Source organism: Oncorhynchus mykiss, chromosome 12 (assembly GCF_057628025.1).
Source record: "Oncorhynchus mykiss isolate SJ-2025 chromosome 12, ASM5762802v1, whole genome shotgun sequence".
Lineage (NCBI taxonomy): Eukaryota > Metazoa > Chordata > Actinopteri > Salmoniformes > Salmonidae > Oncorhynchus > Oncorhynchus mykiss.
In genome coordinates this window covers 3855535-3999713 of record NC_143033.1, presented here as the reverse complement: position 1 = coordinate 3999713, position 144179 = coordinate 3855535, and the positions used below count along the sequence as shown (strand labels likewise).

Here is a 144179-nt window from a genome sequence, read left to right as displayed (position 1 = left end):
TTCCCCCATCAATCTACACATAATACCCAATAATGACAAAGCAAAAACAGGGTTTTAGACATGTTTGCTCATTTTTTTTTTTTTTAATTAACTGAAATATGACATTTGCATAAGTATTCAGACCCTTTACGCAGTACTTTGTTGAAGCACCTTTGGCAGCGATTACAGCCTCAAGTCTTCTTGGGTATGAAGCTACAAGCTTGGCACATCTGTATTTGGGGAGTTTCTCCCATTCTTCTCTGCAGATCCTCTCAAACTCTGTCAGGTTGTATGGGGAGATATTTTCAGGTCTCTCCAGAGATGTTCGATCTGGTTCAAGTCCGGGCACTGGCTAGGCCACTCAAGGACATTCAGAAACTTGTCCCGAAGCCACTTCTGCGTTGTCCTGTTGGAAGGTAAACCTTCGCCCCAGTCTGAGGTCCTAAGCACTCTGGAGCAGGTTTTCATCAAGGATCTCTCTGTACTTTGCTCCGTTCATCTCTTCCTCAATTCTGACTAGTCTCCCAGTCCCTGCCACTGAAAAACATCCCCACAGCATGATGCTGCCACCACCATGCCTCACCGTAGGGATGGTGTCAGGTTTCCTCCAGACGTGACGCTTGACATTCAGGCCAAAGAGTTCAATCTTGGTTTCATCAGACCAGAGAATCTTGTTTCTCATGGTCTGAGAGTCTTTAGGTGCCTTTTGGCTAACACCAAGTGGGCTGTCATGAGCCTTTTACTGAGGAGTGGCTTCCTTCTGGCCACTCTACCATCTACCATAAAGGCCTAATTTGTGGAGTGCTGCAGAGATGGTTATCTTTCTTGAAGGTTCTCCCATCTTCACAGTGGAACTCTGGAGCTCTATCAGAGTGACCATCGGGTTCTTTGTCACTGACTCCCTGACCAAGGCCCTTCTCCCCCGATTGCTCAGTTTGGCCTGGTGGCCAGCTCTACGAAGTCTTGGTGGTTCCAACTTCTTGCATTTAAGAATGATGGAGGCCACTTTGTTCTTGGGGACCTTCAATGCTGCAGAAATGTTTTGGTAAAAATGTCTAAAAACCTGTTTTCCCTTTGTCATTATGAGAATATTGTGTGTAGATTGCTCATTTTTAAAATGTATTTGACACATTTTAGAATAAGGCTAACGTAACAAAATGTTGAAAAAGTCAAGGGATCTGAGTATTTTCCGAAGGCACTTGTAGGTGTTAGGGTTGGTTGTTGGTGCAATTATTAGAATTTCTCTCTTTTTATTTTTGTATCACAAATGTACCGTGATTGAACATACACTATCGCACAGTAGGTGGCGGCATGCACAAACACAATGGGCGAACGCCAAGATACCAAAGAAGAAGAACATCTCTAACTGGGGTAAAGGCCACTTCGGCTGCTTTCATCCGTTGGTCACATTGTTTCCGGATCGTTTTTTATTTTTATAGCAAAGTTGGAAACTGGACTTGCTTCTGAACTGACTTGAATCGTCCGTTCACATTCTCTGCGTTTAAAAACATATCTGTAAGAGAAATCAGACGTTTCAGAATGTTGCAAAACACAGGGTAAGTAACGTCAGCTAGCTTGCTAACGTTAGCCTCTTGGCTACATAACATACTATATAGTTGTCTACTTTTCTCCTTCAAGCTTTTCGTAAGTGGTTGATTACTTGCATCTAACCAATTAGCTAAGCTGTAAGAGAAACATTTTTCGACGAGCATTGCGAAATACATTTTGTCCAGAAATTGTAACATAAACTGTGTTGAAATGTTAGCTAGCCAGGGTTAGCTTGTAAACAGTTGTAAATGAGAACTTGTTCTCAACTCGACTATCTGGTTAAATAAAGGTGAAATAAAAATAAATAAATAAATACAAATAAAAAAATCAAGTCATCTGGCTACGATAAAGAAAGTGAGTGAGTTGTCAGTGAACTTTGCTGTTTGTCTTTCACACACATCTGTACATATCACCGTTACAATGTGTACCTACTAGTTATGTAACTATATATTTCAAACAGCTAGACTTAGATTTGTTAGTCTTTTGACTGGTTGTAAACTTAGCAGGCATTGTGTCATGTAGGTGAATGCCTAGGTAAATAAAATAAGAATGTCACAAAGACCTGATGGGGGAATGGAGATTCAGGCTAAAGGTCACCGGAGTGTAACAGCCAACCAATGAGTGACCTCTATCTCACACCACGGTCACAACATCGCGAGACTTCCAGGTACGACTGGTCAGGGATTTGAGAAGTCGGTGAAATAATTGAAAAATTCATCCTTAGTCGTTCATTTTCTCTCAATCTAAAGGCACAACCTAGATTCGTGGCAATGTCTTAAGTAGTTGAACATGTTATTACCCCCCAAACTCGTGAAAGTGACCAACTGACATTTTTAATATGTAAAAAAAAAAAAAAAAAAACGTTATTTATCGAATGAGTGTCTTTTGATTTTTGACGGCCAGCCGTTCTGTTGCGAGACGGACCTTTTAGGTGTTTCTACGCCTGAGTTCAGCGAGCCAAAAGTCGCCATGACACCGCCTACAACTGTGATCAGAGGATTTCTATTGGAGAAGCAGTTTTAGCCTGTCTTTGATAACACCAACTCATACTTTAATGAATGGCCTCTTGTCATATTATGCCAAAGTGATCCTGTCCTTGAGTATTAGCCAATCTCTTTGTGTTGTCGTGCCAACTCCTTTTCTGTCATTGTCAAGACCCTTTTTAATTTATATATATATTTATGTGTATATATAATTTTTCTTCATGTTTGGCAAACAGACGGGCACTCAGCCAACTTGAATCAAATGAATTAATTGTGTTAAATTCAGGTAAATGGAACTGAACCCAACCCTGGTAGACTCTTGATAGTTCCACATATTGCTTTTGTAACAGTAAAACTTCAGTCCGTCCCCTCGCCCGTCGGTTACACTTTCACTAATTGAGGAGACAAAGATGGAATTATCTCTTGATTGGATGATGCCACCTCCCTGAAGGTGTTCTGTATGGATTTTTTGCTCTATCTTATAATTTCTTACATCCTGACCTAATGCACAATGTAGTGGCAGCAGCAGTCCTCCTGAACCTAGCCCATCCTGCCGAACAACCTATTCCTTTGTCGTGTGTGAATTACAGAAAGCTAGCGGGGAAAACCCTGTTCATTACAGGGGCAAGTCGTGGTATTGGGAAAGCCATCGCACTCAAAGCTGCTAAGGACGGTGCCAATGTTGTCATAGCTGCTAAAACAGCACAAGCCCACCCCAAACTACCCGGAACCATCTACACCGCTGCAGAAGAAAGTGAGTACAGTTCGACTTTACCTTTTTTTCTGGCTTAAACCACATGTAACTTTCTGTCTTTTCACCATTTAGTCCCTCCCAGTTTACCAGGAATTCTTGAGCTTCTTGACTTCTGAATGATGTGATAATAAGTACATTGGTACGTGCTGCTTATCCCTGTGCGTGTTGCTAGTCGAGGCATTGGGAGGCAGAGCGTTGCCTTGTATCGTAGACGTCAGAGATGAGAAGCAGATTGGCGAGGCAGTGGAACAGGCCGTGCAGAAGTTTGGAGGTGAGCAGCAATGAGACTTTACACCCCAAATGAAGGGAAAAAGCACAGAATAACCAAGCGCATTAGTAAATTAGACCGTGTTTAATATTGGTTAACGCACAACTAAAGTATTGCTCTCGAGTAGCGCGGAAGGCACTGCATCACAGTGCTAGAAGCGTCACTACAGAGCCTGGTTCGATCCTGGGCTGTATCACAACCGGCCGTGATCGGGAGTCCCAGAGGTCGGTGCACAATTGGCCCAGCGTCGTCCGGGTTACGGTTTGGCCGGTGTAGGCCTGTCATTGTAAATAATAATTTTTTTCTTATCTGGCTTAACTAGTTAAATAAAAGGTTAAATAAATAAAATATTGCATAATTGGTGGGCTGCTCCATTAAGTTCTGTGTCCATTTGGGTTAGAAGGGAAACCAGGAGAACCAGAACCACTAGAACCAGGAGCTCCACCTTCTCTCTTTGCAAATTACGGGCCAAATGCCCCCCCCCCCCTTCCAAAATTCAAAAGATACTAACACCTGCGAATAAAACATCTAAAAAAACTCAAATTCCGGAACTACTGCTGCTTGTTAGCTAACACATTCTGTTCTTTCCTGACAGATTCTACTGTATCAGTTATGTTTACGTTGATCTGTCCACGAGATTAAACTGTGCTTATCTCTTCCATTTTTTTTCCATTTTTTTTTTTTTATGTGGATTTAGGCGTATAGCTGGATCTACACAAACAATGTCATTGAACGTCATTTCGTCTTGAAATTAGTCTACTTTTGAGATCTGAAAACATCTGACAAGACTTTTTAATTTATAAGTGAAGTGTCCCTTTTTTAACATATGTCTGTATCCAGGTATTGATATCCTGGTGAACAATGCCAGTGCCATTAATTTGACGGGAACCCTGGAGACACCCATGAAGAAAGTGGACCTCATGTTGGGCGTCAACCTCAGAGGGACCTATCTGACGTGAGTGAATGAATACATACTAACAAACAGGATGGTCAACTAGGCCGTCATCTATGCCACAGTTTGATTGTGTGCTATATTGCATTCTTGATTTATTCTAGAAAACTCTCTAAGCATTGGTATTGGTCGCCTAGCAGTTAGGAGCGAGCCAGCAACCCGTTGCCAGTTTGGTCGTCTAGCAGTTAGGAGCGAGCCAGCAACCCGTTGCCAGTTTGGTCGCCTAGCAGTTAGGAGCGAGCCAGCAACCCGTTGCCAGTTTGGTCGTCTAGCAGTTAGGAGCGAGCCAGCAACCCGTTGCCAGTTTGGTCGTCTAGCAGTTAGGAGCGAGCCAGCAACCCGTTGCCAGTTTGGTCGTCTAGCAGTTAGGAGCGAGCCAGCAACCCGTTGCCAGTTTGGTCGTCTAGCAGTTAGGAGCGAGCCAGCAACCCGTTGCCAGTTTGAATCCCGGGTCTGATGGGGAAGATCTGGTGGGAAATGAGCTGGCAACTGGAGGGTTACTGGTATCAAATCCTAGATGTCGCCCCCCCCCCCCACACACGCACAACAACTGTTCCATGGGAGCAGAAATGTGGGTTGGGACCTTGAAGAATACGGTGATCTAAACGTTAAGAAGTCATTGTTTATTCATCACTATTTCATGCCAGCAGGTGGCAGTATAAACTTAGCTGCAATGTGCTGACTACCTTCTGTAATACAGGGCCGTCAGCTGACTACCTTCTGTAATACAGGGCCGTCAGCTGACTACCTTCTGTAATACAGGGCCGCCAGCTGACTACCTTCTGTAATACAGGGCCGCCAGCTGACTACCTTCTGTAATACAGGGCCGTCAGCTGACTACCTTCTGTAATACAGGGCCGTCAGCTGACTACCTTCTGTAATACAGGGCCGTCAGCTGACTACCTTCTGTAATACAGGGCCGTCAGCTGACTACCTTCTGTAATACAGGGCCGCCAGCTGACTACCTTCTGTAATACAGGGCCGCCAGCTGACTACCTTCTGTAATACAGGGCCGCCAGCTGACTACCTTCTGTAATACAGGGCCGCCAGCTGACTACCTTCTGTAATACAGGGCCGTCAGCTGACAACCTTCTGTAATACAGGGCCGCCAGCTGACTACCTTCTGTAATACAGGGCCGCCAGCTGACTACCTTCTGTAATACAGGGCCGCCAGCTGACTACCTTCTGTAATACAGGGCCTTCAGCTGACTACCTTCTGTAATACAGGGCCGTCAGCTGACTACCTTCTGTAATACAGGGCCGTCAGCTGACTACCTTCTGTAATACAGGGCCGTCAGCTGACTACCTTCTGTAATACAGGGCCGTCAGCTGACTACCTTCTGTAATACAGGGCCGCCAGCTGACTACCTTCTGTAATACAGGGCCGTCAGCTGACTACCTTCTGTAATACAGGGCTGTCAGCTGACTCGCTTTTGTAGGAGTCAGAAAGGAAAATAATCTTTCCATAAACCCTTCAAATAATAATAACTTCAAAACGACTGTTTATGCATTGGTTGTATTACCAACATAAATGATAATGCACAATAACATCACAATCTCAAAATAATATCTTACATTCACTTGTAAATGTCCCGTACCTCGGGCATAAAAAATATTGTCCCGCCCGGTAAATGACTGAGTGAAACCAACTGACCTCAGTCACGCAATAAATACATGTGTAAAACTGGTCTCATTCATACAATCAGATTGTTATAAACATTATCAGTAATGTCAGTAAATCTTCACCTGCAACTAAACACTATAAACCAACATGGTGTAAATCACAATAAAACAAATGAAATACCGTCTGGAGGGGGAAAAAAGGTTGTGGGGACAGTCAGTCCATCCCATCTACCAACAGATCTTCAGAGGAGTGGAGGGGGACAAAGGTTGTGGGGACAGTCAGTCCATCCCATCTACCAACAGATCTTCAGAGGAGAGGAGGGGGAAAAAGGTTGTGGGGACAGTCAGTCCATCCCATCTACCAACAGATCTTCAGAGGAGAGGAGGGGGAAAAAAGGTTGTGGGGACAGTCAGTCCATCCCATCTACCAACAGATCTTCAGAGGAGAGGAGGGGGGAAAAAAGGTTGTGGGGACAGTCAGTCCATCCCATCTACCAACAGATCTTCAGAGGAGAGGAGGGGGGAAAAAAGGTTGTGGGGACAGTCAGTCCATCCCATCTACCAACAGATCTTCAGAGGAGAGGAGAGGAGGGGGGAAAAGGTTGTGGGGACAGTCAGTCCATCCCATCTACCAACAGATCTTCAGAGGAGAGGAGGGGGGAAAAGGTTGTGGGGACAGTCAGTCCATCCCATCTACCAACAGATCTTCAGAGGAGAGGAGGGGGGAAAAAAGGTTGTGGGGACAGTCAGTCCATCCCATCTACCAACAGATCTTCAGAGGAGAGGAGGGGGGAAAAAAGGTTGTGGGGACAGTCAGTCCATCCCATCTACCAACAGATCTTCAGAGGAGAGGAGGGGGGAAAAAAGGTTGTGGGGACAGTCAGTCCATCCCATCTACCAACAGATCTTCAGAGGAGAGGAGGGGGGAAAAAAGGTTGTGGGGACAGTCAGTCCATCCCATCTACCAACAGATCTTCAGAGGAGAGGAGGGGGGAAAAGGTTGTGGGGACAGTCAGTCCATCCCATCTACCAACAGATCTTCAGAGGAGAGGAGGGGGGAAAAAAGGTTGTGGGGACAGTCAGTCCATCCCATCTACCAACAGATCTTCAGAGGAGAGGAGGGGGAAAAAGGTTGTGGGGAAAGTCAGTCCATCCCATCTACCAACAGATCTTGAGAGGAGGGGGGAAAAAGGTTGTAGTCAGTGGGGACAGTCAGTCCATCCCATCTACCAACAGATCTTCAGAGGAGAGGAGGGGGAAAAAGGTTGTGGGGACAGTCAGTCCATCCCATCTACCAACAGCTCTTCAGAGGAGAGAGGCCACAGCGGAGACCAACGGAGATAAGTAGTCCAACAGTAGAAATGAGTAGATCCTTTTAACTCTTGCAACACAACTATATAACCTTTTTTAAATACAAAACAACAGAGTAAAGGAGCTTTGGAACTGAGGGTTGAGACTTCCTCATTCGCACCACTGTCACCCCAAACTTTTGCTCATCTGATGCTGGCTTTTTAATAGGGAATTGAAGGGAAAGCACCCCATCGGGAGGAGAAGCACTGAGACGGTTTAGACAAATTCAGGGCCGTCACACACACACACCACTTCCCTTGGAAAAAGCCAACCAATGCCACGGAAGGTACATATTGGTCTGGGAAACTGAGAAAAGTCTCCTCACTTTTACTCCTCTATGATATTCATGACTTTGCTGTGTTCACTCTCATCAGCTGAGGGGTAACGGACCTTAACGTGTGAGATGTCGTCTGGGAATCCGAGAAACACATCCATCACTTTCTTCTTCAAATATATTCAGGACCTTGCGCCGTTCAATCTCCTCCAATTCCTCGGCTAAGGGGTAACAAGCCTTAAGGTAAACTGTAGAGTACGCTATTTCCCAAGAGTTTATCTATTTTTTCGTTGCTGTCTATTTACCATCACAAACCGATGCAGGCATGAAGACCGCACTCAACAAGCTGTATAAGGCCATAAACAAACGAGAATGCTCACCGAGAAGCGACGCTCCTAGTGACTTGAATGTAGAGGGACTTAAATCCGTTTGACATCATTTCTACCAGCATGTCACGTGCAACCAGAATAAAAATAAATACATCTCTGGACCGCCTTTACTCCACACACAGAGACGCATACAAAGCTCTCCCTCGCCCTCCATTTGGCAAATCTGACCATAATTCTGCCCTCCTAATTCCTGCTAACAAGTAAAAACTCAAGCAGGAAGCACCAGCTCAATACAGAAGTTGTCCGATGACCAGATGCTAAACTACAGGACTGTTTTGCTAGCACAGACTGGAATATGTTCCAGGATTCTTCCGATGGCATTGAGGAGTACACCACATCAGTCATCGGCTTCATCAGTAAGTGCATCGATGACGTCGTCCCCACAGTGACCGTACGTACATACGGCGCACAATTGGTCCCATCGTCGTCCGGGTTTGGCCGGTATAGGCCTTCATTGTAAATAATAATTTGTTCTTATTAACTGACTTGTCTAGTTAAAGGTGACATATATGTTCATTTAAAAAATGTACTATAGCATGCAGAGTCTGGAGTAACCTGCTATAGCAACATGTCCAAGGGTCCTCTGAGGGGACGACGCCGGTTCAGCTCTGCAGATCTTTCACCTCCTTCCACAGCTTCTCATTGTGCAGCGTGTAGGATGACCTGTTGTCCAGGATGGTTCTTCCTGTCCACGGGCCTATGGACAGGGGTAACACCAGCTTGTGCGGTATTGGCTGAAAGGTTTTGCGTATTCAGGGACTCTTGGGGTTTCAGCTCTGGTCAGAGGAGGATGATCGTTCTTGTGATGGGAGTTAGGTGTGTTGACTTGTTGCACGGTTTGTGGTTTCTGGAGGGGTTTACCGTACTCGATGCTGATTTGGACCTGTAGCCGGAGAATGTTCCTCTTTGCTACAGGTCCAACAGAACGGTGGAGGGGTCTTGGCTGGAGACTCTCTGGCCGTGGTTCATGGTCTAGCATGGGTGTCTGTTTCTTTCTCTGTTCATATTGCTGTTGACATCCTCTACCCTTCTCAAACTGCTGTCCCAGTCTAACCAGTCTGACTCTTTCTCTGAGTTGACTGGCCGGTAGTGGAATGATGTTCTTCAAGATCAATTTAATGACCTCTTCCTCCTCAGTGCCAGGTTACCACCGTCGGCACAGGGAGTGGTAACTGTATGCAAAGTCACCAATACTCCCTCTCTCTCGCTCTCTCTCTGTCCTTGCACTTAATTCCTTGACTTTTTCCACATTTTGTTACGTTACAGCCTTATTCTAAAAATAATATTTTAAAAATCCCCCTCATTAATCTACACACAATACCCCATAATGACAAAGCATAAACAGGTTTTCAGACATGTTGATTTTAGTGTGTATATAATAAAAATGACATTTGCATAAGTATTCAGACCTTTACTCAGTACTTCGAGAGGGTTTCATTCGACGAAGAAGCCTTTCTGAAAAATGTATTTTTGACTTGTTGTTTTGCCAGGTCTCTAAGCTGTTGTTTTGCCAGGTCTCTAAGCTGTTGTTTTGCCAGGTCTCTAAGCGGTTGTTTTTACCAGGTCTCTAAGCTGTTGTTTTGCCAGGTGTCTAAGCTGTTGTTTTGCCAGGTCTCTAAGCTGTTGTTTTGCCAGGTCTCTAAGCTGTTGTTTTGCCAGGTCTCTAAGGTGTTGTTTTGCCAGGTCTCTAAGCTGTTGTTTTGCCAGGTCTCTAAGCTGTTGTTTTGCCAGGTCTCTAAGCTGTTGTTTTGCCAGGTCTCTAAAGCTGTTGTTTTGCCAGGTCTCTAAAGCTGTTGTTTTGCCAGGTCTCTAAGCTGTTGTTTTGCCAGGTCTCTAAGCTGTTGTTTTGCCAGGTCTCTAAGCTGTTGTTTTGCCAGGTCTCTAAGCTGTTGTTTTGCCAGGTCTCTAAGCTGTTGTTTTGCCAGGTCTCTAAGCTGTTGTTTTGCCAGGTCTCTAAGCTGTTGTTTTGCCAGGTCTCTAAGCTGTTGTTTTGCCAGGTCTCTAAGCTGTTGTTTTGCCAGGTCTCTAAGCTGTTGTTTTGCCAGGTCTCTAAGCTGTTGTTTTGCCAGGTCTCTAAAGCTGTTGTTTTGCCAGGTCTCTAAAGCTGTTGTTTTGCCAGGTCTCTAAGCTGTTGTTTTGCCAGGTCTCTAAAGCTGTTGTTTTGCCAGGTCTCTAAAGCTGTTGTTTTGCCAGGTCTCTAAAGCTGTTGTTTTGCCAGGTCTCTAAAGCTGTTGTTTTGCCAGGTCTCTAAAGCTGTTGTTTTGCCAGGTCTCTAAAGCTGTTGTTTTGCCAGGTCTCTAAAGCTGTTGTTTTGCCAGGTCTCTAAAGCTGTTGTTTTGCCAGGTCTCTAAAGCTGTTGTTTTGCCAGGTCTCTAAAGCTGTTGTTTTGCCAGGTCTCTAAAGCTGTTGTTTTGCCAGGTCTCTAAAGCTGTTGTTTTGCCAGGTCTCTAAAGCTGTTGTTTTGCCAGGTCTCTAAAGCTGTTGTTTTGCCAGGTCTCTAAAGCTGTTGTTTTGCCAGGTCTCTAAAGCTGTTGTTTTGCCAGGTCTCTAAAGCTGTTGTTTTGCCAGGTCTCTAAAGCTGTTGTTTTGCCAGGTCTCTAAGCTGTGTTTTCCCAGGTCTCTAAGCTGTTTTTTCCCCAGGTCTAAGCTGTGCATCCCACATCTGTTGAAGAGTAAGAACCCTCACATCCTGAACCTCAGCCCCCCGCTTAACCTGAACCCCATCTGGTTCAAAAACCACACAGGTAAGGAAGGCTTCACCCGCTGTTTGTCTTAAGCATCAGTCCTTTTTACCCAAAGTGTGCACTTCCCTTCACTGATTTTAAAAAGAAAATGGCTTCTATAAGAAATATGATGGAAACTCCCTCTAGCACCTGCCTCCACCAATCCAATGCTTTTTTGATTTTTGTGGATAGTAGTGAACAAGTTGAGGAGAAAGGAGAGATTGTTGGGACCGTACCCTCTCTGTTTGCTATGCACCGAGAAAGATTTTGTTTTCAAATCACTGACTTGTGTTTTTAACCTGTTCTTTGTTGTTGTTGTTGTTCTTGTTGATGGTTTCCCTTTTAGCGTACACAATGGCCAAGTATGGCATGTCCATGTGTGTTCTGGGCATGGCCGAAGAGTTCAGAGGGTCCATCGCTGTCAATGCCTTGTGGCCTAAGACGGGTATGTGTTGAAAGATACCATACACACGGTATAACCCGTTTTAATGACCCACAGTAGACATGAGAAGACTAGTTTGTCTCTTTGTTGTCATCTGGAATCCCATCAGTTCTTTCTAAATAACTTCCCATGTGCCAATAACGTATTTTGAAGTGAAAAATAAAAATAAAATAAAACTGGTTTAATTGAAAGGAAGATGTATTTATTTTCTTAATGAATGTTGCGCCGTGTCCTCCAGCCATCCAGACTGCTGCTATGGAAATGCTAGGTGGTGCGGAGGTGGGTAAGCAGTGTCGCAACGTCGACATCATGTCAGACGCAGCCTACGCCATCCTCGGGAAGCCACGCAGCTACACCGGAAACTTCGTCATCGACGAGGAGATTCTGAAGACCGAGGGAATTAAAGACTTTGACATTTACGCCGTCGCTCCAGGTACGTGCATGGCGACGTCAGGTTTAATTAACACAGGTATAAAACAGCCTGATACAGTAATCCTTCCACTTGGATCTCTAGTGTCAATTTTAATACCCCCCCCCTAGAGTCTCTTGATGCGCTGGTGGGTCAATGTAAGTTACATAATACAGAAATCACCGTCTAAATCAGTCAGTTTTAAGATAAGAGATGTTTATTTCATTGGATGGATCTGCGGTGGAAGTTGGCCGAGCTACAGCGGTATTTGTCAGAACATCGGACATTCTGAAAATCGGCCTGGCCTATAAACTAATATGTCCTCCTCTACGACCCCCACACGTGCCACAGCCCTCGTCTGAAGGTAACCGGGTACCAGTTTTAAAGAAAATTAATGGAAGTAATGATGTAGTTTTGTGCCCCCCCCCCCAAAAAAAAGGTGTGAAATATGTGTAAAAACAATGAAACACAGTTTGTTTCCTGAGCTTTCTTATATCTCCTAGATTTCGGACTTCCAAACCTTCTTCCTTATCTATGTTTTGACTTGTCTGTCTTTGTTGCTATTTATGAATGTCCTTTCAATGTGTTTCTATGGGATTTGGTACTAAAGGCCATTCAATATTATCAAATATGTATTTTTATATATATATTTATATATTTTTAATACCTAAAGGGGTTCCTATAATTCTAAATCAAATGGCTAAATGATCAATAGTATGACCGTCTTAAAATAATTATATATGTCAGCTTATAACCTCTTCCCCTCCACCCCAACATCTTCGACTCTAGATAATGTTTTAAGGTGGTGTGGTTATGTTGTCCACAGAGGTGTGGTTATGTTGTCCACAGAGGTGTGGTTATGTTGTCCACAGAGGTGCGGTTATGTTGTCCACAGAGGTGCGGTTATGTTGTCCACAGAGGTGCGGTTATGTTGTCCACAGAGGTGCGGTTATGTTGTCCACAGAGGTGCGGTTATGTTGTCCACAGAGGTGCGGTTATGTTGCCCACAGAGGTGCGGTTATGTTGCCCACAGAGGTGCGGTTATGTTGCCCACAGAGCTGTGGTCATTAATCAAGCAGAATCATTTTTATAAAGCCGTTTTTAAACTTTTTTTTTACATCAGCAGTTGTCACATTTACCCAGACTAAAACCCCAAGAGGCAATGATGCAGACGCACGTTGACTAAGAAACGGAAAGGAGGAAACCTAAAGAGGAACCAGGCTCCGAGGGGTGGCCAGTCGTCTTCTGGCCGTACCGGGTGGTTATGCTAATAGTGTGTCTCTCCACAGGTAATGCACTGCTCCCAGACTTCTTCCTGGATGAGGCTGAGGCTCTGGTGCAGAACATGGGGGATCAGGTTGTCATCCCAGTGGTTAAGGGTGACTCACGCAACGCTGCTACCAGTGGGCCCATAGCGGAAACATTCAATATCATCAAGGGAGTCCTCAACCCTGACATTGTCAAATCCACTGGAGGAGTCTACAAATTCGACCTGTCTGGTAAGAAACTTGTTTTCAGCATTGTATGAATGTTTGTAATAGTGATTATATTCACCGTTGTTCACCTGCCAATTTATTAGGTACACAACTAGTACCGAGCCAAAGCCCTCTTTGCATCCAGAACAGCCCGAATTCTCCGGGGGAATGGATTCTACAAGGTGTCGGGGAAAAGTTCCACAGGGATGTTGGTCCATTGGACGACAGTACAATCATGCTGCCAGCAGCCCGTTCCATCTCATCCCCAAGATGCTATTGGGTTGAGGTCTGGTGACTGATCAGGCCACCAAAGTAAACTGAACTCCAGGCTCCAGGCAATGCGTTTCCACTCCTCATCGGTCCAGTGTTGGTGATCACGTGCCCACTGGAGTGAAACACGGTGTGGTCGTCTCCTGCAATAGAATGTGGTCGTCTCCTGTAATAGAATGTGGTCGTCTCCTGTAATAGAATGTGGTCGTCTCCTGTAATAGAATGTGGTCGTCTCCTGTAATAGAATGTGGTCGTCTCCTGTAATAGAATGTGGTCGTCTCCTGTAATAGAATGTGGTCGTCTCCTGTAATAGAATGTGGTCGTCTCCTGTAATAGAATGTGGTCGTCTCCTGTAATAGAATGTGGTCGTCTCCTGCAATAGAATGTGGTCGTCTCCTGCAATAGAATGTGGTCGTCTCCTGCAATAGAATGTGGTCGTCTCCTGCAATAGAATGTGGTCGTCTCCTGTAATAGAATGTGGTCGTCTCCTGCAATAGAATGTGGTCGTCTCCTGTAATAGAATGTGGTCGTCTCCTGCAATAGAATGTGGTCGTCTCCTGCAATAGAATGTGGTCGTCTCCTGCAATAGAATGTGGTCGTCTCCTGCAATAGAATGTGGTCGTCTCCTGCAATAGAATGTGGTCGTCTCCTGCAATAGAATGTGGTCGTCTCCTGCAATAGAATGTGGTCGTCTCCTGCAATAGAATGTGGTCGTCTCCTGCAATAGAATGTGGTCGTCTCCTGCAATAGAATGTGGTCGTCTCCTGCAATAGAATGTGGTCGTCTCCTGCAATAGAATGTGGTCGTCTCCTGTAATAGAATGTGGTCGTCTCCTGTAATAGAATGTGGTCGTCTCCTGCAATAGAATGTGGTCGTCTCCTGTAATAGAATGTGGTCGTCTCCTGTAATAGAATGTGGTCGTCTCCTGTAATAGAATGTGGTCGTCTCCTGCAATAGAATGTGGTCGTCTCCTGCAATAGAATGTGGTCGTCTCCTGCAATAGAATGTGGTCGTCTCCTGCAATAGAATGTGGTCGTCTCCTGCAATAGAATGTGGTCGTCTCCTGCAATAGAATGTGGTCGTCTCCTGCAATAGAATGTGGTCGTCTCCTGCAATAGAATGTGGTCGTCTCCTGCAATAGAATGTGGTCGTCTCCTGCAATAGAATGTGGTCGTCTCCTGCAATAGAATGTGGTCGTCTCCTGCAATAGAATGTGGTCGTCTCCTGCAATAGAATGTGGTCGTCTCCTGCAATAGAATGTGGTCGTCTCCTGCAATAGAATGTGGTCGTCTCCTGCAATAGAATGTGGTCGTCTCCTGCAATAGAATGTGGTCGTCTCCTGCAATAGAATGTGGTCGTCTCCTGCAATAGAATGTGGTCGTCTCCTGTAATAGAATGTGGTCGTCTCCTGTAATAGAATGTGGTCGTCTCCTGCAATAGAATGTGGTCGTCTCCTGCAATAGAATGTGGTCGTCTCCTGCAATAGAATGTGGTCGTCTCCTGCAATAGAATGTGGTCGTCTCCTGCAATAGAATGTGGTCGTCTCCTGCAATAGAATGTGGTCGTCTCCTGCAATAGAATGTGGTCGTCTCCTGCAATAGAATGTGGTCGTCTCCTGTAATAGAATGTGGTCGTCTCCTGTAATAGAATGTGGTCGTCTCCTGTAATAGAATGTGGTCGTCTCCTGTAATAGAATGTGGTCGTCTCCTGTAATAGAATGTGGTCGTCTCCTGTAATCTCCAGGCTTTTGTTCTTACCAACCAGGAAACAACTGATTTCAACTAATCCTAGACTTCAAAACATTAGTAGTTGAATCAGGTGTGTTTTTGCTTGATCCTCTGTGGATAAGAAGTCATGCAACACAACCCTGTACCCACACTGGTCCTCTGTGGATAAGAAGTCATGCAACACAACCCTGTACCCACAGGGGTCCTCTGTGGATAAGAAGCCATTCATCACTTCCCCTACTCCCCTGTTTCATCACTTCCCCTACTCCCCTGTTTCATCACTTCCCCTACTCCCCTGTTTCATCACTTCCCCTACTCCCCTGTTTCATCACTTCCTCTACTCCCCTGTTTCATCACTTCCCCTACTCCCCTGTTTCATCACTTCCCCTACTCCGCTGTTTCATCACTTCCCCTACTCCCCTGTTTCATCACTTCCTCTACTCCCCTGTCATCACTTCCTCTACTCCCCTGTTTCATCACTTCCCCTACTCCCCTGTTTCATCACTTCCCCACTCCCTTGTTTCATCACTTCCCCTACTCCCCTGTTTCATCACTTCCCTTGTTTCATTACACTCGGTGGACAACGCAGGCAACTCCGAAAGTCATTATTTTTGTGATGTTTGACTGCCCATTAGGCTCCCTCTTTAGTTGTTGTGAAGGGGAGGCTATAGTAGTGTGTCTGTGTTCCAGGTGAGCATGCAGGAGTGTGGTTCATAGACATGAAGAACGGTGGGGGCAGTGCGGGTAGTGGAGAACCCCCAGTCAAAGCTGACGTGGTCATGACCATGGACAGCGCCGACTTCACCAAGATGTTCGCAGGTCAGTGTGACTGACTGGATAGCTGGGTCGTGTTCATTGGGCACGAAACGGAGGAAAACAGACCTGAAACAGGAAGGGGAATACCTGCCACTACCTGGGTCCTATTCACCGCAGCAAACCATTTTTGCAACATTTGTTTCCTATTGAATATGACTCTAGACTGGTCCAATGAGAAACGTTTCTGTTTGCCTGATGAACACGGCCGCCGTTGCTTTTTTTTCATTAGTTATTTCTGATGTCTTTGCCACTATAGTTCTCTCTTTAGTGATACACATTGTGCCACTTTCTTCATGTTGTGGTTCTCTCTCTCGTAACATGTTGTGGTTCTCTCTCTGTCTCTCTGTCTCTCTCTCTCTCTCTCCAGGCAAACTAAAACCCACCATGGCCTTTATGTCAGGGAAGCTGATGATTAAAGGAGACATGAGCCTGGCTATCAAGATGGAGAAGATGATGTCCATGATGAAGTCTAAACTCTAAATTATAACAACGAGGAGATGCCTATTCACTACATCTGGTGCCTTCAAGACAACTGGGAACTTTGTAATATAATAAAAATTATAGTCTGACTGTTAAAAATGGTGATGGAGTGTTTCCTCCGGCGCATTGGTGCGGCTGGCTTCCGGGTTGGATGCGCGCTGTGTTAAGAAGCAGTGCGGCTTGGTTGGGTTATGTATCGGAGGACGCATGACTTTCGACCTTCGTCTCTCCCGAGCCCGTACGGGAGTTGTAGCGATGAGACAAGATAGTAGCTACTAAACCATTGGACACCACGAAATTGGGGAGAAAAAGGGGAGACAAATTCAACAACTAAAAATTGTGATGATGAGAGGTCGGAGAACTCCACGACGATGCCTGAATTTCTGAATTCAGACGTTATAGATTTACAAGTTCCGTGTTGTCTAAAATGGTACCCTGTAATAGAGGGAACCCGGGTGTCAATTTGGGAAATACCCAGAATGTCTAACGAAATGTGCCGTTTTCCATCTCTCTGAATGTGTCATAATGAACTGTCCCTCCTCCCTCTTCTTCTCCAACCATGCAGTTTTCTAATAAACCAGTTGCTCTAATTGTACTGCTGTTTCTGTTTGTCGTCGTGGCTCACATTGTTCAGTAAATCCCCGGGACACTCGGGTGCGTCTCTCTGGATAACCGCGTCAGCTGAATATCTGAAATGTAGAGTTTACAAACTAGAAGATACAGTAGAAATTAATGTTATGTCAAGTATGATTGTTACAAATATAATATGAACAGTGTCTTGGTTTGAGCAGATGAATCAATAGTATATAAAATAAAGGTTTGATTTCAATTAAATAATTAAATTAAATAATTCAATAGAACAGCAGCGGTGTGTGTGTGTGTGTGTGTGTGTGTGTGCATGCGCGTGTGTGTGTGTGCGTGTGTGTGCTTAAGGGGTGGATGTGTGGAGAGTTCCAATTTTGCTTCCACTGGGGGCCCTTAAGGTCAACGGCATCAAAAACCTGGTTGCCTCTGTTCAGGAGGCTGAAACTTGTCCCCAAGTGGATCTTCCAGCAAGACAAAAACACCAAGCATATGTAAAAATGAACAAAGAAATGTTGAATTGACCACAAAATGACCCAAAATATTTTTCAGAAATAAATATATTACTTATTAAACAAAATATTTTTCTCGGATCAATTTAAATTAGTAAAATTGTTCCTTTTTTTTAGCGTACAGCATAGCTCAGTGTTGGTATTATTTGTATTTTTTTGCACATCCACATCAGGTCCAATCATCTTGGACCTGAATGTACAGTATGTCTGTCTCCTTTTCAGAATCGGTGTCTGGTAGTGTCTACTGTAGGTCCCCCTATAGTCTCTGCAGCTGGTGTCTACTGTAGGTCCCTCTATAGTCTCTGCAGCTGGTGTCTACTGTAGGTCCCCCCATCGTCTCTGCAGCTGGTGTCTACTGTAGATCCCCCTATCGTCTCTGCAGCTGGTGTCTACTGTAGGTCCCCCTATAGTCTCTGCAGCTGGTGTCTACTGTAGGTCCCCCCATCGTCTCTGCAGCTGGTGTCTACTGTAGATCCCCCTATCGTCTCTGCAGCTGGTGTCTACTGTAGGTCCCCTTATAGTCTCTGCAGCTGGTGTCTACTGTAGGTCCCTCTATAGTCTCTGCAGCTGGTGTCTACTGTAGGTCCCCCTATCGTCTCTGGAGCTGGTGTCTACTGTAGGTCCCCCTATAGTCTCTGCAGCTGGTGTCTACTGTAGGTCCCCCCATCGTCTCTGCAGCTGGTGTCTACTGTAGATCCCCCTATCGTCTCTGCAGCTGGTGTCTACTGTAGGTCCCCCTATCGTCTCTGCAGCTGGTGTCTACTGTAGGTCCCCCTATAGTCTCTGCAGCTGGTGTCTACTGTAGGTCCCCCTATAGTCTCTGCAGCTGGTGTCTACTGTAGGTCCCACTATAGTCTCTGCAGCTGGTGTCTACTGTAGGTCCCCCTATCGTCTCTGCAGCTGGTGTCTACTGTAGGTCCCCCTATCGTTTCTGCAGCTGGTGTCTACTGTAGGTCCCCCTATCGTCTCTGCAGCTGGTGTCTACTGTAGGTCCCCCTATAGTCTCTGCAGCTGGTGTCTACTGTATGTCCCCCTATCGTCTCTGCAGCTGGTGTCTACTGTAGGTCCCCCTATAGTCTCTGCAGCTGGTGTCTACTGTAGGTCCCCCTATAGTCTCTGCAGCTGGTGTCTACTGTAGGTCCCACTATAGTCTCTGCAGCTGGTGTCTACTGTAGGTCCCCCTATCGTCTCTGCAGCTGGTGTCTACTGTAGGTCCCCCTATCGTCTCTGCAGCTGGTGTCTACTGTAGGTCCCCCTATAGTCTCTGCAGCTGGTGTCTACTGTAGGTCCCACTATAGTCTCTGCAGCTGGTGTCTACTGTAGGTCCCCCTATAGTCTCTGCAGCTGGTGTCTACTGTAGGTCCCCTTATCGTCTCTGCAGCTGGTGTCTACTGTAGGTCCCCCTATCGTCTCTGCAGCTGGTGTCTACTGTAGGTCCCCCTATAGTCTCTGCAGCTGGTGTCTACTGTAGGTCCCCCTATAGCCTCTGCAGCTGGTGTCTACTGTAGGTCCCCCTATAGTCTCTGCAACTGGAGTCTACTGTAGGTCCCCCTATAGTCTCTGCAGCTGGTGTCTACTGTAGGTCCCCCTATCGTCTCTGCAGCTGGTGTCTACTGTAGGTCCCCCTATCGTCTCTGCAGCTGGTGTCTACTGTAGGTCCCCCTATCTTCTCTGCAGCTGGTGTCTACTGTAGGTCCCCCTATAGTCTCTGCAGCTGGTGTCTACTGTAGGTCCCCCTATAGTCTCTGCAGCTGGTGTCTACTGTAGGTCCCCCTATAGTCTCTGCAGCTGGTGTCTACTGTAGGTCCCCCTATAGTCTCTGCAGCTGGTGTTTACTGTAGGTCCCCCTATAGTCTCTGCAGCTGGTGTCTACTGTAGGTCCCCCTATAGTCTCTGCAGCTGGTGTCTACTGTAGGTCCCCCTATAGTCTCTGCAGCTGGTGTCTACTGTAGGTCCCCCTATATTCTCTGCAGCTGGTGTCTACTGTAGGTCCCCCTATAGTCTCTGCAGCTGGTGTCTACTGTAGGGTTAGGGTTAGTCTCTTCATCCGTCCACTGTAGGTCCCCCTATCGTCTCTGCAGCTGGTGTCTACTGTAGGTCCCCCTATAGTCTCTGCAGCTGGTGTCTACTGTAGGTCCCCCTATCGCCTCTGCAGCTGGTGTCTACTGTAGGTCCCCCTATAGTCTCTGCAGCTGGTGTCTACTGTAGTTCCCCCTATCGTCTCTGGAGCTGGTGTCTACTGTAGGTCCCCCTATCGTCTCTGCAGCTGGTGTCTACTGTAGGTCCCCCTATCGTTTCTGCAGCTGGTGTCTACTGTAGGTCCCCCTATCGTCTCTGCAGCTGGTGTCTACTGTAGGTCCCCCTATAGTCTCTGCAGCTGGTGTCTACTGTATGTCCCCCTATCGTCTCTGCAGCTGGTGTCTACTGTAGGTCCCCCTATAGTCTCTGCAGCTGGTGTCTACTGTAGGTCCCCCTATCGTCTCTGCAGCTGGTGTCTACTGTAGGTCCCCCTCTTCCCCCTATAGTCTCTGCATCTCTTGGTTCGTCCACTGCAGCTGGTATCTACTGTAGGTCCCCCTCTCCCCCCTATAGTCTCTGCATCTCTTGGTTCGTCCACTGCAGCTGGTTATCTACTGTAGGTCCCCCTATCGTCTCTGCATCTCTTGGTTCTTCCACTGCAGCTGGTGTCTACTGTAGGTCCCCCTATCGTCTATGCATCTCTTGGTTCGTCCACTGCAGCTGGTGTCTACTGTAGGTCCCCCTCTTCCCCCTATAGTCTCTGCATCTCTTGGTTCGTCCACTGCAGCTGGTGTCTACTGTAGGTCCCCCTATCGTCTCTGCATCTCTTGGTTCTTCCACTGCAGCTGGTGTCTACTGTAGGTCCCCCTATCGTCTATGCATCTCTTGGTTCGTCCACTGCAGCTGGTGTCTACTGTAGGTCCCCCTCTTCCCCCTATAGTCTCTGCATCTCTTGGTTCTTCCACTGCAGCTGGTGTCTACTGTAGGTCCCCCTATCGTCTCTGCATCTCTTGGTTCGTCCACTGCAGCTGGTGTCTACTGTAGGTCCCCCTCTTCCCCCTATAGTCTCTGCATCTCTTGGTTCGTCCACTGCAGCTGGTGTCTACTGTAGGTCCCCCTATCGTCTCTGCATCTCTTGGTTCGTCCACTGCAGCTGGTATCTACTGTAGGTCCCCCTATCGTCTCTGCATCTCTTGGTTCGTCCACTGCAGCTGGTGTCTACTGTTGGTCCCCCTATCGTCTCTGCATCTCTTGGTTCTTCCACTGCAGCTGGTGCCTACTGTAGGTCCCCCTATCGTCTCTGCATCTCTTGGTTCGTCCACTGCAGCTGGTGTCTACTGTAGGTCCCCCTATCGTCTCTGCATCTCTTGGTTCGTCCACTGCAGCTGGTGTCTACTGTAGGTCCCCCTATCGTCTCTGCATCTCTTGGTTCGTCCACTGCAGCTGGTGTCTACTGTAGGTCCCCCTCTTCCCCCTATAGTCTCTGCATCTCTTGGTTCGTCCACTGCAGCTGGTGTCTACTGTAGGTCCCCCTATCGTCTCTGCATCTCTTGGTTCTTCCACTGCAGCTGGTGTCTACTGTAGGTCCCCCTATCGTCTATGCATCTCTTGGTTCGTCCACTGCAGCTGGTGTCTACTGTAGGTCCCCCTCTTCCCCCTATAGTCTCTGCATCTCTTGGTTCGTCCACTGCAGCTGGTGTCTACTGTAGGTCCTCCTATCGTCTCTGCATCTCTTGGTTCGTCCACTGCAGCTGGTGTCTACTGTAGGTCCCCCTCTTCCCCCTATAGTCTCTGCATCTCTTGGTTCGTCCACTGCAGCTGGTGTCTACTGTAGGTCCCCCTATCGTCTCTGCATCTCTTGGTTCGTCCACTGCAGCTGGTATCTACTGTAGGTCCCCCTATCGTCTCTGCATCTCTTGGTTCGTCCACTGCAGCTGGTGTCTACTGTTGGTCCCCCTATCGTCTCTGCATCTCTTGGTTCTTCCACTGCAGCTGGTGCCTACTGTAGGTCCCCCTATCGTCTCTGCATCTCTTGGTTCGTCCACTGCAGCTGGTGTCTACTGTAGGTCCCCCTATCGTCTCTGCATCTCTTGGTTCGTCCACTGCAGCTGGTGTCTACTGTAGGTCCCCCTATCGTCTCTGCATCTCTTGGTTCGTCCACTGCAGCTGGTGTCTACTGTAGGTCCCCCTATCATCTCTGCATCTCTTGGTTCGTCCACTGCAGCTGGAGTCTACTGTAGGTCCCCCTATCATCTCTGCATCTCTTGGTTCGTCCACTGCAGCTGGTGTCTACTGTAGGTCCCCCTATCGTCTCTGCATCTCTTGGTTCGTCCACTGCAGCTGGAGTCTACTGTAGGTCCCCCTCTTCCCCCTATAGTCTCTGCATCTCTTGGTTCGTCCACTGCAGCTGGTGTCTACTGTAGGTCCCCCTATCATCTCTGCATCTCTTGGTTCTTCCACTGCAGCTGGTGCCTACTGTAGGTCCCCTTATCGTCTCTGCATCTCTTGGTTCGTCCACTGCAGCTGGAGTCTACTGTAGGTCCCCCTATCGTCTCTGCATCTCTTGGTTCTTCCACTGCAGCTGGAGTCTACTGTAGGTCCCCCTATCATCTCTGCATCTCTTGGTTCGTCCACTGCAGCTGGTGTCTACTGTAGGTCCCCCTATCATCTCTGCATCTCTTGGTTCTTCCACTGCAGCTGGTGCCTACTGTAGGTCCCCTTATCGTCTCTGCATCTCTTGGTTCGTCCACTGCAGCTGGAGTCTACTGTAGGTCCCCCTATCGTCTCTGCATCTCTTGGTTCTTCCACTGCAGCTGGAGTCTACTGTAGGTCCCCCTATCGTCTCTGCATCTCTTGGTTCTTCCACTGCAGCTGGAGTCTACTGTAGGTCCCCCTATCGTCTCTGCATCTCTTGGTTCTTCCACTGCAGCTGGTGTCTACTGTAGGTCCCCCTATCGTCTCTGCATCTCTTGGTTCTTCCACTGCAGCTGGAGTCTACTGTAGGTCCCCCTATCGTCTATGCATCTCTTGGTTCTTCCACTGCAGCTGGTGTCTACTGTAGGTCCCCCTATCGTCTCTGCATCTCTTGGTTCTTCCACTGCAGCTGGAGTCTACTGTAGGTCCCCCTATCGTCTCTGCATCTCTTGGTTCTTCCACTGCAGCTGGAGTCTACTGCTCTATGTTGTTCAGCGGAGAGATGTCGTGGCCTACGGCTTGGTGGAGGAGTTTGTCACCACTGTGTTGGACCTAGTTTCTAATCTGATGCGTTACAGAGAGAAAGTCCAACTCGTCATGGATCTGAGAGCACAGGTGAGAGAGGGGGCTGATGGGTAATGGAAAGGTGAGACTCAGGAGAACGTCTTGTTTCAACACCGGGTGGTAAGGTCACTTCATTAGATGCATGTAGTTTGATTATAATCTGAGTAGTTCTATATGGCATAATTAGCCTGTCAACTAGGCTATACTGTTTATTATTATTTGACCTTTATTTAACTAGACAAGTGAGTTAAGAACAAATTCTAAACGCATTCCATTGGGCCAAACGCATTCCATTATGCTAAACGCATTCCATTGGCTCCTGCATTCCATTGGGCTAAACGCATATCATTGGCTACAGCATTCCATTGAGCTCCTGCATTCCATTGGGCTAAACGCATTCCATTGGGCTAAACGCATATCATTGGCTACAGCATTCCATTGAGCTCCTGCATTCCATTGGGCTAAACGCATTCCATTGGGCTAAACGCATATCATTGGCTACAGCATTCCATTGAGCTCCTGCATTCCATTGGGCTAAACGCATTCCATTGGGCTAAACGCATATCATTGGCTACAGCATTCCATTGAGCTCCTGCATTCCATTGGGCTAAACGCATTCCATTGGGCTAAACGCATATCATTGGCTACAGCATTCCATTGAGCTCCTGCATTCCATTGGGCTAAACGCATTCCATTGGGCTAAACGCATATCATTGGCTACAGCATTCCATTGAGCTCCTGCATTCCATTGGGCTAAACGCATTCCATTGGGCTAAACGCATATCATTGGCTACAGCATTCCATTGAGCTCCTGCATTCCATTGGGCTAAACGCATTCCATTGGGCTAAACGCATATCATTGGCTACAGCATTCCATTGAGCTCCTGCATTCCATTGGGCTAAACGCATTCCATTGGCTACAGCATATCATTATACGAATATATTCCATTATGCTAAACGCATTCCATTGGCTAATGCATTCCACTGGGCTAAACGCATTCCTTTGGCTAACACATTCCATTGGACTAAACGCATTCCATGATGCTAATACATTCCATTATGCTAATACATTCCATTATGCTAAACGCATTCCATTGGACTACACGCATTCCATTGGCTAATGCATTCCATTGGACTACACGCATTCCATTATGCTAATACATTCCATTGGCCCGTCAAAAGGTTCCATTCCATTGGCCCGCTGCTGGTTAATACCAAAACAGAGAGAGAGAATTAGGATTGATCTGGGTCATTATGCAGGTTGACATTTATTGTGATGAGTCTTGTCCTGGAGGCAGAAATGAGTGATTTTCCACTTAGATAGGCCAGCTACAAAGTCAGAATTTAAAACAAAAATGTGTTTTAATGACTTTGTGCCTGGTCCTGCTATTGACCACTCTACAGAGCTGCCCTGGTCCTGCTATTGACCACTCTACAGAGCTGCCCTGGTCCTGCTATTGACCACTCTACAGAGCTGCCCTGGTCCTGCTATTGACCACTCTACAGAGCTGCCCTGGTCTAGCTATTAACCACTCTACAGAGCTGCCCTGGTCCTGCTATTGACCACTCTACAGAGCTGCCCTGGTCCTGCTATTGACCATCCTACAGAGCTGCCCTGGTTCTGCTATTGACCACTCTACAGAGCTGCCCTGGTCCTGCTATTGACCACCCTACAGAGCTGCCCTGGTCCTGCTATTGAACACCCTACAGAGCTGCCCTGGTCTAGCTATTGACCACCCTACAGAGCTGCCCTGGTCCTGCTATTGACCACTCTACAGAGCTGCCCTGGTCTAGCTATTGACCACTCTACAGAGCTGCCCTGGTCCTGCTATTGATCACCCTACAGAGCTGCCCTGGTCCTGCTATTGACCACTCTGCAGAGCTGCCCTGGTCTAGCTATTGACCACTCTACAGAGCTTTCCTGGTTCTGCTATTGACCATCCTACAGAGCTGCCCTGGTTCTGCTATTGACCACTCTACAGAGCTACCCTGGTTCTGCTATTGACCACTCTACAGAGCTACCCTGGTTCTGCTATTGACCACTCTACAGAGCTGCCCTGGTTCTGCTATTGACCATCCTACAGAGCTGCCCTGGTCCTGCTATTGACCACCCTACAGAGCTGCCCTGGTCTAGCTATTGACCACCCTACAGAGCTGCCCTGGTCCTGCTATTGACCAATCTACAGAGCTGCCCTGGTCCTGCTATTGACCACCCTACAGAGCTGCCCTGGTCCTGCTATTGACCACCCTACAGAGCTGCCCTGGTCCTGCTATTGAACACCCTACAGAGCTGCCCTGGTCTAGCTATTGACCAATCTACAGAGCTGCCCTGGTCCTGCTATTGACCACCCTACAGAGCTGCCCTGGTCCTGCTATTGACCACCCTACAGAGCTGCCCTGGTCTAGCTATTGACCACTCTACAGAGCTGCCCTGGTCTAGCTATTGACCACCCTACAGAGCTGCCCTGGTCTAGCTATTGACTACCCTACAGAGCTGCCCTGGTCTAGCTATTGACCACCCTACAGAGCTGCCCTGGTCTAGCTATTGACCATCCTATAGAGCTGCCCTGGTTCTGCTACTGACCATCCTACAGAGATGCCCTGGTTCTGCTATTGACCACCCTACAGAGATGCCCTGGTCCTGCTATTGACCATCCTACAGAGCTGCCCTGGTTCTGCTACTGACCATCCTACAGAGCTGCCCTGGTTCTGCTATTGACCACTCTACAGAGCTGCCCTGGTCTAGCTATTGACCACCCTACCGAGCTGCCCTGGTCTAGCTATTGACCACCCTACAGAGCTGCCCTGGTCTAGCTATTGACCACCCTACCGAGCTGCCCTGGTCTAGCTATTGACCACTCTACCGAGCTGCCGTGGTCTAGCTATTGACCATCCTACAGAGCTGCCCTGATTCTGCTACTGACCATCCTACAGAGCTGCCCTGGTTCTGCTACTGACCACTCTACAGAGCTGCCCTGGTTCTGCTATTGACCACCCTACAGAGCTGCCCTGGTTCTGCTATTGACCACTCTACAGAGCTGCCCTGGTTCTGCTATTGACCACTCTACAGTGTTGTCTCTCAAATACATCTTTAATTGTTGGTTATCTAGCTAGAGATATTTTGTTGTTGTTGCCATATTAGCGTTGACATGAAATCAGTCAAAACACCTCAAAACAAGACATGGTTTTAAGAACGAGATGAAACGAGACACTTCACGTTAAGATTCCCCACATTGCGGTTAATTGTAATTTTTGCTATCAATCTGTCCGTCTAGAATCGCAGCTTTGCTGACTTCTGCCCCATGGAAGCGCTCACATTGTTTTCGTAACTTTGTCAACTAACCCAGGTTATCGACACGTCTACTATTATGTGGGGGACTCTTTATTTAGAAGAATTCTGAATTTCCGTGACCCGGAAATAATTTTTGTATGTAGGTCGATTTTTGTCAACAAAACATTTAATTGCTAAATCACTAGCTACGTAAATTACGGAATGGTTAGGTTGTTACGAATGCACTGATGTAAGTGGATGCACGTAGCATTTTGGCAACTTTGGAGAAAGAAAAAAAAATCATCATACTTCGGAATTGTGCATGTTATTCTCATGCATATCTGTACTCTCATTGGCTAGAACGGTTCCACCTGATCTCGCCTCCTCCCGACTGAAAAGGGCATGACAATGCCTCTTCCCCCTCAAGAGGCTGAAAAGATTTGGCACGGGGCCCTCAGATCCTCAAAAAGTTCTACAGCTGTACCATTGAGAGCATCTTGACTGGCTGCATCCCCGCCTGGTATGACAACTGCTTGGCATCCGACCACAAGGCGTCTGACTGCAAGGCGCTACAGAGGGTAGTGCAGATGGCCCAGTACAACACTTATGTCCGAATTTTATATATTTTTAATACATTAAAAAAAGCTTGTGGCTGGGGGAAACCTTTAAGCAAGGTGCATGAAATTCAGGCACCACTGACTGTGCAATATCTACTGTGTACATTCAGTCTTAAGACAAAGGTTCAATACATAGCAATCAACACCAGCAACATGAAAATAAATACAATAAGAAAAGGTAAAAGGATTGTTGTTGGGACAAAGCTGTTAAAAGGGGGAGACACTCTAGACCCAAACTGTTATAGACCCATATAGACCCATATCCATCCTGCCCTGCCTCTAGACCCAAACTGTTATAGACCTATATAGACCCATGTCCATCCTGCCCTTCCTCTAGACCCAAACTGTTATAGACCTATATAGACCCATATCCATCCTGCCCTGCCTCTAGACCCAAACTGTTATAGACCTATATAGACCCATATCCATCCTGCCCTGCCTTTAGACCCAAACTGTTATAGACCTATATCCATCCTGCCCTGCCCTGCCTTTAGACCCAAACTGTTATAGACCTATATAGACCCATATCCATCCTGCCCTGCCTTTAGACCCAAACTGTTATAGACCTATATCCATCCTGCCCTGCCCTGCCTCTAGACCCAAACTGTTATAGACCCATGTCCATCCTGCCCTGCCCTGCCTTTAGACCCAAACTGTTATAGACCTATATAGACCCATATCCATCCTGCCCTGCCTTTAGACCCAAACTGTTATAGACCTATATCCATCCTGCCCTGCCTTTAGACCCAAACTGTTATAGACCTATATAGACCCATATCCATCCTGCCCTGCCTTTCGACCCAAACTGTTATAGACCTATATCCATCCTGCCCTGCCTCTAGACCCAAACTGTTATAGACCTATATCCATCCTGCCCTGCCTCTAGACCCAAACTGTTATAGACCTATATCCATCGTGCCCTGCCTTTAGACCCAAACTGTTATAGACCTATATAGACCTATATCCATCCTGCCCTGCCTTTAGACCCAAACTGTTACAGACCCATATCCATCCTGCCCTGCCTCTAGACCCAAACTGTTACAGACCTATATCCATCCTGCCCTGCCTTTAGACCCAAACTGTTACAGACCTATATCCATCCTGCCCTGCCTCTAGACCCAAACTGTTACAGACCTATATCCATCCTGCCCTGCCTCTAGACCCAAACTGTTACAGACCTATATCCATCCTGCCCTGCCCTGCCTCTAGACCCAAACTGTTACAGACCTATATCCATCCTGCCCTGCCTCTAGACCCAAACTGTTACAGACCTATATCTATCCTGCCCTGCCTCTAGACCCAAACTGTTAGAGACCTATATCCATCCTACCCTGCCTTTATAAAGTCTTCGAAAGCCAAGTTAATAAACAGATCACTGATCTTTTCGAATCCCACGTACCTTCTCCGCTGTGCTATCTGGTTTCCGAGCTGGTCATGGGTGCACCTCAGCCACGCTCAAGGTACTAAACAATATCGTAACCGCCATCGATAAAAGACAGTACTGTGCAGCCATATTCATCGACCTGGCCAAGGATTTCGACTCTGTCAATCACCACATTCTTATCGGCAGACTCAACAGCCTTGGTTTCTCAAATGATTGCCTAGTCTGGTTCACCAACTACTTCTCAGACGGAGTTCAGTGTGTCAAATCGGAAGGCCTGTTGTCCGGACCTCTGGCAGTCTCTATGGGGGTACCACAGGGTTCAATTCTCGGGCCGACTCATTTCTCTGTATACATCAACGATGTCGCTCTTGCTGCTGGTGATTCTCTGATCCACCTCTACGCAGACGACACCATTCTGTATACTTCTGGCCCTTCTTTGGACACTGTGTTAACTAACCTCCAAATTGTGTATTTTTATTTTTTAATTTTTAATTGAGCTTCAATGCCATACAACACTCCTTTCCTAGCCTCCAACTGCTCTTGAACGCTAGTAAAACCAAATGCATGCTTTTCAACCGTTCGCTGCCAGCACCCACCCGCCTAACTAGCATCAATGTCAATGAATAACATTCACACATAGGTGTTGATTTTGTCCAGGTGGGAAAGAGCAGTGTGGAGTGCAATAGAGATTGCGTCATCTGTGGATCTGTTGGGGCGGCATGCAAATTGGAGTGGGTCTAGGGTTTCTGGGATGATGGTGTTGATGTGAGCCCTGACCAGCCTTTCAAAGCACTTCATGGCTGCAGACGTGAGTGCCACTGGTCGGTAGTCGTTTAGGCAGGTTACCTTAGTGTTCTTGGGCACAGACACTATGGTGGTCTGCTTAAAACATGTTGGTATTACAGACTCGGACAAGGAGAGTTTGAAAATGTCAGTGAAGACACTTGCTAGTGGGTCAGCGCATGCTCACAGTACACGTCCTGGTAATCTGTGTTTCGGCTGTGTTTCCTTTGTAGTCTGTAATGGTTTGCAAGCCCTGCCACATCCGACGAGCGTCAGAGCCGGTGTAGTACGACTCGATCTTAGTCCTGTATTGACGCTTTGCCTGTTTGTTGGTGCGTCGGAGGGCATCGCGGGATTTCTTATAAGCTTCCGGGTTAGAGTCCCGCTCCTTGAAAGTGGCAGCTCTAGCTTTTAGCTCAGTGCGGGTGTTGCCTGTAATCCATGGCTTCTGGTTGGGGTATGTGCGTACGGTCACTGTGGGGACGACGTCATCGATGCAGTTATTGATGAAGCCAGTGACTGATGTGGTGTACTCCTCAATGCCATCGGAAGAATCACGGAACATGTTCCAGTCTGTGATAGCAGAACAGTCCTGTAGCTTAGCATCTACTTCATCTGACCATTTTCACTGGTGCTTCCTGCTTTAATTTTAGCTTGTAAGCAGGAATGAGGAGGGAATAATTATGGAGGGCAAGGGAGAGCTTTGTATGCATCTCTGTGTGTGGAGTATAGGTTGTCCATAGTTATTTTCCCCTCTGGTTGCACATTTAACATGTTGATAGAAATGAGGTAAAGCTGATTTAAGTTTCCCTGCATTATTAAAGTCCCCGGCTACTAGGAGCGTCGCCTCCGGGCATTTTCTTGTTTGCTTATGAGTACAGCTCATTCAATGATGGACTGGCTGTTAACGACCCACAGAACACTGGGAGTGGGCCCTGGTCTATAGCAGAACCCTAATGGTGATGCATCTTTACACATTTAAGTCAAAATGCCTCAAGTCAATCGCTTGGTCTGACATGTAATACATATAAATACAGTAAAGTACACATACTAAAAGATAAAGTAGTGTTTTTTTTTTACAGAACTGCAAACTTCAAGAAGTAGGCCAGGGCATTCAAGTAGTTGGTTTTGACGTGCCTGCTGATGTAATAGTCGTAATGTGGCTCATTTTACACGGGTTTTTAAGAGTCCCACAATAAGAGCTTACACAATCGTAATTGTGTAAATTCTACGTCGTTCTGTTGGTGCCACTGAGTAGGTAGGCTGATACCCCATTTCATGGGATGTACAATCTCTAGTTTAATCTGTAAAATGCATATTAGCCCCCAATGCAATGCTAAAGTCTAATACCTACAATACACAGTGTGATTTCACCAGTGTTTGATGTTTATTGACAATAATTTATTTAATTTAATTTATATAATGTAACAACATTACAATTTTTTTTTTTTTTTTTTTTTTTAGCCTTATCTAGTTCAAATGTGACTTGATTCAACCATTTGTGTCATTTCCAATGGTGGGGGGACTTTTATTTTGAAGGCCGAAATTCAAATGCCATTATTATGGCTATTTTCACACAGGTCCAGTTCGTGTGTGTGTGTGTGTGTGGGGTGGGGTGGGGTGGGGTGGGGTGGGGGGTTGTCTCGCCAGACGCAATCTAGCCAGAGTTGTGTAGTAATATTCTCCAAAACATTGATTCCCTTTATGTTAGAGGACATAGGAAGTGTGTTTGCTGTAAAGGTAAGTGTTTCTGATAACACACAGATGTCACCAGCTACACCAAGCGACCGCTAACCTCAGTTAGCAGGCTGATTACTATACCTAACTAGTTGAACATTTTTTTTTAGACAACATTCAGGTATTATAGTAGCGAAGTACTGATTTGAAAACAAACAAACGCTTACTAGTCTAGAAAAGTAAACAACCAATGGACCAGTCGTTTACAATAGAATCAAAGCATTTCATTTCCTAATCGTAATCAACTAGTGAGACCGTTGTAAAAGATCAGGCCATTCTCAGCCTGCTGTGTTGGTGGTTTTGTCTTGACACCATGGAGCCACTTAACTGGTTTTATAATTCACCTCTACACACATACTTCCAATCACCAGGAAATTGTGTTTTTTGGGGGTTTTGAAATAGCTTTACTGTTTGAAAGATTGTGTTGGAGCCTCGTTTTTAACGTATAGACTGCTCTACGTGGATGTAGACTATACCCACGCAAATGTGACTGTTTACTCAGAGTGCTACCCAACGTAGCTTCCATGCAATAATATAGTTTTTACATTGGGACTCTTTTGGTTGCAAAAAATGGAGACAGAAAATTACCATATTACAATTTATCCGGTTTCATTAAAAAATGTGTTTTCTGTCTACAAAGGCAAATCTATATTGAACAAAAAACAGAAACGCAACAACTTTAAAAGAGTTGAGTCAATTTAAATGAATTTATTAGGCCCTACTCTATGGATTTCACATGACTGGGCAGGGGCACAGCCATGGGTGGACCTGGTAGGGCATAGGCCCACCGACTGGGGAGTCAGGCCCAGCCAACCAGAATGAGTTTTTCCTCAAAGGGCTTGCTTTATTACAGACCACAATACTCCTCAGTTTCATCAGCTGTCAGTTTTAAAGTTAACAAAACTTCTCCATTTGTCATTTCCTGGAAGGTCTGGTGGTGAGTGTGAGAGAAAGAGAGACCAGTTCTTCCGGAAGGGAAGAGACAGAGCAGTTCATGTTCTGAAACGCAGCGGGTGGCCTACAATTTCATATCACCTCTGACCAGAATATCGACAGCCAATTTCAGGTAATTTCCGGACGATTCTACATGTCGATTCGACAACACCAAACAGCTGATCTGTAACACACCATGGTCAACTGCTACTTCTAGCCGTCGGTCTTTCTGCCATGTTTTCTTAAAGGTTCTGTAGTTCTGCTGCTGGAGGTGGGTCTGGTTGTGGCAGCACGGGGAGGATCAGGTTCCCGAAGGACGAGTCTTGAGTGATGAAGAAACCAGAAGAGTGTGTATGGGCATGCTGTAACAACAACAACAACAACAACAACAACACAAGGAAGATGAGTTACACAATAATGTACGAGAACAATAACCGCGGCAACCAGGGAGCCTTAGTCGGACAGTACAGCAACAAACTTCACTTCCTGTGTATACAGAGAGCAGTGTGGCTCTGGAGCCACCTATAAGCTACCCAAGGGCCCTGTTAAAAATCCCAGATCTGAAGTGGTTGGATTGGTCTAAGTTACAGTGTGGTCACCTCGCTTACATCCGTCCAATCACTTATAGATCTATGCCTACTTAAAACGGAAACAAGGAAGGAAGGAAGGATGCATTTCTGAAGTTCTACAACGAGGTCAAGACCTTACCTGCAGAGCTGCTTCCTGCTGGGCAGCGATGTGCTGCTGCTCAGTGTGGTCTCTGAAGGCTTTATTCAGGACAGGTCTGGAGAGAGGGATGGGGGGGTAGAGGTCAGGGGTCACACGCGTCACTGAATCAAGGTATGCATCCCAAATAGCACCATATTCCCTATATAGTACATGTACTACTTTTGAGTTTTGACCAGAGGCTTATGGGCCCTGGTCTATAGTAGAACACTGGGAGTGGGCCCTGATCTATAGTAGAACACTGGTTAGTGGGCCCTGGTCAATAGTAGAACACTGTTTAGTGGGCCCTGATCTATAGTAGAACACTGGTTAGTGGGCCCTGGTCAATAGCAGAACACTGGGAGTGGGCCCTGGTCTATAGCAGAACACTGGCAGTGGGCCCTGGTCTATAGTAGAACACTGGGATCGGGACCTGGTCTATAGCAGAACACTGGGAGTGGGCTCTGGTCTATAGTAGAACATTGGGAGTGGGCCCTGGTCTATAGCAGAACATTGGGAGTGGGCCCTGGTCTATAGCAGAACACTGGCAGTGGGCCCTGGTCTATAGTAGAACACTGGGATCGGGACCTGGTCTATAGCAGAACACTGGGAGTGGGCTCTGGTCTATAGTAGAACACTGGGAGTGGGCCCTGGTCTATAGTAGAACACTGGCAGTGGGCCCTGGTCTATAGCAGAACACTGGGAGTGGGCCCTGGTCAGTAGCAGAACACTGGGAGTGGGCCCTGGTCAGTAGCAGAACACTGGGAGTGGGCCCTGGTCAGTAGCAGAACACTGGGAGTGGGCCCTGGTCAGTAGCAGAACACTGGGAGTGGGCCCTGGTCAGTAGCAGAACACTGGGAAGTGGGCCCTGGTCTATAGTAGAACACTGGGAGGTGGGCCCTGGTCTATAGTAGAACACTGGGAGGTGGGCTCTGGTCTATAGTAGAACACTGGGAGGTGGGCCCTGGTCTATAGCAGAACACTGGGAGTGGGCCCTGGTCTATAGCAGAACACTGGGAGTGGGCCCTGGTCTATTGTAGAACACTGGGAGTGGGCCCTGGTCTATAGCAGAACACTGGGAGTGGGCCCTGGTCTATAGTAGAACACTGGGAGTGGGCCCTGGTCTATAGTAGAACACTGGGAGTGGGCCCTGGTCTATAGTAGAACACTGGGAGTGGGCCCTGGTCTATAGTAGAACACTGGGAGTGGGCCCTGGTCTATAGTAGAACACTGGGAGTGGGCCCTGGTCTATAGTAGAACACTGGCAGTGGGCCCTGGTCTATAGCAGAACACTGGGAGTGGGCCTGGTCTATAGCAAAACACTGGGAGTGGGCCCTGGTCTAAAGCAAAACACTGGGAGTGGGCCCTGGTCTATAGTAGAACACTGGGAGTGGGCCCTGGTCTATAGCAGAACACTGGGAGTGGGCCCTGGTCTATAGCAGAACACTGGCAGTGGGCCCTGGACAATAGCAGAACATTGGGAGTGGGCCCTGGTCTATAGCAGAACACTGGGAGTGGGCCCTGGTCTATAGCAGAACACTGGGAGTGGGCCCTGGTCTATAGTAGAACACTGGGAGTGGGCCCTGGTCTATAGCAGAACACTGGAAGTGGGCCCTGGTCTATAGCAGAACACTGGGAGTGGGCCCTGGTCTAAAGCAAAACACTAGGAGGTGGGCCCTGGTCTAAAGCAAAACACTGGGAGTGGGCCCTGGTCTATAGTAGAACACTGGGAGTAGGCCCTGGTCTATAGTAGAACACTGGGAGTGGGCCCTGGTCTATAGTAGAACACTGGCAGTGGGCCCTGGTCTATAGCAGAACACTGGGAGTGGGCCCTGGTCTATAGCAAAACACTGGGAGTGGGCCCTGGTCTAAAGCAAAACACTGGGAGTGGGCCCTGGTCTATAGTAGAACACTGGGAGTGGGCCCTGGTCTATAGCAGAACACTGGGAGTGGGCCCTGGTCTATAGCAGAACACTGGCAGTGGGCCCTGGACAATAGCAGAACATTGGGAGTGGGCCCTGGTCTATAGCAGAACACTGGGAGTGGGCCCTGGTCTATAGTAGAACATTGGGAGTGGGCCCTGGTCTATAGCAGAACACTGGGAGTGGGCCCTGGTCTATAGCAGAACACTGGCAGTGGGCCCTGGTCAATAGCAGAACACTGGGAGTGGGCCCTGGTCTATAGTAGATTACTGGGAAGTGGGCCCTGGTCTATAGTAGAACACTGGCAGTGGGCCCTGGTCTATAGCAGAACACTGGGAGTGGGCCCTGGTCTATAGTAGAACATTGGGAGTGGGCCCTGGTCTATAGTAGAACACTGGGAGTGGGCCCTGGTCTATAGTAGATTACTGGGAAGTGGGCCCTGGTCTATAGTAGAACACTGGCAGTGGGCCCTGGTCTATAGCAGAACATTGGGAGTGGGCCCTGGTCTATAGCAGAACACTGGGAGTGGGCCCTGGTCTATAGCAGAACATTGGGAGTGGGCCCTGGTCTATAGCAAAACACTGGGAGGTGGGCCCTGGTCTAAAGCAAAACACTGGGAGTGGGCCCTGGTCTATAGTAGAACACTGGCAGTGGGCCCTGGTCAATAGCAGAAGAGTGGGAGTGGGCCCTGGTCTATAGCAGAACAGTGGGAGTGGGCCCTGGTCTATAGCAGAACACTGGGAGTGGGCCCTGGTCTATAGCAGAACACTGGCAGTGGGCCCTGGTCTATAGCAGAACACTGGCAGTGGGCCCTGGTCTATAGCAGAACACTGGGAGTGGGCTCTGGTCTATAGCAGAACACTGGGAGTGGGCCCTGGTCCATAGCAAAACACTGGGAGGTGGGCCCTGGTCTATAGCAAAACACTGGGAGTGGACCCTGGTCTATAGCAGAACACTGGGAGTGGGCCCTGGTTTATAGTAGAACCCTGGGAGTGGGCCCTGGTCTATAGCAGAACACGGAGTGGGCCCTGGTCTACAGTAGAACACTGGGAGTGGGCCCTGGTCTATAGCAGAACAGTGGGAGTGGGCCCTGGTCAATAGCAGAACAGTGGGAGTGGGCCCTGGTCTATAGTAGAACAGTGGGAGTGGGCCCTGGTCTATAGCAGAACACGGAGTGGGCCCTGGTCTATAGCAGAACACTGGGAGGTGGGCCCTGGTCTATAGCAGAACACTGGCAGTGGGCCCTAGTCTATAGCAAAACACTGGGAGGTGGGCCCTGGTCTAAAGCAAAACACTGGGAGTAGACCCTGGTCTATAGCAGAACACTGGGAGTGGGCCCTGGTCTATAGCAGAACACTGGGAGTGGGACCTGGTCTATAGCAGAACACTGGGAGTGGGCCCTGGTCTATAGCAGAACACGGAGTGGGCCCTGGTCTATAGCAGAACAATGGGAGCGGGCCCTGGTCTATAGCAGAACACTGGGAGTGGGCTTTGGTCTGTAGTAGAACACTGGCAGTGGGCCCTGGTCAATAGCAGAACACTGGGAGTGGGCCCTGGTCTATAGTAGAACACTTGGAGGTGGGCCCTGGTCTATAGCAGAACACTGGGAGTGGACCCTGGTCTATAGCAGAACACGGAGTGGGCCCTGGTCTATAGCAGAACACTGGGAGTGGGCCCTGGTCTATAGCAGAACAATGGGAGTGGGCCCTGGTCAATAGCAGAAGAGTGGGAGTGGGCCCTGGTCTATAGCAGAACAGTGGGAGTGGGCCATGGTCTATAGCAGAACACTGGGAGTGGGCCCTGGTCTATAGCAGAACACTGGCAGTGGGCCCTGGTCTATAGCAGAACACTGGCAGTGGGCCCTGGTCTATAGCAGAACACTGGGAGTGGGCTCTGGTCTATAGCAGAACACTGGGAGTGGGCCCTGGTCCATAGCAAAACACTGGGAGGTGGGCCCTGGTCTATAGCAAAACACTGGGAGTGGACCCTGGTCTATAGCAGAACACTGGGAGTGGGCCCTGGTTTATAGTAGAACCCTGGGAGTGGGCCCTGGTCTATAGCAGAACACGGAGTGGGCCCTGGTCTACAGTAGAACACTGGGAGTGGGCCCTGGTCTATAGCAGAACAGTGGGAGTGGGCCCTGGTCAATAGCAGAACAGTGGGAGTGGGCCCTGGTCTATAGTAGAACAGTGGGAGTGGGCCCTGGTCTATAGCAGAACACGGAGTGGGCCCTGGTCTATAGCAGAACACTGGGAGGTGGGCCCTGGTCTATAGCAGAACACTGGCAGTGGGCCCTAGTCTATAGCAAAACACTGGGAGGTGGGCCCTGGTCTAAAGCAAAACACTGGGAGTAGACCCTGGTCTATAGCAGAACACTGGGAGTGGGCCCTGGTCTATAGCAGAACACTGGGAGTGGGACCTGGTCTATAGCAGAACACTGGGAGTGGGCCCTGGTCTATAGCAGAACACGGAGTGGGCCCTGGTCTATAGCAGAACAATGGGAGCGGGCCCTGGTCTATAGCAGAACACTGGGAGTGGGCTTTGGTCTGTAGTAGAACACTGGCAGTGGGCCCTGGTCAATAGCAGAACACTGGGAGTGGGCCCTGGTCTATAGTAGAACACTTGGAGGTGGGCCCTGGTCTATAGCAGAACACTGGGAGTGGACCCTGGTCTATAGCAGAACACGGAGTGGGCCCTGGTCTATAGCAGAACACTGGGAGTGGGCCCTGGTCTATAGCAGAACAATGGGAGTGGGCCCTGGTCTATAGCAGAACAATGGGAGTGGGCCCTGGTCTATAGCAGAACACTGGGAGTGGGCCCTGGTCTATAGCAGAACACACGGAGTGGGACCTGGTCTATAGCAAAACACTGGGAGTGGGCCCTGGTCTATAGCAGAACACTGGGAGTGGGCCCTGGTCTATAGCAGAACACTGGGAGTGGGCCCTGGTCTATTGCAGAACACTGGCAGTGGGCCCTGGTCTATAGTAGAACACTGGCAGTGGGCCCTGGTCTATAGCAGAACACTGGGAGTGGGCCCTGGTCTATAGTAGAACACTGGGAGTGGGCCCTGGTCAGTAGCAGAACACTGGGGGTGGGCCCTGGTCAATAGCAGACCACTGGGGGTGGGCCCTGGTCAATAGCAGAACACTGGGGGTGGGCCCTGGTCTATAGTAGAACACTGGCAGTGGGCACTGGTCTATAGTAGAACACTGGGAGTGGGCCCTGGTCTATAGCAGAACACTGGGAGTGGGCCCTGGTCTATAGCAGAACACTGGGAGTGGGCCCTGGTCAAAAGTAGAACACTGGCAGTGGGCCCTGGTCTATAGCAGAACACTGGCAGTGGGCCCTGGTCTATAGCAGAACACTGGCAGTGGGCCCTGGTCTATAGCAAAACACTGGGAGGTGGGCCCTGGTCTAAAGCAAAACACTGGGAGTAGACCCTGGTCTATAGCAGAACACTGGGAGTGGGCCCTGGTCTATAGCAGAACACTGGGAGTGGGACCTGGTCTATAGCAGAACACTGGGAGTGGGACCTGGTCTATAGCAGAACACTGGGAGTGGGACCTGGTCTATAGCAGAACTCTGGGAGTGGGACCTGGCCTATAGCAGAACACTGGGAGTGGGCCCTGGTCTGAAGCAGAACACTGGGAGGTGGGCCCTGGTCAATAGCAGAACAGTGGGACTGGGCCCTGGTCTATAGCAGAACAGTGGGAGCGGGCCCTGGTCTATAGCAGAACAATGGGAGTGGGCCCTGGTCTATAGCAGAACACTGGGAGTGGGCCCTGGTCTATAGCAGAACACTGGGAGTGGGCCCTGGTCTATAGTAAAACACTGGGAGGTGGGCCCTAGTCTATAGCAAAACTGGGAGTGGACCCTGGTCTATAGCAGAACACTGGCAGTGGGCCCTGGTCAATAGCAGAAGAGTGGGAGTGGGCCCTGGTCTATAGCAGAACAGTGGGAGTGGGCCCTGGTCTATAGCAGAACACTGGGAGTGGGCCCTGGTCTATAGCAGAACACTGGCAGTGGGCCCTGGTCTATAGCAGAACACTGGCAGTGGGCCCTGGTCTATAGCAGAACACTGGGAGTGGGCTCTGGTCTATAGCAGAACACTGGGAGTGGGCCCTGGTCCATAGCAAAACACTGGGAGGTGGGCCCTGGTCTATAGCAAAACACTGGGAGTGGACCCTGGTCTATAGCAGAACACTGGGAGTGGGCCCTGGTTTATAGTAGAACCCTGGGAGTGGGCCCTGGTCTATAGCAGAACACGGAGTGGGCCCTGGTCTACAGTAGAACACTGGGAGTGGGCCCTGGTCTATAGCAGAACAGTGGGAGTGGGCCCTGGTCAATAGCAGAACAGTGGGAGTGGGCCCTGGTCTATAGTAGAACAGTGGGAGTGGGCCCTGGTCTATAGCAGAACACGGAGTGGGCCCTGGTCTATAGCAGAACACTGGGAGGTGGGCCCTGGTCTATAGCAGAACACTGGCAGTGGGCCCTAGTCTATAGCAAAACACTGGGAGGTGGGCCCTGGTCTAAAGCAAAACACTGGGAGTAGACCCTGGTCTATAGCAGAACACTGGGAGTGGGCCCTGGTCTATAGCAGAACACTGGGAGTGGGACCTGGTCTATAGCAGAACACTGGGAGTGGGCCCTGGTCTATAGCAGAACACGGAGTGGGCCCTGGTCTATAGCAGAACAATGGGAGCGGGCCCTGGTCTATAGCAGAACACTGGGAGTGGGCTTTGGTCTGTAGTAGAACACTGGCAGTGGGCCCTGGTCAATAGCAGAACACTGGGAGTGGGCCCTGGTCTATAGTAGAACACTTGGAGGTGGGCCCTGGTCTATAGCAGAACACTGGGAGTGGACCCTGGTCTATAGCAGAACACGGAGTGGGCCCTGGTCTATAGCAGAACACTGGGAGTGGGCCCTGGTCTATAGCAGAACAATGGGAGTGGGCCCTGGTCTATAGCAGAACAATGGGAGTGGGCCCTGGTCTATAGCAGAACACTGGGAGTGGGCCCTGGTCTATAGCAGAACACACGGAGTGGGACCTGGTCTATAGCAAAACACTGGGAGTGGGCCCTGGTCTATAGCAGAACACTGGGAGTGGGCCCTGGTCTATAGCAGAACACTGGGAGTGGGCCCTGGTCTATTGCAGAACACTGGCAGTGGGCCCTGGTCTATAGTAGAACACTGGCAGTGGGCCCTGGTCTATAGCAGAACACTGGGAGTGGGCCCTGGTCTATAGTAGAACACTGGGAGTGGGCCCTGGTCAGTAGCAGAACACTGGGGGTGGGCCCTGGTCAATAGCAGACCACTGGGGGTGGGCCCTGGTCAATAGCAGAACACTGGGGGTGGGCCCTGGTCTATAGTAGAACACTGGCAGTGGGCACTGGTCTATAGTAGAACACTGGGAGTGGGCCCTGGTCTATAGCAGAACACTGGGAGTGGGCCCTGGTCTATAGCAGAACACTGGGAGTGGGCCCTGGTCAAAAGTAGAACACTGGCAGTGGGCCCTGGTCTATAGCAGAACACTGGCAGTGGGCCCTGGTCTATAGCAGAACACTGGCAGTGGGCCCTGGTCTATAGCAAAACACTGGGAGGTGGGCCCTGGTCTAAAGCAAAACACTGGGAGTAGACCCTGGTCTATAGCAGAACACTGGGAGTGGGCCCTGGTCTATAGCAGAACACTGGGAGTGGGACCTGGTCTATAGCAGAACACTGGGAGTGGGACCTGGTCTATAGCAGAACACTGGGAGTGGGACCTGGTCTATAGCAGAACTCTGGGAGTGGGACCTGGCCTATAGCAGAACACTGGGAGTGGGCCCTGGTCTGAAGCAGAACACTGGGAGGTGGGCCCTGGTCAATAGCAGAACAGTGGGACTGGGCCCTGGTCTATAGCAGAACAGTGGGAGCGGGCCCTGGTCTATAGCAGAACAATGGGAGTGGGCCCTGGTCTATAGCAGAACACTGGGAGTGGGCCCTGGTCTATAGCAGAACACTGGGAGTGGGCCCTGGTCTATAGTAAAACACTGGGAGGTGGGCCCTAGTCTATAGCAAAACTGGGAGTGGACCCTGGTCTATAGCAGAACACTGGCAGTGGGCCCTGGTCAATAGCAGAAGAGTGGGAGTGGGCCCTGGTCTATAGCAGAACAGTGGGAGTGGGCCCTGGTCTATAGCAGAACACTGGGAGTGGGCCCTGGTCTATAGCAGAACACTGGCAGTGGGCCCTGGTCTATAGCAGAACACTGGCAGTGGGCCCTGGTCTATAGCAGAACACTGGGAGTGGGCTCTGGTCTATAGCAGAACACTGGGAGTGGGCCCTGGTCCATAGCAAAACACTGGGAGGTGGGCCCTGGTCTATAGCAAAACACTGGGAGTGGACCCTGGTCTATAGCAGAACACTGGGAGTGGGCCCTGGTTTATAGTAGAACCCTGGGAGTGGGCCCTGGTCTATAGCAGAACACGGAGTGGGCCCTGGTCTACAGTAGAACACTGGGAGTGGGCCCTGGTCTATAGCAGAACAGTGGGAGTGGGCCCTGGTCAATAGCAGAACAGTGGGAGTGGGCCCTGGTCTATAGTAGAACAGTGGGAGTGGGCCCTGGTCTATAGCAGAACACGGAGTGGGCCCTGGTCTATAGCAGAACACTGGGAGGTGGGCCCTGGTCTATAGCAGAACACTGGCAGTGGGCCCTAGTCTATAGCAAAACACTGGGAGGTGGGCCCTGGTCTAAAGCAAAACACTGGGAGTGGGCCCTGGTCTATAGCAGAACACGGAGTGGGCCCTGGTCTATAGCAGAACAATGGGAGCGGGCCCTGGTCTATAGCAGAACACTGGGAGTGGGCTTTGGTCTGTAGTAGAACACTGGCAGTGGGCCCTGGTCAATAGCAGAACACTGGGAGTGGGCCCTGGTCTATAGTAGAACACTTGGAGGTGGGCCCTGGTCTATAGCAGAACACTGGCAGTGGGCCCTGGTCTATAGCAAAACACTAGGAGGTGGGCCCTGGTCTAAAGCAAAACACTGGGAGTGGACCCTGGTCTATAGCAGAACACTGGGAGTGGGACCTGGTCTATAGCAGAACACTGGGAGTGGGACCTGGTGTATAGCAGAACACTGGGAGTGGGACCTGGTCTATAGCAGAACACTGGGAGTGGTCTATAGCCTGGCAGAACACTGGGAGTGGGACCTGGTCTATAGCAGAACACTGGGAGAGGGCCCTGGTCTATAGCAGAACACTGGGAGGTGGGCCCTGGTCAATAGCAGAACAGTGGGAGTGGGCCCTGGTCTATAGCAGAACAGTGGGAGTGGGCCCTGGTCTATAGTAGAACACTGGCAGTGGGCCCTGGTCTATAGTAGAACACTGGCAGTGGGCCCTGGTCTATAGCAGAACACGGAGTGGGCCCTGGTCTATAGCAGAACAGTGGGAGCGGGCCCTGGTCTATAGCAGAACACTGGGAGTGGGCTCTGGTCTGTAGTAGAACACTGGCAGTGGGCCCTAGTCTATAGCAAAACACTGGGAGGTGGGCCCTGGTCTAAAGCAAAACACTGGGAGTAGACCCTGGTCTATAGCAGAACACTGGGAGTGGGCCCTGGTCTATAGCAGAACACTGGGAGTGGGACCTGGTCTATAGCAGAACACTGGGAGTGGGCCCTGGTCTATAGCAGAACACGGAGTGGGCCCTGGTCTATAGCAGAACAATGGGAGCGGGCCCTGGTCTATAGCAGAACACTGGGAGTGGGCTTTGGTCTGTAGTAGAACACTGGCAGTGGGCCCTGGTCAATAGCAGAACACTGGGAGTGGGCCCTGGTCTATAGTAGAACACTTGGAGGTGGGCCCTGGTCTATAGCAGAACACTGGGAGTGGACCCTGGTCTATAGCAGAACACGGAGTGGGCCCTGGTCTATAGCAGAACACTGGGAGTGGGCCCTGGTCTATAGCAGAACAATGGGAGTGGGCCCTGGTCAATAGCAGAAGAGTGGGAGTGGGCCCTGGTCTATAGCAGAACAGTGGGAGTGGGCCATGGTCTATAGCAGAACACTGGGAGTGGGCCCTGGTCTATAGCAGAACACTGGCAGTGGGCCCTGGTCTATAGCAGAACACTGGCAGTGGGCCCTGGTCTATAGCAGAACACTGGGAGTGGGCTCTGGTCTATAGCAGAACACTGGGAGTGGGCCCTGGTCCATAGCAAAACACTGGGAGGTGGGCCCTGGTCTATAGCAAAACACTGGGAGTGGACCCTGGTCTATAGCAGAACACTGGGAGTGGGCCCTGGTTTATAGTAGAACCCTGGGAGTGGGCCCTGGTCTATAGCAGAACACGGAGTGGGCCCTGGTCTACAGTAGAACACTGGGAGTGGGCCCTGGTCTATAGCAGAACAGTGGGAGTGGGCCCTGGTCAATAGCAGAACAGTGGGAGTGGGCCCTGGTCTATAGTAGAACAGTGGGAGTGGGCCCTGGTCTATAGCAGAACACGGAGTGGGCCCTGGTCTATAGCAGAACACTGGGAGGTGGGCCCTGGTCTATAGCAGAACACTGGCAGTGGGCCCTAGTCTATAGCAAAACACTGGGAGGTGGGCCCTGGTCTAAAGCAAAACACTGGGAGTAGACCCTGGTCTATAGCAGAACACTGGGAGTGGGCCCTGGTCTATAGCAGAACACTGGGAGTGGGACCTGGTCTATAGCAGAACACTGGGAGTGGGCCCTGGTCTATAGCAGAACACGGAGTGGGCCCTGGTCTATAGCAGAACAATGGGAGCGGGCCCTGGTCTATAGCAGAACACTGGGAGTGGGCTTTGGTCTGTAGTAGAACACTGGCAGTGGGCCCTGGTCAATAGCAGAACACTGGGAGTGGGCCCTGGTCTATAGTAGAACACTTGGAGGTGGGCCCTGGTCTATAGCAGAACACTGGGAGTGGACCCTGGTCTATAGCAGAACACGGAGTGGGCCCTGGTCTATAGCAGAACACTGGGAGTGGGCCCTGGTCTATAGCAGAACAATGGGAGTGGGCCCTGGTCTATAGCAGAACAATGGGAGTGGGCCCTGGTCTATAGCAGAACACTGGGAGTGGGCCCTGGTCTATAGCAGAACACACGGAGTGGGACCTGGTCTATAGCAAAACACTGGGAGTGGGCCCTGGTCTATAGCAGAACACTGGGAGTGGGCCCTGGTCTATAGCAGAACACTGGGAGTGGGCCCTGGTCTATTGCAGAACACTGGCAGTGGGCCCTGGTCTATAGTAGAACACTGGCAGTGGGCCCTGGTCTATAGCAGAACACTGGGAGTGGGCCCTGGTCTATAGTAGAACACTGGGAGTGGGCCCTGGTCAGTAGCAGAACACTGGGGGTGGGCCCTGGTCAATAGCAGACCACTGGGGGTGGGCCCTGGTCAATAGCAGAACACTGGGGGTGGGCCCTGGTCTATAGTAGAACACTGGCAGTGGGCACTGGTCTATAGTAGAACACTGGGAGTGGGCCCTGGTCTATAGCAGAACACTGGGAGTGGGCCCTGGTCTATAGCAGAACACTGGGAGTGGGCCCTGGTCAAAAGTAGAACACTGGCAGTGGGCCCTGGTCTATAGCAGAACACTGGCAGTGGGCCCTGGTCTATAGCAGAACACTGGCAGTGGGCCCTGGTCTATAGCAAAACACTGGGAGGTGGGCCCTGGTCTAAAGCAAAACACTGGGAGTAGACCCTGGTCTATAGCAGAACACTGGGAGTGGGCCCTGGTCTATAGCAGAACACTGGGAGTGGGACCTGGTCTATAGCAGAACACTGGGAGTGGGACCTGGTCTATAGCAGAACACTGGGAGTGGGACCTGGTCTATAGCAGAACTCTGGGAGTGGGACCTGGCCTATAGCAGAACACTGGGAGTGGGCCCTGGTCTGAAGCAGAACACTGGGAGGTGGGCCCTGGTCAATAGCAGAACAGTGGGACTGGGCCCTGGTCTATAGCAGAACAGTGGGAGCGGGCCCTGGTCTATAGCAGAACAATGGGAGTGGGCCCTGGTCTATAGCAGAACACTGGGAGTGGGCCCTGGTCTATAGCAGAACACTGGGAGTGGGCCCTGGTCTATAGTAAAACACTGGGAGGTGGGCCCTAGTCTATAGCAAAACTGGGAGTGGACCCTGGTCTATAGCAGAACACTGGCAGTGGGCCCTGGTCAATAGCAGAAGAGTGGGAGTGGGCCCTGGTCTATAGCAGAACAGTGGGAGTGGGCCCTGGTCTATAGCAGAACACTGGGAGTGGGCCCTGGTCTATAGCAGAACACTGGCAGTGGGCCCTGGTCTATAGCAGAACACTGGCAGTGGGCCCTGGTCTATAGCAGAACACTGGGAGTGGGCTCTGGTCTATAGCAGAACACTGGGAGTGGGCCCTGGTCCATAGCAAAACACTGGGAGGTGGGCCCTGGTCTATAGCAAAACACTGGGAGTGGACCCTGGTCTATAGCAGAACACTGGGAGTGGGCCCTGGTTTATAGTAGAACCCTGGGAGTGGGCCCTGGTCTATAGCAGAACACGGAGTGGGCCCTGGTCTACAGTAGAACACTGGGAGTGGGCCCTGGTCTATAGCAGAACAGTGGGAGTGGGCCCTGGTCAATAGCAGAACAGTGGGAGTGGGCCCTGGTCTATAGTAGAACAGTGGGAGTGGGCCCTGGTCTATAGCAGAACACGGAGTGGGCCCTGGTCTATAGCAGAACACTGGGAGGTGGGCCCTGGTCTATAGCAGAACACTGGCAGTGGGCCCTAGTCTATAGCAAAACACTGGGAGGTGGGCCCTGGTCTAAAGCAAAACACTGGGAGTAGACCCTGGTCTATAGCAGAACACTGGGAGTGGGCCCTGGTCTATAGCAGAACACTGGGAGTGGGACCTGGTCTATAGCAGAACACTGGGAGTGGGCCCTGGTCTATAGCAGAACACGGAGTGGGCCCTGGTCTATAGCAGAACAATGGGAGCGGGCCCTGGTCTATAGCAGAACACTGGGAGTGGGCTTTGGTCTGTAGTAGAACACTGGCAGTGGGCCCTGGTCAATAGCAGAACACTGGGAGTGGGCCCTGGTCTATAGTAGAACACTTGGAGGTGGGCCCTGGTCTATAGCAGAACACTGGGAGTGGACCCTGGTCTATAGCAGAACACGGAGTGGGCCCTGGTCTATAGCAGAACACTGGGAGTGGGCCCTGGTCTATAGCAGAACAATGGGAGTGGGCCCTGGTCTATAGCAGAACAATGGGAGTGGGCCCTGGTCTATAGCAGAACACTGGGAGTGGGCCCTGGTCTATAGCAGAACACACGGAGTGGGACCTGGTCTATAGCAAAACACTGGGAGTGGGCCCTGGTCTATAGCAGAACACTGGGAGTGGGCCCTGGTCTATAGCAGAACACTGGGAGTGGGCCCTGGTCTATTGCAGAACACTGGCAGTGGGCCCTGGTCTATAGTAGAACACTGGCAGTGGGCCCTGGTCTATAGCAGAACACTGGGAGTGGGCCCTGGTCTATAGTAGAACACTGGGAGTGGGCCCTGGTCAGTAGCAGAACACTGGGGGTGGGCCCTGGTCAATAGCAGACCACTGGGGGTGGGCCCTGGTCAATAGCAGAACACTGGGGGTGGGCCCTGGTCTATAGTAGAACACTGGCAGTGGGCACTGGTCTATAGTAGAACACTGGGAGTGGGCCCTGGTCTATAGCAGAACACTGGGAGTGGGCCCTGGTCTATAGCAGAACACTGGGAGTGGGCCCTGGTCAAAAGTAGAACACTGGCAGTGGGCCCTGGTCTATAGCAGAACACTGGCAGTGGGCCCTGGTCTATAGCAGAACACTGGCAGTGGGCCCTGGTCTATAGCAAAACACTGGGAGGTGGGCCCTGGTCTAAAGCAAAACACTGGGAGTAGACCCTGGTCTATAGCAGAACACTGGGAGTGGGCCCTGGTCTATAGCAGAACACTGGGAGTGGGACCTGGTCTATAGCAGAACACTGGGAGTGGGACCTGGTCTATAGCAGAACACTGGGAGTGGGACCTGGTCTATAGCAGAACTCTGGGAGTGGGACCTGGCCTATAGCAGAACACTGGGAGTGGGCCCTGGTCTGAAGCAGAACACTGGGAGGTGGGCCCTGGTCAATAGCAGAACAGTGGGACTGGGCCCTGGTCTATAGCAGAACAGTGGGAGCGGGCCCTGGTCTATAGCAGAACAATGGGAGTGGGCCCTGGTCTATAGCAGAACACTGGGAGTGGGCCCTGGTCTATAGCAGAACACTGGGAGTGGGCCCTGGTCTATAGTAAAACACTGGGAGGTGGGCCCTAGTCTATAGCAAAACTGGGAGTGGACCCTGGTCTATAGCAGAACACTGGCAGTGGGCCCTGGTCAATAGCAGAAGAGTGGGAGTGGGCCCTGGTCTATAGCAGAACAGTGGGAGTGGGCCCTGGTCTATAGCAGAACACTGGGAGTGGGCCCTGGTCTATAGCAGAACACTGGCAGTGGGCCCTGGTCTATAGCAGAACACTGGCAGTGGGCCCTGGTCTATAGCAGAACACTGGGAGTGGGCTCTGGTCTATAGCAGAACACTGGGAGTGGGCCCTGGTCCATAGCAAAACACTGGGAGGTGGGCCCTGGTCTATAGCAAAACACTGGGAGTGGACCCTGGTCTATAGCAGAACACTGGGAGTGGGCCCTGGTTTATAGTAGAACCCTGGGAGTGGGCCCTGGTCTATAGCAGAACACGGAGTGGGCCCTGGTCTACAGTAGAACACTGGGAGTGGGCCCTGGTCTATAGCAGAACAGTGGGAGTGGGCCCTGGTCAATAGCAGAACAGTGGGAGTGGGCCCTGGTCTATAGTAGAACAGTGGGAGTGGGCCCTGGTCTATAGCAGAACACGGAGTGGGCCCTGGTCTATAGCAGAACACTGGGAGGTGGGCCCTGGTCTATAGCAGAACACTGGCAGTGGGCCCTAGTCTATAGCAAAACACTGGGAGGTGGGCCCTGGTCTAAAGCAAAACACTGGGAGTGGGCCCTGGTCTATAGCAGAACACGGAGTGGGCCCTGGTCTATAGCAGAACAATGGGAGCGGGCCCTGGTCTATAGCAGAACACTGGGAGTGGGCTTTGGTCTGTAGTAGAACACTGGCAGTGGGCCCTGGTCAATAGCAGAACACTGGGAGTGGGCCCTGGTCTATAGTAGAACACTTGGAGGTGGGCCCTGGTCTATAGCAGAACACTGGCAGTGGGCCCTGGTCTATAGCAAAACACTAGGAGGTGGGCCCTGGTCTAAAGCAAAACACTGGGAGTGGACCCTGGTCTATAGCAGAACACTGGGAGTGGGACCTGGTCTATAGCAGAACACTGGGAGTGGGACCTGGTGTATAGCAGAACACTGGGAGTGGGACCTGGTCTATAGCAGAACACTGGGAGTGGTCTATAGCCTGGCAGAACACTGGGAGTGGGACCTGGTCTATAGCAGAACACTGGGAGAGGGCCCTGGTCTATAGCAGAACACTGGGAGGTGGGCCCTGGTCAATAGCAGAACAGTGGGAGTGGGCCCTGGTCTATAGCAGAACAGTGGGAGTGGGCCCTGGTCTATAGTAGAACACTGGCAGTGGGCCCTGGTCTATAGTAGAACACTGGCAGTGGGCCCTGGTCTATAGCAGAACACGGAGTGGGCCCTGGTCTATAGCAGAACAGTGGGAGCGGGCCCTGGTCTATAGCAGAACACTGGGAGTGGGCTCTGGTCTGTAGTAGAACACTGGCAGTGGGCCCTGGTCAATAGCAGAACACTGGGAGTGGGCCCTGGTCTATAGTAGAACACTTGGAGATGGGCCCTTGTCTATTGTAGAACACTGGGAGTGGGCCCTGGTCTATAGCAGAACACTGGGAGGTGGGCCCTGGTCTATAGCAGAACACTGTCAGTGGGCCCTGGTCTATAGCAAAACACTAGGAGGTGGGCCCTGGTCTATAGTAAAACACTGGGAGGTGGGCCCTAGTCTATAGCAAAACTGGGAGTGGACCCTGGTCTATAGCAGAACACTGGCAGTGGGCCCTGGTCAATAGCAGAAGAGTGGGAGTGGGCCCTGGTCTATAGCAGAACAGTGGGAGTGGGCCCTGGTCTATAGCAGAACACTGGGAGTGGGCCCTGGTCTATAGCAGAACACTGGCAGTGGGCCCTGGTCTATAGCAGAACACTGGCAGTGGGCCCTGGTCTATAGCAGAACACTGGGAGTGGGCTCTGGTCTATAGCAGACCACTGGGAGTGGGCCCTGGTCTATAGCAAAACACTGGGAGGTGGGCCCTGGTCTATAGCAAAACACTGGGAGTGGACCCTGGTCTATAGCAGAACACTGGGAGTGGGCCCTGGTTTATAGTAGAACACTGGGAGTGGGCCCTGGTCTATAGCAGAACACGGAGTGGGCCCTGGTCTATAGCAGAACACGGAGTGGGCCCTGGTCTACAGTAGAACACTGGGAGTGGGCCCTGGTCTATAGCAGAACACGGAGTGGGCCCTGGTCTATAGCAGAACACTGGCAGTGGGCCCTGGTCTATAGCAGAACAGTGGGAGCGGGCCCTGGTCTATAGCAGAACACGGAGCGGGCCCTGGTCTATAGCAGAACACGGAGTGGGCCCTGGTCTATAGCAGAACAATGTGAGTGGGCCCTGGTCTATAGCAGAACAATGTGAGTGGGCCCTGGTCTATAGCAGAACAATGGGAGTGGGCCCTGGTCTATAGCAGAACACTGGGAGTGGGCCCTGGTCTATAGCAGAACACTGGGAGTGGGCCCTGGTCTATAGTAGAACACTGGGAGTGGGCCCTGGTCTATAGCAGAACACTGGGAGTGGGACCTGGTCTATAGCAGAACACTGGGAGTGGGACCTGGTCTATAGCAAAACACACGGAGTGGGACCTGGTCTATAGCAGAACACGGAGTGGGCCCTGGTCTATAGCAGAACACTGGCAGTGGGCCCTGGACTATAGCAGAACAGTGGGAGCGGGCCCTGGTCTATAGCAGAACACGGAGTGGGCCCTGGTCTATAGCAGAACACTGGGAGTGGGCCCTGGTCTATAGCAGAACAATGGGAGTGGGCCCTGGTCTATAGCAGAACAATGGGAGTGGGCCCTGGTCTATAGCAGAACACTGGGAGTGGGCCCTGGTCTATAGCAGAACACTGGGAGTGGGCCCTGGTCTATAGTAGAACACTGGGAGTGGGCCCTGGTCTATAGCAGAACACTGGGAGTGGGACCTGGTCTATAGCAGAACACTGGGAGTGGGACCTGGTCTATAGCAGAACACTGGGAGTGGGACCTGGTCTATAGCAGAACACTGGGAGTGGGCCCTGGTCTATAGCAAAACACTGGGAGGTGGGCCCTGGTCTATAGCAAAACACTGGGAGTGGACCCTGGTCTATAGCAGAACACTGGGAGTGGGCCCTGGTCTATAGCAGAACAGTGGGAGTGGACCCTGGTCTATAGCAGAACACTGGGAGTGGACCCTGGTCTATAGCAGAACACGGAGTGGGCCCTGGTCTATAGCAGAACACTGGGAGTGGGCCCTGGTCTATAGCAGAACAATGGGAGTGGGCCCTGGTCTATAGCAGAACAATGGGAGTGGGCCCTGGTCTATAGCAGAACACTGGGAGTGGGCCCTGGTCTATAGCAGAACACACGGAGTGGGACCTGGTCTATAGCAAAACACTGGGAGTGGGCCCTGGTCTATAGCAGAACACTGGGAGTGGGCCCTGGTCTATAGCAGAACACTGGGAGTGGGCCCTGGTCTATTGCAGAACACTGGCAGTGGGCCCTGGTCTATAGTAGAACACTGGGAGTGGGCCCTGGTCAGTAGCAGAACACTGGGAGTGGACCCTGGTCTATAGCAGAACACTGGGAGTGGACCCTGGTCTATAGCAGAACACGGAGTGGGCCCTGGTCTATAGCAGAACACGGAGTGGGCCCTGGTCTATAGCAGAACACTGGGAGTGGGCCCTGGTCTATAGCAGAACAATGGGAGTGGGCCCTGGTCTATAGCAGAACAATGGGAGTGGGCCCTGGTCTATAGCAGAACACTGGGAGTGGGCCCTGGTCTATAGCAGAACACACGGAGTGGGACCAGGTCTATAGCAAAACACTGGGAGTGGGCCCTGGTCTATAGCAGAACACTGGGAGTGGGCCCTGGTCTATAGCAGAACACTGGGAGTGGGCCCTGGTCTATTGCAGAACACTGGCAGTGGGCCCTGGTCTATAGTAGAACACTGGGAGTGGGCCCTGGTCAGTAGCAGAACACTGGGAGTGGACCCTGGTCTATAGCAGAACACTGGGAGTGGACCCTGGTCTATAGCAGAACACGGAGTGGGCCCTGGTCTATAGCAGAACACTGGGAGTGGGCCCTGGTCTATAGCAGAACAATGGGAGTGGGCCCTGGTCTATAGCAGAACAATGGGAGTGGGCCCTGGTCTATAGCAGAACACTGGGAGTGGGCCCTGGTCTATAGCAGAACACACGGAGTGGGACCTGGTCTATAGCAAAACACTGGGAGTGGGCCCTGGTCTATAGCAGAACACTGGGAGTGGGCCCTGGTCTATAGCAGAACAGTGGGAGCGGGCCCTGGTCTATAGCAGAACACGGAGTGGGCCCTGGTCTATAGCAGAACACGGAGTGGGCCCTGGTCTATAGCAGAACAATGGGAGTGGGCCCTGGTCTATAGCAAAACAATGGGAGTGGGCCCTGGTCTATAGCAGAACACTGGGAGTGGGCCCTGGTCTATAGCAGAACACTGGGAGTGGACCCTGGTCTATAGCAGAACACTGGGAGTGGACCCTGGTCTATAGCAGAACACGGAGTGGGCCCTGGTCTATAGCAGAACACTGGGAGTGGGCCCTGGTCTATAGCAGAACAATGGGAGTGGGCCCTGGTCTATAGCAGAACAATGGGAGTGGGCCCTGGTCTATAGCAGAACACTGGGAGTGGGCCCTGGTCTATAGCAGAACACACGGAGTGGGACCTGGTCTATAGCAAAACACTGGGAGTGGGCCCTGGTCTATAGCAGAACACTGGGAGTGGGCCCTGGTCTATAGCAGAACACTGGGAGTGGGCCCTGGTCTATTGCAGAACACTGGCAGTGGGCCCTGGTCTATAGTAGAACACTGGCAGTGGGCCCTGGTCTATAGCAGAACACTGGGAGTGGGCCCTGGTCTATAGTAGAACACTGGGAGTGGGCCCTGGTCAGTAGCAGAACACTGGGGGTGGGCCCTGGTCAATAGCAGACCACTGGGGGTGGGACCTGGTCAATAGCAGAACACTGGGGGTGGGCCCTGGTCTATAGTAGAACACTGGCAGTGGGCACTGGTCTATAGTAGAACACTGGGAGTGGGCCCTGGTCTATAGCAGAACACTGGGAGTGGGCCCTGGTCTATAGCAGAACACTGGGAGTGGGCCCTGGTCAAAAGTAGAACACTGGCAGTGGGCCCTGGTCTATAGCAGAACACTGGTAGTGGGCCCTGGTCTATAGCAGAACACTGGCAGTGGGCCCTGGTCTATAGCAAAACACTGGGAGGTGGGCCCTGGTCTAAAGCAAAACACTGGGAGTAGACCCTGGTCTATAGCAGAACACTGGGAGTGGGCCCTGGTCTATAGCAGAACACTGGGAGTGGGACCTGGTCTATAGCAGAACACTGGGAGTGGGACCTGGTCTATAGCAGAACACTGGGAGTGGGACCTGGTCTATAGCAGAACTCTGGGAGTGGGACCTGGCCTATAGCAGAACACTGGGAGTGGGCCCTGGTCTGAAGCAGAACACTGGGAGTGGGACCTGGTCTATAGCAGAACACTGGGAGTGGGCCCTGGTCTATAGCAGAACACTGGGAGTGGGCCCTGGTCTATAGTAAAACACTGGGAGGTGGGCCCTAGTCTATAGCAAAACTGGGAGTGGACCCTGGTCTATAGCAGAACACTGGCAGTGGGCCCTGGTCAATAGCAGAAGAGTGGGAGTGGGCCCTGGTCTATAGCAGAACAGTGGGAGTGGGCCCTGGTCTATAGCAGAACACTGGGAGTGGGCCCTGGTCTATAGCAGAACACTGGCAGTGGGCCCTGGTCTATAGCAGAACACTGGCAGTGGGCCCTGGTCTATAGCAGAACACTGGGAGTGGGCTCTGGTCTATAGCAGAACACTGGGAGTGGGCCCTGGTCCATAGCAAAACACTGGGAGGTGGGCCCTGGTCTATAGCAAAACACTGGGAGTGGACCCTGGTCTATAGCAGAACACTGGGAGTGGGCCCTGGTTTATAGTAGAACCCTGGGAGTGGGCCCTGGTAAATAGCAGAACACGGAGTGGGCCCTGGTCTACAGTAGAACACTGGGAGTGGGCCCTGGTCTATAGCAGAACACGGAGTGGGCCCTGGTCTATAGCAGAACACTGGCAGTGGGCCCTGGTCTATAGCAGAACAGTGGGAGCGGGCCCTGGTCTATAGCAGAACACGGAGTGGGCCCTGGTCTATAGCAGAACAATGGGAGTGGACCCTGGTCTATAGCAGAACAATGGGAGTGGGCCCTGGTCTATAGCAGAACACTGGGAGTGGGCCCTGGTCTATAGCAGAACACTGGGAGTGGGCCCTGGTCTATAGTAGAACACTGGGAGTGGGCCCTGGTCTATAGCAGAACACTGGGAGTGGGACCTGGTCTATAGCAGAACACTGGGAGTGGGACCTGGTCTATAGCAAAGCACACGGAGTGGGACCTGGTCTATAGCAGAACACGGAGTGGGCCCTGGTCTATAGCAGAACACTGGGAGTGGGCCCTGGACTATAGCAGAACACTGGGAGTGGGACCTGGTCTATAGCAAAACACACGGAGTGGGACCTGGTCTATAGCAGAACACGGAGTGGGCCCTGGTCTATAGCAGAACACTGGCAGTGGGCCCTGGACTACAGCAGAACAGTGGGAGCGGGCCCTGGTCTATAGCAGAACACGGAGTGGGCCCTGGTCTATAGCAGAACACTGGGAGTGGGCCCTGGTTTATAGTAGAACACTGGGAGTGGGCCCTGGTCTATAGCAGAACACGGAGTGGGCCCTGGTCTATAGCAGAACACGGAGTGGGCCCTGGTCTACAGTAGAACACTGGGAGTGGGCCCTGGTCTATAGCAGAACACGGAGTGGGCCCTGGTCTATAGCAGAACACTGGCAGTGGGCCCTGGTCTATAGCAGAACAGTGGGAGCGGGCCCTGGTCTATAGCAGAACACGGAGTGGGCCCTGGTCTATAGCAGAACAATGGGAGTGGGCCCTGGTCTATAGCAGAACAATGGGAGTGGGCCCTGGTCTATAGCAGAACACTGGGAGTGGGCCCTGGTCTATAGCAGAACACTGGGAGTGGGCCCTGGTCTATAGTAGAACACTGGGAGTGGGCCCTGGTCTATAGCAGAACACTGGGAGTGGGACCTGGTCTATAGCAGAACACTGGGAGTGGGACCTGGTCTATAGCAAAACACACGGAGTGGGACCTGGTCTATAGCAGAACACGGAGTGGGCCCTGGTCTATAGCAGAACACTGGCAGTGGGCCCTGGACTATAGCAGAACAGTGGGAGCGGGCCCTGGTCTATAGCAGAACACGGAGTGGGCCCTGGTCTATAGCAGAACACTGGGAGTGGGCCCTGGTCTATAGCAGAACAATGGGAGTGGGCCCTGGTCTATAGCAGAACAATGGGAGTGGGCCCTGGTCTATAGCAGAACACTGGGAGTGGGCCCTGGTCTATAGCAGAACACTGGGAGTGGGCCCTGGTCTATAGTAGAACACTGGGAGTGGGCCCTGGTCTATAGCAGAACACTGGGAGTGGGACCTGGTCTATAGCAGAACACTGGGAGTGGGACCTGGTCTATAGCAGAACACTGGGAGTGGGACCTGGTCTATAGCAGAACACTGGGAGTGGGCCCTGGTCTATAGCAAAACACTGGGAGGTGGGCCCTGGTCTATAGCAAAACACTGGGAGTGGACCCTGGTCTATAGCAGAACACTGGGAGTGGGCCCTGGTCTATAGCAGAACAGTGGGAGTGGACCCTGGTCTATAGCAGAACACTGGGAGTGGACCCTGGTCTATAGCAGAACACGGAGTGGGCCCTGGTCTATAGCAGAACACTGGGAGTGGGCCCTGGTCTATAGCAGAACAATGGGAGTGGGCCCTGGTCTATAGCAGAACAATGGGAGTGGGCCCTGGTCTATAGCAGAACACTGGGAGTGGGCCCTGGTCTATAGCAGAACACACGGAGTGGGACCTGGTCTATAGCAAAACACTGGGAGTGGGCCCTGGTCTATAGCAGAACACTGGGAGTGGGCCCTGGTCTATAGCAGAACACTGGGAGTGGGCCCTGGTCTATTGCAGAACACTGGCAGTGGGCCCTGGTCTATAGTAGAACACTGGGAGTGGGCCCTGGTCAGTAGCAGAACACTGGGAGTGGACCCTGGTCTATAGCAGAACACTGGGAGTGGACCCTGGTCTATAGCAGAACACGGAGTGGGCCCTGGTCTATAGCAGAACACGGAGTGGGCCCTGGTCTATAGCAGAACACTGGGAGTGGGCCCTGGTCTATAGCAGAACAATGGGAGTGGGCCCTGGTCTATAGCAGAACAATGGGAGTGGGCCCTGGTCTATAGCAGAACACTGGGAGTGGACCCTGGTCTATAGCAGAACACTGGGAGTGGACCCTGGTCTATAGCAGAACACAGAGTGGGCCCTGGTCTATAGCAGAACACTGGGAGTGGGCCCTGGTCTATAGCAGAACAATGGGAGTGGGCCCTGGTCTATAGCAGAACAATGGGAGTGGGCCCTGGTCTATAGCAGAACACTGGGAGTGGGCCCTGGTCTATAGCAGAACACACGGAGTGGGACCTGGTCTATAGCAAAACACTGGGAGTGGGCCCTGGTCTATAGCAGAACACTGGGAGTGGGCCCTGGTCTATAGCAGAACACTGGGAGTGGGCCCTGGTCTATTGCAGAACACTGGCAGTGGGCCCTGGTCTATAGTAGAACACTGGGAGTGGGCCCTGGTCAGTAGCAGAACACTGGGAGTGGGCCCTGGTCTATAGCAGAACACTGGCAGTGGGCCATGGTCTATAGCAGAACACTGGCAGTGGGCCCTGGTCTATAGCAGAACACTGGCAGTGGGCCCTGGTCTATAGCAGAACACTGGGAGTGGGCCCTGGTCTATAGTAGAACACTGGGAGTGGGCCCTGGTCAGTAGCAGAACACTGGGGGTGGGCCCTGGTCAATAGCAGACCACTGGGGGTGGGCCCTGGTCAATAGCAGAACACTGGGGGTGGGCCCTGGTCTATAGTAGAACACTGGCAGTGGGCACTGGTCTATAGTAGAACACTGGGAGTGGGCCCTGGTCTATAGCAGAACACTGGGAGTGGGCCCTGGTCTATAGCAGAACACTGGGAGTGGGCCCTGGTCAAAAGTAGAACACTGGCAGTGGGCCCTGGTCTATAGCAGAACACTGGCAGTGGGCCCTGGTCTATAGCAGAACACTGGCAGTGGGCCCTGGTCTATAGCAAAACACTGGGAGGTGGGCCCTGGTCTAAAGCAAAACACTGGGAGTAGACCCTGGTCTATAGCAGAACACTGGGAGTGGGCCCTGGTCTATAGCAGAACACTGGGAGTGGGACCTGGTCTATAGCAGAACACTGGGAGTGGGACCTGGTCTATAGCAGAACACTGGGAGTGGGACCTGGTCTATAGCAGAACTCTGGGAGTGGGACCTGGCCTATAGCAGAACACTGGGAGTGGGCCCTGGTCTGAAGCAGAACACTGGGAGGTGGGCCCTGGTCAATAGCAGAACAGTGGGACTGGGCCCTGGTCTATAGCAGAACAGTGGGAGCGGGCCCTGGTCTATAGCAGAACAATGGGAGTGGGCCCTGGTCTATAGCAGAACACTGGGAGTGGGCCCTGGTCTATAGCAGAACACTGGGAGTGGGCCCTGGTCTATAGTAAAACACTGGGAGGTGGGCCCTAGTCTATAGCAAAACTGGGAGTGGACCCTGGTCTATAGCAGAACACTGGCAGTGGGCCCTGGTCAATAGCAGAAGAGTGGGAGTGGGCCCTGGTCTATAGCAGAACAGTGGGACTGGGCCCTGGTCTATAGCAGAACACTGGGAGTGGGCCCTGGTCTATAGCAGAACACTGGCAGTGGGCCCTGGTCTATAGCAGAACACTGGCAGTGGGCCCTGGTCTATAGCAGAACACTGGGAGTGGGCTCTGGTCTATAGCAGAACACTGGGAGTGGGCCCTGGTCCATAGCAAAACACTGGGAGGTGGGTCCTGGTCTATAGCAAAACACTGGGAGTGGACCCTGGTCTATAGCAGAACACTGGGAGTGGGCCCTGGTTTATAGTAGAACCCTGGGAGTGGGCCCTGGTCTATAGCAGAACACGGAGTGGGCCCTGGTCTACAGTAGAACACTGGGAGTGGGCCCTGGTCTATAGCAGAACACGGAGTGGGCCCTGGTCTATAGCAGAACACTGGCAGTGGGCCCTGGTCTATAGCAGAACAGTGGGAGCGGGCCCTGGTCTATAGCAGAACACGGAGTGGGCCCTGGTCTATAGCAGAACAATGGGAGTGGGCCCTGGTCTATAGCAGAACAATGGGAGTGGGCCCTGGTCTATAGCAGAACACTGGGAGTGGGCCCTGGTCTATAGCAGAACACTGGGAGTGGGCCCTGGTCTATAGTAGAACACTGGGAGTGGGCCCTGGTCTATAGCAGAACACTGGGAGTGGGACCTGGTCTATAGCAGAACACTGGGAGTGGGACCTGGTCTATAGCAAAGCACACGGAGTGGGACCTGGTCTATAGCAGAACACGGAGTGGGCCCTGGTCTATAGCAGAACACTGGGAGTGGGCCCTGGACTATAGCAGAACACTGGGAGTGGGACCTGGTCTATAGCAAAACACACGGAGTGGGACCTGGTCTATAGCAGAACACGGAGTGGGCCCTGGTCTATAGCAGAACACTGGCAGTGGGCCCTGGACTACAGCAGAACAGTGGGAGCGGGCCCTGGTCTATAGCAGAACACGGAGTGGGCCCTGGTCTATAGCAGAACACTGGGAGTGGGCCCTGGTCTATAGCAGAACAATGGGAGTGGGCCATGGTCTATAGCAGAACAATGGGAGTGGGCCCTGGTCTATAGCAGAACACTGGGAGTGGGCCCTGGTCTATAGCAGAACACTGGGAGTGGGCCCTGGTCTATAGTAGAACACTGGGAGTGGGCCCTGGTCTATAGCAGAACACTGGGAGTGGGACCTGGTCTATAGCAGAACACTGGGAGTGGGACCTGGTCTATAGCAGAACACTGGGAGTGGGACCTGGTCTATAGCAGAACACTGGGAGTGGGCCCTGGTCTATAGCAAAACACTGGGAGGTGGGCCCTGGTCTATAGCAAAACACTGGGAGTGGACCCTGGTCTATAGCAGAACACTGGGAGTGGGCCCTGGTCTATAGTAGAACACTGGGAGTGGGCCCTGGTCTATAGCAGAACACGGAGTGGGCCCTGGTCTACAGTAGAACACTGGGAGTGGGCCCTGGTCTATAGCAGAACACGGAGTGGGCCCTGGTCTAGAGCAGAACACTGGCAGTGGGCCCTGGTCTATAGCAGAACAGTGGGAGCGGGCCCTGGTCTAAGCAGAACACGGAGTGGGCCCTGGTCTATAGCAGAACACTGGGAGTGGGCCCTGGTCTATAGCAGAACAATGGGAGTGGGCCCTGGTCTATAGCAAAACAATGGGAGTGGGCCCTGGTCTATAGCAGAACACTGGGAGTGGGCCCTGGTCTATAGCAGAACACTGGGAGTGGACCCTGGTCTATAGCAGAACACTGGGAGTGGGCCCTGGTCTATAGTAGAACACTGGGAGTGGGCCCTGGTCTATAGCAGAACACTGGGAGTGGGACCTGGTCTATAGCAGAACACTGGGAGTGGGACCTGGTCTATAGCAGAACACTGGGAGTGGGACCTGGTCTATAGCAGAACACTGGGAGTGGGCCCTGGTCTATAGCAAAACACTGGGAGGTGGGCCCTGGTCTATAGCAAAACACTGGGAGTGGACCCTGGTCTATAGCAGAACACTGGGAGTGGGCCCTGGTCTATAGTAGAACACTGGGAGTGGGCCCTGGTCTATAGCAGAACACGGAGTGGGCCCTGGTCTACAGTAGAACACTGGGAGTGGGCCCTGGTCTATAGCAGAACACGGAGTGGGCCCTGGTCTAGAGCAGAACACTGGCAGTGGGCCCTGGTCTATAGCAGAACAGTGGGAGCGGGCCCTGGTCTAAGCAGAACACGGAGTGGGCCCTGGTCTATAGCAGAACACTGGGAGTGGGCCCTGGTCTATAGCAGAACAATGGGAGTGGGCCCTGGTCTATAGCAAAACAATGGGAGTGGGCCCTGGTCTATAGCAGAACACTGGGAGTGGGCCCTGGTCTATAGCAGAACACTGGGAGTGGACCCTGGTCTATAGCAGAACACTGGGAGTGGACCCTGGTCTATAGCAGAACACTGGCAGTGGGCCCTGGTCTATAGCACAACACTGGCAGTGGGCCCTGGTCTATAGCAGAACACTATATGAGACACAACCAAGATGTATTTCACTGACACCACCCACTATTGACAGATAGATAGATACATGTTCATTCCTAATACCTGGCTGCAGGGTTATTCATGGATGAATTATGTATCAAGCGTCTCTTCTCCTTGTCCAGGTCAGCCAAAATGGCCACACGGTTCTTGTTCTGGACTCCTGATGGCAGAAAAAACAGAAGATCATGAAAATAATCAGCACAAATAGCTAGCTAGCTCTTATCCAGGGCTCTATTCTAGCTAGCTCTTATCCAGGGCTCTATTCTAGCTAGCTCTTATCCAGGGTTCTATTCTAGCTAGCTCTTATCCAGGACTCTATTCTAGCTAGCTCTTATCCAGGGCTCTATTCTAGCTAGCTCTTATCCAGGGCTCTATTTTAGCTAGCTCTTATCCAGGGCTCTATTCTAGCTAGCTCTTATCCAGGGCTCTATTCTAGCTAGCTCTTATCCAGGGTTCTATTCTAGCTAGCTCTTATCCAGGGTTCTATTCTAGCTAGCTCTTATCCAGGGTTCTATTCTAGCTAGCTCTTATCCAGGGCTCTATTCTAGCTAGCTCTTATCCAGGGCTCTATTCTAGCTAGCTCTTATCCAGGGCTCTATTCTAGCTAGCTCTTATCCAGGGTTCTATTCTAGCTAGCTCTTATCCAGGGTTCTATTCTAGCTAGCTCTTATCCAGGGTTCTATTCTAGCTAGCTCTTATCCAGGGCTCTATTCTAGCTAGCTCTTATCCAGGGCTCTATTCTAGCTAGCTCTTATCCAGGGCTCTATTCTAGCTAGCTCTTATCCAGAGCTCTATTCTAGCTAGCTCTTATCCAGGGCTCTATTCTAGCTAGCTCTTATCCAGGGTTCTATTCTAGCTAGCTCTTATCCAGGGGTCTATTCTAGCTAGCTCTTATCCAGGGCTCTATTCTAGCTAGCTCTTATCCAGGGCTCTATTCTAGCTAGCTCTTATCCAGGGCTCTATTCTAGCTAGCTCTTATCCAGGGCTCTATTCTAGCTAGCTCTTATCCATGGTTATATTCTAGCTAGCTCTTATCCAGGGGTCTATTCTAGCTAGCTCTTATCCAGGGCTCTATTCTAGCTAGCTCTTATCCAGGGCTCTATTCTAGCTAGCTCTTATCCAGGGTTATATTCTAGCTAGCTCTTATCCAGGGGTCTATTCTAGCTAGCTCTTATCCAGGGCTCTATTCTAGCTAGCTCTTATCCAGGGCTCTATTCTAGCTAGCTCTTATCCAGGGCTCTATTCTAGCTAGTTCTTATCCAGGGCTCTATTCTAACTAGCTCTTATCCAGGGCTCTATTCTAGCTAGCTCTTATCCAGGGTTCTATTCTAGCTAGTTCTTATCCAGGGCTCTATTCTAACTAGCTCTTATCCAGGGCTGTTGACGAAGATTCAGGGCTCTATTCAAACAGATATTCTTTAGCCCACATCTGCATAGCGGTTGTTTTGGCGGTGTCAGAGGGGAAACTGCGTTAGAGCTGTCAAATCCACAAGCGGCTCCATGCATTATATCTAAAGCAGACAATGTGACTCTGTGCAACCAATGGCAATAAGAGAAATCCCATGCAGCCTTGTTCGCAAATTGAAACACTGGAATGTGAGATGTAATCTACACTTCGATTAGGATGATAGAAATCTTCATTATTTCGTGGAAATGTAACAAGCACACTAAATCGTTTGATAAACTGATTATGGCAGTAGGCCAGTAGTCATATAAAAACTTTACTCTGATTATCATAAATCGGTGTGAGGTCCAAATGTAAGTCTGCGTATTAAAACACCTGGTTCTTTTGAATTAAAAGGGCATGTACACAGGTTAATTGGAGTTCCCGGCGGTGTATTTCATATGCCAGCATCAGTAGCCCAATCCTCCTCCCCTTTTCACCAAATAGATCTATCTTAGTCGTGCAATTTGACATCTAACTAAGATGTTTGGTGCAATATTTCTCAAGTGGATTTTTGTTGTTGTTGTAAAATGTATCGTTGCACAGCAGCTAGTTAGCGACACAAGGAGAAAACACTGAGCTGGGAGAAACTGTACTGATGAACTTGTTTCGCCCCTGCTGTGTACCGGAGTCCTCCTTAGGAAGAGCTGGCTAAACTAGCACAGTGTCCTTCGCTCCAGCCTTCCAAACTCCTGCCCTCGCTGTCGTTATACAGAACTGCTGGAAAACAGTGCCCGGCATGCAGGGTCGAAGGACGGTGTCTACCGGTGTACAGCTACCTAACTAGCTACGGTTGTCTCCACCGCTCCTTCTGTGCGGTTTATCGGTAGCTGGCATCCAACGTTATTGTGCATTAACGCCACCTACTGTAGTGGTGGGTCGTTCCCGAACGAACGGATCTTTTTGGTGAACGTCGGGAACCGAATCGCATCGGTGAAAGAGCCGTTCATTTGGCTCCCTGATTGGCTTACTGTTAATACGTCTTTCTGATCTCAAAACAATGTTTTTTCTGCAGATAAGTTACATTAGGCCGAAAGTCTCGGAATGCCCATCACTACTGGAGTATAAAGAGGGGCTCCTGCAGACACAGGAACGCCCCAAATTGCAGACTGCAGTTCCACCCTTCCCCCAAAAACCCTTCCCTTGCTCAGACCAAAACATCATCCTAATAATACATACAGGAACTGTTCTGAACTGTTTCGGATGGCAAGCATGTGGATGACTTTATGCGTGAGTGAAGTGAATGTGGAAAAACAAAGTATTCATCTTAGAAATATAGTTTTCACACAAACTTTATATCTCCGAACTCAAAATCAAATAGGATTCGCAAAAATAACATGGTCACTGCGGTAGAACGTCTACTTTGATTGGCCACTGTGGTAGAACGTCTTTTGATTCGCCACTGTGGAAGAACGTCTACTTTGATTGGCCACTGTGGTAGAACGTCTATTTTGATTGGTCACTGTGGTATTGGTCGATTTTCTGCATTTATTTAAGTCCCATCATCAGGTATTGGACTAACCTGGTCACTGGGAAGATGCTCTCAAAATGTCGGTGCCCGTAGAGGTGAGCAGTACAATTATGGGATGGAGTGCCGTCATAATGCCACCAGGCCACAAGCGAAGTCGGGGGAAGAGGAATATTGGGACACAGAAAGGTGGATTTCTGAGGAGGAATGGAGAGGGGAAATGAGGAAGAGGAGGTTGAAAAGAATGAGGAAAGCAGAGGTTGGTTTTGAATCTGAGGAAGAGGGTGATAAAAATGGAGATGGCGTGTCGAAGAAGATTGGTGTCAAGTGCAAACTGAGTGAGCCGTGCACCAGACCGAATTATGGAAGTGAATGAGTTAAGTGAGGAGGAAGGTGTGGTGAAGAGCTCAGAACCCGAGCCTGGCATCAATGGACTGGATAAAGAAGAACCTGGTCCAGTAGGAGTGACATTTTGTTGAGAAGGTGGATCCTTGCCTTTTGGCTGATTCAGTTGTGGTTTCAGGGTGGGGGGGAAGCTGGCTGCAGTTGAATCAGTGAAGGTAACCTAGGTAACTTGTGATATTTGTTTGTGTTTTTTCCGTGTCACGCAACTTGGGTCAAGATCTGTTTCAGGCTTTGGTTTTAGAAACAGGGCACCTTTGAAAGGAGTGATTTCTAGGGTAACGTTAGGCGTGGAGGTGGAGCTATTGAAGTTGAAGATTCTTGGTGTTTGTGGTGTGACACCGATCTGGTGGTGAAACAGTCACTGTCAGTCCTTTTGAGTCAGTCTTTACAGAACGAGGTCAAGTTCAGTTATTCTCAGTCCGTCCCCTCGCCGGGCTCGAACCAGGGACCCTCTGCACACAGACAACAGTCACCCTCGAAGCATCGTAACCCATCGCTCCACAAAAGCGCGGCCCTTGCAGAGCAAGGGGAACAACTACTTCAAGGTCTCAAAGCGAGTGACGTCACCGATTAGCGCGCACCACCACTAACTAGCTAGCCGTTTCACATCGGTTACATCACTCTTTACCCAACAAGGTCATGTTAAGATATCAGTTATCCAGTGTGGCGAATCCACTGTACTGTTTCAGGTGCCACGTTTATGGTCATGTCGCAGCCGTGTGCAGGAGGGGGATCCCAAGATGTGGGAAGTGTGCAGGAGGGCACGGGACAGAGGATTGTGTCATTTCGGTGGATAAAGTTGTGTGTCAACTGTAGGGGTGCTCATGTTGCTGGGGATCGGAAGTGTCCGGAGGGAAGGTGGCAGGTTGATATGGCCAGAGTCAGAGTAGTATTGGGGGCGGTAAAGCAACATAGACGGCAACCGCCATTAAACCTCACAGGAAGGAAGTTTAATCATTAGGTAGACATTTCAGATGTGTCCATATAAAAACAGGACTATTGGGGAAATCGTTCTTCTTGCAAAGCATGTAAACGTTTTAAAAACGAACTATTACATGAATCTGACTATCCACAATAACCGTATTGTTGTGTGTCCGTATCCCCGATTTGACAGCTCCAACGCGGTTACACCACTTGAGGTAGAAAGACCTGAATTTCCGCGAAGCGGATTGAATTGAGCCCCAGGACTCTGCATCAACAAGCCGCACAAAACGCCCTGGATATTCGACCCTGCCTTTTCTACTTGACTTACCCGGTGCAGGCGACGCCATGTCAGAAAGACTGGTTGCAACCTAAACAATATAAAACATGAAATAGAGCCAGCTATCACAGTGTTAGTTAACATCTACACTGGGGACAGACGAATCGACCACGGATAGCAGATGTTTCAGATTTTACCCATCGTTCAAATAGCTACACAACTATCACATATAATAATAGTATGTTTAACTCCAACTAAACTACTTCGCTAGATACAGAAACAAACACCGCTAAATTACTTTTTTTTTGTACTCTGTCAGCATGTCAACAAAAGTCACGTGATTGCTGGAAGCGTCATTACTTCCGGTTACTGTTATTCTACTTCCGAGACTGCGCAGTGCCAGTCAGCTGGAAGCTTTTGGTTGCAACTAGAGTGTCCAGCGTTTGATACACGGGATTCATGGGAAATAATCACACACACACACACACAAAAACTCGCATTCCAGGCCAAAAAAACGAAGATATTTCCCGGTAAATCCGTTCTCGGATTCCCATCGCTTGCACAATGAGTGCTAGCACCCCAAAATCGCTGGCATCTTCGGGGCAAAAGCCCATTCAGGAGATCTGTCATCCGCTTGGAGCCGAGGATACAGCGTCGGTCCTCACACCCAGTCCAGATGTCGGAAACACCATTACCAGCATCGGAGGGAAGGTACAAAAAAATATATAGATATAGATTGCTAGAAAAGCTAAATAAATAGATAGTATTCTGTACTTTCATGTGCTGATGTAGTTGTAGGATGATAGATTGTCTAGCCTAGGGCATTTCCATCTAAAAAGGACACATGAGCACCAACGAAGTTCGTAGGAGCATATCAAATGAAATCTAATTCTCTATATTTTTTTAATCAATTAAGGCATATATAAATTTTTTACCTATTTTCCATCCTAAAAAATTAAGAATAAGCAAAGGCTTTGGTCTCTTGTCAAACAGATGGAAAAGAGATCTTAGACAACATCTACCTGAAAAAGTCTTAAAAGAGACTCAATAATGTTGACCTAAAGCCCCCTGCCAACTAATATCAACACATATCGAGTTTTGGAGAAAATATTTGCCTTCTGTAAGTTTATGAAACATTGACTTGTGCCTTGTAATTTTGTTACCAAAAACCCACATATGTTTAAGATATTTTCAGCTCATAGTGTCTCCTGTTACTGTCCTCCCTTCCACTGACTGTTATGTTCAGCTCATAGTGTCTCCTGCTACTGTCCTCTCTTCCACTGACTGTTATGTTTAGCTCATAATGTCTCCTGTTACTGTCCTCCCTTCTACTGACTGTTATGTTCAGCTCATAGTGTCTCCTGTTACTGTCCTCCCTTCTACTGACTGTTATGTTCAGCTCATAGTGTCTCCTGTTACTGTCCTCCCTTCCACTGACTGTTATGTTCAGCTCATAGTGTCTCCTGTTACTGTCCTCTCTTCCACTGACTGTTATGTTCAGCTCATAGTGTCTCCTGTTACTGTCCTCCCTTCCACTGACTGTTATGTTCAGCTCATAGTGTCTCCTGTTATGTTCAGCTCATAGTGTCTCCTGTTATGTTCAGCTCATAGTGTCTCCTGTTACTGCCCTCTCTTCCACTGACTGTTATGTTCAGCTCATAGTGTCTCCTGTTACTGTCCTCCCTTCCACTGACTGTTATGTTCAGCTCATAGTGTCTCCTGTTACTGTCCTCTCTTCCACTGACATACTGTTATGTTCATCTCATAGTGTCTCCTGTTACTGTCCTCTCTTCCACTGACTGTTATGTTCAGCTCATAGTGTCTCCTGTTATGTTCAGCTCATAGTGTCTCCTGTTATGTTCATCTCATAGTGTCTCCTGTTACTGCCCTCTCTTCCACTGACTGTTATGTTCAGCTCATAGTGTCTCCTGTTACTGTCCTCCCTTCCACTGACTGTTATGTTCAGCTCATAGTGTCTCCTGCTACTGTCCTCTCTTCCACTGACTGTTATGTTCAGCTCATAGTGTCTCCTGTTACTGTCCTCTCTTCCACTGACTGTTATGTTCAGCTCATAGTGTCTCCTGTTATGTTCAGCTCATAGTGTCTCCTGTTACTGTCCTCTCTCCCAATGATTGTTATGTTCAGCTCATAGTGTCTCCTGTTACTGTCCTCTCTTCCACTGACTGTTATGTTCAGCTCATAGTGTCTCCTGTTACTGTCCTCTCTTCCACTGATTGTTATGTTCAGCTCATAGTGTCTCCTGTTATGTTCAGCTCATAGTGTCTCCTGTTATGTTCAGCTCATAGTGTCTCCTGTTATGTTCAGCTCATAGTGTCTCCTGTTACTGTCCTCTCTCCCAATGATTGTTATGTTCAGCTCATAGTGTCTCCTGTTATGTTCAGCTTATATCTGTTTTCTTTCTGTTGTCTGGTGGTCAAAGCAAGACTGAAAACCCTCACTTTGCCGCTCTCTCTCAATTCAGTTCAGTTTCAATTTAAGAGCTTTATTGGCATGAGAAACATATGTACATTGCCGAAGCAAGTGAAATAGATAATAAACAAAAGTAAAATATACAATCGAAATGAACTGTAAACATCACTCCCAAAACGTTTCAGAGGAATAGACATTTTAAATGTCATATGGCTATGTACAGTGTTGTAACGATGTGCAAATAGTTAAAGTACAAAAGGGAAAATAAATAAACATAAATATGGGTTGTATTTACAATGGTGTTTGTTCTTCACTGGTTGACCCTTTCTTGTGGCAACAGGTCACACATCTTGCTGCTGTGATGTCACACTGGTATTTCACCCAGTAGATATGGGAGTTTATCAAAATTGGATTTGTTTTCGAATTCTTTGTGGATCTGTGTAATCTGAGGGAAATGTGTCTCTCTAATATGGTCATACATTTGGCAGGAGGTTATGAAGTGCAGCTCAGTTTCCACCTCATTTTGTGGGCAGTGAGCACATAGCCTGTCTTCTCTTGAGAGTCAGGTCTGCCTACGGTGGCCTCTCAATAGCAAGGCTATGCTCACTGAGTCTGTACATAGTCAAAGCTTTCCTTAAGTTTGGGTCAGTCACAGTGGTCAGGTATTCTGCCACTGTGTACTTGCTGTTTAAGGCCAAATAGCATTCTAGTTTGCTCTGTTTTTTTGTTAATTACTTGACACATTGGAAATAATTATCTTTTTGTTTTCTCATGATTTGATTGGGTCTAATTGTGTTGCTGTCCTGGGGCTCTGTGAGGTCTCTTTGTGTTTCTGAACAGAGCCCCAGGACCAGCTTGCTTAGGGGACTCTTCTCCAGGTTCATCTCTCTGTAGGTGATGGCTTTGTTATGGAAGGTTTTGGGATTCGCTTCCTTTTAGGTGGTTGTCGAATTTCAAGGCTCTTTTCTGGACATGGTTAATTAGCTGTTATCGGCCTAACTCTGCTCTGCATGCATTATTTGGTGTTTTATGTTGTACATTTTTATTTTTATTAAACCTTTATTTAACTAGTCAAATCAGTTAAGAACAAATTCTTATTTACAATGACGGCCTACCAAAAGGCCTTCTGTGGGGACGGGGGCTGAATTACATTATTATTATGATTTTTTAAATTAAATATATAAATGTATATACAGTGGGGCAGAAAAGTATTTAGTCAGCCACCAATTGTGCAAGTTCTCCCACTTAAAAAGATGAGAGAGGCCTGTAATTTTCATCATAGGTACACTTCAACTATGACAGACAAAATTAGAAAAAAAATCCAGAAAATCACATTGTAGTATTTTTTTATGAATTTATTTGCAAATTATGGTGGAAAATAAGTATTTGGTCAATAACAAAAGTTTATCTCAATACTTTGTTATATACCCTTTGTTGGCAATGACACTGGTCAAACGTCTTCACAAGTTTTTCACATACTGTTGCTGGTATTCTCTTAATGAAGGTCTGTGAGAGCCAGAAATCTTGCTTGTTTGTAGGTGACCAAATACTTATTTTCCACCATAATTTGCAAATAAATTCATTAAAAATCCTACAATGTGATTTTCTGGATTTTTTTTTCTCATTTTATCTGTCATAGTTGAAGTGTACCTATGATGAAAATTACAGGCCTCTCTCATTTTTTTAAGTGGGAGAACTTGCACAATTGGTGGCTGACTAAATACTTTTTTGCCCCACTGTATACAGTACTGTGCAAAAGTTTTAGGCAGGTGTGGAAAAAATGCTGTAAAGTAAGAATGCTTTCAGAAAATAGACATGTTAATAGTTTATAAATTAACTAAATGCAATGTGAGTGATATTTTTTAAATATTTAATTTAACTAGACAAGTCAGTTAAGTACAAATTCTTATTTTCAATGACGGTATTCAATGGGTTAACTGCCTGTTCAGGGGCAGAACGACAGATTTGTACCTTGTCAGCTCGGGGATTTGAACTTGCAACCTTCCTGTCCAACGCTCTAACCACTAGGCTACCCTGCCGCCCCAACTGAGCAGAAGAAAAATCTAAATCAAATCCATATTTGGTGAGACCACCCTTTGCCTTCAAAACAGCATCTATTCTCGTAGGTACACTTGCTTAAAGTCAGGGATTTTGTAGGCATGTAGTCAGGTGTATGATTAACCAATTATACCAAACGGGTGCAAAAGATCATAAATTCATTATGTACAGTTGAACCACAATCATTAACTTAAACAGAAACAGCTGTGTAGCAGGAATAAAACTGGGTTTTTTAATTGATCAGGGACAGTACAAAGTATAAAGTTTGGACACACATACTTGTTCAAGGGTTTTTCTTAATTTTGTACTATTTTCTACACTGTAGAATAATATTGAAGACGTCAAAACTATGACATAACACATTTGGAATAAGTTAGTAACCAAATAAGTGTTAAACAAATCAAAATAGATTTTAGATTCTTCAAAGTAGCCACCCTTTGCCTTGATGACAGCTTTGCCCACTCTTGGCATTCTCTCAACCAGCTTCACCTGGAATGCTTTTCCAACAGTCTTGAAGGAGTTCCCACGTATGCTGAGCACTTGTTGGCTGCTTTTCCTTCACTCTGCAGTCCAACTCAGCCCAAACCATCTCAATTGGTTTGAGGTCGGGTGATTGTGGAGGCCAGGTCATCTGATGCAGCACTCCATCACTCTCCTTCTTACTCAAATAGCCCTTACACAGCCTGGAGATGTGTTGGGTCATTGTCCTGTTGAAAAACAAATGATAGTCCCACTAAGGACAAACCAGATGGGATGGTGTATCGCTGCAGAATGCTGTGGTGGCCATGCTGGTTAATCACAGACAGTGTCACCAGCAAAGCACCACTACACCATCACACCTCCTCCTCCATGCTTCACAGTGGGAACCACACATGCACACATCCGTTCACCTACTCTGCATCTCACAAAGACACAGTGATTGGAACCAAAACTCTCAAATTTGGACTCATCAGACCAATGGACAGATTTCCACCGGTCTAATGTCCATTGCTCATGTTTCTTGGCCCAAGCAAGTCTCTTCTTCTTATTGGTGTCCTTTAGTAGTGGTTTCTTCGCAGCAATTTGACCACGAAGGCCTGATTCACGTAGTTTCCTCTGAACAGTTGATGTTGAGATGTGTCTGTACTTGAACTCTGAAGCATTTATTTAGGCTACAATCTGAGGTGCAGTTAACTCTAATAAATGTACCCTCTGCAGCAGAGGTAACTCTGGGTCTTCCTTTCCTGTGGCGGTCCTCATGAGAGACAGTTTCATCGTAGCGCTTGATGGATTATGCGACTGCACCTAAAGAAAATTCTGACCTTCATGTCTTAAAGTAATGATGGACTATTGTTTATCTTTGCTTATTTGATCTGTTCTTGCCCTAATATGGACTTGGTATTTTACCAAATAGGGCTATCTTCGGTTTACCACCCCTACATTGTCACAACGCAACTGATTGGCTCAAACACATTCAGGAATGAAATTCCACAACTTAACAAGCCACACCTGTTAATTGAAATGCATTCCAGGTGACTACCTCATGAAGCCGGTTGAGAGAATGCCAAGAATGTGCAAAGCTGCCATCAAGTCACAAGTGTAGCTACTTTGATGAATCTCAAATATATCTCAAATATATTTTGATTTGATTAACATTAATTTGGTTACTACATGATTCCATATGTGTTATTTCATAGTTTTGATGTCTTCATTATTATTCTACTATGTAGAAAATAGTACAAATAAAGAAGTAACAGCCTTGAATGAGGCGGTTTGTCCAAACTTTTGTGTGACTGACACCTTTAATGAGAGGTCTAATAATATTTAATAATGTCTGCCCTCCAAATTCATATTCATTATATAAATAGGCCCTTTTAATTTGGTCTGGCTTGCCATTCCAAATTAAATAGATTTTTTTGGGGGGGGCTCATTAATTTTTTATACATTTTGTTCCCCCCCCCCCAGCCTTATTCTAAAATGGATTCAATATTTTTCTCACCTCATCAATCTACAGACAATACCCTGTAATGACATCACAATACCCTGTAATGACATCACAATACCCTGTAATGACATCACAACACCCCGTAATGACATCACAATACTCTGTAATGACAGCTTGAGATGTTTTATTTTTTTTGCAAATGTAAAAAAAACTGATATCACGTTTACATAAGTATTCAGACCCTTTACTCAGTACTTTGTTGAAGCACCTTTTGGCAGTGATTACAGCCTCCGATTGTCTTCTTGGGTTTGACGCTACAATCTTGACACACCTGTATTTGGGGAGTTTCTCACATTCTTCTCTGTTTTGGTACAGCTACTGAAGAGCTCTCCTTTGTCTCCACCCATTCAGCATGGTTCACACCCTCTTAAGCCTTAGACCACACCCATTCAGCATGGTTCACACCCTCTTAAGCCTTAGACCACACCCATCTCTTTAAGGATTCACATGTGAGGCCATGTGCTAAACAGAGTGAGTATGGTAGTGTACTATATAAAGGGTTAAGGCTGGTTTGTACTTTGTCTATCTTTGTCTGTGTAACTGTCTGTAGCTATACAGTTGTCACTGCGACATCATGAACAGTCTATTGTCATAATAAACACACAAAAAAGGACAGGCTGCATGACATCAGCAGCCTGGTGGTCAGCAGTAATGTTGTGTTATAACTTCAATAAACCCATCCGTTTAAAAGTTAATTTAGTAAATGTTAATTTAGAAAACCAGGCAACTAAAAGCAACTTTCTAAACAATGTTTTGGTTCGTTTCTAACTCGTTAGCTAGTTAGCTAGCGTTAAGGTAACTGGCTAGCCAGTTCAAATAATGGCCACATCATAACTGACAACGGCAGCTTGTTAGTTAGCTAGCTAGCGTTAAGGTAACTGGCTAGCCAGTTCAAATAATGGCCACATCATAACTGACAACGTCAGCTTGTTAGTTAGCGAGCTAGCGTTAAGGTAACTGGCTAGCCAGTTCAAATAATGGCCACATCATAACTGACAACGTCAGCTTGTTAGTTAGCTAGCTAGCGTTAAGTTAGCTGGCTAGCCAGTTCAAATAATGGCCACATCATAACTGACAACGGCAGCTTGTTAGTTAGCTAGCTAGCTTTAAGTTATCTGGCTAGCGAGCTAGCGTTAAGTTAGCTGGCTAGCCAGTTCAAATAATGGCCATATCATAACTGACAACGTCTTTTAACCTAAGCTCATTTTAATTCATTATTACAGGAAAATAAACTCACAATAAGATCATTATTTACAAGTTAACGGCGAGCTAATTACAGAAAATGGTTTTACGGTTGTGAGTGTGATGAAATAAAAGCAGGGCATTCTATCGGAGAATTTCAGAACTTGGACACTGTCTAGTTGGCCTAACGTTATATCCTAGTATGACTTTGGTGCAGGTCATGTTGTTCTTCACATTACCGTCTCAGTAAACACACACTATATCAGATACAATCTAAGGTTATTTATCACATGCACAGGATATAGAAGGTGTAAACAGTACAGTGAAATGGTTACCTATGTAGTGGATTGTTTTGTTTTGATATGTAACATTATATATATATATATATATTCTCCCCCATGTAAAAATAGCCTTTAAATGACAAACATATCAATCATAATATTTTAAACTATTAAAATGCTCAGAATTGAGGAAATTGTACCTTTTTCTCTCGTCTATGTAATAATCAGGAAGCCTGAGAGAACAATCCGAGTTGATGGGGAGTTTATATTCACGAGCTCACCTTGACCTACAGCTGCCTTGTGGTGGTTGCCAGGTAACAAGGTAAACAAAGGGCCACATGTCATTGATGACCAGGTAAACATAGGTCATTCCCAGTCTACTGTTGAATATCAGACAAACTGCAGCAATTAATTACAGAATAAAGTTCACTGATACACTTCCTCAGCAGAATGAGTAAAGCCTGAGACACCCTTTAGAAGCTTAGACATACGAGAATGTACATGGAAAACAGCATACAATAAGTGTACTGGACAATTTATTGGTGCCTATGCATGAGCATTAGAAATGACAATATGACAACATGTTCAGAATTTTATTTATTTATTTTTTATTTAACCTTTATTTAACTAGGCAAGTCAGTTAAGAACAAATTCTTATTTACAATGACGGCCAAACCCGGATGACGCTGGGCCAATTGTGAGCCGCCCTCTGGGACTCCCAATCACAGCCAGATGTGATGCAGCCTGGATTCGAACCAGGGACTGCAGTGACATAGCACCGAGATGCAGTGCTTTAGACCGCTGCTCCCACTCGGGGAGCCCTGTACTGTATGTATTGATCAGACATTTATTTGATCATTTACAATCGGCCAAAATATTGATCAACGTGAACACATGAGAAATAATGGTGAGACATCATTTGACAGAAAACTGATTAGAGCCATAAGCCATAATATAGGCACCCTGCCGCCCTGCAGGACCCCATTGATTCATACAGTTTGAACCACTCATCTCCCGTCCGAATGCTAGACGAAAAATAATACTAAGTAACAAAAATCTGATATCATTTCACGTAAAAGTGAATTACTTAGGCTTTAGGAAATGTAACCAACTAAGAGATTGATGGGAGACGAGCTTCAGTCACCCAGGCTTTAAAAATGTAACCTAAGAGATTGATGGGAGACGAGCTTCAGTCACCCAGGCTTTAAAAATGTAAACTAAGAGATTGATGGGAGACGAGCTTCAGTCACCCACTAGTGAATTACTTCGTCTCAATTTGAAATATGCAATATTTTGGTCTTGCAAATTTGTTTTCTTTTTCTTCTTCAATTAAACTTTTTAAATGTTAATTATTTTGGAAATGTTTGTGTGCCTTAAATGCTCAATTGATGCAGATTTTAAATGAATGACTCTGACTTACACAGTATCCTCCGGTCCGTCTCCACAAGCTTCACAGCACTTCCCTCGTTCTTTGCCTTGGGAAAGCAGTTTTTTTTTTGTATCGCACCACTCCTGCTGCGGGGGGTTTGGCTGGGAAGCTGTGGCGACAGAGTTCTAAAACGTCTGTCATTATGGCTTGATGAAAGTGAAGAGACAAAATTAGACGGTAATAACCTCCACCCTACTTCATTTTGGAACGGCAAAATATGATTTCCAGGGGTAAATTACAAGTACTGTACACATCACAACTCCTTTTTTTTTTGTGGACAACATTCCTTCAAGCCGGCGGTGTGCGCTGGCAGTTCTCAGGCTCAATGTAAGGGGGGCGTAGGGATGGAAGAACAGCAGCCATAAATGTGACTAACAGGAAAATTCGTACTATTATAGGAAATATACCGTTCACAAGTCAAAGCAGACACGGTTGCATTATCTAAAGTTAGCCCCCCCCCCTCTTTCCCTCCAAAAATGTTGGCTACCGTGTCAGACTCATCGAACTATGATAACATTACTTATATTATATTCTGCGTTTGCAAGAGCCACTGTCAATGAAAGTACAGCATCCGTCTTCAGGATTAGCTTCCCTAGCAAGACCCATCCACATTTTCTCCCCAAATTGATAGATCAACTTCCCTCCAAAAACGCGTGACCTGATCCTAATTTTCAGCCTGTTTCCACCTGAAAATGAAAAGCAGCCACTGCTGTCGGATGTCTTCATTGTTCAGAAGACAGTGTAGAGTTAAGTCTACGCTGTGACGTCCAGTCACCACGCCAACAGTGCATGCTGGGAAGTAGCTACAGCACCTTCAGAAAGACCTTTTCTACATTTTGTTATGTTGTTACAGCTTTATTATAAAATTAATACAAATAAATATTCAATTTACACACAGTACATAATGAGTAAACAGGCTGTTTTTTTGACATTTTTGCAAAATCTATAAAAACATTTTTTTTTTTTTAAACAAATACATTATTTTGCTATGAGACTCAGAATTGAGCTTCCTGTTTCCATTCATCATAACTTGACCTGTGGAAAATTCAATTGATTGTACATGATTTGGAAAGGCACACGTCTGTCTATATAAGTGTCTCACAGTTGACAGAGCAAAAAGACATGACATTGAAGGAATTGTCCGTAGACAGGATTGTGTCGAGATCTGGGGAAGGGTATCAAAAAATGTCTGCAGCATTGAAGGTCCCCAAGAACACAGTGGCCTCCATCATTCTTAAATGGAAGAAGTTTGGAACCACCAAGACTCTTCCTAGAGCTGGCCTAGAGAAGGGCCATGGAGGTGACCAAAAACCAAATGGTCACTCTGACAGAGCTCTCCCGTTCCTCTGTGGAGATGGGAGAACCTTCCAGAAGGACAACCATCTCTGCAGCACTCCACCAATCAGGGTTGTATGGTAGAGTGGCCAGACTGAAGCCACTCCTCAAAGGCACATGACAGCCCACTTGGAGTTTGCCAAAAGGCACCTAAAGACTCTCAGACCATGAGAAACAAGATTCTCTAGTCTGATGAAACCAAGATTGAACTCTTTGGCCTGGAAGTGTCACTTCTGGAGGAAACCTGGTACCATCCCTACTATGAAGTATGGTGTTGGCAGCATCATGCTGTGGGTATGTTTTTCAGCGGCAGGGACAGGGAGACTAGTCAGGATCGAGGGAAAGATGAACGGAGCAAAGTACAGAGAGATGCTTGATGAAAACCTGCTCCAGAGTGCTCAGGACCTCAGACTGGGGTGAAGGTTCACCTTCCAACAGGACAACAACCCTAAGCACACAGCCAAGACAACGCAGGAGTGGCTTCGGGACAAGTCTCTGAATGTCCTTGACTGGCCCAGCCAGAGCCCGGACTTGAACCTGGTCGAACATCTCTGGAGAGACCTGAAATGAGCTGTGCAGCAACACTCCCCATCCAACCTGACAGAGCTTGAGAGGATCTGCAGAGAAGAATGGGAGAAACTCCCCAAATACAGGTGTGGCAAGCTTGTAGCGTCATACCGAAGAATACTAGATGCTGTAATCGCTGCCAAAGGTGCTTCAGTGCTGAGTAAAGGGTCTGAATACTTATGCAAATGTGATTTTTTTTTTCTCCGTTTTTTTATTTGCAAACATTTTTGCTTTGTCATTATGGGGTACTGTGATGTCTTTATGGGCTATTGTGATGTCATTATAGGGTATTGTGATGTCATTATGAGTTATTGTGATGTCATTATGGGCTATTGTGATGTCATTATGGTTTATTGTGTGTAGATTGATTAGGGGATTTTTTTGGATGGGGGGTCAGGGACCAGTAACTTTATGATCAAACTTTATCAATGTAGAAGCAACAGTAATTTTTCATAATCATACTTTGAAATGGTTGATGGAAAAACTTGATTTTAACTTTTCTGAATCCTTTTTTTAAGCTTTTAAATCAATGGGTTTTTGTTGGACATAAAGTTACATTTTTAAAGTGGGAATCTGAGTCAAAGCGTCAATCCGTTAGCTTTGATTTGCCTCCTATAAAACCTACACATCAGATGTTTTCTAAATGCTCACCTGCTTTGCCACACCACACATCTCTTTTACATTGTAGCTGAGTCTACATCAATAGACTTCATCAATGAAGTCTGGAAGTTGACAACTTGGAATACATCTGGTGTGGCAGAGATGTCGGGACAGTGATTTCGTCTTGATAACCTGTCTTGTAGCTACAGAGATTTCATTGACACCACATGACACTAGAGATGCTTTACTACCAGCTTGTAAAGAGCAAACTGTATCCTGTCTAATAGGCCCGAAGAACACAGATGAGATGGTGCAGAGCTCTCATTTAAAGCCATGAAATGGCCTCCTTTAATAGTGTTATTTCAAAATGGCCTCTTTAATAGTATTATTTCAAAATGGCCTCTTTAATAGTATTATTTCAAAATGGCCTCTTTAATAGTATTATTTCAAAATGGCCTCCTTTAATAGTATTATTTCAAAATGGCCTCCTTTAATAGTATTATTTCAAAATGGCCTCTTTAATAGTATTATTTCAAAATGGCCTCTTTAATAGTATTATTTCAAAATGGCCTCCTTTAATAGTATTATTTCAAAATTAATGAAACACAAATAAAAACAAACACCAATTTGGCTTCTTTTGTTTTTTTGTAGGTTACTGCAGGTTACTGTTTCAGTGTGGGATGTTGGTGGCAGTCATGTGGCCTTCAGCCCTCAGCCCTACCTGTTCTGTGTTGTCACCTGGGACATCTGGTCATTCTCTACCTGTTCTGTGTTGTCACCTGGGACATCTGGTCATTCTCTACCTGTTCTGTGTTGTCACCTGGGACGTCTGGTCATTCTCTACCTGTTCTGTGTTGTCACCTGGGACGTCTTGTCATTCTCTACCTGTTCTGTGTTGTCACCTGGGACGTCTGGTCATTCTCTACCTGTTCTGTGTTGTCACCTGGGACGTCTGGTCATTCTCTACCTGTTCTGTGTTGTCACCTGGGACGTCTGGTCGTTCTCTACCTGTTCTGTGTTGTCACCTGGGACGTCTGGTCGTTCTCTACCTGTTCTGTGTTGTCACCTGGGACGTCTGGTCGTTCTCTACCTGTTCTGTGTTGTCACCTGGGACGTCTGGTCGTTCTCTACCTGTTCTGTGTTGTCACCGGGGACATCTGGTCATTCTCTACCTGTTCTGTGTTGTCACCTGGGACGTCTGGTCGTTCTCTACCTGTTCTGTGTTGTCACCTGGGACGTCTGGTCGTTCTCTACCTGTTCTGTGTTGTCACCTGGGACATCTGGTCATTCTCTACCTGTTCTGTGTTGTCACCTGGGACGTCTGGTCGTTCTCTACCTGTTCTGTGTTGTCACCTGGGACGTCTGGTCGTTCTCTATGGGGATTGTTTATTGTACGTAGCTTTAAGTTTGTGAAATACTCAACAAAAAGCTTTGTCATTGCAAGAGAACCAACTAAATGGTTTTGTGGTTGTAGTATCCCCATAGAGAATGAAACGCCCTGGTCGAGTCGATGGTAAAAATGGGAGCCAATGCCTCTGCTTGGCATTGTAGACTTCATCAAGCTGCCCCGCGCTACAGAAACAGGCCTGTCTCGTGGGCCGTTGTGGCTCGTACAACTTTACTACTTTTTATTTTACTAGGCAAGTCAGTTAAGAACAAATTCTTATTTTCAATGACGGCCCTAGGGAACAGTGGGTTAACTGCCTGTTCAGGGGCAGAACGAAAGATTTGTACGTTGTCAACTCAGGGATTGCAACCTTCCGGTCACTAGTCCAACGCTCTAACCACTAGGCTACCCTGTCGCCCCACTACTACAAGAGGAGGAGGATCACTTTAATGGCGTCTCAATTCAAAGTCTTGACTCAGTCATTCCTGGCGTTCCACAATCAAATGCATCATTAGCCTAATGTTGACCCTTAGCTCTCCATAGGAATTAGGTTGGTTTTATATATCGTCCCTCCATGAATCAGTGGACTGAACGTCAAGGAAACGCCTCCAAGAATATGTTCTGTTGGCTTTTAGTTTCCTGGTCAGTTGGCCTCGCTTAAATGTGAATGATTGATCCTCAGGTCATCACAGTTTGTGTACAATGAGGAACACGACTCCTACTGAGTTTCAGCACAGGAATTATCTGTAGACTTTCTTTCCCTTGTTTGCCAAATCTCTAACAGTAATGAGACAGAATTATCTCTAGACTTTCCCTATATAGTGCACTACTTTAGACCAGAGCCCTATGGAACCCTATTCCCTATATAGTGCACTACTTTAGACCAGAGCCCAAATAACCCTATTCCCTATATAGTGCACTACTTTAGACCAGGGCCCTGTGGAACCCTATTCCCTATATAGTGCACTACTTTAGACCAGAGCCCAAATAACCCTATTCCCTATATAGTGCACTACTTTAGACCAGAGCCCTATGGAACCATATTCCCTATATAGTGCACTACTTTAGACCAGAGCCCTAATCCCTATATAGTGCACTACTTTAGACCAGAACCCTAATCCCTATATAGTGCACTACTTTAGACCAGAGCCCTATAGAACCCTATTCCCTATATATAGTGCACTACTTTAGACCAGAGCCCTATGGAGCCCTATTCCCTATATAGTGCGTTACTTTAGACCAGAGCCCTATGGAACCCTATCCCCTATATAGTGCACTACTTTAGACCAGAGTCCTATGGAACCCTATCCCCTATATATAGTGCACTACTTTAGACCAGAGTCCTATGGAACCCTATCCCCTATATATAGTGCACTACTTTAGACCAGAGCCCTATGGAACCCTATTCCCTATATAGTGCATTACTTTAGACCAGAGCCCTATGGAACCCTATTCCCTATATATAGTGCACTACTTTAGACCAGAGTCCTATGGAACCCTATCCCCTATATATAGTGCACTACTTTAGACCAGAGTCCTATGGAACCCTATCCCCTATATATAGTGCACTACTTTAGACCAGAGTCCTATGGAACCCTATCCCCTATATATAGTGCACTACTTTAGACCAGAGTCCTATGGAACCCTATTCCCTATATATAGTGCACTACTTTAGACCAGAGCCCTATGGAACCCTATCCCCTATATATAGTGCACTACTTTAGACCAGAGCCCTATGGAACCCTATCCCCTATATAGTGCACTACTTTAGACCAGAGCCCTATGGGTGCCATTTGGGATGTGAAGGGGAATGTGTGCCAAACGTCCTCGTGATTAACATGGAGCCATGAAAGTTTATTTTGAGCTTGAATTTTAACCACCGCTGTCTGAACCTGAGGGGGACTCCGAGATGTGAATATAGACTAGAGAGCTGAAGGACTTTTAACTTACTTAACCTAGTTAATAGCCGTTTTTAAATGTTCTCAGGCACGATAGGAGTGTGTCTCCCTTTCTTCAGAACATGGCCCTTTTAAACAATTTATTATATTACAGAACAACAGGGAAACAACAACCTCTTCAACCACTTTTTGTTCTTGTGTTAACTGTGTTTTTCACTGCTTTACTTCTTAGACTAACACTGTTGTTGTCTGTTCAGAAAGGACATCTTTATGAAGCTACGTCTCATAGCTGGCTGTGTCACTGTTTCCAGCAGCAGTAGCTGGCTGTGTCACTGTTTCCAGCAGCAGTAGCTGGCTGTGTCACTGTTTCCAGCAGCAGTAGCTGGCTGTGTCACTGTTTCCAGCAGCAGTAGCTGGCTGTGTCACTGTTTCCAGCAGTAGTAGCTGGGCAGTGTGTCACTGTTTCCAGTAGCTGGGCAGTGTGTCACTGTTTCCAGTAGCTGGGCAGTGTGTCACTGTTTCCAGTAGCTGGGCAGTGTGTCACTGTTTCCAGCAGCAGTAGCGTGGCAGTCTTGGGGCTACTGCGTGGCAGTCTTGGGGCTACTGCGAATGAGCACAGTTTAGAGGGAACAACTGTATCAGGACATCAAATCAGCATTGTAATCGTGGTGGGGAGGAGAGAACACTTTGTAATATAGGCCTTAAATTACGTCCTCGTTTAAAAAGACCAGCTACTGGAAACAGTGACACACTGCCCAGCTACTGGAAACAGTGACACACTGCCCAGCTACTGGAAACAGTTACACACTGCCCAGCTACTGCTGCTGGAAACAGTAACACACTGCCCAGCTGCTGGAAACAGTAACACACTGCCCAGCTACTGGAAACAGTGACACACTGCCCAGCTACTGGAAACAGTGACACACTGCCCAGCTACTGGAAACAGTAACACACTGCCCAGCTACTGGAAACAGTGACACACTGCCCAGCTACTGGAAACAGTGACACACTGCCCAGCTACTGGAAACAGTGACACACTGCCCAGCTACTGCTGCTGGAAACAGTAACACACTGCCCAGCTGCTGGAAACAGTAACACACTGCCCAGCTACTGGAAACAGTAACACACTGCCCAGCTACTGGAAACAGTGACCCACTGCCCAGCTACTGGAAACAGTAACACACTGCCCAGCTACTGGAAACAGTAACACACTGCCCCCCAGCTACTGGAAACAGTGACACACTGCCCAGCTACTGGAAACAGTGACACACTGCCCAGCTACTGCTGCTGGAAACAGTAACACACTGCCCAGCTGCTGGAAACAGTAACACACTGCCCAGCTACTGGAAACAGTGACACACTGCCCAGCTACTGGAAACAGTGACACACTGCCCAGCTACTGGAAACAGTGACACACTGCCCAGCTACTGGAAACAGTGACACACTGCCCAGCTACTGGAAACAGTAACACACTGCCCAGCTACTGGAAACAGTGACACACTGCCCAGCTACTGGAAACAGTGACACACTGCCCAGCTACTGGAAACAGTGACACACTGCCCAGCTACTGGAAACAGTGACACACTGCCCAGCTACTGGAAACAGTGACACACTGCCCAGCTACTGGAAACAGTGACACACTGCCCAGCTACTGGAAACAGTGACACACTGCCCAGCTACTGGAAACAGTGACACACTGCCCAGCTACTGGAAACAGTAACACACTGCCCAGCTACTGGAAACAGTGACACACTGCCCAGCTACTGGAAACAGTGACACACTGCCCAGCTACTGGAAACAGTGACACACTGCCCAGCTACTGGAAACAGTGACACACTGCCCAGCTACTGGAAACAGTGACACACTGCCCAGCTACTGGAAACAGTGACACACTGCCCAGCTACTGGAAACAGTGACACAGCCAGCTACTGCTGCTGGAAACAGTGACACAGCCAGCTATGAGACGTAGCTTCATAAAGATGTCCTTTCTGAACAGACAACAACAGTGTTGGTCTTTTTAAACGAGGACGTAATTTAAGGCCTATATTACAAAGTGTTCTCTCCTCCCCACCACGATTACAATGCTGATTTGATGTCCTGATACAGTTGTTCCCTCTAAACTGTGCTCATTCGCAGTAGCCCCAAGACTGCCACGCAGTAGCCCCAAGACTGCCACGCAGTAGCCCCAAGACTGCCACGCAGTAGCCCCAAGACTGCCACGCAGCTCCACAGGACTGCCGTGATATCAGCCCACAGAGAGAAGCACACGATTTAACTTCACTTCTAGAGCAGTGGTCACCAACCGGTCCATCACCAAGGCATTCCTAGTCGATCACCAAACATTTGTGTAAAACCAAAGACCCAGAGAGCAAATCAAGTGCACTATAGGTCTACCGCTGGCCAATCAGATGGCTCAGATTACCGTGTCTGCAGTAAAGTAGCAACATAAAGGAAAGCTACAACAATGAGATGCTGTGAGATTTAAACCCACGACTAGAGAGAGACTGTCAATTAATACAACAATGAGATACTGTGAGATTTAAACCCACGACTAGAGAGAGAGACTGTCAACCAATACAACAATGAGATACTGTGAGATTTAAACCCACGACTAGAGAGAGACTGTCAACCAATACAACAATGAGATACTGTGAGATTTAAACCCACGACTAGAGAGAGAGACTGTCAACCAATACAACAATGAGATACTGTGAGATTTAAACCCACGACTAGAGAGAGACTGTCAACCAATACAACAATGAGATGCTGTGAGATTTAAACCCACGACTAGAGAGAGAGACTGTCAACCAATACAACAATGAGATGCTGTGAGATTTAAACCCACGACTAGAGAGAGACTGTCAACCAATACAACAATGAGATGCTGTGAGATTTAAACCCACGACTAGAGAGAGACTGTCAACCAATACAACAATGAGATGCTGTGAGATTTAAACCCCACAACTAGAGAGAGACTGTCAACCAATACAACAATGAGATGCTGTGAGATTTAAACCCACGACTAGAGAGAGACTGTCAACCAATACAACAATGAGATACTGTGAGATTTAAACCCCACAACTAGAGAGAGACTGTCAACCAATACAACAATGAGATACTGTGAGATTTAAACCCCACAACGAGAGAGACTGTCAACCAATACAACAATGAGATACTGTGAGATTTAAACCCCACAACTAGAGAGAGACTGTCAACCAATACAACAATGAGATGCTGTGAGATTTAAACCCACGACTAGAGAGAGACTGTCAACCAATACAACAATGAGATGCTGTGAGATTTAAACCCACGACTAGAGAGAGACTGTCAACCAATACAACAATGAGATACTGTGAGATTTAAACCCACGACTAGAGAGAGAGACTGTCAACCAATACAACAATGAGATGCTGTGAGATTTAAACCCACGACTAGAGAGAGACTGTCAACCAATACAACAATGAGATGCTGTGAGATTTAAACCCACGACTAGAGAGAGACTGTCAACCAATACAACAATGAGATGCTGTGAGATTTAAACCCCACAACTAGAGAGAGACTGTCAACCAATACAACAATGAGATGCTGTGAGATTTAAACCCACGACTAGAGAGAGACTGTCAACCAATACAACAATGAGATACTGTGAGATTTAAACCCCACAACTAGAGAGAGACTGTCAACCAATACAACAATGAGATACTGTGAGATTTAAACCCCACAACTAGAGAGAGACTGTCAACCAATACAACAATGAGATACTGTGAGATTTAAACCCCACAACTAGAGAGAGACTGTCAACCAATACAACAATGAGATGCTGTGAGATTTAAACCCACGACTAGAGAGAGACTGTCAACCAATACAACAATGAGATGCTGTGAGATTTAAACCCACGACTAGAGAGAGACTGTCAACCAATACAACAATGAGATACTGTGAGATTTAAACCCACGACTAGAGAGAGAGACTGTCAACCAATACAACAATGAGATGCTGTGAGATTTAAACCCACGACTAGAGAGAGACTGTCAACCAATACAACAATGAGATACTGTGAGATTTAAACCCCACAACTAGAGAGAGACTGTCAACCAATACAACAATGAGATGCTGTGAGATGTAAACCCCACAACTAGAGAGAGACTGTCAACCAATACAACAATGAGATGCTGTGAGATTTAAACCCACGACTAGAGAGAGACTGTCAACCAATACAACAATGAGATACTGTGAGATTTAAACCCACGACTAGAGAGAGACTGTCAACCAATACAACAATGAGATGCTGTGAGATTTAAACCCACGACTAGAGAGAGACTGTCAACCAATACAACAATGAGATGCTGTGAGATTTAAACCCACGACTAGAGAGAGACTGTCAACCAATACAACAATGAGATACTGTGAGATTTAAAACCACGACTAGAGAGAGACTGTCAACCAATACAACAATGAGATGCTGTGAGATTTAAACCCACGACTAGAGAGAGACTGTCAACCAATACAACAATGAGATACTGTGAGATTTAAACCCACGACTAGAGAGAGACTGTCAACCAATACAACAATGAGATACTGTGAGATTTAAACCCACGACTAGAGAGAGAGACTGTCAACCAATACAACAATGAGATGCTGTGAGATTTAAACCCACGACTAGAGAGAGACTGTCAACCAATACAACAATGAGATACTGTGAGATTTAAACCCCACAACTAGAGAGAGACTGTCAACCAATACAACAATGAGATACTGTGAGATTTAAACCCACGACTAGAGAGAGAGACTGTCAACCAATACAACAATGAGATGCTGTGAGATTTAAACCCACGACTAGAGAGAGAGACTGTCAACCAATACAACAATGAGATACTGTGAGATTTAAAACCACGACTAGAGAGAGAGACTGTCAACCAATACAACAATGAGATGCTGTGAGATTTAAAACCACGACTAGAGAGAGACTGTCAACCAATACAACAATGAGATACTGTGAGATTTAAACCCACGACTAGAGAGAGAGACTGTCAACCAATACAACAATGAGATGCTGTGAGATTTAAACCCACGACTAGAGAGAGACTGTCAACCAATACAACAATGAGATACTGTGAGATTTAAACCCCACAACTAGAGAGAGACTGTCAACCAATACAACAATGAGATGCTGTGAGATTTAAACCCACGACTAGAGAGAGACTGTCAACCAATACAACAATGAGATGCTGTGAGATTTAAACCCACGACTAGAGAGAGACTGTCAACCAATACAACAATGAGATGCTGTGAGATTTAAACCCACGACTAGAGAGAGACTGTCAACCAATACAACAATGAGATACTGTGAGATTTAAACCCCACAACTAGAGAGAGACTGTCAACCAATACAACAATGAGATGCTGTGAGATTTAAACCCACGACTAGAGAGAGACTGTCAAGGAATTCAACAAAGAGATGCTGTTTTTATGAGTGACTTCATGTTTCAGTTCTTATTCAGAACTGTCAACACTTTGTATAGTCAACATTTTTCTAAGCCATAAAATGTGTTCACCCTACTTCCACTCACGCTACAACAAGCACTGCAGCAGTCAGTAATGAACGAGTAGGAAAGTGTCTCTATAGGCTTGTGTTGTTGTTATTATTAGAGGCTTGGGTCTTTTTTTAATATCAAGGAATATTTCACTTTCTCTGTTCATAGGAGTAACAACATGAGTTTGTGATGAGGCAGAAATAATGTGGTGCGACTCGAGTTTCACCATCAGCTGGAAGACGGTGTCCCTTTCTGGTCAGAGTCAGTGGAGGAAAGAGAGAGAGGAGGGACGTTGAGAGACGGACCCTCAGTCTGCTGCTCTCTCCCTCTGCTGAGACAGACTCTGTCTGCTGCTCTCTCCCTCTGCTGAGACTGACTCTCAGTCTGCTGCTCTCTCCCTCTGCTGATACTGACCCTCAGTCTGCTGCTCTCTCCCTCTGCTGAGACTGACCCTCAGTCTGCTGCGCTCTCCCTCTGCTGAGACTGACTCTCAGTCTGCTGCTCTCTCCCTCTGCTGAGACAGACTCTCAGTCTGCTGCTCTCTCCCTCTGCTGATACTGACCCTCAGTCTGCTGCTCTCTCCCTCTGCTGAGACAGACCCTCAGTCTGCTGCCTTCTCCCTCTGCTGAGACTGACCCTCAGTCTGCTGCTCTCTCCCTCTGCTGAGACAGACTCTGTCTGCTGCCTTCTCCCTCTGCTGAGACTGACCCTCAGTCTGCTGCTCTCTCCCTCTGCTGAGACTGACCCTCAGTCTGCTGCCTTCTCCCTCTGCTGAGACAGACTCTGTCTGCTGCTCTCTCCCTCTGCTGAGACAGACTCTGTCTGCTGCCTTCTCCCTCTGCTGAGACTGACTCTCAGTCTGCTGCTCTCTCCCTCTGCTGAGACTGACCCTCAGTCTGCTGCCTTCTCCCTCTGCTGAGACAGACTCTGTCTGCTGCTCTCTCCCTCTGCTGAGACAGACTCTGTCTGCTGCCTTCTCCCTCTGCTGAGACTGACTCTCAGTCTGCTGCTCTCTCCCTCTGCTGACACTGACCCTCAGTCTGCTGCTCTCTCCCTCTGCTGAGACGGACCCTCAGTCTGCTGCCCTCTCCCTCTGCTGAGACGGACCCTCAGTCTGCTGCTCTCTCCCTCTGCTGAGACAGACTCTGTCTGCTGCCTTCTCCCTCCGCTGAGACTGACCCTCAGTCTGCTGCTCTCTCCCTCCGCTGAGACGGACCCTCAGTCTGCTGCTCTCTCCCTCTGCTGAGACAGACTCTGTCTGCTGCTCTCTCCCTCTGCTGAGACTGACTCTCAGTCTGCTGCTCTCTCCCTCTGCTGAGACTGACCCTCAGTCTGCTGCTCTCTCCCTCTGCTGAGACGGACCCCTCAGTCTGCTGCTTTCACCCTCTGCTGAGACAGACCCTCAGTCTGCTGCTCTCTCCCTCTGCTGAGACGGACCCCTCAGTCTGCTGCTTTCACCCTCTGCTGAGACAGACCCTCAGTCTGCTGCTCTCTCCCTCTGCTGATACTGACCCTCAGTCTGCTGCTCTCTCCCTCTGCTGAGACGGACACTCAGTCTGCTGCTCTCTCCCTCTGCTGAGACGGACCCTCAGTCTGCTGCTTTCACCCTCTGCTGAGACTGACCCTCAGTCTGCTGCTCTCTCCCTCTGCTGAGACGGACCCCTCAGTCTGCTGCTTTCACCCTCTGCTGAGACAGACCCTCAGTCTGCTGCTCTCTCCCTCTGCTGATACTGACCCTCAGTCTGTTGCTCTCTCCTTCTGCTGAGACTGACCCTCAGTCTGCTGCTCTCTCCCTCCTCTGAGACTAACCATCAGTCTGCTGCTCTCTCCCTCTGCTGAGACAGACTCTGTCTGCTGCTCTCTCCCTCTGCTGAGACAGACTCTGTCTGCTGCTCTCTCCCTCTGCTGAGACGGACCCCTCAGTCTGCTGCTCTCTCCCTCTGCTGAGACTGACCCTCAGTCTGCTGCACTCTCCCTCTGCTGAGACTGACCCTCAGTCTGCTGCTCTCTCCCTCCTCTGAGACTAACCATCAGTCTGCTGCTCTCTCCCTCTGCTGAGACTAACCCTCAGTCTGCTGCTCTCTCCCTCTGCTGAGACTGACCCTCAGTCTGCCGCTCTCTCCCTCTGCTGAGACTGACCCTCAGTCTGCTGCACTCTCCCTCTGCTGAGACTGACCCTCAGTCTGCTGCTCTCTCCCTCCTCTGAGACTAACCATCAGTCTGCTGCTCTCTCCCTCTGCTGAGACTAACCCTCAGTCTGCTGCTCTCTCCCTCCGCTGAGACTGACCCGCAGTCTGCTGCTCTCTCCCTCTGCTGAGACAGACCCTCAGTCTGCTGCTCTCTCCCTCTGCTGAGACTGACCCTCAGTCTGCTGCTCTCTCCCTCTGCTGAGATGGATCCTCAGCCTGCTGCTCTCTCCCTCCGCTGAGACTCACCCTCAGTCTGCTGCTCTCTCCCTGCTCTGAGACTAACCATCAGTCTGCTGCTCTCTCCCTCTGCTGAGACTAACCCTCAGTCTGCTGCTCTCTCCCTCTGCTGAGACTGACTGCTCTCTCCCTCAGTCTGCTGCTCTCTCCTTCTGCTGCTCTCTCCTTCTGCTGCTCTCTCCCACAGTCTGCTGCTCTCTCCTTCTACTGCTCTCTCCCTCCTCTGAGACTAACCATCAGTCTGCTGCTCTCTCCTTCTGCTGCTCTCTCCCTCAGTCTGCTGCTCTCTCCCTCTGCTGAGACTGACTGCTCTCTCCCTCAGTCTGCTGCTCTCTCCTTCTGCTGCTCTCTCCTTCTGCTGCTCTCTCCCTCAGTCTGCTGCTCTCTCCTTCTGCTGCTCTCTCCCTCAGTCTGCTGCTCTCTCCTTCTGCTGCTCTCTCCCTCAGTCTGCTGCTCTCTCCCTCAGTCTGCTGCTCAATCCTTCTGCTGCTCTCTCCCTCCCTCCTTGTTTTTTTTTTTTTTTTTTAATGGCCCGAACAACAATGCAAAGCCAATATGCGGTGATAATGCATTGGGCCTAAGGCTTACTGCACAAACCTCATTGATCAATAACTGTTTTTATTGGTTAATGTTGCGTAGGCTTACGTTTTATTTACGTCATGTAAAAAAACGAATCTGAGCTGTAAAAGTGATCTTGACTCAGAAGAGGTTGGTCACCATTGTTCTAGAGTTTTCCCTGTTAACACTATCATCATTTCCCTTTACTGTGGCAAGTGTGATTGTGTCAACACAATATAAGACACTTTCAGTGGAACAAAAACAAACTATGCAAAAGATTGTGTTGTCGGCAGAACACATTGGAGTAGGATTCTATCGCATTGACACGCACTACTCAGCTGTACTCCACACAGATCGGTGCGCCATAACCAATCAGATCTGCAGTAGGCCTATATGCAAATAGACCAGTGCCATATATGGATCTGTGCCATTTACTCTGAACTGGACTGTGTTTACAGCATGAGCGGCCGTGACTAGATGAACTGGACTGTGTTTACAGCATGAGCGGTCGTGACTAGATGAACTGGACTGTGTTTACAGCATGAGCGGCCGTGACTAGATGAACTGGACTGTGTTTACAGCATGAGTGGTCGTGACTAGATGAACTGGACTGTGTTTACAGCATGAGCGGTCGTGAGTTGATGAACTGGACTGTGTTTACAGCATGAGCGGTCGTGAGTAGATGAACTGGACTGTGTTTACAGGATGAGCGGTCGTGACTAGATGAACTGGACTGTGTTTACAGCATGAGCGGCCGTGACTAGATGAACTGGACTGTGTTTACAGCATGAGCGGCCGTGACTAGATGAACTGGACTGTGTTTACAGCATGAGCGGCCGTGACTAGATGAACTGGACTGTGTTTACAGCATGAGCGGTCGTGAGTTGATGAACTGGACTGTGTTTACAGCATGAGCGGTCGTGACTAGATGAACTGGACTGTGTTTACAGCATGAGCGGTCGTGACTAGATGAACTGGACTGTGTTTACAGCATGAGCGGTCGTGACTAGATGAACTGGACTGTGTTTACAGCATGACCGATCGTGACTAGATGAACTGGACTGTGTTTACAGCATGAGCGGTCGTGACTAGATGAACTGGACTGTGTTTACAGCATGAGCGGCCGTGACTAGATGAACTGGACTGTGTTTACAGCATGAGCGGTCGTGACTAGATGAACTGGACTGTGTTTACAGCATGAGCGGCCGTGACTAGATGAACTGGACTGTGTTTACAGCATGAGCGGTCGTGACTAGATGAACTGGACTGTGTTTACAGCATGAGCGGTCGTGAGTTGATGAACTGGACTGTGTTTACAGCATGAGTGGTCGTGAGTTGATGAACTGGACTGTGTTTACAGCATGAGCGGCCGTGACTAGATGAACTGGACTGTGTTTACAGCATGAGCGGTCGTGAGTAGATGAACTGGACTGTGTTTACAGCATGAGCGGCCGTGACTAGATGAACTGGACTGTGTTTACAGCATGAGTGGCCGTGACTAGATGAACTGGACTGTGTTTACAGCATGAGTGGTCGTGACTAGATGAACTGGACTGTGTTTACAGCATGAGCGGTCGTGAGTTGATGAACTGGACTGTGTTTACAGCATGAGCGGTCGTGAGTAGATGAACTGGACTGTGTTTACAGCATGAGCGGTCGTGACTAGATGAACTGGACTGTGTTTACAGCATGAGCGGCCGTGACTAGATGAACTGGACTGTGTTTACAGGATGAGCGGTCGTGACTAGATGAACTGGACTGTGTTTACAGCATGAGCGGTCGTGACTAGATGAACTGGACTGTGTTTACAGCATGAGTGGTCGTGACTAGATGAACTGGACTGTGTTTACAGCATGAGTGGCCGTGACTAGATGAACTGGACTGTGTTTACAGCATGAGTGGTCGTGACTAGATGAACTGGACTGTGTTTACAGCATGAGTGGTCGTGACTAGATGAACTGGACTGTGTTTACAGCATGAGCGGTCGTGAGTAGATGAACTGGACTGTGTTTACAGCATGAGCGGTCGTGACTAGATGAACTGGACTGTGTTTACAGCATGAGCGGCCGTGACTAGATGAACTGGACTGTGTTTACAGGATGAGCGGTCGTGACTAGATTAACTGGACTGTGTTTACAGCATGAGCGGTCGTGACTAGATGAACTGGACTGTGTTTACAGCATGAGTGGTCGTGACTAGATGAACTGGACTGTGTTTACAGCATGAGTGGCCGTGACTAGATGAACTGGACTGTGTTTACAGCATGAGCGGTCGTGAGTTGATGAACTGGACTGTGTTTACAGGATGAGCGGTCGTGACTAGATGAACTGGACTGTGTTTACAGCATGAGCGGTCGTGAGTTGATGAACTGGACTGTGTTTACAGGATGAGCGGTCGTGACTAGATGAACTGGACTGTGTTTACAGCATGAGCGGTCGTGACTAGATGAACTGGACTGTGTTTACAGCATGAGCGGTCGTGAGTTGATGAACTGGACTGTGTTTACAGCATGAGTGGTCGTGACTAGATGAACTGGACTGTGTTTACAGCATGAGTGGTCGTGACTAGATGAACTGGACTGTGTTTACAGCATGAGCGGCCGTGACTAGATGAACTGGACTGTGTTTACAGCATGAGTGGCCGTGACTAGATGAACTGGACTGTGTTTACAGCATGAGTGGTCGTGACTAGATGAACTGGACTGTGTTTACAGCATGAGCGGTCGTGAGTTGATGAACTGGACTGTGTTTACAGCATGAGTGGTCGTGAGTAGATGAACTGGACTGTGTTTACAGCATGAGTGGTCGTGACTAGATGAACTGGACTGTGTTTACAGCATGAGTGGTCGTGACTAGATGAACTGGACTGTGTTTACAGGATGAGCGGTCGTGACTAGATGAACTGGACTGTGTTTACAGCATGAGCGGTCGTGACTAGATGAACTGGACTGTGTTTACAGCATGAGTGGTCGTGACTAGATGAACTGGACTGTGTTTACAGCATGAGCGGTCGTGAGTAGATGAACTGGACTGTGTTTACAGCATGAGCGGTCGTGACTAGATGAACTGGACTGTGTTTACAGCATGAGCGGTCGTGACTAGATGAACTGGACTGTGTTTACAGCATGAGCGGTCGTGAGTTGATGAACTGGACTGTGTTTACAGCATGAGTGGTCGTGACTAGATGAACTGGACTGTGTTTACAGCATGAGTGGTCGTGACTAGATGAACTGGACTGTGTTTACAGCATGAGCGGTCGTGACTAGATGAACTGGACTGTGTTTACAGCATGAGCGGCCGTGACTAGATGAACTGGACTGTGTTTACAGCATGAGTGGCCGTGACTAGATGAACTGGACTGTGTTTACAGCATGAGTGGTCGTGACTAGATGAACTGGACTGTGTTTACAGCATGAGCGGTCGTGACTAGATGAACTGGACTGTGTTTACAGCATGAGCGGCCGTGACTAGATGAACTGGACTGTGTTTACAGCATGAGTGGTCGTGACTAGATGAACTGGACTGTGTTTACAGCATGAGCGGTCGTGAGTAGATGAACTGGACTGTGTTTACAGCATGAGCGGTCGTGACTAGATGAACTGGACTGTGTTTACAGCATGAGCGGCCGTGACTAGATGTGCTTGTTTTGAGCGAGACCTGAGTGTAGCCATGTATGAACATTTTGTTCATATCCTTTGCTAGTTAGTGAGTTATTAGCCAAGTTATAAATAATTTGTAGTCAGCAATAGAGGAGTGATTGTTTCCTACAAGAGCACAAAACATTTCTAGACATCTTTGAAAAGTGAGTCAGGTAAAGAGCTTTGTATTTTGAGACAGGCTTGAATAAGCTAAGTAGCCAATAGGCAGAGGGTAGCATAATTTGTCTGATTCTCTGTAATAATTGTATGGGAATAGGAGTGCATTTAATTTTGTAAAGTGGTTTCTTGCATCAAACAACACAACAGCATTTTCAGTCACCTCCTTGTCTGAAGGACAAGTGGATAAACAGGTTCATGTGAAGCCGTGCATGTTTTTTTTCAATAGTCTCATGGAATGTAGGTCTACATTGAACACCACACATTGGCTGCTACTGTAGGCTGAATGATAGAACAGCTATTTCCGTGGTAAAATGTTATGGGATACATTTATCCATTGTTTTTGATTGCAGGCCACTCTGGTAGGCCTACATTATGATCAAATAGCCACAGTAGCCTACTCGTCCACTGTTAAAACTGTAACTTAAAGCAGGTACAGCCTCAGTGTTCACAGTAAACCTGTAACTTAAAGCAGGTACAGCCTCAGTGTTCACAGTAAAACTGTAACTTAATGCAGGTACAGCCTCAGTGTTCACAGTAAAACTGTAACTTAAAGCAGGTACAGCCTCAGTGTTCACAGTAAACCTGTAACTTAAAGCAGGTTCAGCCTCAGTGTTCACAGTAAACCTGTAACTTAAAGCAGGTACAGCCTCAGTGTTCACAGTAAAACTGTAACTGAAAGCAGGTACAGCCTCAGTGTTCACAGTAAAACTGTAACTTAAAGCAGGTACAGCCTCAGTGTTCACAGTAAAACTGTAACTTAAAGGGGCTACAGCCTCAGTGTTCACAGTAAACGCACGCGCTGGAAGTTGCACAGAATTTTAACAACGTTCAAGTTTGCGCTCAGCAGACCTGAAATTTGCTCAGTGATTTAAGAGATTAGAGGGAACATTGGGCAGGACCAAATCGGAGAGATGGAGCCAACCCATGTAATACTTTGTAGGTTAGCAGTAAAACCTTAATCTGCCCTGGCCTTGACAGGAAGGCCCTGAAGTAATATGATCACATGGGTTTGGTGGGTTCTTGTCAAGATTTCTAGCAGCTGTATGTAGCAGGGGCTGAATTTTATTTAGTGCTTTATCCGGGAAGCCGGACAAGGATGTCCTTGTGGCGGGCCACTCCTTGTGGCGGGCCACTCCCTGTGGCGGGCCGGGCGCATGCACGCTGACTTCAGACGCCAGTTATACAGTGTTTCCTCCGACACATTGTTGCGGCTGGCTTCCGGTTTAAGCGAGCAGTTTGTCAAGAAGCAGTGCGTTGTGTTTCGGGGGATGCATGGCTCTCGACCTTCGCCTTTGCCGAGTCCGTATGGGAGTTTCAGCGATGGGACAAGACTGTAACTACCAATCACGATAAAGGGGTGATTAAAAATAAAATGACGGTACCACCATAATTGAGGCCTAGTAGACCCATACTGCCAAAAACCTAAATAGGTAAAGGGAAGGAGAACATGGGAACAAAGGGGTGTGTCCAGGAAAGGCTCCATAAGGCTTTTAAATACCTATGATAACCATAATGATAACCATAATGATAGAAAACAAAAAAAGATGAGTTCAAACATAATTCATAATGCAATATTTATAGTTATATTCAATGATAACATATTTCCATATTTTATATGGAACAAAACAATAAATATAGCACAAATAAAGACAATTTGAATTTGGCTCCAACACTAATCTTGATCGACACATGGAAACATAGCCCAAGGGGGGAGGGGGTTCTCCAATCTGACGGACCAAAGGCTACCGCCATATAGAATCGGAGAACCGACTAGGAGCATGGAATGTGTGTTTTAGAATGGCCTGCGAGAATAATCGAGGCCATTAAGATTCATTAATTCCGGATTAAATGTTTGGAGTGGGAAGTAACGACACAACGCACAGGTCGCGAACCTGGTGAAGTCCCTACTGATAGATCATCGGAAAAGGTTCGAATCAAGTGGCCACCTACCTGCAAGACAATAGTGTGGCAACAGTTTGACGAGAATACAGACAAGGTGCTGGAAGCAACAGCAAAGGGAGACGGAGGAGAGATAACTTAGCTTTATAGCAAATCCCTTTTGGAGTCACAAAGCAGCTACAGGACAGAAGCACAGTGGGAACCTGGTTTGTTCCAAAGAGGAGATTGACCATTACATTACACTGACAAGGAACAGGAGTTGGGGCAGTGTAACATCTTGATTAAACCCACCATCACCGGTCACAGAGTATTACGGGACAGAGTCAATGTGGAGGTTATATACAGGGTATTACGGTACAGAGTCAATGTGGAGGCTATATACAGGGTATTACGGTACAGAGTCAATGTGGAGGCTATATACAGGGTGTTACGGTACAGAGTCAATGTGCGGGGCCACTGGTTAGTCAATGTAACAAGTCTTCTGAAGCTGAGTGCTGGGGCCCCCGAAACCAAACCTGGCAGTGCTCTGGCTTGACCTTGCCAACGCCTGCAGATCGATCCCTCACAAGCTGTTGCAGACTACAATGACAAAACACCATGTCCCAGACAAAGTGGCAGACCTCATCAGGGTCAGTAACATCAGAGTGGTAGAGGAGGTGGGAATTATCCCAGGCTGCACCATCCCTGTGATCCTGTTTTTCCCTGGCGATTTAACATGATTATGAAGTCTGCTGAAGCTGATTGCCGGGGCCCCGAACCAAGTCTTGGGCAGCGACAACCACCAATCGGAGCCTTTATGGACAACCTGACAGTCACCACAGAGTCAGTGCCAGGAAGCAGGTGAATTCTGCAAGGGCTGGAGATGCTGATTGAATGGGCTTGAAGCCAACAAAATCAAGGTTGATGGTTTTGAAGAAGGGCAAGGTCGTAGACAGATTCCACTTCGCAGGGACACTGATCCCCACCGTCTCGGTTAAGCCAGTTAAGAGCCTTGGCCAGGTGTTTAACAGCAGCCTGAAGGACACAACATAAATCCAGGCCAATTGTCAGGACCTGGAGAAGCTAGCTGAGAGAGGTTGACTGGTCAGGAATGCCCGGCAAGTTAAAAGCATGGATGTATCAGCATGGCATCCTCCCAAGAATACTCTGGCCTCTGCTCATCTACGAAGTCCCCATCTACACTGTCAAGAGTGAGGAAGGTCTGTGTTAGAGGAGAGGTCCAGCAGAGCAGTGGGAATGAGACGGCAAGGTGCCTGGACGAGGCGGCAGCAGGAGGTGGACAGGAAAGTCTTGTAGACTGACCCTTGGCAGGCAGAACCACACCGCATTAAGTTATTGATCCAGGGGGTGCATGATGTCCTACCCAGCTCATCAAACCTGTTCTGCAGGGGGCAAAGTGGAAACTCCTGCATGCCCGTTATGCTCCAAGAGAGGGACCTTGGAGCTCATCGTAAGCTTCTGTCCTGAAGCTCTGAGGCCGTTATCGCTGGCGCCATGTCCAGGTTCTCAAGCCCGTCACAGAAGCAATCTGCAGAGGAATCGGCAACAGTCAGAGAGCTCGGCCCAACAGTCAGAATTTCACTTTGGTTCGAGCTGGAACGCAGCCAGGCTCAAAATCCAAACCACCAGCAGGGGTCCTAGCTACCCCTAGCTACTCCTAGCTACTCCTAGCTACTGCTAGCTACTCCTAGCTACTCCTAGCTACTGCTCAGGACTGGCAGCTGACCGCAGACCTATTCCCCTTTTTTACATATTGCTCTCCGTTTGAGGCTCTGGCCTAAATTAGTGCTTTAATTAAAGGTGCCATTTGGGATGCAGACCTCCTGTCTGGGCTCAGGCTCTCCTCAGGCAGCACCTGGTCTGTAAAACACCGGTGGATAATAATAGCCTATGAACTAACATCTGGAAAACTGGGGTGTATTCACCCGGAAGCAAATGGGCTAGGTTACAGCGGAGGTTGTTCCCATAGCAACTGTGGCCTGTAAAACGGTAGGGGCCCGTCCCAAATGACACCCTATTTCCTATATAGTGCACTGCTTTAGACCAGAGCCCTATGGAACCCTATTCCCTATATAGTGCACTACTTTAGACCAGAGCCCTATGGAACCCTATTCCCTATATAGTGCACTACTTTAGACCAGAACCCTATGGCACCCTATTCCCTACATAGTGCACTACTTTTGACCAGGGCCCAATAGGGTGCCATTTGGGACACAACCGTACTAATTATGTTGCTATTTACTTGTTTTCTGCTGCTAGGACCTGAGTCTGCCCAATGGGACGCCGGTGGAGACATCTAGTCCCGCCTCCTCATCTTCCCTCCTGAACCGGCTGCAGCTGGATGACGACCTGGATGGAGAGACACGTGACCTCTTTGTTACCGTCGAAGACCCGAAGAAGCACGTCTCCACTATGGAGACCTACATCACCTACATGGTCGCCACTAAGGTAGGTCCGCCCAGGAGATGTGGAAAATACTACCTGTAATGTGGATGGAAGCACTGAACAAAAATAAAAACACAAACATGTAAAGTGTTGATCCCATGTTTCACGAGCTGAAAAAAAATATCCCTGAAATGTTCCATTATGCACATTTTGTTCACAAATTTGTTTACATCCATGTTAATGAGCATTTCTCCTCTGCCAAGATAATCCGACCACCTGACAGGTGTGGCATATCAAGAAGCCGATTAAACAGCATGATCATTACACAGGTGCACCTTGTACTGGGGACAATAAATTGGCACTCTAAAATGTTTTTAGAGTGCCCTTACATTCAATGAGCATTCTTACAATTAGAATTCTGTGTTATATTGTCATCCAATAGACCGACCGACTCATCCAATAGACCGAGCGACTCATCCAATAGACCGAGCGACTCATCCAATAGGCCGAGCGACTCATCCAATAGGCCGAGCGACTCATCCAATAGGCCCAGCGACTCATCCAATAGGCCGAGCGACTCATCCAATAGGCCGAGCGACTCATCCAATAGGCCGAGCGACTCATCCAATAGGCCGAGCGACTCATCCAATAGGCCGAGCGACTCATCCAATAGACCAACTTAGCGAGGGGACTGTGCTATTTCCTTAATTTCTTCCTCCTCATTTCCCTCCTGATCAGATGTCCAATCTAAACACCAAGACTGCTAATTGGAAAATCCTCCAAACCAGGGAAGTTGTGGAATGCAGACCCAAGCTGTTGTGCTGACCGTGGGAAGATGTTTTGCGTGGGGGTTGCTGAGGAGTATTATAATGGCCTGGGGCTGTTCTTCATGGTTCGGCCCCTTTGTTCCAGTGAAGGGAAATCTTAACGCTACAGCATACAATGACATTCTAGATGATTCTGTGCTTCCAAATTTGTGGCAACAGTTTGGTGAAGGCCCTTTCCTGTTTCAACATGACAATGCCTCCGTGCACAAAGTACGTTTGTTGAGATCGGTGTGGAAAAACTTGACTGTCCTGCACAGAGCCCTGACCTCAACCCCATCGAACACCTTTGGGTTGAATTGGAACGCTGACTGCGAGCCAGGCCTAATCAGCCAACATCAGTGCCCGACCTCACTAATGCTCTTGTGGTTGAATAGAAGCTAGTCCCCGCAGAAAAGTTCCAACATCTAGTGGTAATCTTTCCCAGAAGAGTGGAGGCTGTTATATCCGAGCAGGTGTCCACATACTTTAGGTCATGTGGTATACGTTACACATCAAATCACATTTTATTTGTCACATGCGCCGAATACTGTACTCTATATCATCGACTGTATCCTTATGTAATACATGTATCACTAGCCACTTTAACTATGCCACTTTGTTTACATACTCATCTCATATGTATATACTGTACTCGATACCATCTACTGTATCTTGCCTATGCTGCTCTGTACCATCACTCATTCATATATCCTTATGTACATATTCTTTATCCCCTTACACTGTGTACAAGACAGTAGTTTTGGAATTGTTAGTTAGATTACTTGTTATTACTGCATTGTCGGAACTAGAAGCACAAGCATTTCGCTACACTCGCATTAACATCTGCTAACCATGTGTATGTGACAAATAAAATTTGATTTGATTTGAATACAACAGTGAAATGCCCTTTAACCAACAATGCAGTTTTTAACAAAAAAGTAAGAGATAAGAATAACAAATAATTAAAGAGCAGCAAAAAAATAACAATAGCAAGGCCAATAGAGAGTCAATGTGGAGGCTATATACAGGGTATTACGGTACAGAGTCAATGTGGAGGCTATATACAGGGTATTACGGTACAGAGTCAATGTGGAGGCTATATACAGGGTATTACGGTACAGAGTCAATGTGGAGGCTATATACAGGGTGTTACGGTACAGAGTCAATGTGGAGGCTATATACAGGGTATTACGGTACAGAGTCAATGTGGAGGCTATATACAGGGTGTTACGGTACAGAGTCAATGTGGAGGCTATATACAGGGTGTTACGGTACAGAGTCAAAGTGGATGCTATATACAGGGGGTATTACGGTACAGAGTCAATGTGGAGGCTATATACAGGGGGTACCGGTACAGAGTCAATGTGGAGGCTATATACAGGGTGTTACGGTACAGAGTCAATGTGGAGGCTATATACAGGGGGTACCGGTACAGAGTCAATGTGGAGGCTATATACAGGGTGTTACGGTACAGAGTCAATGTGGAGGCTATATACAGGGGGTACTGGTACAGAGTCAATGTGGAGGCTATATACAGGGTGTTACGGTACAGAGTCAATGTGGAGGCTATATACAGGGGGTACCGGTACAGAGTCAATGTGGAGGCTATATACAGGGGGTACCGGTACAGAGTCAATGTGGAGGCTATATACAGGTGGTACCGGTACAGAGTCAATGTGGAGGCTATATACAGGGTATTACGGTACAGAGTCAATGTGGAGGCTATATACAGGGGGTACCGGTACAGAGTCAATGTGGAGGCTATATACAGGGGGTACCGGTACAGAGTCAATGTGGAGGCTATATACAGGGGGTACCGGTACAGAGTCAATGTGGAGGCTATATACAGGGTATTACGGTACAGAGTCAATGTGGAGGCTATATACAGGGTATTACGGTACAGAGTCAATGTGGAGGCTATATACAGGGGGTACCGGTACAGAGTCAATGTGGAGGCTATATACAGGTGGTACCGGTACAGAGTCAATGTGGAGGCTATATACAGGTGGTACCGGTACAGAGTCAATGTGGAGGCTATATACAGGTGGTACTGGTACAGAGTCAGTGTGGAGGCTATATACAGGGGGTACCGGTACAGAGTCAATGTGGAGGCTATATACAGGGTGTTACGGTACAGAGTCAATGTGGAGGCTATATACAGGGTGTTACGGTACAGAGTCAATGTGGAGGCTATATACAGGGTATTACGGTACAGAGTCAATGTGGAGGCTATATACAGGGTATTACGGTACAGAGTCAATGTGGAGGCTATATACAGGGGGTACCGGTACAGAGTCAATGTGGAGGCTATATACAGGGTGTTACGGTACAGAGTCAATGTGGAGGCTATATACAGGGGGTACCGGTACAGAGTCAATGTGGAGGCTATATACAGGGTATTACGGTACAGAATCAATGTGGAGGCTATATACAGGGGGTACCGGTACAGAGTCAATGTGGAGGCTATATACAGGGTATTACGGTACAGAGTCAATGTGGAGGCTATATACAGGGGGTACCGGTACAGAGTCAATGTGGAGGCTATATACAGGGTATTACGGTACAGAGTCAATGTGGAGGCTATATACAGGGGGTACCGGTACAGAGTCAATGTGGAGGCTATATACAGGGTATTACGGTACAGAATCAATGTGGAGGCTATATACAGGGTATTACGGTACAGAGTCAATGTGGAGGCTATATACAGGGTATTACGTTACAGAGTCAATGTGGAGGCTATATACAGGGTGTTACTGTACAGAGTCAATGTGGAGGCTATATACAGGGGGTACCGGTACAGAGTCAATGTGGAGGCTATATACAGGGGGTACAAATCTTTTCAGTCTCTTGAGGGGGAATAGGTTTTGTTGTGCCCTCTTCACGACTGTCTTGGTGTGCTTGGACCATGTTAGTTTGTTGGTGATGTGGACGCCAAGGAACTTGAAGCTCTCAACCTGCTCCACTACAGCCCCGTTGATGAGAATGGGGGCGTGCTCAGTCCTCCTTTTCCTGTAGTCCACAATCATCTCCTTTGTCTTGATCCCGTTGAGTTTGTTGTACGGTCAGGTCTCTGACCTCCTGACCTCCTCATCATTGTTGTTGATCAGGCCTACCACTGTTTTCATCGGCAAACTTAATGATGGTGTTGGAGTCGTGCCTGGCCGTGCAGTCATGAGTGAACAGGGCGTACAGGAGGGGACTTAGCACGCACCCCTGAGGGGCCCCCATGTTAAGGATCAGCGTGGCGGATGTGTTGTTACCTACCCTTACCACCTGGGGGCAGCCCGTCAGGAGGTCCAGGATCCAGTTGCAGAGGGAGGTGTTTTGTCCCAGGGTCCGTAGCTTCGTAATGAGCTTTGAAGACACTATGGTGTTGAATGCTGAGCTGTAGTCAATGAAAGCATTCTCAGGTAGGTGTTCCTTTTATCCAGGTGCGAAAGGGCATTCTGGATTTCAATAGAGAGTGCGTCATCTGTGGATCTGTTGGGGCAGTATGCAAATTGGAAGACGTCTAGGGTTTCTGGGATGATGGTGTTGATGTGAGCCATGACCAGCCTTTCAAAGTACTTCATGGCTACAGACGTGATTGCTACGGGTTGGTAGTCATTAAGGCAGGTTACCTTAGAGTTCTTGGGCACAGGGACTATGGTGGTCTGCTTAAAACATGCTGGTATTACAGACTCAGACAGGGAGAGGTTGAAAATGTTGGTTGCCAGTTGGTCAGCGCATGCTTAGAGTACACGTCCTGGTAATCCGTCTGGCCCTTCGGCCTTGTGAATGTTGCCCTGTTTGAAAGTCTTACTCGCATCGGCTACGGAGAGCGTGATGAGACAGTCGTCCGTCACACAGTTGTCCGGGAACAGCTGATGCTCTCATATCATGATTTGGACGGAAGGTTGTTGGAGCGCCGCAGTGATGCATCTCTCCAACAGCACCCAGGAGAGGAGCGCTGGGATTGGACGATATCAATATTTATGCTTATTACAGGGCGGCATCACCTAAAAAGCCCATATGTCATTGGTTGAGAGAAATTGTCATTGTTTCTTGGCAGTATTCTGTGAGGTTTTATTCTCGTTGGATCAGGGTTAGGGTTAGGGGTTAGGTAACACAGTGTAACCCACTCTCTCTCTCTCCCAGACAACGCGGGTGGAGTTTGACCTACCAGAGTACCCTGTTAGGCGTTAAGGTCAGTGTTAGGGTTAGGTAACACAGTGTAACCAACTCTCTCTCTCTCTCCAGACAACGCGGGTGGAGTTTGACCTACCAGAGTACCCTGTTATGCGTTAAGGTCAGTGTTAGGGTTAGGTAACACAGTGTAACCCACTCTCTCTCTCTCTCCAGACAACGCGGGTGGAGTTTGACCTACCAGAGTACTCTGTCAGGAGGCGCTACCAGGACTTTGACTGGCTCAGGACCAAGCTGGAGGACACTCAGCCCACACATCTCATACCAGTAAGTTAACCCTAACCCTAGACTACACATCTCATACCAGTAAGTTAACCCTGACCCCTAACCCTAGACTACACATCTCATACCAGTAAGTTAACCCTGACCCCTAACCCTAGACTACACATCTCATACCAGTAAATTAACCCTGACCCCTAACCCTAGACTACACATCTCATACCAGTAAATTAACCCTGACCCCTAACCCTAGACTACAGATCTCATACCAGTAAGTTAACCCTGACCCCTAACCCTAGACTACACATCTCATACCAGTAAGTTAACCCTAACCCCTAACCCTAGACTACACATCTCATACCAGTAAGCTAACCCTAACCCCTAACCCTAGACTACACATCTCATACCAGTAAGTTATGTATAAGCGTAACTGGTAGGATCTGAACCCCTGTTTCCCCACTCGGAAAACCAATGTCTTAACCAAGAGGAATGACTCTCTCCTCTCTCTCTCTCTCTCTTTCTATTTCTCTCTCTTCTCTCTCTCTCTCTGCCCCCTCTCTCTCTCTCTCTGCCCCCTATTTCTCTCTCTCTCTGCCCCCTATTTCTATTTCTCTCCTCTCTCTCTCTCTCTCTGCCCCCTATCTCTCTCTCTCTCTGCCCCCTCCAGCCCCTCCCTGAGAAGTTTGTGATGAAGGGGGTGGTGGACCGGTTCTCTGAGGAGTTTGTTGAGACGAGAAGGAAGGCTCTGGATAAGTTCCTGAAGAGAGTGGCTGACCATCCTGTCCTGTCGTTCAACGAACACTTCAATGCCTTCCTCTCTGCTAAAGTATGTTATAGGCTTGGGCAGTATACCGTATATACTCTATACCAGGGTATTTGGAAATAGCAACGGGATAATTTTTCAATCATGTTAATTGTGCCATTTTTTGTGATATATATATATATATATATATTTTTATTTTTTTAATTTTTTATATTCATTTGAATATTTGTAGTTACTTTTTAAGTAAATACCTGCAGTCAGAGGTCTAAAATGCATCTAATATATATTATATATATATATATACCAATTAGGTTAATTTGGGTGCACTGTGACTATGGAAAACATCTCTCAGATAATAATAAGGCTTGGTTGTACCATTGTTTCTGAATGAGAAACAAGCGAGTGCAGATTCGTTAGCGTCACGGTTACACCATGACGACAGCGATGCTGCTTTTAAACAAACCATGTTGAAACATCTGACCCAGATTACCAGCACAGCATTGTATCTCCCTATAGCAGATTACCAGCACAGCATTGTATCTCCCTATAGCAGATTACCAGCACAGCATTTTATCTCCCTATAGCAGATTACCAACACAGCATTTTATCTTCCTATAGCAGATTACCAGCACAGCATTTTATCTCCCTATAGCAGATTACCAGCACAGCATTTTATCTCCCTATAGCAGATTACCAGCACAGCATTTTATCTCCCTATAGCAGATTACCAACACAGCATTTTATCTTCCTATAGCAGATTACCAGCACAGCATTTTATCTCCCTATAGCAGATTACCAGCACAGCATTTTATCTTCCTATAGCAGATTACCAGCACAGCATTTTATCTCCCTATAGCAGATTACCAGCACAGCATTGTATCTCCCTATAGCAGATTACCAGCACAGCATTGTATCTCCCTATAGCAGATTACCAGCACAGCATTGTATCTCCCTATAGCAGATTACCAGCACAGCATTGTATCTCCCTATAGCAGATTACCAGCACAGCATTGTATCTCCCTATAGCAGATTACCAGCACAGCATTTTATCTCCCTATAGCAGATTACCAGCACAGCATTGTATCTCCCTATAGCAGATTACCAGCACAGCATTGTATCTCCCTATAGCAGATTACCAGCACAGCATTTTATCTCCCTATAGCAGATTACCAGCACAGCATTGTATCTCCCTATAGCAGATTACCAGCACAGCATTTTATCTCCCTATAGCAGATTACCAACACAGCATTTTATCTCCCTATAGCAGATTACCAGCACAGCATTGTATCTCCCTATAGCAGATTACCAGCACAGCATTTTATCTCCCTATAGCAGATTACCAGCACAGCATTTTATCTCCCTATAGCAGATTACCAGCACAGCATTTTATCTCCCTATAGCAGATTACCAGCACAGCATTTTATCTCCCTATAGCAGATTACCAGCACAGCATTTTATCTCCCTATAGCAGATTACCAGCACAGCATTTTATCTCCCTATAGCAGATTACCAGCACAGCATTGTATCTCCCTATAGCAGATTACCAGCACAGCATTTTATCTCCCTATAGCAGATTACCAGCACAGCATTTTATCTCCCTATAGCAGATTACCAGCACAGCATTTTATCTCCCTATAGCAGATTACCAGCACAGCATTTTATCTCCCTATAGCAGATTACCAACACAGCATTGTATCTCCCTATAGCAGATTACCAGCACAGCATTTTATCTCCCTATAGCAGATTGCCAACACAGCATTGTATCTCCCTATAGCAGATTACCAGCACAGCATTGTATCTCCCTATAGCAGATTACCAGCACAGCATTGTATCTCCCTATAGCAGATTACCAGCACAGCATTGTATCTCCCTATAGCAGATTACCAACACAGCATTTTATCTCCCTATAGCAGATTACCAGCACAGCATTGTATCTCCCTATAGCAGATTACCAGCACAGCATTGTATCTCCCTATAGCAGATTACCAGCACAGCATTGTATCTCCCTATGGCAGATTACCAGCACAGCATTGTATCTCCCTATAGCAGATTACCAGCACAGCATTTTATCTCCCTATAGCAGATTGCCAGCACAGCATTGTATCTCCCTATAGCAGATTACCAGCACAGCATTGTATCTCCCTATAGCAGATTACCAGCACAGCATTGTATCTCCCTATAGCAGATTACCAGCACAGCATTGTATCTCCCTATGGCAGATTACCAGCACAGCATTGTATCTCCCTATAGCAGATTACCAGCACAGCATTTTATCTCCCTATAGCAGATTACCAGCACAGCATTGTATCTCCCTATGGCAGATTACCAGCACAGCATTTTATCTCCCTATAGCAGATTGCCAGCACAGCATTTCACATTCATAAACAATGTCGTGGGCCGTTCTGAACCTACTCAAGCGTCAAAGTTGTTAACCATTTGTTGACACTTTGTTCAGCCCTGTTACCCCATTGACTAGCTAGTTAATAACCTGGTAATTTGACCAATAGAGGAAGAGGGATAGTTTCTTCAGGAAATCAATGATCACAGCAATGAATGAATGACTGATCTCTTGCATGTTGTCATCACAAACCTGACGTTTTTAAAGAGACCGTGTACAAATATCAAGTCCATATCCCAATCTCTCTGTCCATGGCTTAAGAAAAGGGCATATTTCGTTAGCTACCTACTGCAGGACATCAATACAAGCAGAGCAGAAAATAAAATGATGTTTAGGATTTGATTGGTGTGAAGCCAAATCCAACCTGGCCTCCCATGGGGGCCATTTTGCTGGATTTGATTGGTGTGAAGCCAAATCCAACCTATCCTCCCTTGGGGGTGTTTTGCTAGATTTGATTGGTGTGAAGCCAAATCCAACCTATCCTCCCTTGGGGGGCATTTTGCTGTATTTGATTGGTGTGTAGCCAAATCCAACCTAGCCTCCCTTGGGGGGCATTTTGCTGTATTTGATTGGGGTGAAGCCAAATCCAACCTGGCCACCCTTAGGGATGTTTTGCTGCACCAGGACAACCCATTATTTTATTTTTACAAATGTATCAAGTAAGGCCAAATGCTTTCTGGCATCAATCAATCAAATGAGACAGAGGGGTGCTGTTTCACTGTCCATACAGCATCAGATACATGGTCTACACATATTGAGACAGAGATGCTGTTTCACTGTCCAGACAGCATCAGATACATGGTCTACACATACTGAGACAGAGAGGTGCTGTTTCACTGTCCAGACAGCATCAGAAACATGGTCTACACATACTGAGACAGCATCAGATACACGGTCTACACATACTGAGACATTCTTCTCTTCTACCATGAAACTCTTCCCATGTCCGTAAAATACAAGAGATGTGTTTTCTGCCAATATACCAGATAAAATAATGATTAATAAACAACTCTTAAGCGGGCCACATTATGTTTCTGCTGTTAGACCTACTGGTAGCTGGCGATCTGCCCGTTGAAGACCCCAGATCTAGCTGGTTAGCTTAGCTGGCGATCTGCCTGTTGAAGACCCCAGATCTAGCTGGTTAGCTTAGCTGGCGATCTGCTTGTTGAAGACCCCAGATCTAGCTGGTTAGCTTCTTGCTGAATCAAACTCCTCTTGGTAACACCAGATAATCTCCTCCTGGATCAAGAGCCTTGCTATCTAATATTAGTATTTTTGCGTGCAGCATTTTCGAGTTACTTATTGTAATTTTATGAGCCGGAATGTCAGAGACGGCATAAAATCCCTCTTCTGACACCAGTGTAACAGCAGGGCAGGGAAACGAAACCCGGGTCGCTGGTGTGAAAGATCACATGTAGCTCAGTTGGTAGAGCATGGTGCTTGCAACACCAGGGTTGTGGGTTCGATTCCAACTGGGGACCAGTATGAAAATGTGTGCACTCACTACTATGTCGCTTTGGATAAAAGTCACTGCTAAATGGCATATTCTTCTAATCTGAACAAAAATTATAAACGCTGAGCTGAAATAAAAGATCCCAGAAATGTTCCATACCCACAAAAAGCTTATTTCCTCCAAAATGTGTGAAGACATTTGTTAATCCGTACACAGGTGCACCTTGTACTGGGGACAATAAAATGATCACTTTAAAATGTTTTGTCACACAACACAATGCCACAGACTTTCTCAAGTTTTGAGGGAGCGTGCAATTGGCATGCTGATTGCAGGAATGTCCACCAGAGTTGTTGCCAGAGAATTTTATGTTTTCGAGAATTTGGGCTGTACGTCCAACCGGCCTCAAAACCGCAGAACGCGTGTAACCACGCCAGCCCAGGACCTCCACATCCGGCTACTTCACCTACGGGATCGTCTGAGACCAGCCACCCGGACAGCTGAGGAAACTGTGGGTTTGCTCAACCGAAGAATTTCTACACAAACTGTTAGAAACCGTCTCAGGGAAGCTCATCTGCTCGTCATTCTCACCAGGGTCTTGACCTGACTGCAGTTTGGCATCGTGACCGACTTCAGTGGGCAAATACTCCCCTTTGAGGGCCAGTGGAACACTGGATAAGTGTGCTCTTCACGGATTCATCCCGTTTTCAACTGTACCGGGGAGATGGTAGACCGTGTATAGGGCGACGTGTGGGTTCGAGAGGTTTGCTGATGTCAACGTTGTGAACAGATTATGGTATGGGAAAGCATAAGCAACAACAAACACAATTGCATTTTATTGATGGCAATTTGAAAGCACAGAGATACCGCGACGAGATCCCGAGGTCCGTTGTCGTGCCATTCATCCTCCTCCATCACCTCACGTTTCAGCATGATAATGCATTTCACAAGGATCTGTACACAATTCCTGTAAGCTGAAAATGTCCCAGTTCTTCCATGACCTGCATACTCAACAGACGTGTCACCCATTAAGCATGTTTGGGATGCTCTGGATCTACGTGTACGACAGCGTGTTCCAGTACCCGCCAATATCCAGAAACGGATCAACGCTGAATGAGGGAAACTGGTTGTCACCAGATACTGACTGGTTTTCTGATCCCACGGCCCTTTTGTTTTTAAAGGTATCTGTGACCGACAGATGCATAGCTGCATTCCCAGTCATCTGAAATCTATAGATTAGGGCATCAATTGACTGATTTCCTTATATGAAATGTAACTCAGTAAAATCTTTGAAATTGTTGCATGTTGCGTTTATATTTTTTTTCTATGTTCTATTCTGAAATGTTTGCGATGCACTCATTAGCATTTAGCTAGCATTCGCTATGGGATTTTACGTGTACTTGTTAGCATTGCTAACCTTTTAGGATTACAGAGGCTCAGCGGGGTATATTACTGGTATTACCGGTATTACTGAATATCCCGGTTATGGCACAAGATCGGTATGAAGGTATGACAATCTGGATACGCGTAGTATGTTAGATAGGAGAGAAATTACTGCAAATACTGTAGGCATTACAGTACTGTATGCATTTCTGACTCGTACCTCCCACTGTGAATTAATAAAGCTTGAAGGAATCTCCAATCAAAGTCTCTGAGACATCTGTTGGTGTAATGTTGTAACAGTGGTAAACAAGGCTCTAACCGTTGTGTGTGATTGTATGTTGTGTTTAACCTGCGTGTTGTGGTTTCTCCTCAGGACCTGAATAAGAGACAAGGCTCTAACCGCTGTGGTTTCTCCTCAGGACCTGAATAAGAGACAAGGCTCTAACCGCTGTGGTTTCTCCTCTGGACCTAATAAGAGACAAGGCTCTAACCGTTGTGGTTTCTCCCCAGGACCTGAATAAGAGACAAGACTCTAACCGTTGTGGTTTCTCCTCAGGACCTGAATAAGAGACAAGGCTCTAACCGTTGTGGTTTCTCCTCAGGACCTGAATAAGAGACAAGGCCTAGCCCTGCTCTCTAAGATGGGGGAGTCGGTGAAGTACGTGACAGGAGGGTACAAGCTGAGGGGCCGACCCGTGGAGTTTTCTGCTATGGGAGACTACCTGGATATGTTCACACAGAAGCTGGGTACTATCGACAGGATAGCACAGAGAATCATCAAAGAACAGTCAGGTAGGTAACGGTGGTTATTGCTGGGTCACTCTTTTCTGTTCTGTGTTGCCAAATCCAATTGTATTGGTCACATACTCATGGTTAGCAGATGTTAATCCGACAGTAGCGAAATGCTTGTGCTTCTAGTTCCGACCGTGCAGTAATATCTAACAAGTAATCTAACAATTTCGCAACAACTTCCTTATACACACGAGTGTAAAGGAATGAATAAGAATATGTACATATAAATATATGGATGAGCGATGGCCAAACGGCATGAGCATGATGCAGTAGATGGTATAGAGTACAGTATATACATATGAGATGAGTAATGTAGGGTATGTAAACATTATATAAAGTGGCATTGTTTAAAGTGGCTAGTGATACATGTATTACATCCAATTATTAATTATTAAAGTGGCTAGAGATGAGTCAGTATGTTGGCAGCAGCCACTCAATGTTAGTGGTGGCTGTTTAACAGTCTGATGGCCTTGAGATAGAAGCTGTTTTTTCAGTCTCTCGGCCCCTGCTTTGATGCACCTGTACTGACCTCGCCTTCTGGATGATAGCGGGGTGAACAGGCAGTGGCTCGGGTGGTTGTTGTCCTTGATGATCTTTTTAGCCTTCCTCGGACATCGGGTGTTGTAGGTGTCCTGGAGGGCAGGTAGTTTGCCCCCGGTGATGCGTTGTGCAGACCTCACTACCCTCTGGAGAGCCTTACGGTTGTGGGCGGAGCAGTTGCCGTACCAGGCGGTGATACAGCCCGACAGGATGCTATCGATTGTCCATCTGTAAAAGTTTGTGAGGGTTTTAGGTGATGAGACAAATTTCTTCAGCCTCCTGAGGTTGAAGAGGCACTGTTTCGCCTTCTTCACCACGCTGTCTGTGTGCGTGGACCAATTCAGTTTGTCCGTGATGTGTACATCGAGGAACTTAAAACTTACTACCCTCTCCACTACTGTCCCGTCGATGTGGATAGGGGGCTGCTCCCTCTACTGTTTCCTGAAGTCCACGATCATCTCCTTTGTTTTGTTGACGTTGAGTGTGAGATTATTTTCCTGACACCACACTCCGAGGGCCTTCACCTCCTCCCTGTAGGCAGACTCTCTGCCTGACTCTGTGTCAGTGACTCCCGTGTGTGTGTGTGTGTGTGTGTGCGTGTGTGTGTGTGCGCGCGCGCTACGTGTTTAAGAAGACGTCTGCACAAGAATATTAAACAAACATTTGACCAACTGGGGACATTGTTTTAGTCCCCACAGGGTCAAATGCTATTTCTAGGGGGGTTTAGGGTTAAGGTTAGAATTAGTGTCAGGGTTAGAATTACGATAAGGGTTAGGAGCCAGGGTTAGGAGCCAGGGTTAGGAGCCAGGGTTAGGAGCCAGGGTTAGGGGCCAGGGTTAGGGGCCAGGGTGAGGTTTTTGCGTTAGGGTAAGAGTACAGGTTAGGGAAAATAGGATTTGGAATAGGACTGAATTGTGTGTACTCACAAGGTTAGCTGTACAAGACGTGTGTGTTTACGGTCCTGTCTAACCTGGGCGGTGACTGTCCCCTTCTCTATCCTGTCTCTGACTACTGTGTCCCTGCTCCACTGTGTATTCAGAGTACCAGGTAGAGCTGCGTGAGTACGGTCCTGTCTACACTACCTGGGCTTTGTCGGAGGCGGAGCTACAGGGGCCTCTGGAGGGCGTGGCCAGCTGCATGGCTAACTGCTCCAGCGCCCTGGATGAACTCACCCAGGACATGAGCGAAGACTTCCTGCCCGTGCTCCGAGAATACGTCCTCTATATCGAGTCCATGAAGGTACAGTAGAATACGTCCTCTATATTGAGTCCATGAAGGTACGGTAGAATACGTCCTCTATATCGAGTCCATGAAGGTACAGTAGAATACGTCCTCTATATTGAGTCCATGAAGGTACGGTAGAATACGTCCTCTATATCGAGTCCATGAAGGTACAGTAGAATACGTCCTCTATATTGAGTCCATGAAGGTACGGTAGAATACGTCCTCTATATCGAGTCCATGAAGGTACAGTAGAATACGTCCTCTATATTGAGTCCATGAAGGTACAGTAGAATACGTCCTCTATATTGAGTCCATGAAGGTACGGTAGAATACGTCCTCTATATTGATTCCATGAAGGTACAGTAGAATACGTCCTCTATATTGATTCCATGAAGGTACAGTAGAATACGTCCTCTATATTGAGTCCATGAAGGTACAGTAGAATACGTCCTCTATATCGAGTCCATGAAGGTACAGTAGAATACGTCCTCTATATTGATTCCATGAAGGTACAGTAGAATACGTCCTCTATATTGATTCCATGAAGGTACAGTAGAATACGTCCTCTATATTGATTCCATGAAGGTACAGTAGAATACGTCCTCTATATTGAGTCCATGAAGGTACAGTAGAATACGTCCTCTATATTGAGTCCATGAAGGTACAGTAGAATACGTCCTCTATATTGATTCCATGAAGGTACAGTAGAATACGTCCTCTATATCGAGTCCATGAAGGTACAGTAGAATACGTCCTCTATATCGAGTCCATGAAGGTACAGTAGAATACGTCCTCTATATTGAGTCCATGAAGGTACAGTAGAATACGTCCTCTATATTGAGTCCATGAAGGTACGGTAGAATACGTCCTCTATATCGAGTCCATGAAGGTACGGTAGAATACGTCCTCTATATTGAGTCCATGAAGGTACAGTAGAATACGTCCTCTATATTGAGTCCATGAAGGTACAGTAGAATACGTCCTCTATATTGATTCCATGAAGGTACAGTAGAATACGTCCTCTATATCGAGTCCATGAAGGTACAGTAGAATACGTCCTCTATATCGAGTCCATGAAGGTACAGTAGAATACGTCCTCTATATTGATTCCATGAAGGTACAGTAGAATACGTCCTCTATATCGAGTCCATGAAGGTACAGTAGAATACGTCCTCTATATTGATTCCATGAAGGTACAGTAGAATACGTCCTCTATATCGAGTCCATGAAGGTACAGTAGAATACGTCCTCTATATCGAGTCCATGAAGGTACAGTAGAATACGTCCTCTATATCGAGTCCATGAAGGTACAGTAGAATACGTCCTCTATATCGAGTCCATGAAGGTACGGTAGAATACGTCCTCTATATTGATTCCATGAAGGTACAGTAGAATACGTCCTCTATATCGAGTCCATGAAGGTACAGTAGAATACGTCCTCTATATTGATTCCATGAAGGTACAGTAGAATACGTCCTCTATATTGATTCCATGAAGGTACAGTAGAATACGTCCTCTATATCGAGTCCATGAAGGTACAGTAGAATACGTCCTCTATATCGAGTCCATGAAGGTACAGTAGAATACGTCCTCTATATTGAGTCCATGAAGGTACAGTAGAATACGTCCTCTATATTGATTCCATGAAGGTACAGTAGAATACGTCCTCTATATTGATTCCATGAAGGTACAGTAGAATACGTCCTCTATATTGAGTCCATGAAGGTACAGTAGAATACGTCCTCTATATTGAGTCCATGAAGGTACGGTAGAATACGTCCTCTATATCGAGTCCATGAAGGTACGGTAGAATACGTCCTCTATATTGAGTCCATGAAGGTACAGTAGAATACGTCCTCTATATCGAGTCCATGAAGGTACAGTAGAATACGTCCTCTATATTGATTCCATGAAGGTACGGTAGAATACGTCCTCTATATCGAGTCCATGAAGGTACGGTAGAATACGTCCTCTATATTGATTCCATGAAGGTACGGTAGAATACGTCCTCTATATTGATTCCATGAAGGTACGGTAGAATACGTCCTCTATATTGATTCCATGAAGGTACGGTAGAATACGTCCTCTATATCGAGTCCATGAAGGTACAGTAGAATACGTCCTCTATATCGAGTCCATGAAGGTACGGTAGAATACGTCCTCTATATTGATTCCATGAAGGTACAGTAGAATACGTCCTCTATATTGAGTCCATGAAGGTACAGTAGAATACGTCCTCTATATCGAGTCCATGAAGGTACGGTAGAATACGTCCTCTATATTGATTCCATGAAGGTACAGTAGAATACGTCCTCTATATCGAGTCCATGAAGGTACGGTAGAATACGTCCTCTATATCGAGTCCATGAAGGTACGGTAGAATACGTCCTCTATATCGAGTCCATGAAGGTACAGTAGAATACGTCCTCTATATCGAGTCCATGAAGGTACAGTAGAATACGTCCTCTATATTGATTCCATGAAGGTACGGTAGAATACGTCCTCTATATCGAGTCCATGAAGGTACAGTAGAATACGTCCTCTATATCGAGTCCATGAAGGTACAGTAGAATACGTCCTCTATATCGAGTCCATGAAGGTACGGTAGAATACGTCCTCTATATCGAGTCCATGAAGGTACAGTAGAATACGTCCTCTATATTGATTCCATGAAGGTACAGTAGAATACGTCCTCTATATTGAGTCCATGAAGGTACGGTAGAATACGTCCTCTATATTGATTCCATGAAGGTACAGTAGAATACGTCCTCTATATTGATTCCATGAAGGTACAGTAGAATACGTCCTCTATATTGATTCCATGAAGGTACAGTAGAATACGTCCTCTATATTGATTCCATGAAGGTACGGTAGAATACGTCCTCTATATCGAGTCCATGAAGGTACAGTAGAATACGTCCTCTATATTGAGTCCATGAAGGTACAGTAGAATACGTCCTCTATATTGATTCCATGAAGGTACGGTAGAATAAGTCCTCTATATTGATTCCATGAAGGTACAGTAGAATACGTCCTCTATATTGAGTCCATGAAGGTACGGTAGAATACGTCCTCTATATCGAGTCCATGAAGGTACAGTAGAATACGTCCTCTATATTGATTCCATGAAGGTACAGTAGAATACGTCCTCTATATTGATTCCATGAAGGTACAGTAGAATACGTCCTCTATATCGAGTCCATGAAGGTACAGTAGAATACGTCCTCTATATTGATTCCATGAAGGTACAGTAGAATACGTCCTCTATATTGAGTCCATGAAGGTACAGTAGAATACGTCCTCTATATTGATTCCATGAAGGTACAGTAGAATACGTCCTCTATATCGAGTCCATGAAGGTACGGTAGAATACGTCCTCTATATTGATTCCATGAAGGTACAGTAGAATACGTCCTCTATATCGAGTCCATGAAGGTACAGTAGAATACGTCCTCTATATTGATTCCATGAAGGTACAGTAGAATACGTCCTCTATATTGATTCCATGAAGGTACAGTAGAATACGTCCTCTATATCGAGTCCATGAAGGTACAGTAGAATACGTCCTCTATATCGAGTCCATGAAGGTACAGTAGAATACGTCCTCTATATCGAGTCCATGAAGGTACGGTAGAATACGTCCTCTATATTGATTCCATGAAGGTACGGTAGAATACGTCCTCTATATTGAGTCCATGAAGGTACAGTAGAATACGTCCTCTATATTGATTCCATGAAGGTACAGTAGAATACGTCCTCTATATTGAGTCCATGAAGGTACAGTAGAATACGTCCTCTATATTGATTCCATGAAGGTACAGTAGAATACGTCCTCTATATTGAGTCCATGAAGGTACGGTAGAATACGTCCTCTATATCGAGTCCATGAAGGTACAGTAGAATACGTCCTCTATATTGATTCCATGAAGGTACGGTAGAATACGTCCTCTATATCGAGTCCATGAAGGTACAGTAGAATACGTCCTCTATATTGAGTCCATGAAGGTACGGTAGAATACGTCCTCTATATCGAGTCCATGAAGGTACGGTAGAATACGTCCTCTATATTGATTCCATGAAGGTACGGTAGAATACGTCCTCTATATCGAGTCCATGAAGGTACAGTAGAATACGTCCTCTATATTGAGTCCATGAAGGTACAGTAGAATACGTCCTCTATATCGAGTCCATGAAGGTACAGTAGAATACGTCCTCTATATCGAGTCCATGAAGGTACGGTAGAATACGTCCTCTATATCGAGTCCATGAAGGTACAGTAGAATACGTCCTCTATATCGAGTCCATGAAGGTACGGTAGAATACGTCCTCTATATTGATTCCATGAAGGTACAGTAGAATACGTCCTCTATATTGATTCCATGAAGGTACAGTAGAATACGTCCTCTATATTGATTCCATGAAGGTACGGTAGAATACGTCCTCTATATCGAGTCCATGAAGGTACAGTAGAATACGTCCTCTATATTGAGTCCATGAAGGTACAGTAGAATACGTCCTCTATATTGATTCCATGAAGGTACGGTAGAATACGTCCTCTATATTGATTCCATGAAGGTACGGTAGAATACGTCCTCTATATCGAGTCCATGAAGGTACGGTAGAATACGTCCTCTATATCGAGTCCATGAAGGTACGGTAGAATACGTCCTCTATATTGAGTCCATGAAGGTACAGTAGAATACGTCCTCTATATTGATTCCATGAAGGTACGGTAGAATACGTCCTCTATATTGATTCCATGAAGGTACAGTAGAATACGTCCTCTATATTGATTCCATGAAGGTACAGTAGAATACGTCCTCTATATCGAGTCCATGAAGGTACAGTAGAATACGTCCTCTATATCGAGTCCATGAAGGTACAGTAGAATACGTCCTCTATATTGAGTCCATGAAGGTACAGTAGAATACGTCCTCTATATCGAGTCCATGAAGGTACAGTAGAATACGTCCTCTATATCGAGTCCATGAAGGTACAGTAGAATACGTCCTCTATATTGATTCCATGAAGGTACAGTAGAATACGTCCTCTATATTGAGTCCATGAAGGTACGGTAGAATACGTCCTCTATATTGAGTCCATGAAGGTACAGTAGAATACGTCCTCTATATCGAGTCCATGAAGGTACAGTAGAATACGTCCTCTATATCGAGTCCATGAAGGTACAGTAGAATACGTCCTCTATATCGAGTCCATGAAGGTACGGTAGAATACGTCCTCTATATCGAGTCCATGAAGGTACGGTAGAATACGTCCTCTATATCGAGTCCATGAAGGTACAGTAGAATACGTCCTCTATATTGAGTCCATGAAGGTACGGTAGAATACGTCCTCTATATTGAGTCCATGAAGGTACAGTAGAATACGTCCTCTATATCGAGTCCATGAAGGTACAGTAGAATACGTCCTCTATATTGAGTCCATGAAGGTACGGTAGAATACGTCCTCTATATTGAGTCCATGAAGGTACAGTAGAATACGTCCTCTATATTGATTCCATGAAGGTACGGTAGAATACGTCCTCTATATCGAGTCCATGAAGGTACAGTAGAATACGTCCTCTATATTGATTCCATGAAGGTACAGTAGAATACGTCCTCTATATTGAGTCCATGAAGGTACAGTAGAATACGTCCTCTATATCGAGTCCATGAAGGTACGGTAGAATACGTCCTCTATATTGATTCCATGAAGGTACGGTAGAATACGTCCTCTATATTGATTCCATGAAGGTACAGTAGAATACGTCCTCTATATTGATTCCATGAAGGTACGGTAGAATACGTCCTCTATATCGAGTCCATGAAGGTACGGTAGAATACGTCCTCTATATTGATTCCATGAAGGTACGGTAGAATACGTCCTCTATATTGATTCCATGAAGGTACGGTAGAATACGTCCTCTATATTGATTCCATGAAGGTACGGTAGAATACGTCCTCTATATCGAGTCCATGAAGGTACAGTAGAATACGTCCTCTATATCGAGTCCATGAAGGTACAGTAGAATACGTCCTCTATATTGAGTCCATGAAGGTACAGTAGAATACGTCCTCTATATTGAGTCCATGAAGGTACAGTAGAATACGTCCTCTATATTGATTCCATGAAGGTACAGTAGAATACGTCCTCTATATCGAGTCCATGAAGGTACAGTAGAATACGTCCTCTATATCGAGTCCATGAAGGTACGGTAGAATACGTCCTCTATATCGAGTCCATGAAGGTACAGTAGAATACGTCCTCTATATCGAGTCCATGAAGGTACGGTAGAATACGTCCTCTATATCGAGTCCATGAAGGTACAGTAGAATACGTCCTCTATATCGAGTCCATGAAGGTACAGTAGAATACGTCCTCTATATCGAGTCCATGAAGGTACAGTAGAATACGTCCTCTATATCGAGTCCATGAAGGTACAGTAGAATACGTCCTCTATATCGAGTCCATGAAGGTACAGTAGAATACGTCCTCTATATTGATTCCATGAAGGTACAGTAGAATACGTCCTCTATATCGAGTCCATGAAGGTACGGTAGAATACGTCCTCTATATCGAGTCCATGAAGGTACGGTAGAATACGTCCTCTATATCGAGTCCATGAAGGTACAGTAGAATACGTCCTCTATATCGAGTCCATGAAGGTACAGTAGAATACGTCCTCTATATCGAGTCCATGAAGGTACAGTAGAATACGTCCTCTATATCGAGTCCATGAAGGTACAGTAGAATACGTCCTCTATATCGAGTCCATGAAGGTACGGTAGAATACGTCCTCTATATCGAGTCCATGAAGGTACAGTAGAATACGTCCTCTATATTGATTCCATGAAGGTACGGTAGAATAAGTCCTCTATATTGATTCCATGAAGGTACAGTAGAATACGTCCTCTATATTGAGTCCATGAAGGTACGGTAGAATACGTCCTCTATATCGAGTCCATGAAGGTACAGTAGAATACGTCCTCTATATTGATTCCATGAAGGTACAGTAGAATACGTCCTCTATATTGAGTCCATGAAGGTACAGTAGAATACGTCCTCTATATTGAGTCCATGAAGGTACGGTAGAATACGTCCTCTATATTGAGTCCATGAAGGTACGGTAGAATACGTCCTCTATATCGAGTCCATGAAGGTACAGTAGAATACGTCCTCTATATTGAGTCCATGAAGGTACAGTAGAATACGTCCTCTATATCGATTCCATGAAGGTACAGTAGAATACGTCCTCTATATCGAGTCCATGAAGGTACAGTAGAATACGTCCTCTATATCGAGTCCATGAAGGTACAGTAGAATACGTCCTCTATATTGATTCCATGAAGGTACAGTAGAATACGTCCTCTATATTGATTCCATGAAGGTACGGTAGAATACGTCCTCTATATCGAGTCCATGAAGGTACAGTAGAATACGTCCTCTATATCGAGTCCATGAAGGTACAGTAGAATACGTCCTCTATATTGAGTCCATGAAGGTACAGTAGAATACGTCCTCTATATTGATTCCATGAAGGTACGGTAGAATACGTCCTCTATATCGAGTCCATGAAGGTACGGTAGAATACGTCCTCTATATTGAGTCCATGAAGGTACGGTAGAATACGTCCTCTATATCGAGTCCATGAAGGTACGGTAGAATACGTCCTCTATATTGAGTCCATGAAGGTACGGTAGAATACGTCCTCTATATTGAGTCCATGAAGGTACAGTAGAATACGTCCTCTATATTGAGTCCATGAAGGTACGGTAGAATACGTCCTCTATATTGAGTCCATGAAGGTACAGTAGAATACGTCCTCTATATTGAGTCCATGAAGGTACGGTAGAATACGTCCTCTATATCGAGTCCATGAAGGTACAGTAGAATACGTCCTCTATATTGAGTCCATGAAGGTACAGTAGAATACGTCCTCTATATTGAGTCCATGAAGGTACAGTAGAATACGTCCTCTATATCGAGTCCATGAAGGTACGGTAGAATACGTCCTCTATATCGAGTCCATGAAGGTACGGTAGAATACGTCCTCTATATTGAGTCCATGAAGGTACGGTAGAATACGTCCTCTATATCGAGTCCATGAAGGTACGGTAGAATACGTCCTCTATATTGATTCCATGAAGGTACAGTAGAATACGTCCTCTATATCGAGTCCATGAAGGTACAGTAGAATACGTCCTCTATATCGAGTCCATGAAGGTACGGTAGAATACGTCCTCTATATTGATTCCATGAAGGTACAGTAGAATACGTCCTCTATATTGAGTCCATGAAGGTACAGTAGAATACGTCCTCTATATTGAGTCCATGAAGGTACAGTAGAATACGTCCTCTATATTGATTCCATGAAGGTACAGTAGAATACGTCCTCTATATTGATTCCATGAAGGTACAGTAGAATACGTCCTCTATATTGAGTCCATGAAGGTACGGTAGAATACGTCCTCTATATTGAGTCCATGAAGGTACAGTAGAATACGTCCTCTATATCGAGTCCATGAAGGTACGGTAGAATACGTCCTCTATATTGAGTCCATGAAGGTACAGTAGAATACGTCCTCTATATCGAGTCCATGAAGGTACAGTAGAATACGTCCTCTATATTGAGTCCATGAAGGTACAGTAGAATACGTCCTCTATATCGAGTCCATGAAGGTACAGTAGAATACGTCCTCTATATTGAGTCCATGAAGGTACGGTAGAATACGTCCTCTATATCGAGTCCATGAAGGTACAGTAGAATACGTCCTCTATATCGAGTCCATGAAGGTACAGTAGAATAAGTCCTCTATATTGATTCCATGAAGGTACAGTAGAATACGTCCTCTATATTGAGTCCATGAAGGTACAGTAGAATACGTCCTCTATATCGAGTCCATGAAGGTACAGTAGAATACGTCCTCTATATCGAGTCCATGAAGGTACAGTAGAATACGTCCTCTATATTGATTCCATGAAGGTACGGTAGAATAAGTCCTCTATATTGAGTCCAAGAAGGTACAGTAGAATACGTCCTCTATATTGATTCCATGAAGGTACAGTAGAATACGTCCTCTATATTGAGTCCATGAAGGTACAGTAGAATACGTCCTCTATATCGAGTCCATGAAGGTACGGTAGAATACGTCCTCTATATCGAGTCCATGAAGGTACAGTAGAATACGTCCTCTATATCGAGTCCATGAAGGTACAGTAGAATACGTCCTCTATATTGAGTCCATGAAGGTACAGTAGAATACGTCCTCTATATTGAGTCCATGAAGGTACAGTAGAATACGTCCTCTATATTGAGTCCATGAAGGTACGGTAGAATACGTCCTCTATATTGATTCCATGAAGGTACGGTAGAATACGTCCTCTATATCGAGTCCATGAAGGTACAGTAGAATACGTCCTCTATATTGAGTCCATGAAGGTACAGTAGAATACGTCCTCTATATCGAGTCCATGAAGGTACGGTAGAATACGTCCTCTATATTGAGTCCATGAAGGTACGGTAGAATACGTCCTCTATATTGAGTCCATGAAGGTACGGTAGAATACGTCCTCTATATCGAGTCCATGAAGGTACGGTAGAATACGTCCTCTATATCGAGTCCATGAAGGTACAGTAGAATACGTCCTCTATATTGATTCCATGAAGGTACGGTAGAATACGTCCTCTATATCGAGTCCATGAAGGTACAGTAGAATACGTCCTCTATATCGAGTCCATGAAGGTACGGTAGAATACGTCCTCTATATCGAGTCCATGAAGGTACAGTAGAATACGTCCTCTATATCGAGTCCATGAAGGTACAGTAGAATACGTCCTCTATATCGAGTCCATGAAGGTACAGTAGAATACGTCCTCTATATCGAGTCCATGAAGGTACGGTAGAATACGTCCTCTATATCGAGTCCATGAAGGTACAGTAGAATACGTCCTCTATATTGAGTCCATGAAGGTACAGTAGAATACGTCCTCTATATTGAGTCCATGAAGGTACAGTAGAATACGTCCTCTATATTGAGTCCATGAAGGTACAGTAGAATACGTCCTCTATATTGATTCCATGAAGGTACAGTAGAATACGTCCTCTATATTGATTCCATGAAGGTACAGTAGAATACGTCCTCTATATTGAGTCCATGAAGGTACAGTAGAATACGTCCTCTATATCGAGTCCATGAAGGTACAGTAGAATACGTCCTCTATATTGATTCCATGAAGGTACAGTAGAATACGTCCTCTATATTGATTCCATGAAGGTACAGTAGAATACGTCCTCTATATTGATTCCATGAAGGTACGGTAGAATACGTCCTCTATATTGAGTCCATGAAGGTACAGTAGAATACGTCCTCTATATCGAGTCCATGAAGGTACAGTAGAATACGTCCTCTATATTGATTCCATGAAGGTACAGTAGAATACGTCCTCTATATCGAGTCCATGAAGGTACGGTAGAATACGTCCTCTATATTGAGTCCATGAAGGTACAGTAGAATACGTCCTCTATATCGAGTCCATGAAGGTACAGTAGAATACGTCCTCTATATCGAGTCCATGAAGGTACGGTAGAATACGTCCTCTATATCGAGTCCATGAAGGTACAGTAGAATACGTCCTCTATATTGATTCCATGAAGGTACAGTAGAATACGTCCTCTATATCGAGTCCATGAAGGTACGGTAGAATACGTCCTCTATATCGAGTCCATGAAGGTACGGTAGAATACGTCCTCTATATTGATTCCATGAAGGTACAGTAGAATACGTCCTCTATATCGAGTCCATGAAGGTACGGTAGAATACGTCCTCTATATTGAGTCCATGAAGGTACAGTAGAATACGTCCTCTATATTGAGTCCATGAAGGTACGGTAGAATACGTCCTCTATATCGAGTCCATGAAGGTACGGTAGAATACGTCCTCTATATCGAGTCCATGAAGGTACAGTAGAATACGTCCTCTATATCGAGTCCATGAAGGTACAGTAGAATACGTCCTCTATATCGAGTCCATGAAGGTACAGTAGAATACGTCCTCTATATTGATTCCATGAAGGTACGGTAGAATACGTCCTCTATATTGAGTCCATGAAGGTACAGTAGAATACGTCCTCTATATTGAGTCCATGAAGGTACGGTAGAATACGTCCTCTATATCGAGTCCATGAAGGTACGGTAGAATACGTCCTCTATATTGAGTCCATGAAGGTACGGTAGAATACGTCCTCTATATCGAGTCCATGAAGGTACAGTAGAATACGTCCTCTATATTGAGTCCATGAAGGTACGGTAGAATACGTCCTCTATATCGAGTCCATGAAGGTACGGTAGAATACGTCCTCTATATTGATTCCATGAAGGTACAGTAGAATACGTCCTCTATATTGAGTCCATGAAGGTACGGTAGAATACGTCCTCTATATCGAGTCCATGAAGGTACAGTAGAATACGTCCTCTATATTGATTCCATGAAGGTACAGTAGAATACGTCCTCTATATTGATTCCATGAAGGTACGGTAGAATACGTCCTCTATATTGAGTCCATGAAGGTACGGTAGAATACGTCCTCTATATCGAGTCCATGAAGGTACAGTAGAATACGTCCTCTATATTGAGTCCATGAAGGTACAGTAGAATACGTCCTCTATATTGAGTCCATGAAGGTACAGTAGAATACGTCCTCTATATTGATTCCATGAAGGTACAGTAGAATACGTCCTCTATATTGAGTCCATGAAGGTACAGTAGAATACGTCCTCTATATTGAGTCCATGAAGGTACAGTAGAATACGTCCTCTATATTGAGTCCATGAAGGTACAGTAGAATACGTCCTCTATATTGAGTCCATGAAGGTACAGTAGAATACGTCCTCTATATTGAGTCCATGAAGGTACAGTAGAATACGTCCTCTATATTGAGTCCATGAAGGTACAGTAGAATACGTCCTCTATATTGAGTCCATGAAGGTACAGTAGAATACGTCCTCTATATTGATTCCATGAAGGTACAGTAGAATACGTCCTCTATATTGAGTCCATGAAGGTACAGTAGAATACGTCCTCTATATTGATTCCATGAAGGTACAGTAGAATACGTCCTCTATATTGAGTCCATGAAGGTACAGTAGAATACGTCCTCTATATCGAGTCCATGAAGGTACAGTAGAATACGTCCTCTATATCGAGTCCATGAAGGTACGGTAGAATACGTCCTCTATATCGAGTCCATGAAGGTACGGTAGAATACGTCCTCTATATCGAGTCCATGAAGGTACGGTAGAATACGTCCTCTATATTGAGTCCATGAAGGTACAGTAGAATACGTCCTCTATATCGAGTCCATGAAGGTACAGTAGAATACGTCCTCTATATTGAGTCCATGAAGGTACAGTAGAATACGTCCTCTATATCGAGTCCATGAAGGTACGGTAGAATACGTCCTCTATATTGAGTCCATGAAGGTACAGTAGAATACGTCCTCTATATCGAGTCCATGAAGGTACAGTAGAATACGTCCTCTATATTGAGTCCATGAAGGTACAGTAGAATACGTCCTCTATATCGAGTCCATGAAGGTACAGTAGAATACGTCCTCTATATCGAGTCCATGAAGGTACGGTAGAATACGTCCTCTATATCGAGTCCATGAAGGTACGGTAGAATACGTCCTCTATATTGAGTCCATGAAGGTACAGTAGAATACGTCCTCTATATCGAGTCCATGAAGGTACGGTAGAATACGTCCTCTATATTGATTCCATGAAGGTACGGTAGAATACGTCCTCTATATCGAGTCCATGAAGGTACGGTAGAATACGTCCTCTATATCGAGTCCATGAAGGTACGGTAGAATACGTCCTCTATATTGAGTCCATGAAGGTACAGTAGAATACGTCCTCTATATTGATTCCATGAAGGTACAGTAGAATACGTCCTCTATATTGAGTCCATGAAGGTACAGTAGAATACGTCCTCTATATTGAGTCCATGAAGGTACAGTAGAATACGTCCTCTATATTGATTCCATGAAGGTACAGTAGAATACGTCCTCTATATTGATTCCATGAAGGTACAGTAGAATACGTCCTCTATATTGATTCCATGAAGGTACAGTAGAATACGTCCTCTATATTGAGTCCATGAAGGTACGGTAGAATACGTCCTCTATATTGAGTCCATGAAGGTACAGTAGAATACGTCCTCTATATTGATTCCATGAAGGTACAGTAGAATACGTCCTCTATATTGATTCCATGAAGGTACAGTAGAATACGTCCTCTATATTGATTCCATGAAGGTACAGTAGAATACGTCCTCTATATCGAGTCCATGAAGGTACAGTAGAATACGTCCTCTATATTGATTCCATGAAGGTACGGTAGAATACGTCCTCTATATTGAGTCCATGAAGGTACGGTAGAATACGTCCTCTATATTGATTCCATGAAGGTACGGTAGAATACGTCCTCTATATCGAGTCCATGAAGGTACGGTAGAATACGTCCTCTATATCGAGTCCATGAAGGTACAGTAGAATACGTCCTCTATATCGAGTCCATGAAGGTACAGTAGAATACGTCCTCTATATTGATTCCATGAAGGTACAGTAGAATACGTCCTCTATATTGAGTCCATGAAGGTACAGTAGAATACGTCCTCTATATTGATTCCATGAAGGTACGGTAGAATACGTCCTCTATATCGAGTCCATGAAGGTACGGTAGAATACGTCCTCTATATTGATTCCATGAAGGTACAGTAGAATACGTCCTCTATATCGAGTCCATGAAGGTACGGTAGAATACGTCCTCTATATTGAGTCCATGAAGGTACAGTAGAATACGTCCTCTATATTGAGTCCATGAAGGTACGGTAGAATACGTCCTCTATATCGAGTCCATGAAGGTACAGTAGAATACGTCCTCTATATCGAGTCCATGAAGGTACAGTAGAATACGTCCTCTATATCGAGTCCATGAAGGTACAGTAGAATACGTCCTCTATATCGAGTCCATGAAGGTACAGTAGAATACGTCCTCTATATTGATTCCATGAAGGTACGGTAGAATACGTCCTCTATATTGAGTCCATGAAGGTACAGTAGAATACGTCCTCTATATTGAGTCCATGAAGGTACGGTAGAATACGTCCTCTATATCGAGTCCATGAAGGTACAGTAGAATACGTCCTCTATATTGAGTCCATGAAGGTACGGTAGAATACGTCCTCTATATCGAGTCCATGAAGGTACAGTAGAATACGTCCTCTATATTGAGTCCATGAAGGTACGGTAGAATACGTCCTCTATATCGAGTCCATGAAGGTACGGTAGAATACGTCCTCTATATTGATTCCATGAAGGTACAGTAGAATACGTCCTCTATATTGAGTCCATGAAGGTACGGTAGAATACGTCCTCTATATCGAGTCCATGAAGGTACAGTAGAATACGTCCTCTATATTGATTCCATGAAGGTACAGTAGAATACGTCCTCTATATTGATTCCATGAAGGTACGGTAGAATACGTCCTCTATATTGAGTCCATGAAGGTACAGTAGAATACGTCCTCTATATCGAGTCCATGAAGGTACAGTAGAATACGTCCTCTATATTGAGTCCATGAAGGTACAGTAGAATACGTCCTCTATATTGAGTCCATGAAGGTACAGTAGAATACGTCCTCTATATTGATTCCATGAAGGTACAGTAGAATACGTCCTCTATATTGAGTCCATGAAGGTACAGTAGAATACGTCCTCTATATTGAGTCCATGAAGGTACAGTAGAATACGTCCTCTATATTGAGTCCATGAAGGTACAGTAGAATACGTCCTCTATATTGAGTCCATGAAGGTACAGTAGAATACGTCCTCTATATTGAGTCCATGAAGGTACAGTAGAATACGTCCTCTATATTGAGTCCATGAAGGTACAGTAGAATACGTCCTCTATATTGAGTCCATGAAGGTACAGTAGAATACGTCCTCTATATTGAGTCCATGAAGGTACAGTAGAATACGTCCTCTATATTGATTCCATGAAGGTACAGTAGAATACGTCCTCTATATTGAGTCCATGAAGGTACAGTAGAATACGTCCTCTATATTGATTCCATGAAGGTACAGTAGAATACGTCCTCTATATCGAGTCCATGAAGGTACAGTAGAATACGTCCTCTATATCGAGTCCATGAAGGTACAGTAGAATACGTCCTCTATATCGAGTCCATGAAGGTACGGTAGAATACGTCCTCTATATCGAGTCCATGAAGGTACGGTAGAATACGTCCTCTATATCGAGTCCATGAAGGTACGGTAGAATACGTCCTCTATATCGAGTCCATGAAGGTACAGTAGAATACGTCCTCTATATTGAGTCCATGAAGGTACAGTAGAATACGTCCTCTATATCGAGTCCATGAAGGTACGGTAGAATACGTCCTCTATATTGAGTCCATGAAGGTACAGTAGAATACGTCCTCTATATCGAGTCCATGAAGGTACAGTAGAATACGTCCTCTATATTGAGTCCATGAAGGTACAGTAGAATACGTCCTCTATATCGAGTCCATGAAGGTACAGTAGAATACGTCCTCTATATCGAGTCCATGAAGGTACGGTAGAATACGTCCTCTATATCGAGTCCATGAAGGTACGGTAGAATACGTCCTCTATATTGAGTCCATGAAGGTACAGTAGAATACGTCCTCTATATCGAGTCCATGAAGGTACGGTAGAATACGTCCTCTATATTGATTCCATGAAGGTACGGTAGAATACGTCCTCTATATCGAGTCCATGAAGGTACGGTAGAATACGTCCTCTATATCGAGTCCATGAAGGTACAGTAGAATACGTCCTCTATATTGAGTCCATGAAGGTACAGTAGAATACGTCCTCTATATTGATTCCATGAAGGTACAGTAGAATACGTCCTCTATATTGAGTCCATGAAGGTACAGTAGAATACGTCCTCTATATTGAGTCCATGAAGGTACAGTAGAATACGTCCTCTATATTGATTCCATGAAGGTACAGTAGAATACGTCCTCTATATTGATTCCATGAAGGTACAGTAGAATACGTCCTCTATATTGATTCCATGAAGGTACAGTAGAATACGTCCTCTATATTGAGTCCATGAAGGTACGGTAGAATACGTCCTCTATATTGAGTCCATGAAGGTACAGTAGAATACGTCCTCTATATTGATTCCATGAAGGTACAGTAGAATACGTCCTCTATATTGATTCCATGAAGGTACAGTAGAATACGTCCTCTATATTGATTCCATGAAGGTACAGTAGAATACGTCCTCTATATCGAGTCCATGAAGGTACAGTAGAATACGTCCTCTATATTGATTCCATGAAGGTACGGTAGAATACGTCCTCTATATTGAGTCCATGAAGGTACAGTAGAATACGTCCTCTATATTGATTCCATGAAGGTACGGTAGAATACGTCCTCTATATCGAGTCCATGAAGGTACGGTAGAATACGTCCTCTATATCGAGTCCATGAAGGTACAGTAGAATACGTCCTCTATATCGAGTCCATGAAGGTACAGTAGAATACGTCCTCTATATTGATTCCATGAAGGTACAGTAGAATACGTCCTCTATATTGAGTCCATGAAGGTACAGTAGAATACGTCCTCTATATTGATTCCATGAAGGTACGGTAGAATACGTCCTCTATATCGAGTCCATGAAGGTACGGTAGAATACGTCCTCTATATCGAGTCCATGAAGGTACAGTAGAATACGTCCTCTATATTGAGTCCATGAAGGTACAGTAGAATACGTCCTCTATATTGATTCCATGAAGGTACAGTAGAATACGTCCTCTATATTGAGTCCATGAAGGTACAGTAGAATACGTCCTCTATATTGAGTCCATGAAGGTACAGTAGAATACGTCCTCTATATCGAGTCCATGAAGGTACAGTAGAATACGTCCTCTATATCGAGTCCATGAAGGTACAGTAGAATACGTCCTCTATATTGAGTCCATGAAGGTACAGTAGAATACGTCCTCTATATCGAGTCCATGAAGGTACAGTAGAATACGTCCTCTATATCGAGTCCATGAAGGTACAGTAGAATACGTCCTCTATATTGAGTCCATGAAGGTACAGTAGAATACGTCCTCTATATTGATTCCATGAAGGTACAGTAGAATACGTCCTCTATATTGATTCCATGAAGGTACGGTAGAATACGTCCTCTATATCGAGTCCATGAAGGTACGGTAGAATACGTCCTCTATATCGAGTCCATGAAGGTACAGTAGAATACGTCCTCTATATTGAGTCCATGAAGGTACAGTAGAATACGTCCTCTATATTGATTCCATGAAGGTACAGTAGAATACGTCCTCTATATTGAGTCCATGAAGGTACAGTAGAATACGTCCTCTATATTGAGTCCATGAAGGTACAGTAGAATACGTCCTCTATATCGAGTCCATGAAGGTACGGTAGAATACGTCCTCTATATCGAGTCCATGAAGGTACAGTAGAATACGTCCTCTATATCGAGTCCATGAAGGTACAGTAGAATACGTCCTCTATATCGAGTCCATGAAGGTACAGTAGAATACGTCCTCTATATCGAGTCCATGAAGGTACAGTAGAATACGTCCTCTATATTGAGTCCATGAAGGTACGGTAGAATACGTCCTCTATATCGAGTCCATGAAGGTACAGTAGAATACGTCCTCTATATTGAGTCCATGAAGGTACAGTAGAATACGTCCTCTATATCGAGTCCATGAAGGTACAGTAGAATACGTCCTCTATATTGATTCCATGAAGGTACAGTAGAATACGTCCTCTATATCGAGTCCATGAAGGTACAGTAGAATACGTCCTCTATATTGATTCCATGAAGGTACGGTAGAATACGTCCTCTATATTGAGTCCATGAAGGTACAGTAGAATACGTCCTCTATATTGAGTCCATGAAGGTACGGTAGAATACGTCCTCTATATCGAGTCCATGAAGGTACAGTAGAATACGTCCTCTATATCGAGTCCATGAAGGTACAGTAGAATACGTCCTCTATATCGAGTCCATGAAGGTACAGTAGAATACGTCCTCTATATTGAGTCCATGAAGGTACAGTAGAATACGTCCTCTATATCGAGTCCATGAAGGTACAGTAGAATACGTCCTCTATATCGAGTCCATGAAGGTACAGTAGAATACGTCCTCTATATCGAGTCCATGAAGGTACAGTAGAATGATTCCAGTAGAATACACTCCCCTAGTACTTTGTTTTGTGATATAACTTTTAACGCAAAATATTCCGATATCCTTCACTGACCAAACTGCATTTTTTTTAAACTACTCTTTTTACTGAGTGGAGAATCATGATTCTGAGTGACTTGGTTATTCATTTGACCTGCTGGCTGCATTGAATTCTACAGCAGGATCTACTGCAATAGTGAAGGTGTAAACTTGCCAGTAGAAAATCTTACCAGTATATTTGACCTCTCAGCTTCCCTATCAAATCTAAAAATCTCAAATAGAAAACCGAAGAAAATTAACAACAATGACAAATGGTTTGATGAAGAATGCAAAAATCTAAGAAAGAAATTGAGAAACCTGTCCAACCAATGGTGAATCACTAAAACAATACAGAAATACACTACGGAAAAAGAAGGAACAGCACGTCAGAAATCAGCTCAATGTAATTGAAGAATCCATAGACTCTAACCACTTCTGGGAAAATTGGAAAACACTAAACAAACAACAACACGAAGAGTTATATATCCAAAATGGAGATGTGTGGGTAAACCACTTCTCCAATCTTTTTGGCTCTATAACAAAAAATAAAGAGCAAAAACATATACATGATCAAATACAGATCTTAGAATCAACTATTAAAGACGACCAGAACCCACTGGATTCTCCAATTACCTTGAATGAGTTACAGGACAAAATAAAAACCCTCCAACCCAAAAAAGGCCTGTGGTGTTGATGGTATCCTCAATGAAATGATCAAATATACAGACAACAAATTCCAATTGGCTATACTAAAACTCTTTAACATCATCCTTAGCTCTGGCATCTTCCCCAATATTTGGAACCAAGAACTGATCACCCCAATCCACAAAAGTGGAGACAAATTTTGACCCCAATAACTACCATGGAATATGCATCAACAGTAACCTTGGGGAAATCCTCTGCATTATCATTAACATTAACAGCAGACTCGTACATTTCCTTAATGAAAACAATGTACTGAGCAAATGTCAAATTGGCTTTTTACCAAATTACCGTACAACAGACCACGTATTCACCTTGCACACCCTAATTGACAACCAAACAAACCAAAACAAAGGCAAAGTCTTCTCATGCTTTGTTGATTTCAAAAAAGCCTTTGACTCAATTTGGCATGAGGGTCTGCTATACAAACTGATGGAAAGTGGTGTTGGGGGTAAACATACGACATTATACAATCCATGTACACCATCAACAAGTGTGCGGTTAAAATTGGCAAAAAACACACAATTTCTTTACACAGGGTCATGGGGTGAGACAGGGATGCAGCTTAAGCCCCACCCTCTTCAACATATATATCAACGAATTGGCGCGGGCACTAGAAAAGTCTGCAGCACCCGGCCTCCCCCTACTAGAATCCGAAGTCAAATGTCTACTGTTTGCTGTTGATCTGGTGCTTCTGTCACCAACCAAGGAGGGCCTACAGCAGCACCTAGATCTTCTGCACAGATTCTGTCAGACCTGGGCCCTGACAGTAAATCTCAGTAAGACCAAAATAATGGTGTTCCAAAAAAGGTCCAGTCGCCAGGACCACAAATACAAATTCCATCTAGACACTGTTGCCCTAGAGCACACAAAAAAACTATACATACCTCGGCCTAAACATCAGCGCCACAGGTAACTTCCACAAAGCTGTGAACGATCTGAAAGACAAGGCAAGAAGTGCATTCTATGCCATCAAAAGAAACATAAATTTCAACATACCAATTAGGATCTGGCTAAAAATACTTGAATCAGTCATAGAGCCCATTGCCCTTTATGGTTATGAGGTCTGAGCGCCGCTCACCAACCAAGAATTCACAAAATGGGACAAACACCAAATTGAGACTCTGCATGCAGAATTCTGCAAAAATATCCTCCGTGTACAACGTAGAACACCAAATAATGCATGCAGAGCAGAATTTGGCCGATACCAACTAATTATCAAAATCCAGAAAAGAGCCGTTAAATTCTACAACCACCTAAAAGGAAGCGATTCCCAAACCTTCCATAACAAAGCCATCACCTACAGAGAGATGAACCTGGAGAAGAGTCTGGTCCTGGGGCTCTGTTCACAAACACAAACACACCCCACAGAGCCCCAGGACAACAGCACAATTAGGCCTAACCAAATCATGAGAAAACAAAAAGATAATTACTTGACACATTGGAAAAAATTAACAAAAAACTAGAATGCTATTTGGCCTTAAACAGAGAGATGACACAGTGGCAGAATACCTGACCACTGTGACTGACCCAAACTTAAGGAAAGCTTTGACTATGTACAGACTCAGTGAGCATAGCCTTGCTATTGAGAAAGGCCGCCGTAGGCAGACATGGCTCTCAAGAGAACACAGGCTATGTGCTCACTGCCCACAAAATGAGGTGGAAACTGAGCTGCACTTCCTAACCTCCTGCCCAATGTATGACCATATTAGAGACACATATTTCCCTCCGATTACAGAGATCCACAAAGAATTCGAAAACAAATCCAATTTTGATAAACTTCCATATCTCCTGGGTGAAATTCCACAGTTTGCCATCACAGCAGCAAGATTTGTAACCTGTTGCCACAAGAAAAGGGCAACCAGTGAAGAACACACACCATTGTAAATACAACCCATATTGTAAATATAACCCATATTGTAAATACAACCTATATCTATGTTTATTTATTTTCCCTTTAAACATTTGTACATCGTTGTTGCATTGTTACAACACTGTATATGCAAAAAATCTAAATATATATATAAATATATATATAATATGACATTTGTAATGTCTTTATTATTTAGAAACTTCTGTATGTGTAATGTTTACTGTTAATTTTCATTGTTTATTTCACTTTTGTATATTATCTACCTCACTTGCTTTGGCAATGTTAACATGTTTCCCATGCCAATAAAGCCCCTTGAATTGAATTGAGTTAATACGCTCTCTTCTGGCTCAGCGGCGCCGGAGACTCAGTCTCCTCCTATCACAGCCATTAAATACTGTAACTGTTTTAAAGTCACCATTGACCTCATGGGGCGGCAGGTAGCCTAGTGGTTCGAGCGTTGGTTTCAAGATCGAATCCCAGAGCTGACAAGGTAAAAATGAGTCGTTCTGCCCCTGAACAAGGCAGTTAACTCACTGTTCCTAGGCCGTCATTGAAAAAACTGACTTGCCTAGTTAAATAAAGGTAAAATGAATAAAAAAATGGTAAAGCGGTTTCTTTCCTCTCCGACAACTGAAGGCCTGTATCTTTGTAGTGACTGGGTGTGTTGATACACCATCTAAAGTGTCATTAATAACTTCACCATTCTCAAAGGGATGTTCAATATCTGCTTTTAAAATAAAATAAATGTTTTGCTTTTACCCATCCACCAATAGGTGCCCTTCTTTGGGAGACATTGAAAATTGAAGGAAAAACCTCCCTGGTCTTTGTGGTTGAATTTGTGGTTGAAATTCACTGCTTGACTTTATGGACTTTACAGATTATTGTGTGTGTTGGGTACAGAGTTGAGGTAGTCATTCAAAAGTAACGCTAAACATGTGATTTTGTTAAGCACATTTTTACTCTGGAATGTATTCTGCCACAACAAGGAGGTTAAATACTTATTAAGAGACATTTCAGCTTTTCATTTTTTATTTAATTCGTCAAAATGGTGAAAACCATAATTCCACTTTGACATTATTACTGTACTGTATGTAGGCCAGTTATAATGTTGGCCAGTAATCATTTGCATTTGAATCCATTTTAAAATGCTGTAACACAACAACATGTGGAAACAGCCAAAGGGGTGAGAATACTTCCTGAAGGCACATATTTCAGTCAGATGGCTTTTCAGCCTGGAAAAGTCTGGTTTACTCTCTCTCTCTCTTCTCTCTCACACTCTCTCTCTGTCTCTCTCTCTTCTCTCTCTCTCTCTATTTCCCTCTCTTTCCCCCTCTCTCTCTACTTCTCTCTCTCTCTCTATCCATCTCTCTCTCTCTCTCTCTCTCTCTCTCTCTCTCTCTCTCTCTCTCAAGTCCTCCCAGACTGCTGAGGAAAGCAATACTTTCACCACATCAGGATGTGTCGCTTCCTCTTTCCCTAGAATTACTTTTGCTGACCAGTCATGTTTGTGTTGAGACAGAATGAGAGCTGCCTTGGGGTTTAGGGTTTCTTCAGGCACTACAATTTGGTGTTTATCTCTGATTTTCACTTCCACCCATTCTAACCCTAACTTATCATTGTTTAAGTTTAGATATATCAAACAAAATATATACCAGTGCCGTGCGAAAGTATTCAGACCCCTTGGATTTCTTATTGTTTTATTGTGCTACAAAGTGGGATTAAAATGTATATAATTGTCAGTTTTTGTTAACAGTATACACAAAATACTCTCAAAGTGGAAGAAAAAATTCGTAATTTTTTTCCAATTTAAAGATTCATAAAAAATGTAATAACTCAAATATAATCATTGCATAAGCATTTAGCACCTTTGTTTAGGCCTAAATTAGTTCAGGAGTAAAATGTGACTTAACAAATCACATAAATTATAAAAATCAATAAAATATATCAGTAGCGAGACTATATACAGGGTATTACGGTACAGAGTCAATGTGGAGGCTATGTACAGGGGGGTACCGGTACAGAGTCAATGTGGAGGCTATATACAGGGTGTTACGGTACAGAGTCAATGTGGAGGCTATATACAGGGTGTTACGGTACAGAGTCAATGTGGAGGCTATATACAGGGGGGTACCAGTACAGAGTCAATGTGGAGGCTATATACAGGGTGTTACGGTACAGAGTCAATGTGGAGGCTATGTACAGGGGGGTACCGGTACAGAGTCAATGTGGAGGCTATATACAGGGTGTTACGGTACAGAGTCAATGTGGAGGCTATGTACAGGGGGGTACCGGTACAGAGTCAATGTGGAGGCTATATACAGGGTGTTACGGTACAGAGTCAATGTGGAGGCTATGTACAGGGGGGTACCGGTACAGAGTCAATGTGGAGGCTATATACAGGGTGTTACGGTACAGAGTCAATGTGGAGGCTATATACAGGGTGTTACGGTACAGAGTCAATGTGGAGGCTATATACATGGGGGTACCGGTACAGAGTCAATGTGGAGGCTATATACAGGGTGTTAATGTGGTAATCAATGTAATCAGGTAATCAATGTGGAGGCTATATACAGGGGGTACCGGTACAGAGTCAATGTGGAGGCTGTAAACAGGGGGTACCGGTACAGAGTCAATGTGGAGGCTATATACATGGGGGTACCGGTACAGAGTCAATGTGGAGGCTATATACAGGGGGTACCGGTACACTGACTCTGTACCGGTACAGAGTCAATGTGGAGGCTATATACAGGGGGTACCGGTACAGAGTCAATGTGGAGGCTATATACAGGGGGTACCGGTACAGTGTCAATGTGGAGGCTATATACAGGGGGTACCGATACAGGGTCAATGTGGAGGCTATATACATGGGGGTACCGGTACACTGACTCTGTACCGGTACAGAGTCAATGTGGAGGCTATATACAGGGGGTACCGGTACAGAGTCAATGTGGAGGCTATATACAGGGGGTACCGGTACAGGGTCAATGTGGAGGCTATATACAGGGGGTACCGGTACAGAGTCAGTGTGGAGGCTATATACAGGGTGTTAGGGTACAGAGTCAATGTGGAGGCTATATACAGACTAGATAATTATGAAGACTAGATTGCAATGATGAGCATAATGAATGGCTCCAGTGCTTTAGTAGTGTCAGTCTAAGTGAGATCTGATGCAGAGGGTGTATGAACCACAACCATTCTGGACTGCCTTGTGGCTGTAGCAGTCTGGCCTCTCTCTGCAGCAGGCTGCTAACATCTCTGGCGTGTTAACATCTCTGACGTGCTAACATCTCTGACGTGCTAACATCTCTGACGTGCTAACATCTCTGACGTGTTAACATCTCTGACGTGCTAACATCTCTGACGTGTTAACATCTCTGACGTGCTAACATCTCTGACGTGCTAACATCTCTGACGTGTTAACATCTCTGACGTGTTAACATCTCTGACGTGTTAACATCTCTGACGTGCTAACATCTCTGACGTGCTAACATCTCTGACGTGCTAACATCTCTGACGTGCTAACATCTCTGACGTGTTAACATCTCTGACGTGTTAACATCTCTGACGTGCTAACATCTCTGACGTGCTAACATCTCTGACGTGTTAACATCTCTGACGTGTTAACATCTCTGACGTGCTAACATCTCTGACGTGTTAACATCTCTGACGTGCTAACATCTCTGACGTGCTAACATCTCTGACGTCTTTGCTCTATCAGGCTGTTCTAAAGGAGAGGGACTGTGTTTTATATACACAGTCCCTTTATATTTAGGGACTGTGGTTTATATTTAGTCGGGTGTGTTTCTGCTCTGCCAGATTGTACTGAAGAAGAGGGATAACATCCAGGCTGAATACGAGGCTAAACTGGAAGCTGCTGCCTTCCGGAAAGAGGACAGAGCATCATGCACAGTGAGTCTACTGAACTATTACCTGGTCTCAGATCTGTTTGGTTTTACCAACTCTACTGAACTATAACCTAGCCTGGTCTTTTTTTTTCCGAACTCCTATGGTCATTTCCTAGCCTGGTCTCAGATATTTTTGTGCTGTCTATATGGTCATTACCTAGCTATAACAATGTACTTACAATTTACTTTGATTTACTTACAATTCTGTGTACTGTCAATGCTAATGTCATTTAGACAATTTTTGCATAATGCTATGCCCATTGTAACTTGTTCAGAGCGTAGCCATATGACCTCTAGTGCCTTGCTTAGTTCTGTTTCCTGTCCCCTCCTTACAGCAGGTGCTTAGTTATGTCCCCTCCCTACAGCAGGTGTTTAGTTCTGTTTCCTGTCCCCTCCCTACAGCAGGTGCTTAGTTCTGTCCCCTCCCTACAGCCGGTGCTTAGTTCTGTTCCCTGTTCCCTCCCTACAGCAGGTGTTTAGTTCTGTCCCCTCCCTACAGCAGGTGCTTAGTTCTGTCCCCTCCCTACAGCAGGTGATTAGTTCTGTCCCCTCCCTACAGCAGGTGATTAGTTCTGTCCCCTCCCTACAGCCGGTGCTTAGTTCTGTCCCCTCCCTACAGCAGGTGATTAGTTCTGTCCCCTCCCTACAGCAGGTGATTAGTTCTGACCCCTCCCTACAGCAGGTGCCTAGTTCTGACCCCTCCCTACAGCAGGTGCTTAGTTCTGTCCCCTTCCTACAGCCGGTGCTTAGTTCTGTCCCCTCCCTACAGCAGGTGCTTAGTTCTGTCCCCTTCCTACAGCCGGTGCTTAATTCTGTCCCCTTCCTACAGCCGGTGCTTAATTCTGTCCCCTCCCTATAGCAGGTGCTTAGTTCTGTCCCCTCCCTACAGCAGGTGATTAGTTATGTCCCCTCCCTACAGCAGGTGCTTAGTTCTGTCTCCTCCCTACAGCAGGTGCTTAGTTCTGTCCCCTTCCTACAGCCGGTGCTTAGTTCTGTCCCCTCCCTACAGCCGGTGCTTAGTTCTGTGCCCTGTTCCCTCCCTACAGCAGGTGTTTAGTTCTGTCCCCTCCCTACAGCAGGTGCTTAGTTCTGTCCCCTCCCTACAGCAGGTGCTTAGTTCTGTCCCCTCCCTACAGCAGGTGATTAGTTCTGTCCCCTCCCTACAGCAGGTGATTAGTTCTGACCCCTCCCTACAGCAGGTGCCTAGTTCTGACCCCTCCCTACAGCAGGTGCTTAGTTCTGTCCCCTTCCTACAGCCGGTGCTTAGTTCTGTCCCCTCCCTACAGCAGGTGCTTAGTTCTGTCCCCTTCCTACAGCCGGTGCTTAATTCTGTCCCCTTCCTACAGCCGGTGCTTAATTCTGTCCCCTCCCTACAGCAGGTGCTTAGTTCTGTCCCCTTCCTACAGCCGGTGCTTAGTTCTGTCCCCTCCCTATAGCAGGTGCTTAGTTCTGTCCCCTCCCTATAGCCGGTGCTTAGTTCTGTCCCCTTCCTACAGCCGGTGCTTAGTTCTGTCCCCTCCCTATAGCAGGTGCTTAGTTCTGTCCCCTCCCTACAGCAGGTGCTTAGTTCTGTCCCCTCCCTACAGCCGGTGCTTAGTTCTGTCCCCTCCCTATAGCAGGTGCTTAGTTCTGTCCCCTCCCTACAGCAGGTGTTTAGTTCTGTCCCCTCCCTACAGCAGGTGCTTAGTTCTGTCCCCTCCCTACAGCAGGTGTTTAGTTCTGTCCCCTCCCTACAGCAGGTGCTTAGTTCTGTCCCCTCCCTACAGCAGGTGATTAGTTCTGACCCTCCCTACAGCAGGTGATTAGTTCTGTCCCCTCCCTACAGCAGGTGATTAGTTCTGTCCCCTCCCTACAGCAGGTGATTAGTTCTGACCCCTCCCTACTGCAGGTGCCTACAGACGTGGAGAAGTGCCATGACAGAGTGGAGTGTTGCAATGCTGACCTGAAGTCAGACTGGGACCGCTGGCAGAACAACAAGAGACAAGACTTCAGACAGTTACTCACTGGCATGGCAGACCACAACATCCAGTACTACGAGAAGGTAAGAGGGGAGATTACCCACTGCCTTTTGTTATAATATATATAATTGTCCCTTGCCAAAATCTTAATCCTAACCCAGCCCTTATCTCGACCCTGACCTGGTTTGTCGTGGTTTTCTTGGTGTAACCCAGGTGATCATAGTTCAACTAGAAGAAAATGGTCTCAGCTCTGATTTATCCTCTAGTTCCTCCTGTAGAACCTCTAGTTCCTCCTGTAGAACCTCTTGTTCCTCCTGTAGTACCTCTACTTCCTCCTGTAGAACCTCTTGTTCCTCCTGTAGTACCTCTACTTCCTCCTGTAGAACCTCTAGTTCCTCCTGTAGAACCTCTAGTTCCTCCTGTAGAACCTCTAGTTCCTCCTGTAGTACCTCTACTTCCTCCTGTAGAACCTCTAGTTCCTCCTGTAGTACCTCTAGATCCTCCTGTAGAACCTCTAGTTCCTCCTGTAGAACCTCTTGTTCCTCCTGTAGAACCTCTTGTTCCTCCTGTAGTACCTCTACTTCCTCCTGTAGAACCTCTAGTTCCTCCTGTAGAACCTCTAGATCCTCCTGTAGAACCTCTACTTCCTCCTGTAGAACCTCTTGTTCCTCCTGTAGTACCTCTACTTCCTCCTGTAGAACCTCTAGTTCCTCCTGTAGAACCTCTTGTTCCTCCTGTAGTACCTCTACTTCCTCCTGTAGAACCTCTACTTCCTCCTGTAGAACCTCTACTTCCTCCTGTAGAACCTCTAGTTCCTCCTGTAGAACCTCTAGTTCCTCCTGTAGAACCTCTTGTTCCTCCTGTAGAACCTCTAGTTCCTCCTGTAGTACCTCTACTTCCTCCTGTAGAACCTCTAGTTCCTCCTGTAGAACCTCTAGATCATATTTTACCCGTAGTGCCTCTAGTCTCTCTAGTACCTCTAGTTCCTCCTGTAGAACCTCTACTTCATCCTGTAGAACCGCTACCTCCTCCTGTAGAACCTATAGTTCCTCCTGTAGAACCTCTAGATCCTCCTGTAGAACTTCTAGGTTATTCTGTAGAACCTCTTGGTCCTCCTGTAGAACCTCTAGGTCCTCCTGTAGAACCTCTAGCTCCTCCTGTAGAACCTCTAGCTCCTCCTGTAGATCCTCTAGCTCCTCCTGTAGAACCTCTAGCTCCTCCTGTAGAACCTCTAGATCCTCCTGTAGAACCTCTACTTCATCCTGTAGAACCTCTAGTTCCTCCTGTAGAACCTCTAGTTCCTCCTGTAGTACCTCTAGATCCTCCTGTAGAACCTCTACTTCCTCCTGTAGAACCTCTACTTCCTCCTGTAGAACCTCTAGTTCCTCCTGTAGAACCTCTAGTTCCTCCTGTAGAACCTCTAGTTCCTCCTGTAGTACCTCTACTTCCTCCTGTAGAACCTCTAGTTCCTCCTGTAGTACCTCTAGATCCTCCTGTAGAACCTCTAGTTCCTCCTGTAGAACCTCTTGTTCCTCCTGTAGAACCTCTTGTTCCTCCTGTAGTACCTCTACTTCCTCCTGTAGAACCTCTAGTTCCTCCTGTAGAACCTCTAGATCCTCCTGTAGAACCTCTACTTCCTCCTGTAGAACCTCTTGTTCCTCCTGTAGTACCTCTACTTCCTCCTGTAGAACCTCTAGTTCCTCCTGTAGAACCTCTTGTTCCTCCTGTAGTACCTCTACTTCCTCCTGTAGAACCTCTACTTCCTCCTGTAGAACCTCTACTTCCTCCTGTAGAACCTCTAGTTCCTCCTGTAGAACCTCTAGTTCCTCCTGTAGAACCTCTAGTTCCTCCTGTAGTACCTCTACTTCCTCCTGTAGAACCTCTAGTTCCTCCTGTAGAACCTCTAGATCATCTTTTACCCGTAGTGCCTCTAGTCTCTCTAGTACCTCTAGTTCCTCCTGTAGAACCTCTACTTCATCCTGTAGAACCGCTACCTCCTCCTGTAGAACCTATAGTTCCTCCTGTAGAACCTCTAGATCCTCCTGTAGAACTTCTAGGTTATTCTGTAGAACCTCTTGGTCCTCCTGTAGAACCTCTAGGTCCTCCTGTAGAACCTCTAGCTCCTCCTGTAGAACCTCTAGCTCCTCCTGTAGATCCTCTAGCTCCTCCTGTAGAACCTCTAGCTCCTCCTGTAGAACCTCTAGATCCTCCTGTAGAACCTCTACTTCATCCTGTAGAACCTCTAGTTCCTCCTGTAGAACCTCTAGTTCCTCCTGTAGTACCTCTAGATCCTCCTGTAGAACCTCTACTTCCTCCTGTAGAACCTCTACTTCCTCCTGTAGAACCTCTAGATCCTCCTGTAGTACCTCTAGATCCTCCTGTAGAACCTCTAGTTCCTCCTGTAGAACCTCTAGATCCTCCTGTAGAACCTCTAGTTCCTCCTGTAGTACCTCGTCCGGTTATTTCAGCCACACCCGTTGCTGACAGGTGTATAAAATCGACCACACAGCAGTGGAATCTCCATCGACAAACATTGGCAGTAGAATGGAGAGTTCCGTGACGTTCAACGTGGCACCGTCATAGGGTGTCACCTTTCCAACAAGAGGCAGTAGATGACCAGGGATTTTCTCTGTTTAGTGAGTCCTCCAGATCAGAGGCAGTAGGGATGACCAGGGATGTTCTCTGTTTAGTGAGTCCACCAGATCAGAGGCAGTAGGGATGACCAGGGATGTTCTCTGTTTAGTGAGTCCTCCAGATCAGAGGAAGTAGGGATGACCAGGGATGTTCTCTGTTTAGTGAGTCCTCCAGATCAGAGCCAGTAGGGATGACCAGGGATGTTCTCTGTTTAGTGAGTCCTCCAGATCAGAGGCAGTAGGGAGGACCAGGGATGTGCTCTGTTTAGTGAGTCCTCCAGATCAGAGGCAGTAGGGCTGACCAGGGATGTTCTCTGTTTAGTGAGTCCTCCAGATCAGAGGCAGTAGGGATGACCAGGGATGTTCTCTGTTTAGTGAGTCCACCAGATCAGAGGCAGTAGGGATGACTAAGTGTTCTCTTCGTAAGTATGTGAATTGAACCATTTTCATGTCCTGCATTAATTCAGAATGTACTTTCTGTTGTCAGGTGAAATGTATAGAGTAAAAAGTAGAATATTTCCTTTAGGAATGTAGTGGAGTAAAAACACATTTAAATAGTAAAGTACAGATACTACTTAAGTAGTACTTCAAAGTGATTTTCCTTAAGTTCTTTACACCTCTGTTCCGCTGTTATAATTCCCATTAGCTTTGGGTTCCCATGAGTCCCAGTCTTTAGTTACAATGTGTTATATTTTGTCTTTATTTAACCATTGAAAACTCATGATCTTTATGATGACGATGGAGCATCATAAAAACCCATATTATACACTGTGTTGCAGTGCTAAGCAGCGTCTCCTCTCTCTCTCTCTCTGTCGTCTCTCTCTCTGTCGTCTCTCTCTCCCTCTCTCTCTCTCTCTCTCTCTCTCTCTCTCTCTCTCTCTGTCGTCTCCCTCTCTCTCTCCCTCTCTCTCTCTCTCTCTCTGTCGTCTCTCTCTCCCTCTCTCTCTCTCTCTGTCGTCTCTCTCTCCCTCTCTCTCTCTCTCTCTCTCTCTCTCTCTCTCTCTGTCGTCTCTCTCTCTCCCTCTCTCTCTCTCTCTCTCCCTCTCTCTCTCTCTGTCGTCTCTCTCTGTCGTCTCTCTCTCCCTCTTTCTCTCTCTCTCTCTCTGTCGTCTCTCTCTCTCTCTGTCGTCTCCTCTCTCTCTCTCTGTCGTCTCTCTCTGTCGTCTCTCTCTCTGTCGTCTCTCTCTCTGTCGTGTCTCTCTCTCTGTTGTGTCTCTCTCTCTCTCCCTCTGTCATCTTTCTCTCTCTCTCTCTCCCTCTGTCGTCTCTCTCTCTCTCTCCCTCTGTCGTCTCTCTCTCTCTCTCCTTCTGTCGTCTCTCTCTCTCCCTCTGTCGTCTCTCTCTCTCTCCCTCTGTCGTCTCTCTCTCTCTCTCCCTCTGTCATCTCTCTCTCTCTCTCCCTCTGTCGTCTCTCTCTCTCTCTCTCACCCTCTGTCGTCTCTCTCTCTCTCTGTCGTCTCCTCTCTCTCTCTCTGTCGTCTCTCTCTCTGTCGTGTCTCTCTCTCTGTCGTCTCTCTCTCTCTCTCTCTCCCTCTGTCGTCTCTCTCTCTCTCTCTCTCCCTCTGTCGTCTCTCTCTCTCCTTCTGTCGTCTCTCTCTCTCTCTCTCTCTCCCTCTGTCGTCTCTCTCTCTCTCCCTCTGTTGTCTCTCTCTCTCTCTCTCTCCCCCTCTGTCGTCTCTCTCTCTCCCCCTCTGTCGTCTCTCTCTCTCCCCCTCTGTCGTCTCTCTCTCTCTCCCTCTGTCATCTCTCTCTCTCCCTCTGTCGTCTCTCTCTCTCCCTCTGTCGTCTCTCTCTCTCCCTCTGTCGTCTCTCTCTCTCTCTCTCTCTCTCTCTCTCTCTCTCTCTCTCTCTCTCTCTCTCTCTCTCTCTCTCCCCCTCTGTCGTCTCTCTCTCTCTGTGTCTCTCTCTCTCCCTCTGTCGTCTCTCTCTCTCTCCCCCTCTGTCGTCTCTCTCTCTCCCCCTCTGTCGTCTCTCTCTCTCCCCCTCTGTCGTCTCTCTCTCTCTCCCTCTGTCGTCTCTCTTTCTCTCCCTCTGTCGTCTCTCTCTCTCTCCCTCTGTCGTCTCTCTCTCTCTCCCTCTGTCGTCTCTCTCTCTCTCCCTCTGTCGTCTCTCTCTCTCTCTCTCTCTCTCTCTCTCTCTCTCTCTCTCTCCCTCTGTCGTCTCTCTCTCTCTCTCTCTCTCTCTCTCTCTCTCTCTCTCTCTCTCCCCTTCTGTCGTCTCTCTCTCTCCCTCTGTCGTCTCTCTCTCGTCTCTCTCTCTCTCTCCCTCTCTCTCATGTCCTCCTCTCTCTCTCCAACTCATGTCCGCCTCCCTGTTTCTCCCCTCTCGCTCGGTTGTCTCCCTCTCTCCCTCCCCCCTCTTTCTCTCTCTTCCCCCTCTCAACCTCTTTCTCTCTCCCTCTCTCTCATGTCCTCCTCTCTCCTTCCAACTCATGTCCTCCTCTCTCCCTCTCGCTCATGTCCTCCTCTCTCCTCCTCTCTCCCTCTCTCTCATGTCCTCCTCTCTCATGTTCTCCTCTCTCATGTCCTCCTATCTCCCTCTCTCATGTCCTCCTCTCTCCCTCTCTCATGTCCTCCTCCCTCCCTCTATCATGTCCTCCTCCCTCCCTCTCTCAAGTCCTCCTCTCTCCTCCTCTCTCCCTCTCTCATGTCCTCCTCTCTCCCTCTCTCATGTCCTCCTCTCTCCCTCTCTCTCATGTCCTCCTCTCTCCCTCTCTCTCATGTCCTCCTCTCTCCCTCTCTCTCGTCCTCCTCTCTCCCTCTAACTCATGTCCTCCTCTCTCCCTCTAACTCATGTCCTCCTCTCTCCCTCTAACTCATGTCCTCCTCTCTCACTCTAACTCATGTCCTCCTCTCCCTCTTAACTCATGTCCTCCTCTCTCATCCTCTCTCCCTCTCTCTCATGTCCTCCTCTCTCCTCCTCTCCCTCTCTCTCATGTCCTCCTCTCTCCCTCTAACTCATGTCTTCCTCTTTCCCTCTAACTCATATTCTCCTCTCTCTCCCTCTCTCATGTCCTCCTCTCTTAACTCATGTCCTCTTCTCTCCCTCTCTCTCATGTCCTCCTCTCTCCTCCTCTCCCTCTCTCTCATGTCCTCCTCTCTCCCTCTCTCTCATGTCCTCCTCTCTCCCTCTTAACTCATGTCCTCCTCTCTCCCTCTCTCTCATGTCCTCCTCTCTCCCTCTTAACTCATGTCCTCCTCTCTCCCTCTCTCTCATGTCCTCCTCTCTCCCTCTTAACTCATGTCCTCCTCTCTCCCTCTAACTCATGTCCTCCTCTCTCACTCTAACTCATGTTCTCCTCTCCCTCTTAACTCATGTCCTCCTCTCTCATCCTCTCTCCCTCTCTCTCATGTCCTCCTCTCATCCTCTCTCCCTCTCTCTCATGTCCTCCTCTCTCCTCCTCTCCCTCTCTCTCATGTCCTCATCTCTCCCTCTAACTCATGTCTTCCTCTTTCCCTCTAACTCATATTCTCCTCTCTCTCCCTCTCTCATGTCCTCCTCTCTTAACTCATGTCCTCTTCTCTCCCTCTCTCTCATGTCCTCCTCTCTCATCCTCTCTCCCTCTCTCTCATGTCCTCCTCTCTCCTCCTCTCCCTCTCTCTCATGTCTTCCTCTTTCCCTCTAACTCATATTCTCCTCTCTCTCCCTCTCTCATGTCCTCCTCTCTTAACTCATGTCCTCTTCTCTCCCTCTCTCTCATGTCCTCCTCTCTCCTCCTCTCCCTCTCTCTCATGTCCTCCTCTCTCCCTCTTAACTCATGTCCTCCTCTCTCCCTCTCTCTCATGTCCTCCTCTCTCCCTCTTAACTCATGTCCTCCTCTCTCCCTCTCTCTCATGTCCTCCTCTCTCCCTCTTAACTCATGTCCTCCTCTCTCCCTCTCTCTCTGTTTCAGTGCCTTGCAGCGTGGGAGTCTGTCATTCCACTATTACGGGACAAGCAGCCACAGGAAACAGAAACAGAGGAAGACTGAGAGCCTGCCACTCTTCCTCTGGACATTGCATCTCAAACACTTCTCTACCTGAGTTACCGGTGTCAACAGACACTCTCTGAAAGGGAAATTGCCAAGGAAATGAGCCTTTGGGTCTACAGACAGAAATCTCTTCAGTTTTGGTGTTTTTTTTTCTATTTGTGAAACCCAGTCTATCTGACGTCCCATCTTGCCTGCTGGAACCCAGAAGAGCAGAGTGGATGGAAGATATCATGTCTGTCTGGAAGGCCCATTTTGTTCCTTGTTGCACACCAAACTAGCCTTGGTCGTATTCACTAGAAACCAAACGGGGGGGGGGGGGGCAGAAAGAAACCAGGAGGGACTACTTGAACTTGTCCAATGTGCACTAATGAATGTGACTCTGACACCACAGACAGGCTGAATTCCTGTTGTAATTTTCTAGTCTGTTGAAATGTTTGTTGCCAATGATCCTTTTTTTATATAAACGATGCTGATCTTTGATGGTCTCTGATGGTCTCTAATGTTCTCTGATAGTCTCTGATGGTCTCTGATGGTCTCTGATGGTCTTCGATGTAGCCTAAAGTCTCTGATGGTCTCTGATGGTCTTCGATGTAGCCTAAAGTCTCTGATGGTCTCTAATGGTCTTCGATGTAGCCTAAAGTCTCTGATGGTCTTCGATGTAGCCTAAAGTCTCTGATGGTCTCTGATGGTCTTCGATGTAGCCTAAAGCCTCTGATGGTCTTCGATGTAGCCTAAAGTCTCTGATGGTCTTCGATGTAGCCTAAAGTCTCTGATGGTCTTCGATGTAGCCTAATGCCTCTGATGGTCTCTGATGGTCTTCGATGTAGCCTAAAGTCTCTGATGGTCTTCGATGTAGCCTAAAGTCTCTGATGGTCTTCGATGTAGCCTAAAGTCTCTGATGGTCTCTGATGGTCTTCGATGTAGCCTAAAGTCTCTGATGGTCTTCGATGTAGCCTAAAGTCTCTGATGGTCTCTGATGGTCTTCGATGTAGCCTAAAGTCTCTGATGGTCTCTGATGGTCTTCGATGTAGCCTAAAGTCTCTGATGGTCTTCGATGTAGCCTAAAGTCTCTGATGGTCTTCGATGTAGCCTAATGCCTCTGATGGTCTTCGATGTAGCCTAAAGTCTCTGATGGTCTCTGATGGTCTTCGATGTAGCCTAAAGTCTCTGATGGTCTTCGATGTAGCCTAAAGTCTCTGATGGTCTCTGATGGTCTTCGATGTAGCCTAAAGTCTCTGATGGTCTTCGATGTAGCCTAAAGTCTCTGATGGTCTCTGATGGTCTTCGATGTAGCCTAAAGTCTCTGATGGTCTCTGATGGTCTTCGATGTAGCCTAAAGTCTCTGATGGTCTTCGATGTAGCCTAAAGTCTCTGATGGTCTTTGATGTAGCCTAAAGTCTCTGATGGTCTCTGATGGTCTTCGATGTAGCCTAAAGTCTCTGATGGTCTCTGATGGTCTTCGATGTAGCCTAAAGTCTCTGATGGTCTTCGATGTAGCCTAAAGCCTCTGATGGTCTCTGATGGTCTTCGATGTAGCCTAAAGTCTCTGATGGTCTCTGATGGTCTTCGATGTAGCCTAAAGTCTCTGATGGTCTTCGATGTAGCCTAAAGTCTCTGATGGTCTTCAATGTAGCCTAAAGTCTCTGATGGTCTTCGATGTAGCCTAAAGTCTCTGATGGTCTTCGATGTAGCCTAAAGTCTCTGATGGTCTCTGATGGTCTTCGATGTAGCCTAAAGTCTATGATGGTCTCTGATGGTCTTCGATGTAGCCTAAAGTCTCTGATGGTCTCTGATGGTCTTCGATGTAGCCTAAAGTCTCTGATGGTCTTCAATGTAGCCTAAAGTCTCTGATGGTCTTCGATGTAGCCTAAAGTCTCTGATGGTCTTTGATGTAGCCTAAAGCCTCTGATGGTCTCTGATGGTCTTCGATGTAGCCTAAAGTCTCTGATGGTCTCTGATGGTCTTCGATGTAGCCTAAAGTCTCTGATGGTCTTCGATGTAGCCTAA

The 144179-nt window shown here is 47.0% G+C and overlaps 3 protein-coding genes across 4 annotated transcripts; 2 read left to right on the top strand and 1 right to left on the bottom strand.

Moving 5' to 3' along the window:
* The first annotated feature begins 1255 nt into the window (after window positions 1-1255).
* Window positions 1256-17057, top strand: hsdl2 (hydroxysteroid dehydrogenase like 2). Its single transcript, XM_036936743.2, has 10 exons — window positions 1256-1535; window positions 3101-3264; window positions 3437-3535; window positions 4373-4487; window positions 10761-10864; window positions 11190-11288; window positions 11524-11718; window positions 12984-13193; window positions 15857-15985; window positions 16350-17057. Exons 1-10 carry the CDS (start codon window positions 1519-1521, stop codon window positions 16460-16462), a joined length of 1245 nt encoding a protein of 414 aa, XP_036792638.2. The 5' UTR covers window positions 1256-1518; the 3' UTR covers window positions 16463-17057.
* Window positions 17058-31313: 14256 nt separating this feature from the next.
* On the bottom strand, window positions 31314-63660 carry LOC110536873 (SOSS complex subunit C). Its single transcript, XM_036936742.2, has 4 exons — window positions 63341-63660; window positions 58835-58931; window positions 32267-32342; window positions 31314-31920 (listed from the first exon to the last, which is right to left on the bottom strand). Exons 1-4 carry the CDS (start codon window positions 63357-63359, stop codon window positions 31801-31803), a joined length of 312 nt encoding a protein of 103 aa, XP_036792637.1. The 5' UTR covers window positions 63360-63660; the 3' UTR covers window positions 31314-31800.
* Window positions 63660-142650, top strand: LOC110536767 (sorting nexin-30). Of its 2 annotated transcripts, none has more exons than XM_090191554.1 (9): window positions 63660-64000; window positions 94934-95122; window positions 100207-100317; window positions 100937-101095; window positions 106866-107055; window positions 108635-108834; window positions 133523-133615; window positions 135500-135652; window positions 142095-142650. In XM_090191554.1, exons 1-9 carry the CDS (start codon window positions 63854-63856, stop codon window positions 142170-142172), a joined length of 1320 nt encoding a protein of 439 aa, XP_090047680.1. In that variant the 5' UTR covers window positions 63660-63853; the 3' UTR covers window positions 142173-142650. The 2 variants fall into 2 exon arrangements, with proteins under 2 accessions (XP_090047680.1, XP_090047679.1); XM_090191553.1 differs by having other exon boundaries at window positions 135497-135652.
* The last annotated feature ends 1529 nt before the right edge of the window (window positions 142651-144179 follow it).

Bases quoted from the DNA above. Each gene is read 5' to 3' on its own strand.
- LOC110536767 (XM_090191553.1), top strand. From the start codon at position 63,854: ATGAGTGCTAGCACCCCAAAATCGCTGGCATCTTCGGGGCAAAAGCCC. The intron at 108,835-133,522 runs GTACAGTAGAAT...CTGCTCTGCCAG, and splicing joins TCTATATCGAGTCCATGAAG to ATTGTACTGAAGAAGAGGGA. The intron at 133,616-135,496 runs GTGAGTCTACTG...CCCTCCCTACTG, and splicing joins AGGACAGAGCATCATGCACA to CAGGTGCCTACAGACGTGGA.
- LOC110536873 (XM_036936742.2), bottom strand. The intron at 32,343-58,834 runs GTATTAGGAATG...CCCTCTCTCCAG, and splicing joins ATGAATAACCCTGCAGCCAG to ACCTGTCCTGAATAAAGCCT. The intron at 31,921-32,266 runs GTAAGGTCTTGA...TTGTTGTTACAG, and splicing joins AGCAGGAAGCAGCTCTGCAG to CATGCCCATACACACTCTTC.
- hsdl2 (XM_036936743.2), top strand. The intron at 3,265-3,436 runs GTGAGTACAGTT...GCGTGTTGCTAG, and splicing joins CTACACCGCTGCAGAAGAAA to TCGAGGCATTGGGAGGCAGA. The intron at 11,719-12,983 runs GTACGTGCATGG...GTCTCTCCACAG, and splicing joins CATTTACGCCGTCGCTCCAG to GTAATGCACTGCTCCCAGAC.